At 46.1% G+C, this 144179-nt stretch overlaps 1 protein-coding gene across 2 annotated transcripts; it reads right to left on the minus strand.

The window, feature by feature from the left end:
* Positions 1–11402: 11402 nt before the first annotated feature.
* Positions 11403–113697, minus strand: TEKT3 (tektin 3). Of its 2 annotated transcripts, none has more exons than XM_069654552.1 (8): positions 113513–113697; positions 78526–79133; positions 71212–71295; positions 66316–66386; positions 62291–62434; positions 23514–23736; positions 13907–14061; positions 11403–11799 (listed from the first exon to the last, which is right to left on the minus strand). In XM_069654552.1, the coding sequence occupies exons 2-8, from the start codon at positions 79102–79104 to the stop codon at positions 11583–11585; spliced, it is 1473 nt and encodes a 490-aa protein (XP_069510653.1). In that variant the 5' UTR covers positions 79105–79133; positions 113513–113697; the 3' UTR covers positions 11403–11582. The 2 variants fall into 2 exon arrangements, with proteins under 2 accessions (XP_069510653.1, XP_069510654.1); XM_069654553.1 differs by lacking the exon at positions 113513–113697 and adding an exon at positions 106692–106756.
* Between the last annotated feature and the right edge of the window lie 30482 nt (positions 113698–144179).

Genomic DNA, 144179 nt, shown 5'->3' on the forward strand with positions numbered 1-144179 from the left:
GCATAAAGGGGGGGGAGTGGATTGCCAGAGAAAAGTGATTACATTGTTTTGTTGAAATCATATTGAGTATTTTCAGTATTGCATTTCATTCAACATTGCATCCATTTGAACTTATATAAAGCATTCTCTACCACCTTATTCTTCTGTTCCTATTCACAAGTGTGCTAGTGCCAGACTATCCATTATTGATTACTGCTCAGATTAAGTGTGATATTCAATTATTAATTTATTATAAAGTGATATATATATATATATATATATATATATATATATATATATATATATATATATATATATATATATATATATAGTTTAAATTATCAAATAAACCTTTTAAACTTGCAAAACAGAACTATTTCTTGGCTCAGTGAGGTCAGGGGGATTCCAAGAGAGGGGTGTTATATAGGGGTAGTCATCCAGAACGCATGAACTGGACATAAAGATATATCAATAAGGGTTTTCATTCAGTATTCTAGACTAGGCGTTGACTTAGCTGTAGTGTTGAATTGAATCCTCTTACAGTTATTCAAGAGACAACAGTGGGTAAGGCAAATTATTCTGAAAGTGATTCTACCCTTAACTGGAAGCCAGTGGGCGGATCTCCTGATCTCTGATATGTGGTCTGATGTGCCAATGTTCTGGGGGTTTTCAGAGAGCATTGTTCTGGGTGGTTTGAAGTTTGCAGAGGTTTTTTCAGAAGTGCCGCAGAGCAGGGAGTTGCAGTAGTCAAGTTTCAAGCATATTAGTGCTCCTGCAACTTCTTGACGGTTCATGGTGGTGAGGAAAGATTTGCTGTCATTGATTAGTTTAATCACATAGCCTGATGTCGAAGCAATGTGGTTGACATGGCGAGACATAGAGAGCAATGAGTTGAGGTAGATCCCCAAAGTCTTAACAGAGGGTGCTACAGTAATGTTGTGGTCATCACTGTTGAAGGATGTGTAATCCGTGGGGAGACTCTTCAGGCGGACAGGGGGCTCAATGAGTAGGAGCTCCTTTTTTTCATTGTTGAGGCAGAGAATGTTTGCTGCCATCCAGGCTTGGATAGATTTGTACATTTGGTTGATTCTCAGGGTGCCTTTCAATCAAGTGGTTAGATGTACGGTACCCCTTTACTAGTTCTTGAGGAAACTATCACTGTTTGATTATATTTGTGATTTTTTTAAAGTTTGTTCTGTATTGCTGCTATTGTATCCGTAACTTCTGGCCCCCACTCGGGTTATCCCCTTCACCCTATTGATGTCCAGGCAGTTTGTCAACACTATGTTAGCCTAGACAAGATTGACAGCCTTGTTTTTACATAACATTTGAACCTGCACACATAATCAAGGACGCAGCCAGAGACCTATCGCCCTTCATTTCCAAACTCATAAACGCATCTTTTTCCTCAGGTAGCATCCCCTCCAACAATCCTGGGTGCTCCCCCTCCTTAAAAAGCAGACGCTTGATCCCCTCATCCCCACTAACTACTGTCCCATCACCACGGTACCCTTTCTACTGAAAATCTTGGACAAAGTGGCCTATGTCCAGATCCAAAAATTCCTAGAACTACACAAATTACTAGGCTCCAGACAATCAGGCTTCCGACCACTACACGGTACGGAAACAGCCCTCATTGACTTGAAGACCCAAATTGATGATCTGAGGGATAAGGGAAAAAGAGCACTCCTCCTCCTACTTGACCTCTCCGCGGCATTCGACCTTGTCAACCACAAGGTCCTCTGTAGACACCTGGACTCAGCTACTCATTTCTCCGCAGAAGCCATCAGATGGATTGAATCCTTTTTGAGCGAGAGAACAATGAGAGTCTTCTCCCCATCAGCAGCAGCAGACCCCTCTCCTATTACTTGTGGAGTCCCGCAGGGTTCATGCGTCTCCCCCACACTATACAACATCTTCACCAAGCCTCTGTTCGACGATCTGGATCATCTGTGTGTCACCTACACCAACTACGCAGATGACACTCAGATTCTCCTCCCACTTTCAGGGGATCACAGTAAGGACAGAGAGTTGGTGAACAGTGTGTATCTCATCATTCAGGCATGGATGGCATCTCATGGCCTATGCCTGAATGATGACAAGACAGAGCTCATCATCCTGGGTACCCCCACCAATATCAACAAATTAGGCCTCGAATATGCCGAATTCAACATAGATGGCAACATAATCAAAGTATACAGGGAGGTAAAAACTCTGGGCTTTTACCTGGATGCCACTATGTCATTCACTAAACAGGTCAATTCACTAGCATCTACCACTGCGTACACCTGCACATTAATAAGAGCAGGCAGACCATTCCTGTCTAATTATAGCTGCATGATCCTGGCAAGAGCACTCATACTCTCCAGGCTCGATTATTGTAATGCCCTATATAGCGGTGCTAACAAAGCCATTACCCATAGGTTACAAATCCTGCAAAATAATGCCTTGAGAGCTGCCCTCGGCATTAATAAAAGAGAACACATCTCCACTACCAGACGCCAACACAATTGGCTCTCCACCGATAATAAAATCAAACTAAAGTTGGCCTCCCTAACCCATAAAGCCCTCAACAATGCTGCCCCCAGCTATTTGATGGACAAAGTTAAGAGAAAGTCATCCATTAGACAAACAAGAACTATCAATTCCAACTGTCTGATAATTCCCAGATTCAAACTCTCCACCATTGGAGGTAACAGTTTCCCTGTGAAAGCCGCCACATTCTGGAATTCTTTGCCACACAACCTGAGAGCCGATCAACCCTACCAGCACTTTAGAAGGAATCTCATCAGTCATTTAAACTCCAACAACCCCCGTACTTAATTGTACATTTTACACCTCTGTATAAATACTCGAGGCCTTTGTTCTCGCCAAAGAGCCTTATACTTATCTGTATATTTCACTCCTTTGTATAGATATTATATTTTTATGTGTAAAGTTTTGTATATTTCTCATTCCTGTAATCCGTAATTGCATATGTCTATAATTTTATCTTGTATATTTCTGTATATTTCTGTAACATTGTAAGCCTTGCATATCCTTTCTGCCTGCGCCCTGCTGCCCCTGGGTATGGTGCGCCATATAAATAAATAAATAAATAAACAAACAAACAAACAAACAAACAAACAAACATAAGCACTTTGTTTGACTATGCACTTTACTGTTACAAATAGTATGTTCATATTAGATATGAGCTCATAATGAGGTTTAATACGTATGTTTTAAAAAATAATTTAAAAAATAATTAAATTTAAATAAAATAACCATATTTTTCCAGTAGATTTTTGTTTGATTTCATCTGTGATTCCGAATCTGTGGGCCCCTCCCCTTGGCGTTGTGCCGGTTTTCTTTATAATTTATTTCTTTATTCTGCTGACTCGACCTTTGTCCTTACTGTCTTTCAAGTGGTCGCCAGAGAAGGGGATTAGAATGTGGGTATCATCAGCGTAGTAAGTGCAGGAGATTCCCAAGGTGGTCAAACAGTGGCTTGGTATAGAGGTTGTACAAGGATGGTGAGACACACAAGCCTTGGGGTACCCCACAGGAGTTGGGTGTTGGAGAGGCAGTGGCCTCACCTGCAAATACACTGCAGGATCTGTTAGACAGGAAGGAAGGGATCCAGTTTGTGGCATCGGAGGAGAAATGGGCAGTCGGTGTAAGGGCTTGGCAGAGGATCTTGTTGTCCACAAGGTCGTATGCCGCTGAGAGGCCAAGAAGGAGGAGCAAGGATAAAGATCCCTTGTCGTTGGCAGTCTAAAGCTGATTTTCTTGGTCTTGGAGGGCTGTTTCTGTCCCGTGCTTAGGGTGGTAGCCTGACTGGTGGGAGCCTAGAATGGGGTAGTGTTCAAGGAAGTCTTGTATTTGTAGATAGGCTACTCTGTCCATAGATTTGAGGAGAAAGGTGATGTAGTGATAGGGCAATAATTGGTGTGGATGGCTGGGTCGAGGGTCGTTTTTTTTAGAAGATGAGATCCAGGATTTCTTAAGGCAGAGGGGGACAGAGCAGTTTGTGAACGAGGAGTTGATGATAGCGGCTATCAAAGGGAGTAGTGGCTCAATACAATCATTGACCAGAGCGGCTGAGAAAGCGTCTCCCTTGCACCAGCATTTTTAAGGCCGGCTATGATGTTAGCAAGGGCAAGGATGCTGGTAGGCTGGAACCTAAAGGGTGGAGTGGCGTCACAGGTGGGACCCCGTTGGAAGTCAGCCGTAGGCCGAGTGGCTTGCTTGATTAGTATGTTGGATTGGAGCTTTGTGATTTTTCCTGTGATTGTTACACCAATCGTTGTCTTTGATGATGGCGTCTCGGGGGATAAGGGTGTTTCAAGTTCACAGAAAATGGTGAAGAGTTCTCGGGAGCTTGAGGCTGCATTGGCAAATTTGTATGTTGCATGTGGAGGCTTTTGTGGTGAGGATCAGCTGTTTGTATTAGTGTGAGAGTGAGGAGAGGTGGCTCTTGTAAGTGGAGGTGGGGGATTTGAGCCAGATGGTTTCTGCTGTGTGTTTCGCTGCTCTGGCAGTACATAGTTCTGGTGTGAACCAGTAGTATGATGGTTCTTGAGCTTTTTAGCTTTGAGAGGAGCAAGGAGGTTGACAGCGTTGCAAAGCAGAGTGTCATATTGGTCAACTAGGGCCGTGAGGTCTTGTGTGGCTGGGAGAGGTGTATTGATGAGAGGAATAATTTAAATTCATTAGGTTGCGTGAGTTGTGGGCCATGGTTATGCTATTGACTGGGATGGGTTTAGCGAGCTTGTAAATGGCTGGGATGGAGAAGGTGATAGTGTGTTGGTCTGTCCAGGGACATGGTAGGTTAGATGAAATGGTGATGTTGTAGTTGGGGGTCTAGAATCCAGTCTAGTATGCAGCCGTGAGAGTGTGTGAGTTCTGTGATGAGTTGGGTGGATCCATAGGCTGCCAGGGAGGTTGATATGGGAGTTGTGTTTGTGTCATTGGCGTCATTAAACCCCAAGTTGAAGTTGCAAGGTAGTATTAGTTGAATAGAAGGTTTGAGGTTGGCACCTATGTGTTGGGTAAGGTCATCTTCGAAGAAAGCAATGGGCCCGGGTGGCCGATATATGAGATGTATATTAATGGTATTGTTAGGCGAGCATCTAAGTTTGGCAAACAAATATTGACAGTGGGGAATCAGTTTCGTGGAGGAGGTGTGTAGTGGGAGACAATCTTTGTAGATGTGGGCTACTTCTGCACTTTCTTGCCTGTTGCATAGGAGTAGGGCATGGCCTGCAGGGATGGCAATGAACAGAGGGTTGGGCCTGCTCAGGGGAAAGCCAGGTCTCAATCAGGGCTAGGATGTCAAGGTCGTTCGTGGTGATGAGCTCCAGGATTTCGTTGGGATGGGCAGTGATGGATCTGGTGTTAAGGAGGGCTCAGCACAAGGGTGGGCTGTGGGGAGTAGTAGTGTGTGTGCTCGGGTGTGTTGTTGTTGGTTGGTGTGGGACAGTGTGGCTATGCCCAAATCTGACGTTAGAAGCCTGTTATGTAGTGACCTGGGGCAAGTCAGCACATGGAGTAGTGGCTCTGTACTGCAGGTTGGCATTCCGGGCTCTTATGTTGGGTGAGTGTGAATTGCATGCAGTTGATGTAGGGGGGATGGTGAGGTGTGTCTTGAAGTCAGGACAGAGGCAGTGGATATGGACTTAAGCCGGTCCGATTGCACAGTGACCAGAGCGTTCGCTTTGACAACTGTGCAGAGCCTGCTGACGCAGGCTCGAATCCCGGCAGGCCGAAAATCAGCCTTTCATCCTTCTGAGCTTTGTAAATGAGCACCACACACATGTGTGTAATAATAAGCAGCGCTCAGATGCCTGAGTGTTTGTAGTGTTATATAAATGCTAAATTATTATTATTATTATTATTATTATTATTATTATTATTATTATTATTATTACTAATTTAAAAAAAGCTCATTCCATCCTCAGAAATAGACAATCTAGCTTCTGCAAAGTACATGGCACAGAAACAGCTCTGGTGGATCTAAAAAATCAGATCACCCAAATCATGGACAAAGGAAAAACAGCCCTACTGCTACTTCTTGACCTCTCAGCTGCTTTCAATTTAGTGGACCACACGACTCTCTCCTCGCACCTTACCCATTCGGCTAACTTCTCTAAAGAAGCAGCTCTCTGGGTCACCTCCTTCTTGAAAGGCAGGTCAATGAAAGTATTTTCTAACATAGCCAACGCAGTCCCCACAACCATCCATTGCTGGGTCCCACAGGGCTCCTGCACAGCACCCACACTGTACAACTTGTACACGAAGCCCCTCTTCGACAAGCTCGACACAAAGGGTATCGCGTATACTAATTACGCTGACGATACCCAGGTACTTCTCCCACTCACCGTAATGTACAACAAAGATTCTGAAGCAGTTCACCTAATATACTCCACCATCCAGGCCTGGATGGCAACTAATGGCCTCTGACTCAATGGGAAGAAGACGGAAATCATCATATTAGTTCTAAAAAATACACTAGCCAAACTCGGCAGGCATTACGCTAACTTCACAATTCACAACACGATTATCCCTGTCTCCACATCTGTGAAGACTTTAGGGGTATACATAGACTCCACACTATCCATGACCAGGCAGGTCAGCACCATCACCTCCGCCTCAGCACACACTACGAAGCTCATAAACGCCATTCAATCTTACTTATCTAAGCCCAACTTTCTTTCAATATCCAGAGCCACTATTGCTGCCAAACTAGACCACTGTAATGCCCTTCTAGCAGGAACATCTCAAAATAACCTCCATCGACTCCAAATCAAACAGAACAATGCGCTTCAAGCACCTTTAAGCATCCCCAAAAAGGAACATATCTACCAGGCTAGACAGGCAGCTCACTGGCTCCCGGTTAGAATGCATCACTTTCAAAATCCTCACCCACAAATGTCTTAGCCTCACAGCTCCTTCCTATCTATCAGTGACTATAGATAAATCCACATTCACTCGGCCCATTAGGACTCAATACACTAACCAACTGCACACCCTACGCATCAACAGGTCTAAGGCTGGTGGGCTAGGCTTCCCTTACATAGCAACCAAATTATGGAACGCACTCAATTATGGAACGCACTACCCACTGACATCAGAACAGAATACTCACTCCTTGCTTTCTGAAAAAAACTCGAAACTTCCCTCTTCATCTAAATCCTTGATTGCCTTGCTCTCTCACATGCCTGTACGGTATACTGTCTGTTTTCTCGAATCCTCGGTAATTAAGAAATCTGTCTGTAACAAGCGCCACAAGGCCATGCTATCTCTCTTGCTTGTACTGTAATCTGTGTTGCTATTTCTCAAATCTTCTGTAACCAATAAATCTGTCTGTACGGAGCGACACGATGCCTCCGGGCTGTTGCGCGCTCTACAAAGTTGAATAAATAAATAAAAAAAATAATGCTGCAGTGCAAGGGGGGGTTGTAGTGTGGGTGGAGTAGCATGATCATGGGCCTGCTTGTTCGAGAGATCAGTTTTGGTGGGTAGTGTTATGACGGTTATGTGTGAAGACTGATTTTTCAGTGTGGGGGTTGTGGGTTTGTAAGGGGGGCATACCGCAGGCTTGGATTTCTTAGTAACGTCTAAACTATTCTGTGTTGTTAAGGACTGCGTGCCGACAGGCAGGAGAGACAGGATGGTGGTGAGCCAGTGTCATGAGGTGGGCGTTCTGCTTGCACTCTGCATAATGATGCTGCAAATGTTTGCAGGAGGGGTTCTAGAAGGTGCTTGATCAATGACATTGAGATGGTGTTTGGTGGGGGGCTAGCAAGGTGGAGGCCTTGTTGTTGGATTAGGCTGGAGGCCCAACGCCTTCAAAGTAGTTGGGAACAGGGTGGGTGGACCCTACAATGTCCGCAAGAAGGGAATAACATATTATAAGGCCTTTACTATTGTGACGTCATTAGGCTGTGTGTCCTAATTTTCATTTGTATGTGGATATATAGTGATTACTTTATTCTTTATCTGTATTCATGTTACTACTCCCTCCTCCAACTTCCTCATGTAAACATGTGGGCACGGAAAATCTGCATTGAGCCAGAGGGCAACACCTGCAGCAGGAGGGCAGCCATTTGGGCAGGCATACATATGTGTATTTGGTACTAAATCAATGTGATTTAAAAGTATTGTTAGGCCTATATGACGAAGTTATGATGTAACAATAGAGGTTCTGTCACAACTACTGACAAAAAACACTGTGCACTTTGATTTGGAAATATGTAATAGGACTAGGCACATGGAAGCATATCAACATAATGTATATGCTGTCCTCCTAGAAAGATGAGGTCAATCGATCCCTGTGTTTTAATTGTTGAACACTTAGAGGGTTGTAATCTAGAAATGGTATGTTCTTCAATGAACCAGGGGTAGGGATCATGCTACGGCTGCCACCACCAACATTGTTGCAAATAAAACTCTCTCAGCTGCCTGACCGAAGGAGATGCCTGAGGGCAAGTATTCCTTTGATAGTTGGTGAGAAAGTGACTGACAGGGAGAGTATAGCCATGGGAAGCTCTCTGAGACGTAGCTCCCTCTCCAGGAATCCCAAACTGATGCTACAACAGTCTTCCAGTCAGCCCCCGAAGTAGTCCCTTGTCCCATTACTGGTATTCTTGATTCTTTGCCTTTGAGATGCCCTAGCGGTCCAGCTGGCGAAACATTGGTGAAGCTGTGAGGGAAAGCATGTCCAGATCAATGCTATCCTTTGACTTGGAAACTGAGCAGCAGAATCGTGCTGGTGGCTATCCCAGAGCTCCGTGTAGCTAAGGGATGTTCCTCTGAACATCTGTCAGCTTCTTGGAGATGAGCGGAGCTCCCTGGACGCCACCTGGCATGATCAGAGGAGAGTTATCACTTCAGGGCACCTGCATCCTAGGGACTTATGTGCTAGATTTCAAGAGGACAACTCATGAACTCAAGTTAGGTGAAACTTAATGTTTCATGAAGTATCTAAAGTGTACATCATCATTTATTTGTTGCTGCCCTGACAACGGTATCCCCACAGGGTACAGTTGTAAACCCACTACGTTTTGGGAATAGGCTTCATAGTTTTTCCCCATTATCTTACAATTTGTTTTGCGGCTGCTAAGCAGAGTATGCCTGTCTTTCCTAAGTTGAGAAAACAACTTCTCCAGCCCAGGACGATGGGAGTTACATACATTGAAGTTGTGATTGACCTGAAAGGGATTGGGAGCGAAGTCTCGGGAGCCAACTTCACCCTTAAGGGAATCAGTCAAGATTTGCACTATCATGTGCATGGTTTCTTCTTGTTATGGATGAGTTATAAAACAATGCTAAAAGATTGTAAAGCCACCATTCTGTGTAACAGTATTTTCGAGTCAGAGTCTCTAGGCCTCATCATGAGTTGGCCGGTATCCCGACTGGGATACCACCCAACTTTATTTGCATTACCGCCCACCCGTCTGGCGGTATTACTGCTGGATCACGGGTTGAGTGGTACACGTTATTCCCCACTCCCCATTGGGTCAATTTCACCCAATGGGGAATTTTCAGCCCAATTCGGGATTTTTCCGGCGCGTTTACCCCCAGTTCTGAGCTGGGGGTAAACACTCCATACTCATGATTAGGCAGAACCTTAAATGCAGCAGTTACCTCATTACCACTGCATTTAGTGGCCACCTCCCAACTCCTGATGAGTCCCTCTGTGTCTTGCCCAAGAGGTATGTGGATAGCCCATCAATACTCAAAGAGGAGCTATGCCACACAACCAACCTGGTATGTCTGGTAGAATAAAGGATGTAGGTGGTTTACCATTAGAGTTGACACTTGCCCCTCTCCTGCACAGGTGCTGCGCTACAGCCTACCCCACTATCCATCTAGGGTTGGAGGTAAGAGAAAGAATGCATGGTTGATTAGCACCTTAGGGGCTTGACGCAGGATGCTAATAGCAATAATGTTATCAGCAGAAATAATCTAATGCAACATTACCTAATGAGAAATTACCAAATTTAGTTTGATCAAAATTGTTAGGAATTTTTGTACATTTGTATTCATATACAGATGGGGGTGGGGTAAGGGAATAAGTGAAGGTAGGGCAAGATGACGGGGTCTGCCCCTGCATTATTAAAAGAAATTGGACCAAAAGAAATGTGGTCATTTCTCATTAGGTATTTTTTTTTCTTCAATCATTTCATGGCCAACCAGCAATAATACCCTGTTCTATGGGATGTACCATGTGGTAATGGCCCTTGCTGCACTTGGGTCGATTCACTTGGGCCCAGGCCATTACCACATCGTGCAGCAGGTTATTATAATACAGCAGGTTATATTATAATTAATAACAGGTTATTAATGGTTAATTCATAGAACAATAACAGCATTAGATAAGGTTCCAGTCAGCAGGACACGCCTTCCATATTATTTCCTTTACTCTCACATGCATGGAATCACGCCAAATTACAACAGGTTGTTGTTCGCTACAAAGGTTTTCATTGGCCCATACTCACATTTCCCTGTGAGTTATACACCGTTTCATGGTCTGCCTACACACACTGCTTGCCGGTTGGCTACATACACCTTTCGGCAATTTTCAGGGATACACTTGAGTTATGACATAGGAAGCACTCAAAGAGCAGTTGTCAATGTGTTAACTTGCCATCTTACTTTCAAGTTCGGACTACTGAATTATTCTTACTAAAATAAGAGCTGCACTAACCAACCGGGAAACAGGGCCGGTCAGTCTGAAGCTTTTCCCTGGCCCCTACCTGTTGCAAAGCCTCTAGTTTCCCTAGAAGCCATTACCGTGGGCTTTTGCTCCATTAAGCAAATCCTTTTGAAACACATTTGTTTGTGATACTGATTGTATGCTTTAGTCACCATGGTAATATTGTGTAAGGCACCAATGAGAATCAAGCATGACCTAGGTGCACAGCAAGCAGTACAATGTCCCCTCTGCTTAGACAGCTCCACTAGCTGCTGGTTGAGAGGCGGATCCTTTTTAAGTCCCTGTGCATCGTCCACCACGCGTTTTATGGCCTAGGCGCTGAATATCTTCAATCGAAATGTCCACGCTATGTTCCATCCCGCTGTCTCCGATCGCAGTCAGCCCTTGTGGTGTCAGTGCCTCGTGTGAGACTCTTCCGCGTTGGGGGACACGCTTTCTCGCTGGTCGCTGCCAGGGCGTGGAATGCCCTTCTCTTGCTTTGCAGACGACTGACGACCATTTCATCTTCCGTCGCCTTCTGAAGACCTGTTTTTTCTGAGCCTTTGTAATGACCAGCTACCTGCTGCCAGCGCCATGATGCCCCTGGGCGAACATGCGCTTCATAAATGCCGATAACATAGCATGCAACAAAACATCATTGCACATCATTTTGTTTTCTTACCAAACTGATGTTAGTAGTGGAACCACTCCTGACCAGGCTGTACTTTTTGATGAGTAAGCAGACTTTTAAACGTATAAGTATATTTTTATTTTTTTTACAAGAATCATACTCTCTTTAAGTCGAAAATAGAACTATATATCCAAATTGCAAAACGAAAACGACACGGCAGAAAACAACAACCTGAAACATTAAGGCCGAGGGATCTGGTTGCGCTTCTGGCCTGCGTGTCGCCTCAGTGTCCCTCTATGTGTACCCCACCAGACGGGGGGTGCTGGGGAAGCTCTTGCGCATGCCCATGCACTTCTCCTGGTCGATGAAGAGGGAATTGGCTTTGATGGCCAGGTCATGCTCAAGGTTGGCCTTGGTGTGCACCAGCATCTGCAGGGTGTCCTCGGACTCGCGCAGCCTCTGCTGCAGGGCCTGGATGGTGTCATCAATCTCGTGGACCTCATTCACCAGGCTGCAAGAAAGCAGGGAAACAGGAGCAAAGTGTCAGGCATGGGGGGAGACAACACATCACAAGGGCTGCCACCACACACTTTGCAGCCTGCACATTCTCTCTCCACACATGCATTGGCCCAGGACTCTTCCAGGCCCCGACAAAGTATGGGAAATGCTTCTAAGAGAACATGCTGTCCCATTCATTCAGAATTTGCATGAAAGTAATGCATTTCCCAGGATTTGCAGCATATGCCAAAGGACGAGGGGAGCGAGGATTCAATTCGATGTGTTGCAGACTACTTTAGAACTGTAGGGAACATAGTGTTGTGTGTGGTTTTCCTGCAGGTCGATATCGTCGAAGCCCGGTTTCGGCGCTGCGGGGAAACATCTTTCCCTTCCAACTATGCAACCTACAGTTCCTTCCTCAAGCTTCTTCTTCTAATATTCTGGTACAGGATGCAGCATAAAACACAAAGTGCACAACGGCAGAGTGCAGCGCACTTGAAACTGCCGGGCTCCTCCTGTGTCTCCCTAGTCCCTTTCTGGGGCCGGATTACAGAAACACTGAACCAGTGCAAGTGCAACATTTTACAATGTTAGCACAAGGGCAAAGTTTGCCATATGTCTAAAAACACTGGGACTTATTAGAAAATCATTGCACCATGACAAGTGCAGTTTGGCGTGGTATAAGCACCAAGAGAAAAATGACCCTAGTTCAAAAAAGATACATTTTCACTGCATTTTTGCACCAGGTCCAAGTTTGCCCTAGTGCAAACATAGAATTGTATTAGCACTAGGGCACACTTGTCCCTAGTGCAAAAATGCATTGGAAATGTATCTTTTTTGCATTAGAGCAATTTCTGCCCTGGTGCTTACATAATGCCCAACTGCACTTGTCATGGTGCAGTGGGTTTGTAATATGTCCCGGTGCTTTTAGAAATAGGGCATATCTTGCCCTAGTACTAATACCGTGCAACTTTGCACTTGCACCAGTGCAACTTTTCTGTAATCTGGCCCCTGGTATGCATTGGCAATTGTTTAGCCTGGTAGAGTTAACGGGGCAGTGCAATTCAGCTCAGAGTGGCAATACTATGGACACAAAGTTAAAAAAGGCAAAGAAACTACACTGTGCAGCGTTACCACAATTGCCCAGTTCAGTTCGTGTTTGACTACACGCCACTACATAGTACATTACCTTTGACAAAGACAAGTAAGCGAACACATGTCAAAATACATCAGTGTAAGTATGCTATGCATTGCTATCTTCATATCATATGTTTTTCGAGAAGCAGGCAAGCAGTAACTGTACTCGTTTGCATGGAGGACATTATTATGGCAATAACCGCTGAGCCGGCGGGCCATTACTATCTTAAGTAATGCCAGTGGGGCCTGAAGTTGCAGGCCCGAGAGTAGTGAGGGCCTTAACAGTGGCCCGGGGGCCTTACCTTAAGGCGGTTATTGCCATTAATATTCTGGGGTTTGCAGGCTCGGGATACTAGTTTTCTGGAGTTTGCAGCTCCGGAAAACTAATGTGCTGACAAAAACTTTTCAAGCAGCATTTCTTTTGCTGTTTGAAAAGGTGTCGCAGAAGTCTGCGTTAGTTCTAGGAACACTACAACGCGCGTACTGCTTCATTAGTATGGAGCAACAGGGTGCCATTTTGGGACAACTTGCTCCGTACTAATGAATGGGAGGAAAATAAACATAAAAAATGGCCACCTTGGAAAGGAAGAAGGGACTATGTGTGGTCTCTTCTCCCTTTACATGGTCGCCAGAAAAAAAAAAGAGAGTGTACCCGGCACACGAAGCACGTGCGTGCGTCCACGGGATTACACTGTGGTATGGCTCGGTAATGGCGTGGATTCGCAATGCCGGGTTCTAATGCTGTTTAAATGAAGAGCCATGTTTTTTAAAGTGTTCTGGAATGCAGGTTACCCCGTGCACTGGTCCCTTCCAGGCAGTTCATTTCTTTGGCGTTCAGGGGTTCAGAGTACAGACCAGTATAGCATTAGTCACTGCATATGCCTTACTGCGCATGTCCCCAGTGTAAAGTCTTTCTGGCCTTGTGTCAGCACGAGATGTCACCCTTCTGAAGGCCATTTTCTAATTGGAAGCACATTGCTTACCGCAGCTGGGCGGAGTCGCGGCAGAGTTCCACGTTGGGCCGTCTTGTACGCTCGTCGAGCCGGGTTTGGGCCACCCTCATGGGCGCCTGCTTGTCCTTGATGGCTTTCTTGATGGACTCAATGGTCATCTCAGTTTGGAAGATCTCCTGAAGGGTCTGTGATCAAAGAGTAAAGAATGAAATGTCAGCAATTAAGAAGTGAAGGCAAGTGTCACATACGGTTTATGCGGCTCATCAGGGCCAGATTCACAAAACTAACAAAGAAAATGAAAAAAGCCAAGAGGTTGTGCTTTTTCATTTGCGTTTTTTAAATGTGCACATGGCCTCATTTTGAAAAGGTGTCCCGTGAATTTCTGAGATGCGGCATAACAACTCAAAAGGTGTGTTGGCTATGCCCCTCCCAGTCAAGTTACAGGCTCCCAGCACGCACCTGGATGCTGAGAAAGCATTTCACAGGAACAGGTCTTTAACTGCCAGGCTATTATGCAAGACTATGCAAAAAGGACACGCATACTCGTCCTTAGAACATAAGGGGTTAAGGAGCAGATCACTGTGAAATGTTTAGGAAAAATAATTATTAATACATGCAATTGGTAGAGCAGCAGCTTATACCGCATAATTTGATTCCCCTTCAACTGTTCCAATCAGACGCAGGGGAATGGGTTTGTTTCTGAACATTTTAAAGCCCATCCCTTTCTTAAATAGGGGAGGTGCTTGAAAGGTGTTGAAATCCCCCCTGATTCGTGCATGCAAGAGGGCATTTGATTGCGTGCATCTATCATGTGCAGATTCAAATGCCCTTGCAGAATAGGCCGCCTCAATGTGCAATGTGATAGGAAGTGAACCCTGCGGTCCCCGTCATACTACCACGGTTCCCCACACCGCACCATGAGACCTACAAGAATCAATAGAAGAAGATGGAGAATACGATAAAGAGAGACCATATGTTAATATTTCATCAATTTCTCTCTTCCGTCCCGGAGTGTTTTGGACTCAGCGGAATGGAATATTAGTCAGGGCCGGTCCTAGGACTTGCGGGCCCCCTGCGAAAAGTAAGTGTGGGGCCCCTCCAATTTTCACATGTAGAGACGTCATAGGAAGGGACACAAAATGCATATATGTTGTAAAAAAAGACAGATTTTAATTTAAAACAATACCATGCAATGCCCAAAACAGAATGTGGACATCATTGTGCGGGCATTCTGACTTTTCTGTGAATGGAGTACTAATGATATAGTTTTTCAGTGGGCTTACCTTCTGAATTGAATGTTGACCATGGACTGGCTGTGACTGCAAGGGGGAATGGTTGGTGCTTAATGGCATGAATGGAGGGTGGGCGGGTGTGAGAACCTGGGAATATGGTTTCCTGCCTATGCATTGCTTCTCCAGAATGGAAGGAGATGCCATAGCACGGGGCTCTGATGCACTCAGAGATGTGACTGCAGGGGCCTGTGCCGCTTTAGGAGATTTCAGACCCCGGTGCCAGGATGCGCATTATTGCTGCTCCTACTCCATGAGTAGCATGCCTGCACCCCCACCCCTTGCTGCGGGGCCCTGTGCATGCCTCGGGCTGGCTCTGATATCATTTGAAGCCCAAACATTGATAGGCAAGGCACAAGGTGAGGGAGCACGTGGGTATACGGCATACCTGCCTACATTTCCTAAAGCAAAACCAAGGGAATGGCAACATCATCTATGACACGACCCCTTCCCCAAGACCCCGCCCAGCTGACTCGACCACTTTAAAAAAAGAAAATTAAAAAAAGGCTGTGAGACACCCGAACCGGCAAACAAAAGAAAAAGAGCAGTCTTTCTTTCTTTTTGTCTGTGCGCCGGTGTCACTTGACACATCGGTGCAGGAGATGCTGCTAATTGGACCCGGCCTTCAGATCTGCCGCAGATCCTTAGTTTCCGCCCACACCTCGATGTGATTGGCCACAAACGGTGTGTTTGTAGTCAATCACATCGGGGCGTGGGTGCATTTCCTTGGATTGTGGGAAACCCCAGGGACTCCACGCTCTGCCTCAGAGACCTGGAGAAGAGCGTACACACCTGGAGTCTCCAGGGTAAACCCAGAGACTAGGCAGGTATGGTGTACGGCATCCACTCACTTTTTTCAGAGGGTGGGCGACATCCCTCTATGTTTTTTTTAAAGGAATTTAAAAATAAATGCCTTGCAGTGCCCAGTTAAAGTAAATAAAATAATGCAGCGGCCTGGATTCAAACCTAGGTCATCGATGATAAACTTAACCACGACTCGAACCTTTTATCAATTAGCTGTAAAAAGTTTTACATAGCAGCATATTAATAGGAGACGTTTTACAATGGTATTTAAGACATACAAGGTGCACACCGTTTATACTTAGCCATCAATTAATGTTATAGTAAAATCTGTTCTCTTGGCAAATGGTTATTTGTCCTGTGCACTTTCTTCAATTAGGAGAGACGAATTTAGGATATATTGACTTCCTGTGATGTCACTTCCCGTTGGGTATGTCAGTGTCCCCCACGTTTTTTTAGGACATGAACCCTATTTAGAGGGGTCTGTGGGATCCAGCAACTCCTGCAGATTTGAGCAGGTGGATACCTGGCATCTGAGCGACATTTGGCAGCAATCACCTGATTTTGTTCCCAGGGAATTATCGTGTGGGAAGGTGCATTCTAAACCGGAAATCAGAGTATTCTGGAATGATATCAGAGCATTCTAATCCTAAATCAATGTAACCTTATACAGGTGCATTCGAACTGCACAACAGAGCAGGCTAACACTGCATCAGGATCATCTAGCACTGCGTCACTGCATTCCAAAACGGCATTGATACATTCTCTGAAAAGAGGAATTTTAACACTGCACTGTTGCATAACGACCTTAAATGCATCCCAGTCCTGTAGCTGTGCATTCCAAGCCGGTTTCTGTTCCATGGGCGTAATTTTAGGGGGGCACAGGGGTGTTTGTCCCCCCCCCCCAACATTCATGGCACACCATTTTGTCCCCATTCATTTGACAGGGGCACTTTTTCTTCAGATGTCATGTCCCCCCCCCCAACATTTTCAGCAAAGTTACTCCACTGCCTTCTGCCCTCAAGTACAGCATGTGCTTTCTCGCCTGTCATTGAGTTCCAAATGCTGCACAGACATGTGCACCTCCTCCTCGGATCATCGCCCTCCAACTCTGCACCAGGATGTCTAATGCAAGTGCCTCTCCTGTGTCTTACACTTCAAATAGTGACCACCGTGTAACCTCCGGGGGCTCATATGGGAGAGCCCTGTGCAGTAAAGTAAACGGGCAGCAGTGAGCCACGCTCTGTTCGAGTCCTTGGGCCCCAGGGCGAGCGTGTGGCACTTAAGATTAATCAGTTGTGGTGGCCTCGCCCATGTTTAGGGAAACACTTATTAAAGCAGCAGTACTTTCTGCGTGTTTATTTTGGAAGATTAAATAACCAAAAGGCAGGATCTAAAACTGCACTGCACACTTAATATGAACACAACACACCGTGCCAAACCGTCTGCTCATCACCTCGACGCACCAGAGTAACACTGAAAAGCTTCAAATGTCACATGTTCTCTTCCTAGGCTCAATTCACCCATTGTTATTTTAATGTTATTGGGTTGTATAGCTTGCCCCGCTGCCATGGCCTGTATGGTGTATGGACCCTGACAAAATAAGGGCGGTGGGCTCGTTTAGTCTGGTCAGAGGAACAATGCAAGAACTATTTGAACTATAGAAGTTAGGCCACGGACGATACATTTCATTTCACTCATTGTGAATCTATTCTTACTTTTTTTTTGTCTTCTCTGTGTGTGATTACGGAAACAGAACATTTGCTCACCTTCAAAGACCGGATGTTTGAGCTTTCTATGTATCCTGTGCATAGTTATATGCCACAGCTGTCCTGTCACACCAGCCGAGGTGCCAATGCTTCAATTTCTCAAAAGCATCAGAGTGTGGGTAAGGGGGGTGTACGGGGTTTCTCCCCATTAGACACTGGGGCTTGGCTACATATCAGTTCCTTTGAAAGGCTGTCATGGCCAGGTCATTGCACTTGACGGTTCCCCAACAGACCAGTCAGACTCTATAACGAGGTGATCGATTTCTGCTAAGTGGCAGGGGAGCAGACTTATGAATTTCCCAGGGGGGTGGGAGGGGCAAATACAGGAAGTGACATCACTGGCAGTTATAGGGCCGCAAATTTGCATGTAGTCGCCAACTTGGTGCAATGGCGCGCGGGGGGGTGGAGGCGCGCGCAGTGCAGAACAGTGGAAACATTGGCTAGCATGTACTGCATATACTAAAGTCAAGTAAGAAGGAGATTTAAGCCTTTGAGTTGCATTCCAGTAGGCCATCACTGCCCCTACTCCACCCCTCTATAATCATCCAGGTTGTAGTAGCCCTCAAAAGGCAGAGCAACACAACTAGGATGGTAGAACAAAATGCTGTCCCATCCTGTGAGTGTGTCAAACGTCAGGGCAAAGACTGTGCGTGTGCCTCCTACCTTGGAGCACAATCTCACTAATTTGGTGCAAATCTCGCAAGTGGGATCTTGGGAATCCCCTGCGTGTGTGTGGGCTGCAGACCCCGGATCACATGCTCACTTCTTCAGTGTGAAACTCTGGCCAAGGCTCTTTGGGCAAGCATTCAGGATGGGTCTCACACCTATAAACAGTGTGATATATTGAGTGGGCACCTCACTCCGTGGAGCATAGTGTCAACCGTTGCTGGTAATCTCACAACTGAATGTACAGTTTCACACTTGCTCATCTCAGTGACCCCATGTATATTAATGAAGTCAGTCTCCCATCTGGGAAGACAATTATATTTCTGTTAAAACACTCTGCATTGTCACTCCAGTTTTCTTGATCTATAGATCCATACCATATTCATTCAATGTGTGTGCAGGGGTGATAACTTGTGTCTGAGAGAGCTCATTCTTTCATTCAGGAGAGATAAAGGGGTAACAACCCCCTGTATGTGGGATCAGGCTCATTTTGCCCCATGACCCTTCCAGAAGGAGTGAGCAGGTTTTAAGACCCTGCTGATTCTGCTATCTGACAGGCTCGAGCCTTCTATTCCTTGCCCCATCACGGCTCCCAACATCCTGAGCGGCAGCTTATGGACAGCAGGCAGCTACAGACATGCCTGTTGCCATTCAAATGTAGACAGATCTACTATTTAGACATTGGGATAGAGCCATGAATCCACATTGGTGGTGAAGAAGCAGTCAACATACAGAACACAATGGTATAGTGTTGCAGTCCTGCTGAGAAATTACAATTCTGAGCTTGTGAGCAGTAGGCTGGATCAGTGCTGCCCCATAAAAGGTGTAGAAGCCTCTGTGAGAAGTGCCAGTACTGTCCCAACGGTGAGAAGTGTAGTATTTTCACATTAACTATGCTGAAGAACTTTGGGTTATTGAATGGTGCTGCTACATTCTGAGTAATTCCATCCCTTTAAATATATGAGCTCTTGTATAACCACGACAGTGTTGAGTTATTCTGATGATGACAGACTTGCTCAATAGTTCTGGTTCTGTATCATTAAATGTACTTAAGATCTTTGGAGTATCGGAAGGATAGCTCAGGGGCAACGTGCTCGCCGTGGAAGCAAGACAACACAGAGCAACACAGGTTGGATCCCTCAGTCCGCGCAACACAGGTTCGCTCCCTCGGTCTGCACAACACAGGTTTGCTCCCTCGGTCCACGCAACACAGGTTTGCTCCCTCAGTCCGCGCTTAGAAACCTCTGGGTAGTACAAGCATTTTAAATAACTAATTAAAATGAAAAGAAATACATCTGTTGAGAAGTGCTGGGGCCTTGTCAATAAGAGTGTAGCAGCTCAACTGAGAAGTGCTGATGTTGTCCCATCAAAAGTATAGCAGCCTCACTAAGATGAACTAGCATTGCCTCAACAAAAGCATAGTATTATCGCTGAGAAGATTCAACAATTATAGAAGCCCTGTTACAGCAGTACTATCCCATCAAGAGTATAACGAGCTAACTGAGGAGTACCAGCATTGCCCCATTTCAAACATGGCAGCTCTACTAGCAAGTGCTGGCTGATACGCCTCCGCTGCCCGCCCATAGCATTCACCCTCACCGCATGCACACTCAGAGACATGCAAACAGTCTCATTTGCCCTCTCCCTGCCCCTGCTCCCTGCCCCTCCCTCGCTTTGCATCTGTACCTCCTTTTCTAACAATCCTTCTGGGTTGGGTGTACCTCTACATCTGTCCACATCTCTTGGCAAGAGGGGTGCACAGATGTACAAATACACCCAACCCAAAACGATTTTTAGAAACTGAGGGACAGACTTGTTTTGCATCTGTGCCTCCATTTCTAAAAATCCTTCTGGGTTGTGTGTAACGCTACATCTGAGCACCCCTCTTGGCAACAGGGGTGCACAGATGTACAAATACATCCAACCCAAAACGATTTTTAGAAATTGAGGGACAGACTTCTTTTGCGTCTGTGCCTCCATTTCTAAAAATCGTTTTGGGTAGGGTGTACCTCTACATCTGTGTACCCCTCTTGCCAACAGGGGTGCACAAATGTACAAATACACCCAACCCAAAACGATTTTTAGAAATTGAGGGACAGAACTGTTTTGCATCTGTGCCTCCATTTCTAAAAATCGTTTTGGGTTGGGTGTACCTCTACATCTGATCTGTGCACCTCGGTGCACAGATGTAGAAGTATACCCAACCCAAAACGATTTTTAGAAACTGAGGGACCGGTGCAAAGCAAGAGCCTCTTGCTTTGCATCTGTCCCACAATTTCTAAACATCGTTTTTCCCCGGCTTTTACCCGGGCCGCCAGAGAGAGACACAGTATGGATGGAACAAAGGGCCATCCATACTGGGTCTCTTCTCTCCGGCCGGGGGGGCTCAGCCCTGACTTCATTCTGCTAGGGGCAGGGGCCTGGGCCCCGGAGCCCCCTGTACTCGGCACCCCTGGTAAGCGGAACAATATCATTACCACTGTAGCCATCTCAGTGAAGGGGTTAGACAAATACCCACCATGACTTAAGCAACATGTTGTCTTGCTGAAATGTCAGGTCGCTGAATAAGGCGCTATGCCAGGGACCTTATTTCACCAAAATGTTAGGGGTAGCAGAAGTTATATCACTTGCCTGTGACATACCCGGAAGTGACATCACATATCTCTGGAACAAAATTGCATCACAGGAAGTGTTGTGAGATGACCCTCAATATTGATGACATCAAAGGTGGCATTTTTATGTAAAAAACAATAGCAAACATAAATTAATAAAATGGCAAATAGTTTCAAAAGTAGAGAAAAGTATGGATAGCTCAGGGGCAACGTGCTCACCTTGGAAGCAAGGCGACACAGAGCAACACAGGTTCAATCCCTAGGTCTGCGCTTAGAAACCTCTGGGTATTAAGCGCGTTATAAATAACCTAACATATCATATCATATTTTGATTATCAACAATATATTATCATGGGCCCTGCTTTGATATGCATGGTATGTCAATGACATATCCAGAAGAACCATCAGAGGTGAGTAAGAATTCCACAATATCTTATTAGCACCCTGGCCAATCAGAATGCTCAGAACGCAGGATTTATTGGTAGAAGTCTGCGTTCAGAGCAGCCTGGGTGCTACTAGCCGGCGCCCCTTCCCATCCACAATACTCTCCACAAGAGTGTGACATTTTAAAAAATGCAGGCGGGTGGGGCCGTACCATGCTTTCCCAAGTCTGTTTCATTGTTGATGACATCACGGTCATACCAATTAGGGTCTCATATCGTATGCCAGCTAAAGCCTCAAATAACACAACCGGCACCTGTAGGCCCTCTTAAGGGGATTTTCCTCAATGTCAGGGAGATTGAAGAGCCTTATGCGTTTAGAGACTTTTTAGTCAAGCACAGTGCCACAAACTTAACACACATCACAGACCTTTTAGCTTACTAAATGTAAAGTATCTCTTTATATAGTGCTGAATATTCATTTTATGTATTGAACTTCAACTATGACTTCTGTAGGTTATGTTTCTTTAGTTAAATATGTTATCCATATCATTATGGGTTACAAATTGCATCCATATTTTGAGGTTCAATATTCCATAACTAATGGTGGTCAGTTAAATGAATTTTCTGTGTAAAACACAGCGTTGTGGGGTGTAGTGGAGGAGTTATGGCTTTTGAATTTGGGGACGGGGTTGAGTGAGGGGAGTATGGGGTTGATGGGGAGTGGGGAAGGGGGTAGAGAGGGGCACATAGTTCTACTACTTAATTTATTACACTTTAACCAGTGGGTGGAGAACCGGAAGAAGACTGCCCTCACATCCTGTAAGGTGACCAATATAGATGGCACATGCTCCACTGTCTCACAAACAGCAAGGCCAAATCTACCTTCATGAGCAGTGGGTTAGAGCATATCGTTCAGCAGTCGCTGCACGTAAACAAAGGGTCCAAGTCCTCCTCCCAATTCTCCCTATTTGCTTCTACACTAGATGCCACCACACCAGAACCAATTAACCTGTACAATGCTGATCCTGAGAGTAGGTGCACTTGGAACAGCGCCAAAGCGTGGGCGGTGCATTAGGTGGGGTGATGAGTACCACTACCACTGAGCAGTTCCATCAGGAGGTTGCATCTCCCCTTGTCCATACCGTCAAACTTATATTTAAACTTAAGATATTCAAACGTGACAAGAGTCCCCTCGTTCTAGACTTTTCCTCCAGCATTGTCGAGAGAGTGCCTTGTTACTTATCGCCAGAAAATGGTTCCTCCAAAGCGAAGCATCTTCCTGAAACAAGTAGTTCTCTTTTATTTTTATAATAGTCATGCTCTATGATAGGGGTGTCCAACTCAAGGCCTCAAGGGTCACAAACCTGACAGGTTTTAAGGATATCCCTCATTAATATTCATGAGAAATCATTTGAATACATGTAGCATCATTGTATGCAAAAGTATAGACCCCTGGCCACGCCTGCTTTCCCTGTGAATGAAATCGGGGGCTGCGCAGAGGGTTTGGCCAATCCTTGGCAGCAGTGAGCATGTACTATTTGAACAGCATATGGTGGGCGTGTTTAGCATACAATGGTAATAGACTATGATGTGAGGACTTGCCTATTTATCAAGGGTAATAAATGGCATATGCTGGTTGTATATAATGTTTGATGCGAGTACCTGGCAGAATGTGAGTACCTGAGGAGGAAATGATGATAGAAGCACAGAAGACTGAAAACACTTTCACTATATACAAACGCCCAAACTGTTGGCTTTACCAATTCATGTGCTTTTCTCTTGCAGCCGAATTTCTGCCACATAACAATGTTTTTGGAACTTCCATAGGATTCTGAAGATACTGCAAAAATGGTGTACTTTGCAAAAGTTGTGTATAAAACGTGTTTTCATGTGGGAGGAGCATGATTCCTACAAATATTTCAATTAATCTAAGTGGTGGGTTACCAGATACCTCCATGTAGCTGGTGCACCATGGTCCCATGCCAGGCTTATATTTATTAAATGTATGTATTCTGGGAGTTGTGTTCTGGATTCACATAAGTTGAACTGAATGTACTAAACTGGCATTTTTTTGTTTTACCACATCAATTGGCACACCCTTCCCCAAACCGCTGTACCTTTGCGAGGTGAACCTGCAGTTTATTCTTTGCGTCGGCTGTCTCAGAGATTCGGTTGGTGAAAGCGACGTTAACATTATTGAACTGGCCCCACATCTCGTTGGACGTCACGTTGAGCATTGTCTCGACGTCTTCACGCAGCTTGGCTGAGGCAGCACGCTCACTCTGTGAACGCAGGATGTTGTCATCTGTAAACTTGGCCCAGGACTCTGGCACCGAGATCCTGGGAAAAAACAACAGAGAGGTCAGTGTACTTAAGGAATTAATTGCAGTCCGGGCGGAGCAGGCACAGCACAGCATCCTGTGGTATAGACCAAGACACTCCCAAACTCATATCCACAGTGGAGAACTTAAGTCACCTGCGGTCTGTTTACCAACATGAGGAAAGTCATATTTCACATCCTGTGGTAACCTCATCCCAGTTTCTTCCAGAGTAGTTCATCGTTGACAATGTGTTGATTGCCTGCTGGTTATGGACATCCGTGTCAAATAGGCCATGTACATAAGTTGTTTACATTTGTAAAAGAGCAAACTATCACATTCAAAATGCCTTTTCAGTTTGCCTGTGCATTACAAATTGACAGGGACAACATTGACACCACTCTAAATTCTGTGATTTGTTCGACCCTAATTTGAGTTATTGAGGTGGACACGGTAACTGCCGTTTTACTATTTTCAAAAAATGTTGTTAGGCCTCGGTAGTGATGCGCTGGTCATGTGATTTTGTGACATCACAGGATATTTAGAATATACATGTAGTTGTGCCACACATCAGGGAGTTACCAGGGTGGGGGCAGTGCAGAGAACCACATGCAGAGGGGTAGTTTTTAAAGGGAACTTGAGTTAACACACTTACATTGCAAGGTAACAGGGCAGGTAGGTGGGGATTGGGTTTATTACATAGGTTGAACTGCATTAAGTAGAATTGTTAGTTGTTGCAAGGGAGCAAGAGGACAGCAATATTGTAAGCGGCCAGTGTGGAACGTTGCAGAGTATCATGGCTTAGATCAAGACCGTGGATTTCGTTTAACTGAATTTCATTTTGGTGACCTGGTGGGTTTAACACCGCCCGCCTGCAGCCGGACGAGGAAACACCGGCACCATCATCAGATGGTGCCGGTGTTTCCATGATCCCCATTCCCATTGAGTCCTGTAGTCCTGTAGGACTCAATGGGAATGGGGATTTACACCATTCCGCCTCCGGAATTCCCGGGTCACAGGGTTGTAATGCCCCGGAAAATCCGGGAATCACAGAAGCGGAATAGTAATACGAGTCCGGCAGTAACCAGGTGGTTTTACCGCCTCAGTTACTGCCGGACTCGTAATGAGGCCCAATGATCTAGAAGGACAGAGTATGATGCACAAGAGGGATCAGATCATGGCACTACCAACATTTAGAACTAGGGTGGGAGCAACAGCACCCCTAATGACCACAGGGCATAGAGAGAATTACTTTTTAACATATATTTTTATGCAGGTGTTCATTATGAGAAGATAACTAGAAGTTTTGTTCCAGGTTTGGCAACATGTATGAACATGCGAGGTGGATAGGAAGCAGGTGCAGGGGCCGAGGGGCTAAGGGATCCAATCAGGGCTAGGGGATTGCAGTGTTCTCGGGAGAGCAACATAGTGTTGCCGTCACTGATTTCCTCTCATAAAGTCATTGGTCGATCTCAGTGGTTTGCTATTGTCTGACTCTGTCTCCAACATAACTGCCCAATCAGCACCTAGCATTATATCAACTTGTGCTACGAACAATGGCAGCCAAGCAAAGTGTCACGTTTTGAGTTGACTATTGCATTAGCTAATGTTCACGGGGTGGTATGTTTATTAACCACATGAAAGGTATCCCCCAGTTAGATATGTCAATGAAACATAACATTTAGAGTGTCCGCCCCACAAAGGTAAAGAAAAAAATAAGGGGGATATCTCCTGTCCTCCACTGTTTGGTGCACATAATTAAAGTGTATTTGCCTATATCAGGTGTTAAATGACACCCACTGGGTTTGGTCGTGAATGTAATTCCAATCCTCTGAAATTTCCAGTCCCAGTGCCCTCTCCCACCACTGCTTCGCCTTCACTCCCACGGTCAGCATAGCAGCCATCATCTTCTTATAGATCTGAAAGATCAATTTCCCTTCCCCCTTTCCCTCCATCACATTGTGCAGTAGCGGGAAGATAAGTGTTTGCTGTGCGAACATGGGGAAAAAGGGCATAAACCCATTCTGGATGCTAAAGTATAGAAATATATCCAGAGCGGACACCCCCCATGCCCCTTGAACTCCTCCAGCTCAAGAACCTGTTATTCATATAGAAATCCCCCATCTGCCCGATTTCCAATTCATCCACAAGCGCTGTGTACACCCCGTTAAGTCGTGATTCCAAACCCCCTGATGAACTACACCGGAAGGGCCGGGGAATATAACATTTCCACTCTGATTTTATCCGCCATTCTCCTCCATACCACATACGTGCCTATTAGCACCCCAATGTCGCCCATCCCCTGCGGCCTGTATTGTGCGAGAACCTCTGTGCGTAATAGGCGCAGTGCTGCTAGTGATCTCTCAACTTGTACATGGGGCCTACTGGGTCTCTCTTCATACCAAAAGGATAGACAGTGGGCTTGCACTGCCCACAAATAATGTTCAAAGTACAGGAGACCCTGGCCAGACCTCCCACCAGATATGGATGTGTGTGCACCTCCCAGCTCACCCTCAGGACTTTCCCCGCCCACAAAAATCTTAGGAAGATACCCTGCAGTCTGTTGGAGAAGCATTTGGGGAGGATGATTGGAAGGTTCTTAAATAAGTACAGGAATTTAGGGAATACCACCATCTTAATGACTGCAGCTCTGCCCATTAGAGAAAGTGGGAGACCCATCCACCTGTCTATCTGTTCTTGCAGCTTATGCACAGCCCTCCCATAGTTTTCCATCAACAAGACCTCTGGGTCCCGTGAGTGATATCTCAACCCCAAGATACTTGCATGAACCAGCTCCCCCCGAAAACCCATAATTATCACCAAAGGGTTTCACAAATAAGGCTATGTCACCTGCATAATAGGAAAGGAGAACCAATTGTGAGTAAAACTGAATGCCCATCTCAAGGTGTTGTTCTCTTAACACTGCAGCCATTGACTCTATTGCCAGCACAAATAGGAGCGGCGAGAGGGGCAGCCTTGGCGCATCCCCCTTTGCCATCTGTAAAGGTCCTGACCATTCTCCATTGATGACTATTCATGCGGTGTGTAAGTTGTATAATAGGGCCACATAATCCAAGAAGCTACACCCCAATCCCATCTGCCGGAGGGTGCAGATCATGAACTCCCACTCATCCAAGTCAAACGCCTTCTCAGCATCGAGGAGGACCTCGACTGCCGGAACCTCCTGATCTATCCCCAGATAAGGTTAAAGAATATTCGCTACCTACAAGTGATGTTCCTCCCGGGTGTAACCGTGATGGTACGCCAGCACTAGACTGCGTATGAACGGGAGGAGCCTGTTCACCAACAGTTTGGCCAGGATTTTATTCTTCAAATTGATAAGGGATATAGGCCCGTATGAGGAGCACAGCTCTGACCGGTTTCCACTCCATGTGCAGGATCATGATTGTGGCATCTGCAGAGTAGGATGAAGGCCACCTCACCACCTCCTAGTACACCTGGAGCGGATGTGGGGTAGCTACATATGACTATAGGCCTTGAAGAATTCTCTAGTAAGGCCATTCAGCCTGGGAGATTTAGACCCTGGTAATTCGTTGATCACCCCTATGATTTCATCTACTGTCAGTTCCTTATCCAGGTGTGTCCATTGTTCGGGTGACAGCCAGTACAACTTTATTCCTCGCAGATATTGCTTTATACTGTGCCCAGATTGCGTACTCTTTGAGGAGTAGAGGGTGCCATAATATTCTATAAATGTCTCCCCAATGTCAGCGACCTGGAACACATACTCCCTGCAGGAGTTCTTCACATGATCAACCTGGGTCAGTCTCCGCTCTGCTGCCAGAAGCCACGTTAGGAGGGCCCTGGTCTTCTAGCCCTCCTCATACTGACAGACCTGGGCTGACCTGTGCATGTACTTCCCTTACAGCGTTCGACTGGAAAGTGTCAAGCTCATTCCTAATGTCCAGCAATATCATGCTGTCTCCTGTCTCCTGATATGCCCGTTTCTAGTCCTACAACTTGTTTTCATTAGCCTCCAGGTCGGTCCGCATCCCTCTCAGTATCCCTGTCTATTTTCCCAGACACATGACCCGGATACAGCACTTAACGTCTTCCCACAAGACCACAGGGGATTCTACCGTACCACTATTAGTGGCAAAATAGTCCTGTATCTCAGCCCACAGCGTGTCCGTCAGCGCTTCTGACTTAAATCACCAGTTTACCCCTTTCGTATATACCGCAGGAACAAGACACTCCAGCGTCACTGACAAGCGAACCGAGAGTGTTCTTGGTCAGATCTCACAGGACCCAGATTTCACCCCTTCTTGCCTGGTCGCTAATACGAAGTAAATCTGGGAAGCCTATTGGTGCACCCATAATTGAAATATGTATTCAACAGAGTGGGGTGTTGTGCCTGCCATTCGTCTGTCTGACCATAAATAGTGCAATGGTCTAGTACCCTCTGGCTGGCCATGCACTGGCAATTGGCCCAGTAGTGGACCTATCCAGACCTTCATCTAATGTCTTATTAAACACACACCCAGAAAATCAAGAAGTCAGCTATCTGGGATAAGTGGGCAACCAGCCAATCAAAACATCTGAGTTCAGAAGCATTCAGGGCGGACGTGCTTCAGAGAGTGACCTTCTGACCATTGATGTATCCAGTTAACATCAGCGCTCTACCCTCCTGAGCCTTAACCATTTCTGAAAGGCAAAATCTAAGGAAGCTGTGGATTAATATGCCGACCCCCCTCGCATAAGAGGAGTACGATGAAAAATATCCGTGACACCCCAATCGCATTGCCCATTTGCTTTCACCCTGGCTTACCAAGTAGGTCTGCTGGAGAAATGCTACCTGTTTTTCATGACGCCTCATGTAGAAGAGAGCCTTCCTAACCTTGTCTTGGCGGTTTCCCCCATATATTCTAGGTGATCAGCTTAAAGCTCTTCACCTTAGTGACTCCTCCATCTACTCAGTGCCATTCACTCAAGGTGCTGTGCCCTGGGAACCAGTCGGTATCATCAGGTCCCAGCTTCTTCTCCCGCACAGGCTGAAGATGAACCCCACTAACCCTGACAATGTTGTGAGCACCACGAGTTTTAGTGACTACTGTTTAACTAACAACCTCGGGAGGGTGGGGAAAGGGGAAGTGGATGATACAAAAAAGGACAGGTCCACACTTAACTCTCGCTTCCTGGATCCTTCAACTGCTAACTGATGACCTGAAAACGAAGTTTATGATATGCTTCTTATCTTATGCGCTCCCTTCTTCTCCTGTACAATTACTCCCCTCTGGTTACCTGACTGCCTCCACTTAGAGCTTGACGGCACCTCCTAGTCCTTTACAATCTTCACTGTAATGACTGTCTGTCCAGCACTTTGAGTCGACATGAAGGAATAGTTGAAGATTCACTGGATAGCCTCCCAATTTATTTCACTAATGAAATGTAATTGTAATTGTAATTGTGTTGTCTTCTTAAGTCCTTTTAACGTTATCTTTTATTCTGTAACTTTCAGAATTCTTCTTTTGATTCTCACTGGTCTACCTGAACTGTAACCTAGCACTAACTAGTTTCTCTATCTTGTCTCTTTTTTAGGACTAGCTTTCCCTATTATAGTTGGGTAGCTCTGGGTTTTAAAAACTCCTAAACTGCATTTTACCTGTTGCTGTGTGACGTGTTTTTCCCTCTGCGCAGCCACACACGAAGTTTATTGAAGTCCCTTTTGATTAATGAAGCCGCTCTGTCTTCTTCTTGTAGCTATTCAGATTCACTGTGCTGCCGAGCATACGTGGCGCCCACTTGCCTCACGTTTATTGCTTCGATCACGGTGTACTGCGCAGCCGCACTTTCATTAACTTCTTGTTCACATCGTTTGCTATGCTGTGCCTCTGTATTCTTTTCCCGGCTTGTTGCATTGCCTGGATACCAACTCAGCAATGCAACATCATCACGCTCATGCACACACTAGGTCCCTTCCTTTAATGAGTAGGCCTCTCCACTGGCACTTTTTTTCAGATCGTGTACACCGCGTATATGTTCAGAAGCAGATAACAAGTTCCAGCGAACTCAAATCTCCCGAGTTACCTGCTCTCACCCAATTATTACTACCATAAAGCACTTTTTATCGTTTACTGCTAAACACTATACTTGCAGTAGTTACAATTTAATTTACTCTTCATTAAATTTCTTTTTGAGACATACTATGCTAATTGTACACATAGGTTAAGTTATCTGGTTGGCTGAGACGTTTCTTCTTTGGCTTCTACCTGTAAAAACTGATATTTCTTAGTTGCGACTGGAGCTCATGAATGCTGTGAACTGCTCATTTTGTGTCTTGAATGAAAGGCAGATTAGAACTCCACAAAATATTCTAAGCTGCCTAGTGTTCTAGAGCCTTCACCAATAAAACTCAATGAACATTTCCTCCATCTTGGAAAGGGGTAATTCCAGTCCCCTGATGACATTTCATGCGTTAAGGAAACATTGTTATCTCTTTAAAGACTCCCACCACACTTCATACTCTTCTTCCACTCCTGATGGGCTAAACACCCCTCAACCCTTTGCACCACCTTCCTGTTTCCTGAGTATTTTTCCATGCAGGGCCGGTATATGCATGCAGACACTCCGACACCCACAATCATCCTGTCAAGACCCCCCACCCCACACCTCCTTCCACCCATCTGAAAAACACCCCAACTCATCCGGAAGACCCTCATCCCTCCCATCACCCCCAAAACAACATTTGTGGAACACACACAGGGACCTTGGGCCACCACCCAGCCTAGATCCAACCAGTACAGTCACTTCAGCGAGGGGCCATCCCCCAAAATAAACTCCTGCTAGGGGCACCTGGCTCAAATTGTACCATCGTATAGGGCCATCCTCAGTATCACCCCTGTGCCAAGTCACAAGTGCTGCACTATCAGTTCATGAACCATAATCACCCAGACCCCATCCACCCATCTCAGGGGTGAGGAGTGTGCTCCCGCCCCCTGTACCACAGGAGGCGCCCCCCCAAACAAATCATTGCCAGTGTTCTCCCCCAGGTGGATGCTTTGTGCAGCCCTTACATACAGGGGGCATCCAGCACCCTCCCTGCCCTGCAACCTCGGGTCTGGTTTTGAGAAGGCCTTGCTGCTTCTTTTTCAGGATTGCATCGTGATCAACCTCCTGTGGGCCCTTCTTAGGGAGGCAATCCTGAAACCTACTGGCCTCCTCTGATGCTACAAAAACGAGCAACCTCCCGGCATACTTTATACGCAGCTTTGCCAGGAACATCATTGCATATCTGATGTCCAGATCCCAGAGCCTGCATTTCAATCCAACAAAGGTTCTCCTTGCTGTCTTCACCATCGCTGAAAAATCTGTGAAAATCTGTATGCGTTCTCCGTCGAAGTCAGCGCCCCCTTGCCTGTAGACATACGGAGAATCGCATCCCGATCTCTGTAATTGAGGAGTTTTTCTATTATGGGGCAGGGTGGTGCACCCGGGGTGGGATGCAGTGCTGGGATTCTATGTGCATGCTCCATGATGAACAATGGTGTGAGTTTGTCCCTCCCAAAGAGTGAGACAAACATCTTTTCCACAAAGTATTACATGCAGGCCGTCTCCTGCTGTTCCCAGGCCCTCAACAGGTGCATGTGTTTCCGCATCGCCCGGCCCCCCAGATCTTCATTTTTGTCTGTAACGACCTTGACTGCTGTCTACAGGGACGCCAGCCTATTCAGAACCATTGCTGCTGCGTCCTCCTGGCCTGAGATTCAGTTATCTGCCTAATCGAGCCTGGCCCCGTGTTTGTTGAGCTGTAGCTGTATCAGGTCCACTTTAGTGTCCAGATGATCCAATTTAGTGTCTAATTTCCCTATGCCTTTCTTCAGGTGCAGTAGGATCTCCCTCATGTGCAGATCGGAGCCCTGCGCCACTCCAGCTGTGCCCTTGGACCACCCCCGGGGGACAGCGCGCTCCTCCGGGCCTTTGATTTATTCCCAGCCTGCTATTCATCAAAGGCCAGAGTGCGCTGGCCCTTGTCGCACTTCACAATCCTGAGGCTCTGGCCCAGTTCTGGGTCAAATCCAGTGCTTCCTCATGATGCCCTTCAATTGCACTCGCTGTTCTGTGCCGCTTAAGAATATAAGCCTCCTTTGGATCACCCAGGGCACTGGTGCCCTGGAGATCACTGTGTGGGAGTGGACTTTCCGGCCCAGAATCCCCTCTCTTCTTGTCCCCAGTCAGAGGGCCTCTAATGGCTGCCCCCTCTCTCTGTTACCAGACCAGGGCTTTCCAGAGAATTGCTGGGCTCCTGCGCCTATCGTCCCTACTGTGTCCAGCCTTCCGCCTCCACTCTCCTCTGGTTCTTCTTACAGGATATTCACCTTCCACCCCCAGCAGGGTTCCTGACAACTTTCTCACTCCTGCCACCCACCAAGGGTTCAGTAGCCTTCTGCCTACAGCCCCCAGAGCCTCACCATATGCTTCATATGCCCCTACCCCCTGGGTAGGTGATTCCTGTCTGTTGCCCCACCATGGACACACAAAGGTGCACTCACCCTACGCTTCGGGTGTCACCTCCTCTCTCTCAGCTGGTCTCCTCATTGTGGCAGGCTGATCTACTGTGGGATGTCCTCTCATGGCTCACACAACTGTGTATGGCTACTCACTGCAACGCTGCTCTGCGAGCCATCCCCCTGCCTCTGTCAGGTGTTCACCACCTCACCAGCCCGCCTAGCCATTTTGGCCAAGCTGTTGTCCTGTGGCCCGCCCGGGTGCACCTACCTTTGCCCTTCCCCACTGTGATTATTTCCAGCCTGGGTGCCCAACACAGCTGGCTCATTCCGGTCCCCTCCTCCTCCAGGTCATCTGCTGCGTTGTTGGTGCTGATACCAGCGGGCCTCTTAGGCGGACCCTGCAAGCCATTGTGCCTTCAGCTTTCACCATAGCCAGGGCTTGGGAGCTGCCACCCTCTGGGCAAGAAGTTGTTCTGGCCGCTCTCCAAATATGCACCAGCTCTCTGGCCTTGCTGAGCAGTTATGCCCGAATTGCTATTCTGTGGGACCCCTTGGGTGCACCTGCCTACACCTCGCTCCACTGTCATTCTTCCCGGCCTGGGAGACCAATGGGGCTAGTTAATTCCACCCAACTCCTCCTCTAGGCCCTACACGCAGCTTCCGACTCACTGGTGCCCACAGTACAATTCCCCTAGGCGGCTATCATCCACCCTAACAGCTGAGCTGAGCTGTTTATCACAGGATCCGTGCACGCTGCTATGGTAGCCCACATTACTTACCTATGTCATGCAGCCATAACGAGCTTCGTCACGGCCTCTCTCAACATTTGAATCTATGCTTAACTAAGCCTTGTTTGACTATTTGATGTGTTGGCAACTCCTATGTGCTAATCCTATGTACGGTCTCTTGATTTATCCTGTGATCAGGCTAGCTATTGTGCCTCGCTACGGCTTCCACTGTGTCATTGGCTAAACCGCGATTAACGTCTATGGCCTCCCTGCCACTAGCCTAGCAACTGCCTGCCTCCTGGCAAACAATACTTTACTGCTAGTCTGCTTCTGGTGCCTGCTTTTATCCCAATAAAGCACGTCTTGATCCCTTGTACTGCACTGTCATAAAAACTCCCAGTTTCGAAGTTAGCCATCCTGGGTTAACCATTCGACTTGTTCCCTCAGACTATCCGCTTGTATTACGCGCACACCACACGTGGTCATTAGATATCTGCTTCTGTAGCTAGGCTGATTGCTCATTTGATCCATTTTATCCCATGTGTGCCCTGCATTTGATTCCTGCATCTGATTGCTCATTTTAGCCCATGTGTACCCTGCATCTGATTGCTCATTTTAGCCTATGTGTGCCCAGCATTTGATTGCTCATTTTAGCCTGTGTGTGCCCTGCATCTGATTGCTCATTTTAGCCTATGTGTGCCCTGCATCTGATTGCTCACTTTAGCCTATGTGTGCCCTGCATCTAATTGCTTATTTTAGCCTATGCGTGCCCTGCATTTGATTGCTCATTTTAGCCCTTGTGTACCTTGCATCTGATTGCTCATTTTAGCCTATGTGTGCCCTGCATTCGATTGCTCATTTTAGCCCTTGTGTACCCTGCATCCGATTGCTCATTTTAGACCATGTGGGACCTGCACTCTATAGTGGTATTTATCCCATGTGTACCCTGCATCTGATTGCTCATTTTAGCCCATTTGTGCCCTGCATTCTATTTTGAAATGTAGCCTGTGTGGGCCCCTACCGATAGCTGATTTTAGCCCATGCATGCTCAGCAGGTCTACCCCTAATCACTATCAAATCACATGAATGCATGTAACTTTAGCTAGTGTCTATTGATACTCGCCAGGTCCTTACCTTTATCTTAATATCGATATCATGTTACTTCTCCTTTGCACATACCCAAGGCTAAAGCTCCCTTTACTGAGACTATCACTCTCGCTGTGGGCATTAACCTTTGTGATCCATTCACCATCAGCCAGCCTAGCTGCATCTATCATTCTGCGTCCTGGAACTATGGCTCCTGCTTGCAGGCCATCAGCCAATTCCCAACCCATTGGAATTGCAGCTTTGCGTAACGACCTGAAACGCAATACGGCACCGGCTCTGCTCAATAACCTGCCTCACTTGAGCGTCGAGCCTCATCTACCTTAATGCCCCTGCCCTATGGCAGGAGCACTTCACCAAAAAACCTACACCCAACCAACCTTGTCCTACCCTGCTAAGAAACATGAGATTAGGATCTAGATTTCTGGCCATGACGGGGCATCCTAGCGCTTGGCTGAAACACACAACGCTTAGCCCTCCCCACAGACTTGCACCTCTCCTACACCTAAGCTCCCTCAGCTGACCTTTGCCTCACCTACCATAGCCACTCAGATCAAGGCAGCTCTGGTCAATGCAAGGTCCCTTGCAGCTCATGCGCTTGACATTGCTGATCTTATCAAGACTCAGGAGCTTGACTTCATTGCCATCTCAGAGACCTGGCTGCATCCTGCCTCTGGCCCGGCACTTTCTCTGGCAATTCACCCGGAGTACTCCATCACTAGATGCAACCGCACTTCCAGAGGTGGCGGAGTCGCCTTCATCCATAAAAACTCACTAGGACTTAGAACACTACCTAGCACTAATTTGGAATCGGCCAAGCTACTCTCTGTCAAACTTCCACTAACTGCCAATCAAACGGCTACTGTACATTTAATTTAGAGACCACCTGGTCCCCCCACAACGTTCGTGGACGTCATTACCTCCGTAGTACTTGACAAAGCTAAATCTAACTCCCAAATTATCATCCTTGGAGACCTCAATCTAGGTCACCAAGACCCTAATGACCCCACGGCCACTGACTTTGCTAACACCCTAACTGATCTAGGATTCTCCCGTCATATACAAGTACCTACCTACATCGAAGGGAGGTCCTTAGACTGACTAAGTGACACCAACTGCAACATCAGTCTTCTCTCAAACTCACCATGCGCCTTGTCGGATCATCACATCATCACCTTCAACATCGAAGCAGCTCACCAGAAACAAAAAGGACATAACCCATGAAAAGTTACTCCTCCTCATCGTTCCCACCCTCAACAACGTCATCGACTCTTGCTCGGACCCCACCACCCTAGCTGACACATACAACCAGCTTGTACTCTCAGCTATAAACTCCATCGCCCCGCTTAAACTTAGGAAACCCAAACAGATTGCACACCTTAATTCTTGGTTCACACCACAGCTTAGAGTGCTTCGCAAAGAGAAACCCAGGTCAGAAACACGTTGGAAAAGTCACCCATCTGACGCACATAGGGACGGTCTCTTCCTAGCTACGCTTAACTACAAAGAAGCCATATTCCAGGCCAAAAAAGAGTCATACAACAATCGCATCTTGTCAGCACAATCTAATACTAAGGAATTATTCAAAATTGTTAAGGAAATTGAGACTCCTGCAGTACCTCCTGACTCCTGCACCAAAGACAGCAACTGGTGTACCAATATTCATACAGCACTTCTGGACAAAATTGCATCCCTTCAAATCAAAATTAGAAGTAAACAAAACTCTCTACAGTCTGACAATCCGCTGACCATTCCCTCATCTGACATTGGTCAAGCCAACTTGAACGGCAAACCGTTCACCTTCTCCCCCCTTACTATACCTGAAGTAGAAGTGATTATAAACAACCTTAAGCCTTCCAATTGTCAAAGTGACCCTTGCCCGGCTTCTATCATCAAGGAAGCCTCTCACGATCTAGCCCCTTTCATCACGGCCTTCATAAACGCCTCTTTCAAAACAGGCATAGTCCCTGACAACCTTAAGGACGCCTGGGTGATCCCACTACTCAAAAAACCATCCCTTGACCCTAACATACCCACCAATTTCAGACCCATCACCACAGTCCCTTTCTTGCTAAAGATCCTAGATCACACAGCTTACCTGCAGATTCAAGAAAATCTTGAATCTAACAACCTCCTTGGGGTAAGACAATCCGGCTTCCGCCATAAACACGGAACTGAAACAGCCTTGATTGATTTGAAAACTCAAATAGAGATCCTAAAAGATAACGGCAAATTAGCGCTAGTGTAGAGGAGGTCCCAGATATGACCTGCACCCCTGCCCCCCATTGCAAGTTGCCAGTACGGTACTCGCCGTGGTACGTGACGTACGAGGAGCAAATGAACCAAAAGAGAGCCGCACTGGGACTCTGCCCCTTGTACGTAAGGAGATCAATACCAGTTGAAGCAGCCATAACGCGACACCCTGGGCAGCACAATACCCTATCAGACAGCCATACCAGCCACTGATACGAAATGAGGAATACCTGCACACGGTCCACGAGGAGACCCCTAAAGCCTTAATGGAAGGCCAATGAAAATAAACCAAGGGCCCGAGCAGCCCCGAGAACAAACAGAATTGGCTACTGAAAGTACAAATGCCAGTACTAGTAACTACAAGGATAATGATAATGGATGCAGGGGAGAAACACTGTTAAAACATAAGAGAATGGTGCCATAAGACAAGATGGAAGCAACCGCCCTGTTGAATGTGTGTAAATAAGCTTGCAATGCAAGAGGCTAAGAAATCGATACTGCTTGCAATGCCTAGTAGAAGAGTAGAACGGCAAGCGCCAACCATATATCTACCTCAATACTGCACAATGTACACGTGCAACTCCATTTTGTGAAAGCAGAAATGTGCTCAGGTGGCCAAAGGTAAACCTAGCAAAGACCAGAGAAGGAGCGGAATTGAAACTCAACAAAGAGAGGCTTATGCCGGGGAGATCGAAGTCAACCAGAGAAGGGGAGGTGAGCATGAGCTCACGAGACTCCAACTACAGAGAATACCAGCCCGCCCGTGAAGGTCAAGATAAGAGAGGCCCATGCAGGCGGCCAAGCGCACACAGAATTAAATGCACAAAAGGTTGGAAACTGAAGCAGATTCACGGTGGACCAGCACGTGACCAGACAGGTGCGAAGATGTACCACCGCCTGATGTCATCCAGAACAAGAGGGTGCCATAACTTTTCCTGATAAGAGACTACAGATCCGAGGCCATACCCAGCCAACTAATTGACACATAGCCCTAAAACACTGATTGATGGAAGGGAGGAAGGGTGAATCTTGGGACACAAGGCACCTGGGTGTCTACTCAGCATGCTGCTAATTAAAATGGAGATTTATGTTTAGGGGTGTAACTTGCCCAATCACAAGGGACCATGTAATCTAGGGTCCTATAGACACTGTAACCAATGAGACGTCGTACTTGTAGTGATGTCAATCACGTGTGTTGTAGAGGAAAGGGCGTAGACGCCCACCCGATAAGCGTTATCCAATCCACTTGGATTATTTCCATATACAGATATAGCACCTATACTTAAGTTACCTTTCCCAACCAATTGTATTGCATGATGATTTTTTGTAGAATTAGACGCCAATGATGACGGATTTTGCCCATAAAAGGTGCTGTTTGACTAAATTTCGGGGAAGTCGGGGTAAGGCAGTTGTTCGGGATGCTGCTGATTTCCATAAGCTGATGTATGTATCATTAAATGGACTTTCCTTTGCCAATTTACTGAGTCCTGATTATTGAACTTTGCTGCAGTATGTGAATCCTGCACTCTGTCCTCGCATGGTGCAGCTATCTTGGATTACTAGTTTTCGAGGGGGAGTACTGACCAATGGGCCCGTCAGTAATTTCCTCTCCTCGTCAACACTTGGTAGCAGAGGATGGTTCCGGCCATCGATTAAAGATTATCAATTGATATAGTATAAGATACCTTTAGACCGACGGCACGAAGTAACTCTGGGCCTTCGGTTACATCAAGAGTCCTTTCGCTATTCCGGCTGAGTAGGCTGAGAAGCTCCCCGTGGACAATGATAGTGTAATAATTCCCATAAAATCTGCAGTGGGTCTGAAGGAACCCGCCTTTCCAAGCATAACCCATCTCATTCCCACGGGCAGCGGATTGGACGAAAACCATAAAAGCAGGAAGAGGAAGGGGCGGTGATCCTGAAGTTCCAGAGAGGAAAAGAGGCGATTGGTGAGAGAAATGAACAAAACTCGTTACCTTGACAAATGTCTTATAGAGTAAGAAGGGGAAAGGTAACGGAGGGTGGTGGAGAAGATTAATACAGTTAAAAGTAGGAAAGACTGTATAGATATAGAGGGTAAAAACCCGGGCACCTGAAGTAATTGGGGAATACCGAGAGGGGCACCTGAGAAAAAAACTGTAAGGAATACCGGAGGTGGGGTGGGAGCACCCGAGAAAAAAACTGTAATGAATACCGGGGGGGCACCTGAGAAAAAACTGTAAGGAATACCGGGGGGGTACCCGAGAGAAAACTGTAAAATTCGCCTTGTTCCTGCACTTTAAAGAGTGGTCAGAAGGAACTTGAACCCAGAGCTCACAGAGGGGAGACTTTAGGATACAATGACGTTTAAAGACGTCATAAAGGGGTTAGCTCAAATCCCATGACGGGGTAACAATTAGAAGGCAGGTATACGTATGACCAGCTGGCGTCTGTCTAGTCTGTCAAGCGTCTGTCCTATATGTCTTCTTATATCCTTTATAAGTCAAATGTGAAATTGTTGTACTGTTGATTAATTGTAATGCATTTTGGTTTTATGCGATTCCGAAATTGAGAGGGAATTGCCACTGAATTGAGAAGTGTTGAGCGAAACTGTTGGTGTAGAGCTTGGCAGAAAATTTGGATTGGAGCTTTGTATGTGGTGCTGCCTCATAGTAGTAAAAAGTTAAAAACTGTGTGAATATTGGTGGAGACGAAACTAAGAATGGAGGCAGTTACCCCGCTTGCACACTTATGCAAGCAGTTGCCAAAACATGCAACAAAGCTGAAGAAATATAGCCAGGAGTGGGTTAAGGGCACTGCAAATAAGATGTTTATGCCGTGGCCCCAAAATGGGTCATTGTCAAAGGCTGTTTTACAGCACATGACCACCTTCCTACATGCCACATATAGCGGGAAGAAGCTTGAAAAACGCCTTGCTGTTCTCGAGCTTTGGAAAATGTTTGAACAAGCAAAAGAAGAAGAACCCCCCGCAGACTGGATATTAAATGTATGTATGGAGGGAGGTGAGACGCCTACCGCGCCACCTGCCCCGCCGGAACCAGTTGTTGAGGGAAGTAAGTCGGAGGGTCTTTACCCACTAAGAGAGCCTAGGGCAGCCACAGGTTATAGCAACCCTGCATATGAGTCACCTGCGTGTAGCAGTAATGAGACGAAAGAGAAGGAACAGGAAATTGACTCGGCCTCCACAGTCCAATGGGGAAAAGAGAGGTGAGGTGAAGAAAGGAAGGACCAGGCACAAACGAGTGCACCTCTAGATAGAGAGAGAGAGGGAAAGAAGCGGAAAGGAACCAATGAGTTAACATGTACAAAGGACGAATGGATGAGAGGGCAGATACTGTTGAAGTTAGATGGTAAAGGAAGTGATGGTGCAAGGCCGAGTGAACGGTCTGATGAGGCGCAAATAAAGGAAAGGGAAAAAGAAGTGGACATAAGAAACGAGAGGGCAAGAAAGAAGAATAGGTTGAGGCGTGAACAACTATATCGCGAAGAGCAAGGTATACCGCTCAGTCGCACGCAATATGCAGCCTATGAAAAGTACAGGCAGAACATGCTAAGGTTAGAGGAAGAGAAGAGAGTGCACGAAAGAAAGGTAAAAAAGCGAGAAGACGAGGAAAGTAGAAGGACAAAGGAACGTAGAGATGAACGGATGAGGGAAGTTGATAAGGCTAGAAAGGAAGCAAAGAAGCAAAGAGAAATGGATGAGGGAGCAGAACGTAAATGCAGGCAAAGGGCGCGAGATTTAGAATACTTGCAACGGGAAGTGAAAATACCCAATCCTGTTGTAGACTGGGAAGACATAGAAGAGTTCTTCTCTGCACGGGATGCGGTACCAGGTACAAGCAGGACAGTTATTGATGATGACTTCGACACCAGAAGCATCAGGGAAGCAATTGATAAAATATACGATGAGATGGGACTGGAACGAATCTCCCAAGAGGGAAGGGAAGATGAGCGCTTAGAGAGCACTCAGCTATATGACACTGAGGATGTCACCCAAAGTAGTGGGAGTAGGGGACGTTCCCTAGATAGACTAGAAGTTGAGCAGAACGAAGAAGATGCAAGAAGTTTTGTAAATTGGGAGTACTCGGAATCAGACTCCGATGGAGAAGCGGAGGAAGTGGCGTATGATGAAGGGAGGCGGTGTGAAAAGCAACTCCCAGGAAACCGAGAGATACGATTGTCAGATGCAAGCGGGTCCATAGATAGGACACCGAAGTCTGCTGGACAGTCCAGCCGACATGAAGAGACACCCCACAGTCGGAGGGGGGCGTCGGTACCTGCCTATACAGATAGTCTAAGGGCATTGCCAGGTAGAAGGCAAGGCGGGAACGCCGCCCAGGCAAGAGACCGAGGAGGTATAGAGAAGGAAACAGAGGATTGCACATTCCAATTCCCACTGTTAGAAAAGGGGAGAGCAAGACCACACTATATTCCATGGCCACACATGGACCGAGAGAATCTTAAAAATAAGCTTCCAATGCTGACCTCGGGAGCCGGAAAGTAGATACATGAGCTAGAGAAAATGACGGGGGGCGTCACTCTAGCCATAGGGGACATCAAGGGTCTTCTAATTGCTACACTTGCTGAAAGAGCAGACGACGTGTGGAAAAGGGCAGGATACCCCAGGGTAACCATAACTATCGTCCCAGGAGGATAGCTCAGTGGCAGAGTGCTCGACTTGGAAACAAGATGACACGAAGCAACACAGGTTCGATCCCTGGGTCCGCGCTTAGAAACCTCTGGGTATTAAGCGCGTTATAAATAACCCATCATATATCTCATACATCATATAACACCTCTCATGACGGGGCACCATTTAACAACTGTAGAGCAGCAGTATGAAATGCGCTGCGTACGCTATATCCAGACACATCTGATATGGGAGCTATAATGACTCGAAAAATGAAGGAGTCAGAGGATCCTTTGCTTTATATCAAGAATTTTCAAGACGCGTGGGTGCTCGAAACGCATGAGTCTTGGCCGAAATCTATCCCTCTATTCTATCATATTGTGTGCCAAGGGTTACCAGAACCGGTGCAAAAACAGCTAAAAAAATTGGTAGGAATAGAAGCTAAACCGTGGGCCAAAATCCAGTTGACGATTGCCCATTACTGTAGACTGTTGCAAGAAAAGAATCGGAAGAAAGAGGCAACACATAAGGGAGAGGAGGCGAAGCTAGTGCAAAGGAAGCTCTCAAAGTATGCTCTTGAGGGAGCCATGCTAACAAGTCCCGCTGAATCAAGTGCACAACGTGCCTCTCACCCGCCACAAAACAATCAGGGTAACGTGGGATATTACCCGAGAGGAAGGGGATTTAGAGGAAGAGGATGGCAAAGCAATCAGGGAGGCTTTAGAGGTAACCAAGGAGGTTTTCAAAATGTTCAAAGTGGTATCCAGAGTGCACCAATGGGCAGTCCAACTATGCCAGATGGACAGATGGCCCGACCACCACCAGTGTGTTGGCGGTGTGGAGTGACAGGACATGTGGCGCGCATGTGCAGGAGCCAAAGCATGTGGCAAAACAACCAAGGGATAGGGGCAGGCATGGTGAATCAACCTGCTACCCCACAACAGGGCAATGCACAAAATTATACGTGCAGCAGCAGGCAGCTGGCTTGCAGCAAGGTGCACAGCAAGTGGTACAACCACTGAACATGGGGAATGTACCACAAGGGCAACCCCAGCAGACACGCCACAAGTGTTTCAGGGCACTAATTCCGGTGGGGGAAACCCACAGGTATACAATGGACCGAACCTGTATATGAAATAGGACGGCTCACATGGGACTCTGATGTGTTCTATCCTATCAGTGACAACAGACCCTAACAGGGAATCTAGGGTAAATGTCACCATAGGGGGGAATGAATATTCCTTCTTAGTTGACATGGGTGCAACGCACTCGTGCATACGATAAGGCAAGTTCTCCTTGTCCGGTGAGGCAATAGATACCCAGAGTTTTACTGGAGCTCATAGCAGAGTTCCCTTTACTGATGCACTCACAGTCTGCGTGGGAGAGTGCAACATTAATGTACCTTTGTTGTATTCTCGTGAGTCCCCAGTAAATATCATGGGTCGAGACTTGATGACAAAGTTGAATATGACCATCTCATTCACTGAGGATGGCATAGTGTGCTCCACCCCAGGAATGCATTATTCAAATGTGTGCAAAATTATTAGAGCATACTCCGGACGTGCAGCCATCAGAGCCATACCACTGGAACCAGAAGTGTTCTCATATGGCGTACGAGTGCTTATGGCGGGGTTGCCAGACCTCGCAGACAAAACTATGAGAACTCCGGATGAGTTTCTATTCAGGCCAAGAATACCCCTGCACGAAGAGGAGGGACAAGTATTTCCCTTAATGATACACTCTGCCGCAGTGCGAGGAAAAGTGGTATTGGTTGAGGGATGTGATGATGAGGGCAGACCTTGGTGTGCGATTGTCGCCATCGAAGAAGGGTATCGAGTGACTGATGTCACCGATGACGATCTGTTCGAAGAACACCATGACCTAGAAGAGACACGGGTGGAAGTGAGTCTCATATTTTGGGTCAAAATGATCAGGTTGGAGGTACCCAGAGGATGATGTTAGCCTTAGTACGTCCAGAATACTTTGATAACGACATGGCCCTGGTGCCGGCCAAGGTATGGACTACAGGGCCCTATGATGTAGGTCTCCTGAGGGGGGCCGCAAAGTAAAAATTAAATTGAAACCACAAGCAATTCTGCCATGGGCACGACAGTATCCCATGTCCAGGGAAGCAGATGAAGGGTTTGCAAAGACAATCTCTGCCATGATGGAGCAGGGCATCCTGGTGACGTCAGAATCACCATGCAACACAGTGATTTACCCTGTCAAGAAATCTAAGGGAGGGTCCTGGTGTTTAATCCAGGACTTACGAGCATTGAACGACATAGTCGAAGCCGAGTTCCCTCTAGTCCCTAATCCATCCACAATTTTGTGCAATATACCCACTGAAGCGAAATACTTCACAGTGATCGATTTGAAGAATGCATTCTTCTCTATTCCATTACACCGTGACTCACAAGACCTGATGTCATTTACTTTCAGACAAATGCGCCTGAAAAGTACAAGGCTGCCACAGGGGTATTGCGAGTCACCATCTATTTTCAACAGATTCCTGCAAATGGACCTAAGCAATATTGCAGTGGACAGTGTTGTTTTGCAGTATGTAGATGACATTCTAATCTGCAGCATCACTGAAGAGCAATGCCGACACGACTCTGTCCAGCTATTGACTATATTGGCTGAGAAGGGGTACAAAGTGGACAAGGACAAGTTGCAATACTGCCAACAGGAGGTGCTGTTCATGGGGCAACTGATCTCACATGAGGGGAAAAAGGTAACTCCAGAAAGGGCTGAGGCTATCATGAACACGGCCAAGCCGCGCACAGTAAAGCAAATGCAAAGCTTCCTAGGCCTATGCAACTATGTCAGAGCATGGATCTTTGACTACAGCTCGTATACCAAGCCCTTGTTGCAGGCCCTTAAAAAGGCCCAGGCGATGAGAGAAGAAATTGAATGGAATGAAGCGATGGAGAAAGGGTTTACAGAACTCAAGGGGGCAATTTGTAAGGCCCCAGTCCTCGGGATTCCTAATTATGCTGGGGAATTCTATCTGTTTTCTCATACTGAAGGCGATTTTATGATGGCAGTGCTAGCGCAGCGAACCTCACTGAGCTATACACCTCTAGCCTATTACAGCAGGTGTCTGGACCCGGTTATGAAGGGCCACTCCCCATGCGAACAAAATCTAGCTGCCGCCGCGTTCGCCATTGAGAAGGCATCATCCATTGTGATGGGGTGTTCCATGACATTATATGTTGAAGACTCGCTATTCGCCATACTAGAGAAGCCAAAGGGCACGCTGACTAATCAGGGAGCATCTGCCTACGAGGTGATTATCTCTATTCCATCGATCAAAACAGTGCAATGCAAAACTGTGAACCCTGCTATGTTTATAGCTGAGCCAGTCACAGAGGGAGAACCTGTGCATGACTGTGCAAATTATGAGGAATTCTATGATGAAATCCCCAGGGTAAAGGAAAAATGCCCTTGCAGGTGGAGAGATCGTCTTTATTGACGGGTCTTCTAGAATCAACCAAGAAGATGGACAAAGGTATACAGGCGTGGCCGTAGTGAAACACATGGTGAATGGAGAGTTCCAAATACTTGTCAGTGCACGAATACCATCTCATTATTCGGCGCAGGCTGCAGAGCTACTGGCACTGATACTCGCCATTGAGAACTATGCAGACCAGGAAGTAACAGTGTACAGCGACTTCCTTCTTTGTGACGTCAACAGTGCACGCAGGATTAGGATGCTGGAAAAGGAGGGGCTACCTCCGAGCAGACGGCATGCCAGTGCAACACGCAGCTTTTTTGGACAGGCTGATAAAAGCACTAGAGCTCCCAGTGGGCATAGTGGTCGTGAAATGCGCTGCTCATACCAAAGGGACAGATTTTGTGTGTCACGTGGGAATCATGAAGCGGACACGGAAACCAAACGAATGGCATCCAAAACTGAAGCAATCATGGACGTGGAGGTTGCACGTACCTATGAACGAATGATGGTAGCACGAGCCAATCCATAAGCCTATAGCAATATGGGCAGTCTCAATTAATGGAGCTCCAGGGGGAGGCACCTCAGAAGGAGAAAATGTATGGAAGCGTCGAGGGTGTTCTTTAAACCCCTCTGATGGATTGTGGAGGCAAGACAGCACTGATAAACCAGTAATGCCTGTCACCCTTCTAAAATGAGCGCTAGAACAGCTTCACTACCCCATTCATATGTCAAAAGAAAATATTGCTGCAATGCTCGCGGAAGGTTTATACCGAATTTAGCCGAGCATGTTGCATTCTTTGTGGTAAACTGCATTGTCTGCCAGCAATTCACTTCTGGGCACACATTAAAAGTAGTGAGAGGAGTCATCCCCAGACCAAATGGACCTTTCCAGCACCTACATATTGATTATGTCGATATGATTCAGGTGTGTAATGGGTACAGGTATTTACTTGTGGTGGTGTGTCCCTTTTCCAGATGGGTAGAAGCAGGCCCCTGTACACACCCTGACACTGCCTGTGCCAAATTCCTGGTGAGGGAGGTTTTCCCTAGGTGTGGGGTGTGTGAAGTAATAAGATCAGATAATGGGGCGCATTTTGTAAATGCTCTGTTTGAACAGATTAGTTAGTTGCTTGGTATAAAGCACAAATTCTCGTCGGCGTATCACCCAGAGGGAAAAGGGATATGTGAACGGATCAACGGCTTGCTTAAGGAAAGGATAGCCAAGTTGAAGCTCATATTAAGAAAGGGATGGGTGCACTGCCTACCACTGGCATTGTATGCACTTCGGAACCAACCATGCTCCGACCATCATCTTACGCCGCATGAAATAGTTACCGGGAGAAGAATGAGAACTCCCCTTACCCCCCGAGACAGAGCTAGATATGATGCCCAGTCAACTAGGGAGGTTCTAGGGGAGGAGATGAAAGCCTATCTGGATTGTCTCACGACAAGTGCCACTGTCATTTCAGGCCAGCTGCAGCGACGGCGGAAAGGTCGACAGCACGGCTCAAAACACAACAGATAGTGCTGATGCAGGCACAACTCACAGCCCATGCACGCCCCTTGTTTTCCCTGGAGATCGCGTCCTCGTGAAGAATTTCACAAGAAAAAGATGGGACGAGCCGAGGTTTAATGGCCCGTTCATCATAGAGGACTGCACCCCGTCAGCTGTCAAGCTCAAAGGCAGAAGAGCCTGGATCTTCCTGAACGATATAAAACCCTTTATAGGAGAGAGCACTCTTGCTACATCTACTGCCGAGGACTCCACAGACAACGGGGAAGGACCGCAGCACGTGCAGACAAGGTCTATGGTGAGGAAGAAAGACGCACAAGCAGAAAACACAAACTAAGGAACTTGCTGTGAAAATTGTGGCTGTACACTCAACTTCTCCTGCAGGCACTGAATGAGGTACAAGACCTTCAAATGAACGCAAAGTGCAGCTGAACTCGCAGGTTAAAGGAAAAAGTTGCATACTCTGAACCTTCAGTGACACTGATAGCTTGATCACGTTGAGCCACAAAGCATTGAACACAAACTCTCAGACTCTGATAAACTGTAAAAACAGGACACTCTTGTAAACTAAAACTGGTATCCTGAAGCATCCAGTATCAAGACTCTGTTCACAGACATATGGTTCACCCCAGCAGAAGTCTCAAGTGGGATGTGCTCACCTATTTTCAGCTAGTAGTACTGTCCTATCCTTCACTCATAGGGAGAGAAACAAGTGTCACAGAATATATTCAGGATCCAGAAAAAAAGAAGATAATCAGGCAACTACTGACTGTCATTGCAGAGGTCTTCGCCAAGTTGCCCGAGCACAGTGAACAAAAGACTAATGCTCCCGCCTCAAGCAGTTATCGACAAAGTTACCTACATCTTATTCTTTTGAATAATTAAGGAGTGCCCAGAACTTGTCGGGAGAACCAGATACCCTGACTTTCATCAGAGATCCCCGAAATAATCACATCCTGAATCAAATATGAAGTAAACTGAACAATGTGGTAGCAGACCATGCAGCAGGAAAGTGCAAGACCTGTTCATGACAACAAAAAGACTTGTGATCAGGGCCCAGCAAAACAAAGCAAATGTCCCTGTCCCCTGCAGACACGCAGCTAGCCCACAGCGTCCTGATAAGGCTAGTCACAGACTATACAGAAATGGTGGGAAGGCCTGCTGATGTCGATGTTGCTACCTTCCTTAGAGATCCAGTCAATTTCCCACACATGAAGACTCTTCTCCATGGCATTATGCTCCAAGTGGAACTGTCCAACTTCCAGCGAGAATTCCTAAGGAGATTCCTTTGAGACTATTCGGCGAGGGACAGATCGAGGAGGCAAAGACTGATCACACTGCATGAAAGCCCTGTGACCTAAGAGCCAAAGCGTCAGAGCAAATGTCATTAACACCCGAAGACAGTCGGTATGCGTTTCGTGTTTTCTTTCATCTCATTAAAAACTTTCCAGAACTAGTGGGCAGACCCCACAACATTGATGTGCCCACTTTTCTTAATGATCCAGCAAAAAATGCCCAATTGAATCGGCTCCTGAGGGCTATTGCATCACAACTAAGAAGCAATTATGGACATCCACTGCTAAGAAGAGCCTTAGAAGGGGGAGATCCAAGATATAACTTTCCATTATCCCCCAGCCGGGGACAGAGCAAGGAAACAAAGACACAGTTCTTTATGCTTCCAACGTAGAACGGACCGAAAAGGCGGAAACAAGGACAACGACATCTTGAACTTCTTTTCCTATTTTTCTTATTTTTTCTACTTTTGCATCATCGTTCCGTTGTGGAGTAAAGGGGGGAGATAGAGACTGTTCACCAACTCGACCTCGAAAGACCAAGTGAAAGGAACAGAGACACGAACTTCACTGCAGTGTTTACTTTTTTTAACCTTTTTCTTATTTTTTCCTACCTTCTCATATGTTCACTTCTATTTTTATTTTTTCAAAATTTTATTTTGCGTGATTTGTAGCGAATCCATCCTTTCATGGTGTCACAGCAAACAAGGTCCTGTATGTCCCCAGGGCCAAGGCGAGTTGGAAGAGTGCCCTGGGAATACGCTGGCCATACAAATACAGGATAATTATGATGTGTTGAAAACGATAGTCTAACCTTTTTCCATAGTCTAGTAAAGGAACTGTACTCCATACTCAGAGACTATCATCATCATCACTCGTAAGAGGAAGGACATTGAACTGCACTTGTCACTTTAGTGTTTATTGAACTTTGAACGACGAAAACAGAATAAGAAAAAAATAAACTATTGAGTGTGGACGTATTTGAAATGGGGGCCCAAAACAGTAAATTAGTCGTGCCACCAGTGGAAGGGCGCCCATGTTTCCCTGGAAGGAGATGCTGCAAGCTGTCTTTCAAGGCCGTCATATGTATATGCATTGTGATTATTGTAGTATTTTTATAGTTAACAATTAGAACTGCATTTTTTATCAGTGCACGAAGCGTCCCAATGTCTGTGCATCCACCAGGTAATGAACGTCTGGGCCCTACAAAAGCACCCAGACCGTATATTGTCATCCCTGTTCCAAGAAAAGCTGATGGTAAAGCAACCAAACTGAATCTGAATGTAATAAGTAGTGATAGTTACACGGTTGAAGTTATGAATGATGAGAAAAGCTGGAGACAGGGTCAGCACAGAATGAATGATAATATAGCACTGTCCACAGCACGCACCCATACACTGAGTGCACACAAACAAGGGCAAGTGTCAATGGCTATGAGACCCCAGGCCGGAACAACTGAAAAAGAAAAGGCACCTGTGGAACGAACAGCTCCAGAGAACAGGGAACCAAGCGAGGGACCAAACAGAGGTGGCATAGCAAAATCCCTCAGTAGAACGGAGAATGCCACAAAAGAACTCACTGAGAAAACACATGCGGTAGTTGAGTATGTGTTTCCACTCATACTTAGAGCAAAGAAGCTACAGGAGAAGCTGAGAAAGACAACCACCACAACTGTGATAGCGAGCATGCCAGCTCCAACGCCAGAAGTAACTACCGAGCCTACGACACAACCACGTGTTGGAAGGATGATAAATCACATGCGGTGGGAGGAGGTCTACAAAAGAATGCAGGAGGGAAGGAAAAGAAGTGCAAAACCTCCCCCTATTACTGTAGGGCAGGAAATTAAACCTGCCCCTCCAAGGATAACGCCCGACAGTCTGCCTGAACGAAAGAGCAGTACAGACGCATTCAGAGACATAGTGATAGCCAACCACAGAAAAATGATAAGGATCAAGAGAAGTCCATATGAAGCCGATAACGAGTTAAAAGATTACTTGGACAGCACGGCCCATCTTGGAAACAACATATGGTACCAGCACATGAAGGAAGTTGGACGAAGATATCAGAAGGAGAATTTTTCATCTGTGCACTCCTGCCGTACAGCATGGGCAAGTCCAAAATCTTTGTGGCTGTAGAAGTAGATGTCCCCATAGCACAATGCATGTCACATGTGGCAATGTGTAACACCAGAGGACAATTCATGGGGAGAGACACCTCGTTGATATGGGCCAACAAAAAAGGACTACCCTGATAAAGATGGATATGTCCAGGACATCAAAACAAGAAACAGGGCGCACACCTAGAATCATTTGATCAGATATGAGAACCCTGACGTCAAAGGATCAGGAATAAGGTGGGAAATAAACTCAAGACTGAACGTCCCAGGGAAAACGGCAGAAGAAGAACAAATATGGAAGAACCGAGGCCAAATGCAGATCTGGGGATCAGTTGTTTCCCCCGACGGTTGGGAAGAAGGAGTTGTAATCTGCCGAGCTTGGATGGTCCTTGGAGCCTGCCAAGAAGCCATAGAAAACTCTCAAAGACTATGTAAACCACTCTTGCCAAAATTGGTAAAGCAGTTAATGTGGGTCAAAGACAGAGGAGGCCCCCTGCAAATAGTACTGCTAGAAAATCCGAAACTGTGCTTTAGAAGTAATGGCACGAGGAAAATGGGGGAGAATCAAAACTGCGGGCGAATATACAAAGCCCCAGGGACGTCGCAAGGGACTGCAGTCCTGATGGACCACTATTGGGCATGTGGATCCAAGGCCTACATAAGACTACCAAGGAACTGGGGAGGCATATGCACACTGGTAAAGGTCCAAGTTCCTGCACTAGTGATCCCAGAAATTAACTGAATTTGGACAGTTTCCCGAAAGCAGATGCTCACCTGAGGAAAAGGAGGTCTGTGGATCTAATGTCAAGGATGAAGAGAGAGAATTACTTCTCCACCAAATCAATCAGAGGACGCATTTTATGCCATTCCCTACGAACACAGGCTGTTTAGCCTGATTTCATCCGTATTTACAACAATACTATTGCCGCACATCCAGGTTGGTGCAAATGCCAAGTGGTTGCAGATAACGAGATGGGAGTTACTGCAGACCATCAATACCACCATAAAAGGGTTCAACGCAATCAAGGAAGAACTGAGGGCAGTCAGACTGATGACCCTCCAGAACAGATATGTGCTTGACATGATCACCACAATTGATGGAGGTGTTTGCGCAAAAATAGGAGAATCATGTTGCACATTTTTATACCATCACACGACGAAGAAAATGGAACCCTCACAAAGGCGATAGACATGTTAACAACCCTTAAAAACCAGATGACCGATGAGACAGATGAAGTGGACGATGACAGCTGGTTTGGGAACCTATTCTCATGGGTCCCGCAATGGATGGCAGATATATTCAAGTTTCTGGGAGCTTTGCTAACAGTGGTGCTGTTAGGAGTCTGTGTTATCAAGATAATAATCACACAGTGCCAGGAAACAGCAAAGAAGGCCATTGGGATGAAAATTATGGTCGATGTCGAGTCAGGCTGGAAGCCCAGAGACCTGACAGATGAGGCGATAAAGGACTTTGTGAAGGCCAGTGAATTTGCACCAGAAGGAACAAAATTCACTTATCCCAAGAAACGAAGAAGGTTCGAAGGCAAATGGATTTACTGCAGTCCAAATGGACAATGCCAGTTGATGACCTGGAACAAAGATGAGCATGTGAGAACAGCAGGAAGCTTGAAAGGGGTGATAAAGATATGGACACCAAAATTGCATACTTTCACGCCTTCTTGTGTAAACCCAGGAGACGATGAGCAAGAAGCTGAGGAATCAAAGAAACTGAATATAAAGGAGGAAGTAGGAGTGGTCGATGAACCGACCAGAGGTGGGAGTGTAGAGGAGGTCCCAGATATGACCTGCACCCCTGCCCTCCATTGTGAGTTGCCAGTAAGGTACTCGCCGTGGTAAGTGACATATGAGGAGCAAATGAACCAACAGAGAGCCGCACTGGGACTCTGCCTCTTGTACGTAAGGAGATCAATACTGGTTGAAGCAGCCATAACGCGACAACCATGGGCAGCACGATACCCTATCAGAGAGCCATACCAGCCACTGATACGAAATGAGGAATACCTGCACACGGTCCACGAGGAGACCCCTAAAGCCTTAATGGAAGGCCAATGAAAATAAACCAAGGGCCCGAGCAGCCCCGAGAACAAACAGAATTGGCTACTGAAAGCACGAATGCCAGTTCTAGTAACTGCAAGGATAATGATAATGGATGCAGGGGAGAGACACTGTTAAAACGTAAGAGAATGGTGCCATAAGACAAGATGGAAGCAACCGCCCTGTTGAATGTGTGTAAATAAGCTTGAAATGCAAGAGGCTAAGAAAGCGATACTGCTTGCAATGCCTAGTAGAAGAGTAGAACTGCAAGCGCCAACCATATATCTACCTCAATACTGCACAATGTACATGTGTGACTCCATTTTGTGAAAGCAGAAATGTGCTCAGGCGGCCAAAGGCCTGACAGGCTGAGTTTAGAAACCCAGCAAAGACCAGAGAAGGAGCGGAATCAAAACTCAACAAAGAGAGGCTTATGCCGAGAAATCGAGGTCAACCAGAGAAGGGGAGGTGAGCATGAGCTCACGAGACTCCAACTACAGAGAATACCAACCCTCCCCTGAAGGTCAAGATAAGAGAGGCCCATGCAGGTGGCCAAGCGCACACAGAATTAAATGCACAAAAGTTTGGAAACTGAAGCAGATTCACGGTGGACCAGCACGTGACCAGACAGGCGCGAAGATGTACCACCGCCTGATGTCATCCAGAACCAGAGGGTGCCACAGCTTTTCCTGATAAGAGACTACAGATCTGAGGCCATACCCAGCCAACTAATTGACACATAGCCCTAAAACACTGATTGATGGAAGGGAGGAAGGGTGAATCTTGGGACACTAGGCACCTGGGTGTCTACTCTGCATGCTGTTAATTAAAATGGAGATTTTTGTTTAGGGGTGTAACTTGCCCAATCACAAGGGACCATGTAATTTAGGGTCCTATACACACTAACCAATGAGACGTCGTACTTGTAGTGACGTCAATCACGTGTGTTGTAGAGGGAAGGGCGTAGACGCCCACCCGATAAGAGTTATCCAATCCACTTGCGTTATTTCCATATACAGATATAGCACCTATAGTTAAGTTACCTTTTCCAACCAATTGTATTGCATGATGATTTTTTGTAGAATTAGACGTCAATGATGACGGATTTTGCGCATAAAAGAGGCTGTTTGACTAAAGTTCAGTTAAGTCGGGGTAAGGCAGGTGTTCGGGATGCTGCTGATTTCCATAAACTGATGTATGTATCATTAAATGGACTTCCCTTTGCCAATTTACTGAGTCCTGATTATTGAACCTTGCTGGAGTATGTGAATCCTGTACTCTGTCCTCGCATGGCGCAGCTATCTTGTATTACTAGTTTTCGAGGGTGAGTACTGACCAATGGGCCCGTCAGTAATTTCCTCTCCTCATCAACACTACTTTTACTTCTAGACCTCTCCGCGGCATTTGATTTGGTCAACCACCAAATACACTGTCATCATCTTAAATCTGCGGCTCACTTCTCGGACTCCGCCAATGCATGGATCCACTCTTTCCTAAGTTACAGATCCATGCGGGTCTTCTCTCCCACAGCCTCCATGGACCCCTCTCTGATACACTGCGGTGTACCTCAACGTTCGTGTGTATCGCCTACTTTCTATAACGTGTTCACCAAACCCCTCTTCGATGTACTTGATTATCTGGGTGTCTCCTACACCAGCTATGTGGATGACACCCAGATACTCATCCCCATCACTGGTGATCACACAGTCGATTCCAAATCCTTGAATGACGTCTACTTGGTCATTCAGGCCGGGATGGCACAACATGAACTCTGCCTCAATGACGATAAGACGGAACTCTTATTACTAGGTTCTACCCAGCGCCTCAATAACTTGACCAAGCCTTCAAGTCTTTCATCATCGATGGCAATGACATTAAGGTCTCCAAGGACACTAAAACTTTTGGCTTCTATTTGGACTCTGCTCTCTCACTGAACAGACAAACGAATGCAGTAAGGTCGGCATCTGCCTATACCTGTAAACTTATCACTGCCTGCAGACCTTTTCTGAATAACCAAAACTGCATCACCTTGGCAAGAACTCTCATTATTTCCAAGATCGACTACTGCAGTGCCCTCTGTCTGGGGACTAGCCAGTCCAACCTCAACAAGCTGAAAACAACCCAGAACAATGCCATCAGGGAGGCTCTCAATATCCCTAGGCACTCCCACATCTCCAATGTCAGATCTGATCTACGCTGGCTCCCTGTAAAACAAAGAATCGCCTTAACAACACTAGCTTTGACTCACAAATGCTTGGACAATAAGGCCCCACCCTACCTCTCCACTTGTCACACTCTCCGTACCTACACACGACCTACCAGAACGCCACAAATTCACAGCCTCATTTTGCCCAGATTCAAACTCTAAAAAGCCGGTGGAGTAAGCTTTCCGGTCCCAGCCTCGAAGCTCTGGAACTCCCTTCCTGTTCCCATCAGAACAGAACCTTCTTTTCAAACCTTCAGGAATAAAGCCAAATCTTGGCTCCACACGCAGAATTTATGAAGCACTTCATACAAGGCCTACCCAACCTAGGGTCGCCTTGCATTCTTGTAGGTTCCATCTATGTTCCTGCCCACCCTCGGATTATGTCTATATATTGTGTATACTTTCATGCTTATCTTTTGATCTTGTCTGTACACTACTGTATTCATGAGCATTCATGAGCCCGATACGTGAACTCTGCTCCCTCGCTTCTGTTTCTATACTGAGGGAGGTTGAGTCTGAATTTTCCTGTCACTGACTTTCGCTGTAATGTACTGTAACTATGTAACTATGTATGCAAGACTATGCGCCCGGTTGCCTGCGGGCCTCGCAGCGCTTTATAAATAAATAAAATACAAATACAAATGCTGCATTATTGGTGCTGCCGCTGACGGACTCTGCAGGCCTTGGTGCCTTCAGCTGTCACCGCAGCCAGAGACCGGGAACCACCACCCAACAGGCTGCAAGTTATTTCGGACAGTCTCCGAACTTTCCAGGACAGGTGCCACCTAGAATCACGCTTCTGCTCACACTGGAGCCACAGGATTTTCGCAGGATTTTGGATCTAGCGTTGAGCTCACTCTGGAACCGTCAGGCTGCTTGGGCTCTCGAGCGCCCTCTCATGTATAGCGTTCTTTAGGTGCTTGATTTCGAGAGGCTAATGAACAAGTTAGAATTATACTCATTTTTGCAATTTTCTGTTTAAAATCTGTAGGCCGGAAGTATAATGTTGAGAAACGGTCTTCCAGTTCAGTTTCACCGAGTTGTCTGTTTTTCTCCCAGCTCTTTTAGTCTAATAATTCTCGTTTTTTCTTGCAACTGGTATACTTAATTTTGTACTACTTGTGGATTACTTGGGAGACCACACCATTACACCTTGATGATGGCACTTCCATCAGTAATGGTGCCAAAGAATGTCGGCCCCCAAGGCTTTTATAGCTCCTGCAGCAGGAGGAAGCAGCGCACAGAAATGCCCATTGCTCTGTTTCTAAGGACGTCGGGGGCACAGGGAACAGCACATATAAAAGTTGAGAAAAGCGGGAGGGGGTCTAGGAGATAGCAATGGAAACTTCCCGGGGTACAGTTCTACTGGCAACCCTTAAATTATGTCTACGGCATTTGCATGTGCAACACACAGACACACAGCACTAGCCCGTGCATAAGCTATAGCGGCTAAATGCGATGATTGAACTCGCTAAAAACGGCTGTGTCTTCCACAGTAATTCGTTTTTGCAATAGTGTCTGATTATCGGTCTGACCATTCAGAGTAAACTCGGAGAGACAGGTCAGCAATAGGCAGGGCCCTAATTAGGAAAAGGCTTCTTATGGGGAAAGTAGCTTATCAGCCTAGATTCTAAACTAAAATGACAATTTCTGTGCCTGTAAAATAAAATGGGCCTCGGAATAAAAGACAACAAGCAAGGTTATTGCGCTAAGTTTGAGCCTTGATCAGTTCTATTGTAAGGCAAATGAGGTATCTCCGTAGGGCGTCGCCAGTGGAAGGGCACAGAAGTGAAGCATTTTTGCTCGGAAAACGTCAAATCTGCCCCAATTATCATGCCGCATAAATCCTTGCACCAACCCTCTGTTTGATAGTCGGAGAACTGAAATGGAAGATTTCAGAACCCCCCAAAATTCAAGAGTCTACTCATGAAACCAATACATCTATCCAAAAAAATCCATGCCAGTAGTTTCATTCAGCACAAACGAAGATATGCAGTTTGAAAAAAAACACTGTCACACAGGAAAGCAACAGGACAATGTATTTGTCCATGCTTGAAATTAAGGTGAAGCAAATAGAGTATTCTTTTTTGTATCATGTGTGTTTCAGTTTAACAAACAGTTCACACAACTTATTAATTACAAAACAACCCATTTATAAAATATTACATTACAGCATTAAAAAAAACATTTTCAATTTCCTTAGTATAACATGCTTTAAAGTGTCATTATGTAAATAAGAAAATGTCCTTGCCCCCCCCCCCCACACACATTTAACCCCTTAAGTGCCAGGCTATTATTGAAGTCTATGTAAAAAGGACGAGTATACTCGTCCTTGGCACTAAGGTAAGTATCTTGAACCTCTTGCCACAACTTGGTTAACATGATCAAGAATGATATTTGATGGCTACTCACAAACCAAAATGAATTGGTTCTAATGTCTGTAATTAAAGGCACAAACGTGGCATACAAATCTAATGTACAAGTCTTCAAATGCATTGCACGAGGTGAGTAATTGCCTAATTGACTTAATGGAAAGATTGGGCCTCATTATAAGTTTGCCGGTCCGGGAACTACGGTACCAGTAAGCTTGCCGGTACTGTAGTTCCCGGACCGGCAAACTACGAGTTGTGCTCGCGAGTGCATTTCTGCCCACCAGGTCGGACCTGGCGGGCAGAGCGGCACCTGCGAGCACAGCATGTTGGATGCACCGGCACCGTTATAAATGCATCCGACCTATGGGGCTCAATGGAAATGGAGAGTAAAGGTTCCGGCCCCTGGCAATGGGGACATACAGGGTCCACCAAGGTCGGAATGGCCAAGTACGTCCCCATTGCCAGGGGCCGGAAAAAATGCAACTCCGGCAGCAGCCGTGCCTGTAGACAGGCACGGCTACCGCCAGGGTTGTAATGAGTCCCATTGCCTTTTAGGATCCAACAAAGCCAAGATTCTTACATGCTCTTGAGCCTAGGACCCAATACTGATAAGAAGGGAAGACAGTTCATTGGCAAGAGTAAATATATTCTTCTTAATTTTAAGATGGAAACTTCATCAAATATTATAATGGCCCTCATTATGGGTTTGGTGGTATGCCGCTGGTAAATCCGGGGGGATACCATCAAACGGAATTACCGTTACTGGCACGCAGTCTGTCGGAATTACCAGCAGATTCTGAGTGCCAATAAGGGTAGGTTAATCCCCATTCAATGGATACCAATAGGACTCCATGGGGGGATTGCTGGTATTTCCAGCAGCGGTAATACCAGTGCCGGTAACACTGGCTTGTTACTTCCCGACTGGCAGACCGATAATGAGACCCAATTTCTTCTTGGATGTCTTTGCGTCTTGCACACGCTTCTAAATGAGCAGCATCATCTCATCTCTTTACTTTGTCAATACATTCTTTCCTCAAAACTTTGAATATCACAGGGTATTTAAAACTCATCGTTTTGTTTATATTATATTTGCATTCCCAAACAATGTGTCAATGATCTTATTAAGGGGCAATCCACAGTGCTTAAGATATCTGCTACAAATTTGCAAAATCTGTTTTATGTCAAATAATAGAATCTTTAACTTAGCCAGCACTTTGATGGAGGTAATGCCCAACTGAAGCTAAATCACGCAGATAACAACACTGCGAGGCAGACACAGTCAGGAATTTCCATTGCAAGACAGAAAACTTTGCAGTGACACAAAATGGTTGGGTCTCAACCCCAAATAAAAGGCCCAGTATAAATCTTTGTCTATTGATTAGAAATAAGCCTTGATATGAAAAACCTAATTTTTTAGAAAAGATGGTTTGCCTATGATCTAAATCTTTTATGGCCGGCCATTTGTTTCACTAATATCATAGTCCCCAAATATTTAGCATTCTCATCTCTCAATTTTTGTATGCTGAATATTCCAGGTCACAGTTTTATAGAGCCTACTTTTGTGAAATAACATGGTTCTAGTTTTTGAGGTGTTTTCCTGTAAAACCTTGGCCTTAGAGTATGTCAATAATTTGTTGAGCAAACTTTTCATGCCTGCATGCATACCCCAGTTATGCCACTGCACATGTTTCTCTGCTATCACGGGAGATAGCATTTACCTGAGACAAAAAAGCAGACACATCTGATATATAAACATTAAAAAGCAAAGGCACTAGGATGCAGCCTTCTCTAAGACCAATGTTAGTATGAATGGGTTCTGACAGAGTTCCTTGGCTATCTAAACAAATCATCACTGAGATTGTCTATTTATGTTGAAACTGTTGAAGGCAGTGCTGTAGTCCAAAGTGGCAACATGAAGAGTCATGCACATGCCTTTCTCTGATCTAGCTATCAACTTTTTCAAGATGGCAATATTGTGGACTCTTGGACCGCTGCTTTCTGAAACCGGCTTGTAACAAATCTAACTCTTCCTTTTGTGTTTCCCACTTGTACAGTTCTTCATGCAGTAAGGACACAAATAACTTGCCAGGCACATCTAGTATAGCCAGTAGTCTGTAATCGCTTAGCTTTTTTGCTGCCTTTTTTATTGATAGGAACAATGATAGACTTTTGGCAAGAGGCAGGAATTACATTCTTAGGAAGGACTTTCCCAAAAATATTATGCAATAACGCCAACCAAATATCACTATTGGACTTAATGTTGGCATTTGTGAGGCCAGGAGCTCTGTAATTTTTAAGACATGTAAGCCGAGAAGCAAGATTGGTCTCATCAATCTGCAAACGTAAAGGTTCATAATTATCATAAAAAATCACAGTGAACCTGTACTCTTTATAACAGTTGTATATACCAGCGCCCAATTGCTCTATTAATTGGATTTATCTGGACACTCTGCATAGGATTACGAGTCTTCCCATAGGTATTCCAAAATGTTCTGCTATCGTTAGCAACCAATACTCGTAATAAAGCCTGCCAATCAGCTGTCCCAATTGACTGGCAATATATGATCAGCCAAGCTCGGTAGGAAGACCTGTACCCCTTATTCAAAGATCCTGCCACAGACAATTCCTCAGAATGTCTTAATAATGTGCCTTTTATGTCCTTTCTTAATGCACACTTAATTAGCGCAGTTGCAGCATCACAGTTGTTAGCATGTTTCCTATCAGCTGATCTACCCATCATGAATGCGCCAGAAGGAGCGAATTTCCTAGTCAAAGTATAAATCCAATTTTGCATTTCTTCTAAACGTGCATTCTGCTAGAGGGCATACTGTATTACACAGGGCTCTAGAAATATTCGTATTTAGTGCCTTATGTTCTTATTAGTCCAGCGAATATAGGAACACTTTTATTCACTGTGCTTCCTCCGACCTTAACGTCCCCAGGCAATTCATCTTAATGTTTTAAAGTAAAGTATAACTTTAAGATAACATTATCACTGAGAGGAGCTTTTGAGCATCTAAAAAGGAGGATCTAGAGACAAGAAAAGAGCTGAGGTGAGATTCCTTAGTGCCTTACTTCCAAGTTATTGACCCGTGAATGTCCCCACTTGTTCTTTCGTTCAGCATAATCAATCCATTTGCAGGCAAAACATGAAGCGAAAGATAGCACGCGTTATTGCCTACCAGTTTCATTGAGCCAGCAGGAGGTAGGCTACTGTCCCAGACTAAATTCTTTAAGTTATCATCCACCAAATTTCCACAAGGGGCGTTAAAATGTCCTCCTATCAATACAATCAAATCCTTCTACATGCCTTTGGCCCAATATATTATATTTTCAATAGCTTTCATAATGCTGGAGGTGTAGTGCCCCATAAAAGGGACATAACCATTTATCAATAACAGTACCCCAACAAAACTTTAGGGAATTGCAATTATAAAATATTATCACATGCAGGTGTTTGTGCATGTTCTCACTAAAAAGACCTTTGAATGTGGATGAATGAAAGATGCCATGTTGAGAAGCTTTCATCAAATTAACTTGATGCACCCCTATAAACAGTCATGTGGGTATTCATAGTTTCAGAGAAGGACTGGCCAAGAGATGGATCAGTAAATTCCCCAATCATGGCTTTCCCTCCGCAATGTTGCATGGGCCAGGGCATAGTGAGTCACATATACGGACTCTTCTGCAGTCCTCCTGTGCCAAACTTTCTTTTCAATACTCTATCATAAATCCTATGTTCTGGGATTACCCCCAGTAGGGGGGCTGATTAAGGAAAGGATCCCTGCTGTCACACCATGCTGGGGATCCCAAATAGGAAAAAAAAGAATCAGATCCCCGGCGCAAGAGCACATCAAGACCAGGAGAAAGGGAAACAAATAGAGTAAGGTACCTCTCGTGTGCCGACGCAAGGGTCCCTTTACTCTTAAAAGAAAAAGAAATGCTGCTGATGCAAGCGGAGCACCCGGGGAACAACAATCTAATCCTTCATTAGGTGTAGAAGTGCTCCGCTCAGCACCGGTTACCGCTGCAGCCCGGGCCTCTTTGCTGGTATTCACCTTGTTAGGGGAGCGCATTGAACACTGTTGCTTCCACCCCCCATGGGCCATATGCCCCACCGGCCCCGGCACCTATAATTACTGGCACTCCCCATATCTGGGGATAGACCAATGTGTTTCTAGTCCTCCTGGGGATGATTTTAAATCAAGGGGCCACCTCCCCCATGACAGGTGGCCCACCTGAACTCCCTGGGTCACACCTGGCAGATGTGACTCATATGGCGGGGGTTGTGGGTCGGCCCTACGCTGCATATAAGTGCCAGGCTGCTGCTTGCTACACAGCCCAGTCCAAACAAGGACTTTAGGGGTCCTGCACACTGTTGTTGCCTGCTGCCGTCTGCTACCATCATCTGCCATGACCCCATCACAGAAGAGCGCTGAAAGACAGAGGATCAAGAGAGCAGCAGCCAGAGACCTTGAGACAGCCTTGGCCAGGTTGTCTTGCAAGTAAGGTCTTTATAAATATATTTTTTCACAGTGCGCTGTATAGACTTGTATATATTTGTTTAAGAACATTTATATTTTTAATATTCTAAGGACTATTTTTACATTTTTTGCTTTTAGTTACACAGTTGCTAGGTTTGCTATAATGTGTTTATAGTGTCTTTTGTTTGTCCCTTTTATACAAAAACCCACAAAATCCTGCTGGTGTACCAGAAATGTATATAAGTGAGCTTTAAACAACTAAAGAGCATACACCAGCATTCCTTTTCAAACCTTTCCTTTTGTGCTCCAGTTACTCTAGCCTTGTGTTTTCTTCTTAGGGGTATTTGGGGAACCTGCCTGCCCTAACCTCTTGATATTCCCTACCCTTACCACTTTCCTAGCGAGGTACACTGGGTTGATGTTGTTAAGAGGCTGGTGAAGTTATAAGTGAAGGGTTAAGCTGTCTATTGTGTGCTCGCCTGCACCTGTCTCCCTATAAGATGTGTTGGAAGTTCACTCCTAAAATGTAAGACAGTGTAATGTTCAAACTTACCTAAAATGTTAATAGTTCAGTGAAATACCTGTTGTGATTGTTGTTGTTTACATTTTTCTAGCTGAAAACAAAAGTGAAGGCAGATCAGCCATGCACATTGAAAAGCACGCCAATCTCTGCAAATGAAGTGGAGGGAGGGGCCAGAGGGAAATTGATAAGAAGAAAACTGCCAATCAATATGTTTAAAAATACCTCTGTGGGCTCACATGTAAAGATTCTGAAATCTATGACAGTCACCCTCCTTCCTTGCTTCAATTTTTGGAAGTGTTGTGCCTTTTTGCTTCCACAAAAAGTCCAGAAATCGCTTAGCTAAAGTTGAAAAAGCACATACAATTCTAGGTTTGAGGATGTTATTAGTTTACAAGGCCTTAGTAAAACCACGGGAAGGAAGCTGGCCTTTATTGGCAGAATTCTCCTGAAAACGTTGAATATGATCGGTGATGAAAGAAAACCACTTTTCCCTGCACTTTCTTGCTAGTGCAGTATTTTGGGAATTTGGCGTGTGTGTGATATATTCTGCGATGTGTGCCCTCAATGAGGCCTTAATCAATGGATGTATAATGTTGATTAAGGAACCACCACATACAAATCCTCAAGAATAGAGTAAGCCCAATATTACATCACTGATGCAAAATGCCAATGTCCTGCACATATTTACAGGTTACTTTTGGGGTGATGAAGCAGCCAGCCTCTCCTCCCCACATTACCTCTACCTCACTGTAGTCCATGCGGTTCCCCACCACCCCACAGATTCACAAGAATAGCTAAAACTGTTTTTTCTATTCGCAGCACAATCGTTCTGGAAATTCAAAAGAAAAAGCTGACCATGCTCCATGCCAGTGCAGAGAGCTCCCTGGTCCCTGCAGGGCAGTGGGGTGTGCCATAAGACCCTGTGCAGAAAGGGAGGAGCCTGCCCTCCGTAGCAGGACGCCAATTGTCATCCCATTGGTGAATACTGAACTTTTTCAGGCGATTCCAAAGAAAAGTTCGGAAGTTCAAAGGACCTCCAGCAACCCGAAATTCGGGTAGTTGGAGTGATCTCCCAACTCGTTCACCTAGCATCACAACTGAGCATAAGAAATAATTTTAGGATTTCTGAACCTTTCCTCAATCTTTGGATCAATTACTGGGTTACCTTTCCGTTTTCATCCAATACAATTTAAATTTATCATTACAAAACCTTCCTCTAGGGAAAAGCGTGCATCTATTTTGAGTATGTCGCATTGCGATTAATGAGAGTTCCTCTTTTTGATATCATGGCGTGCTGCCTTCTTCAAGTCTTCATTGATAAGCTGAATGATCCTATCACGCTTGTTTGTGTCGTAAAAACAGTGCCGGTACTTACGTTGCATCAATGCGATCCACCCCTCTGTAGTATCCAATACCATCTGATGAGTTTCGAAGGGTCTGGCATTTGTCATCGATCCGGTAGGCAGTCTGCTTGTCCCCGATATCTCGCTCCAGCTCGTGCTGCGCTGCTCTGTTGGACCTGAAAGGCAAACCACCAATTATTTAAGCTGAAGTGCGATGGAATATAATTTTATGTTTTTAAGTAATCATCAGCAAGGTGATGATCAATTCTACTTTCTAACACTGTTTGATACCATAACCTATCTGTACAGCTGGAGATTTGGTCCTTTGCAGCCAATGTCAGTGCTAGGAAGGTGGCCTAGTGCTCCTTGCAGCTGATGATTTGTGTGTTTATGGCTTGCTTGATTTGGGGGGTTTCCTCAGTCCCTGGTTGTTCTTTGACGTACATGGATCCAAAAGGAGCTTTTAGCAACATTCTTGCTGCAGCCCAGGAAACCATTTGTTAATGTCAAAGTTGCTAAGAACAAGCTGAAATTGCTGGATGAGGATTGGCAAATGGGATAAAATGTGCCATTAGTGCTTGGCCAAGTTCTACCATGCCACACTTAAGAGGGGAACCACATGCTTTATTTAAGATTCTGAAGACCCACACATTCCTGTAGAAAAACAGACACTTCTGGCCGGGACAAATCAGAACTCACCTGCACTCGTTTGTGCCGGTTCCATGTGTTAATATTGCGACAAAAATGGCTGTGGACACATAACATCGCGACAAAAAGGCAGTGGTTTTGCTGCCGCAATCCATGTAAAGGATGCGGGGGACACCCCTTCAACGCCCGGACCCATTATACCATTTAAGGGGAGCGTGGGACACCCCTGCAAACCCCACTCCCTTTAAATGGTGTAATGGGGTACACATTTAAGGGGTCAAACCACGGCATTTTTACAGCGATTTTTTGTACAGGTGACAATTTTGCCACAATTTTATCACTGCATACCGTTTTTGCCTAGTCACAAGATGACTTGAGTTTTGCTGGCTCATTTTCAGCCAATGAATGATAATCTAACACCTCTCTCAAACCCTTGGAGTTTCTCCTTCTTAGCAGTCACAAAAGGATGGTTCTTGTATTGCACACTTAGTTACAACCACTGAATGTAATCTGCCACCTCAAACAAACTCTTCATATTTCAAAACTTGACCAAGCTATCCTATTTCAGTGTTCTACTTCTCCCTCAAAAACACAAGCATACGCCTCTGCCTCCAAGCATGATCACAGGCTGCAGCAAGTTTGACAAAGCTTGTTTTGGTTGAATTAGCGGAAATTCAGGTGATTCAAACTTTAGCCAGATAAACTCACCCAGGCTAGAAGGTGTGTTAGCATAATAAATGCCATAACAGTCCACTGATCTAAAACTCTGCACAACCTAAGTCCTCTGCCTCCCACTATTGGTGGTCATCAATAGGGTTTGGGCTTGGCTTAATGCAGTGATTGGCCTATGGTTCCCATCGGGTGTCACAACCTTTAAGAAGATTTTATCACCAAATATCTAGAAGTCCTGTGATAGGCCACGATTTTTGAGAGGTGTCTTCTCTGGGTGGTGCTTCTTTCTACAATCAATAACTGTAGTGTTCGATAGTGTAGTAGTAAACAGCTGACATTGAATGTGGTTTCCCACCTTCAGTAATACCGAAATGTAACGAGTAACTCTGTAGTGTGTGTCCGTCTGTTGTCATGCAGTTGCCAAATGCTAGGTTCTGGTCTGGATGTCCCCCATGGGTGATGTAATAGTCTATAGGTGAAATACGAATTGACTCTCACTTTGGGTGAACTGGTTGCCTGCAGATGAAATCTGGACACTGTGCTGACCTCCCCTTATCCCAAGGATGTATTCAGTTGTGTCTGTCCTCCTTGGTGATACCCTAGTCTTTAGGTGAAATATGTTTTTGGCTCTCCCCCTGGGAAATCACTAGTGATTCGTTCAATTAAGACGTGGATGTTTCCTAAATGAAGCAGCAGCCTATAGGACCATTTCTTAGGGTTTGTCCCACAAGGGTGAAGCAGTAACAAGCCAATGAGTTTTAAGTGTCTACCTCCTGAGTGATGCACTGGTGAGGAGAATTCAGGATTTGCTATCTCCCAGGGTGACTCACTGGGAGATTCACTAGTTGTTGGGTGAATTCTGGAGTGGCTACTGAAAAGAAGAAAACAGGCAAAGGATTGGGGTGGCTGTCAGCTGACAGTGATGTCTTTTTGAAAACCGTGCCAATACAGATCCTTCTGTTTTAACACAAGAAGGTGTGTTTATCAGCTTATATCACCCACCACCACATTTCCCATATGGAGACATATTTCAGGAAAGTATTTCCTTACTCCACAGTATTTTTATTTTAGATCCATGGATGAAATTAGTTTAGGATTCCTTTTCTTTCTTCTATATCAAGAGACTGCAACATATGGCTCCTCATATGTTTTGGACTACAACACCCATTAGTCACTAATGACAATTTTTCTTGAGTTGAGACACAATATTGCAACCGTTTCTCAACTCGAGAAAAAACGGGGAAAAGGGTTTACACGTAGTCCCATCTCCCTTTCCATGTTGGACTGACGAAGATAGGAAAGCAACTCCGCGTGACACAGAACTTGGACCCACAGAAGTTGAGTCTTTGTTGGCCTGGTATTGACCTGGTGAGGCCCAATCAGATCGTTTCATACAATCTGATTGTCTCTCGACCTGTACTAATCACAAATATCCTGAAATCCGCAGGTTGGAGATCCCTGCCCTAGACAATAAGCAGGACAACACTCATTTAATAGCTTTTGAGTTATAGCCCCTAGCTGACAGCTCCCCCTAGTCATAAAGGTCACCTTCAGCCAATCCCTTATTTACAGCTACAAGGCGTTAGGATTTTATGACTTACTTTACCTTTTCCTCTATGATTATGGGCCCTCAATTCTCAGCTTGCATAGCATTGCTGGTAAAAAAGAGGCCATGATATGATATGATAGGATATTGCATTTATAACGCACCTATACACAAGTGTTTCAAGGGGCAACGAGGCAAGGGAGGAGGAACAGAGGGAGGACAAAAGACAATGATCTTACTAGGCCTAGTGACATTTAGATCACACAAGTGCAGGGTAGGGGATAGGGAAATAGTGCTGGGGGAGGGAGAGGGTGGGAGAATGCAGTGCAAAGGATAAAAACAACAAGTAGTGCAGCCAAGCAGGTGGCAAGTGATAGGTCAAGGGCAGACAGCCAGTGTCAGGTAAGTGCAGGTAAGGGGTCTGTAGGGTTACAGATACAGACCCAAAGTGCAGGGGTTGCCAGGAGGCAGTGCGGGTGTGCAGCTGGGTGGGCAGGGACCTGGGCCCGAATTCAGAGGGTAGCCAGGTGACATGTACAGAATCAGACAGGAGATCAGCAGGGGAGAGGAAGAGAGAAGGCAGAAGAGGAAGGCCTTGAGGTGCTTCTTGAACCGGAGATGGTTCTCCTCAAGTTTCAGAGAGGCAGGGAGGCTATTCCAGAGGGAGGCGCCAGCCAAAGAAAGAGTTCTAACCCCAACTCGTGGCTTGGAGAAGCTACTGACCCTCAAGGAGTTGGAGGTGGAGGAGCGAAGATATTTAGTGATTGAAATAAACATTTTATAAACAGGATATAAAAGCAGCTCCTGGGACTCAGGTAACACCGTGTAAGCAGGGGCTGCCTCTGGGGAATGAGGAGCAAATAGCGTGCTGGAAATCTGACTTCCACACAGGACACAAACTATGACTTTTTCTCCTTCTACCAAACACACAGAGTAACTGTCACATAGGTTTGTTTTTACGGCACCAGTTAATGTCAGGAGTTGAAACAGCTCCTGGTAGCTAGCCAGGTTATTTTATGCTGCAAGTTAGAGCTAAGCAAGTCACAGCTGCTCGCATTTCCAGAAGATTTTTAAGTCAATCACAAGTCATCCAGAGCTATTTGAAAATTGATGGGATAGCAATGAGATTATTTTGCCCCCTCAATACCACTGGGTGAATTGGAAGAATTAAGAAGGGAGAGAGTTGCTCACCCAAGCTGGGCAATTGTTTTTTCCAGGTGTCGCCTCATCTTCTCTTGACAGGCCTTGATGGTATCCACCTCCTGAGGAAATGAAAAACCAGAAAGAACAAATTAGTCCAGTTCGTTGTTTCACTAATTGTGAAAAGCGTATCCTGATTTCCTCCAGGAGAAAAATCAACTTACTCAGGCCATTGCTCAGGTTCTTTTTTCTTTCACAAGCCAGGTGTGTCTATTGGCTATGGACACTACTTGAGAATGTGACATGCCATTGGTGGGTTAGCATTTGGAATTTTTGTGGGTACCTCCCCAACATTCAAAAACTCAATTAATTCCTACAGGAATTTAGACTTATATGGAAGGAGACAATACACTCCTTTCGCAAAAAACACAGTAGTAGCAAAAATGTCATTGCATATATTCACCCAGGTGACATGGCAGGAAGCGAAATACCACTAAGTCTTCCCGCATCTACTTCAAAAGAAATTAAACGTTTCATCCTTAAGAAATCGTGCTGTAGAAGATAAAGCCGAAAATAAGTGTAAAACAAACTAGTGATCGTGGTTGACCTCAACATATCTGGAATTAATTTCCTTTCTGGGTCTTGCATTGTGGGTAAGGAGTCCAAAAGCTCCTGTATCTCCATCCCGTTCGGTGTAGACTCAGTAGATAACCTTTTTTGGATGGTAGGAGCCTCAAATGCTTGGGGGATTGCAAGTGATGGTATAGACCATACACATGACAGCCTATTTAACAGTAAACACGCATTGTTGCCCGTAGTGTTCCCACTCACCAACCACCTCTGCATTGTGTGCGCATCATCTTTCTGCTGCATGCCCACTGTGGCACACACTCCCCAGTTATTCCATCCACCTTTAACGATTAAAGTAACAAAAATAAAACAGACCTATCTGCATCATGAACAAACTACATCACAACAAGACCTCACTGGGGACAGCTAACAACCCATCCAGCCATGGTGTCCGCATTGAGCACACCCCTACACTCAAGCACCCCAAACCCAACAGATAATGAAAAAGAACGTGAATTTAGCATTCCTCACACACATTGGGGAGCATTGGCCCTCATGTGAAACACAAAACTCTTTCGCTATGCAGCCAGCATGACTTGGCCCACATTTGTTTAACAGAGATAAGCCCACAAGCGACACACACAGAACCTGGCCTAAGCACAGCCAACAAGACATGCCCTGTGAGCCACCCACAGAACTTGGAGCACATGCACAAGACTTCAGCCATGTGCCCAACAGGACTTGACGTTTACGTAGCCCAATAAATGTGCTACTTATGACTTTAACCCTTAGATGAACTGACATAGACCCACTGACAGCCTGGTGCACTTGTCAACCTCTCACAACAGCTTGTCGTTACTCCTAGGCAGCGCCGCACCAACCATGCCCGAGGTCTGCATTCATGCCCACACTCCCTGCGCTTCTCTCGTTCATGACAAACCAATCTCTTGATGTCAGAGAGTCGACACCTCTAGCTCACCCGTCTACATCTTGACTTTGATGACACCAGCCAAGCTGACGCTGCCACCAAAAAATCAGTTGATGGACAAGTTGTCGCCTCTGACATTTAATAATATATCAACACAATGAAGATGGACTGTTGTTATACCTAACGTGGCCACCGCACCACATCCTGTTTCTTCACTAAAACAGAGAAGTCCACTAGAGCAAAAGGCATCACTGCGGATACTGCCCAGATCTCAAAAGCTTCATCTTACAGAAGACCCGAGACTCCCTACAGGCATTAGAAACAGCACGACCCCAGGTGCGTGTACGCAAACAAGCCAACACCCCCACCCCTTAAATCAGGCTGCTGTGCAGGAGCCAACAAGCACCACCACATACAATCCACATCAAACACCCGGACACAGGCCAAGTCTGAGCGAGTTGAATAAGAAACCACAAGGAACAATGTCACTATTGTGGGGGTCATACACCTATCAAAATGTCCGTCCCCTCGTTAGCCAAAGACAATTGCATAAATGGGGCACGATCAACCACCTTGCATCTGAGTCCCAGTCTCTAGCCAGAGGCACCAGCAACTCTCCCTCTAGCGAACATATTTACCACATAAAGCATAGTCCTCTAACTTAGCATACTAAACAAAATGGTGCCAGTGTGGTCATTTTTGAGTCCTGCATGATGACCTATACATGACTATTACTTCGAGCCTTCTGGCCAAGCCCTGCCTACAAACACTACTAGCAACATGGAGAGAGAACAAGACACCACCAAAACAAACACAAGCACAAACCAAGTAACACAAAAAAGAAACTACCACCATTCATGGTGAAGGATCACTGCTGGTCACTCCAGCATTACACAATGTAACATGGGGAGGGGTGGGGTGTCCGCACAGCAGGGAGTCATGTGCTGCCTTAAGACCAAAATAAAGACAAGTCTAAGCCATCTTGTGGACCGTCTAAAGCACCACTTTTTGTGTGAAAGTCATCTTTCCTCCAGCTGCCAAAACAACTTATTACAGCCTGTTGCGGTAAAGGTGCAAATACAGTGCTGCCAAGGTGGACACACTTATCAGCTGCGGGAATGATGGGTAATGGGAGGGGGCATCCTTACACGGGTCGGGGGGGCACCATTGACAGCTGCACCATGTAACTTCTGTACTGTGTGCGCAGATGCGGCTCAAGGAGTTTGCGGGATATGTTAGGGGTGGGCCTGCCCAGGGGGACCTGGGGTAACAGAGACCCTGGGGCATGGGCAACTGGCAGCAGGGGTAGTACAGTATAGCATGACCCATACCACAGCCACCCTGACATAAAGGCCACAGGTAAGTAAGCCACTTGGGTTTTCATACTGACGAACCCCGTATTTCAAGGCAGACATAGATTTCTTGAGCATTCTGCCACAGCAGTATGCTAGAGAAATGTTGTCATCTGTTCCCAGGGCACTGTAGTCACTAGAAGAGGAGTCCAGCCCATACTTTAGAGGTCAGCGAGCCAGACTCCTGGGCACCTTAGTAGGAAAGGAGGATGTCAAATTAATAAATACTGATAAATAGAAGGAGCATCACTGTGGGGCCAGCGGTTTCAAATCACACCTTGGCAGATATGATATGATGATATGATATTGTATTTGTATCACACTCGAACACAAGTGTTTGGGCCTGGGAACAGGGCTGTGAGGTGAGGGGGTGAGCCGGGAGGGGGGGACTTGGTACAGTCAGATAAGACAGCACTGGCACACACTAGCTTAGTGTTTTCACATTATGCAACAGGCCAAAGGCTATAAAAGACCAGATCAGACTCTGACAGGGAGCATCAGACAGTGGGTGACCATTCCAAACCTGCTGCCAGTCAGGCGGTAGCGACCATCCGTTTATCAGCTGGTGGCTAAAGAAAACAAGCATTGGCAATGCCAACCATTTGGGCATTAGTGTAGGCATGGGAAAGGTACTTGACAGGCACTGCCATAGTGGTATTAACTGGCCATTGATGGTAGCAGGTGCAAAATGGTGAGAATACCTGGCCATCTAATAGCATTGCAAACCAAAACGTTTGGCTTTTCCAGCACTTGTTTTTAACAGGACTTCAGTGAAGGACACGCGTAGTCCATGTAAATCAAGTGGATGACGGCCAAGTTAAGACATTTGTATTGCACCAGTGGTGTGTTTACAGATCCAATTAAGTTGTAAGCTCTACAACACTGCTTTAAAGAAGTACTGGCAGGCACTTCGACTACAAAGTTTGATGGTAAGGCTTGAGTAAAGTGAGCTGAAAGAGTTCCCATGAGGAGGTGTTTTGGGTGGGGGGTGCAGAAAATGGATGGGAATGACCATAGGGATAGGCATGGCCATGGGCAGTCAATGGGTGGGCAAATAACCAAACACCGACAAGCTGTGTGTCCCTCCTCATATGCCCTTTCTCACTATCTGTACTATAATGCAATAATTTCAGCTTATAGGTGGTGCAAGCGCCACTTAATAGCCCAACTTAACACCTGTTCTAAGAAGTCCCCCAAGCTATCTACCCCCTCGACTCAAGGAAATACCAGCATAGCTGCAGATATGGTCTAAGAGTCAACAGGAATGTGGGGAAACCAGGAGAAATCCCGACAGATCCATGAAACAGCCTCTACCCCAGCCCTATTGGCCTTTAAGACAACTCCCTCCTTTTAACTGTCCTTTTCTAACGGTTCCCAGTCCACTCCAGGTCGTTTGACAGTGGATGCCTGCCATTGTCCTTCTGCTTTAAGGTTCCATGTGTTACCCATGGTGGGGAACCTGGCATAGTCAGGTAAATCCATGTTAAACCACACATTTATTGAAAACATGTAATACAGCCCCTGTGTCCTGTTGCTTTATTTCTAACTATATATATATAACCCCCCCTAGCTGACAGGCCCATTTTTTGTAACTGTAATTATTATTTGGGCAGGGGGGTTGCTGTTGTCTTATTTCTGTTCTGCCGCTCTACAAGACACAGCTCTCTCCCAGGAAACAAGCCACGAGCAGACACCTTAGTAAATGAGAGAGCAATATTTATAGCTGGCTAAGGGAGTCCCTCGGGTTCTCTCTCAGTCAATGTTAAACCTCCCAGCGGGCTATTTTCCACTAACCCAAACAACCAAGTCTCCCAAGGGGAGTCCAAAAGTCCTGCAAAACCTGCCTGGGAAAACTTGTAAAAAAGACATCAAAAATCAAAATGTATGCTAATTGGTACTGACATCTTGGCTGGCATCTTAAAATATTATGTTGTGCCCAAGCCTGATGACAGGGGTACACTATTATGGGGAAAGAAAGTTGCCTGCTTCTGAAAAATCTTTTTTCAACCACACATGTTCAACCAGCATTGTTCTTAAATTGTGTATTTGTTAATTTCCGACTAAAAGCTTGTTTTTCCCAGGTAGATGGAAACGTACCTGCAACAGCTGCTTTTCAACGTCATCATGGACCAGGTCAATGGACATGCGTTTTTCTCTGAAGTACAGGCACTCCTGAGCCACCTGTTCAGAGAGAAATGGCAAGCGCCGTTACTCAGCAGCACCCTCCAGGCAAAGGATCACAACAATGACACTAAAATGCGGTTACACGTTCTCCCGAAACTCTTATTGGAAGCGTGAGTGCATGACGTTCAAATCTCAGCTCACTGCTGATGACCTGTGTGCTCGGGAGTCAATCACCTCATTGTACTTTCCACAGGGAAGGTTCAACAATGCAGAATAATGATTTTCAGTATTATCCGTAGAAGCCGTTATCAATACTAAACAGCAGATCGGCAGCAGCGCGGCATTTGTTGGTAATACCACTTTATGGGCCTGATTCACAAAGCGATTTTCAATAGGATTTTTCCATTGAAAAACGCTTTGTGAATCTGGTCCTATATGCCCTACTTCAAACCAGCATCACAACGTTAACACTTTTGGTCAATTAAAAGTGATTGATCTGGGGAGCATGACAATTGTGTTGCTTAAAGTAAGTGGGGTGCAGGGCTCGAATCCTAAATAAACCAAGTGGGGGGAAGCATGCATGGGAAAGTGACGTCACATGAAGTTCACATTAGAGACATGTTATTGTGTCTTGATGCAAAATGCATCTGGTCTTGCAGCTAAAAGCGCCTGCTTTCAACCACACGACCTGGCTGTGAGTCCTGGTAGCAGAATAGGAAGAAAGGTTGGTGAAGAAAATGTCTTAAAAACACAGGGGGGACGGTATCCGCCCTCTCAAAAAATTGGGCAGACGCCATCCACCCGCGTGGCCCCTCGACCTGACCCCTTGTGGGGGGTAGGGAACACATTGTTAACCCACAATCCCCAAACCATGTCTACAGATTGTAGAACGGTTCTTCAGAAATTTGCCGATTTGAATTGTACTGCAAAATGTCTGCCACTTACTAAAATTAGACTGATCAACAAATCCTAGTCAATTTATGATATCCATTGCCAATGATGCTATTCGTCCAAAGCTCCACAGAGTGCTTGTATGTGAAATATTGTGTTTCCCCGGGAAGCACAACAAGGAGGGCATTCAAAATCAAATTCTGTAATCTCAGTAGCTACCCATAACTAATCTAATTAAGCATACACGCTGCAAAATGTAAACATTTCTGCCACAATATTTAATTTTGAATGCTCCAAAATGTGAAACTCTGCGGCAATATTGTGGGGGATCTGATTGTTCAACCGGAGTGAACCAAGACCACTAATCCCACAATGCATCAGTTAGCTAATGAATACTGAAAAGCTCCACCCAGTGGCATGGGACCTTACATCACTGTTTACACTTTCTCTGCCATCCCTCTTGAGGTTCACTGTGCCTCGAAGCCCTCTCTCTGCCTTGTTTGTAATCTTTAATCCATCTTCCCCTGATCACAAGGAACCTCTTTTCTCTTTTGCCCTATCAGTCCATCTCCCTTGCAGTGGCTCTTGCTTTCTCTCCCCACCCACTGCCTCTTGTTTTTCCATTGCTGGGTCTCCAGCCTTTTTCTCCGCCTTCTATCACCATGCAATGTATCTGACTCTTCCCATACCCTCTGCATCTCCCATTGGACATTACTCCACCCACAGTCCTCAGCACCATGACTCCAGTCGCGCTATCGACTGCCACCACATTTGCATCTCATTGCCAAATGTTCTTCTCCCTCGTTGTGTAATCCCTAGGGTAAAAAATAGTTTGTGATCCCCGGTGTGAGAGCCGTGTGGAGATCTGCAAAGAGAAACAATAATAAAATAAAGACGAAAACGTTGCAGGTGCGAGTGAAGTGCCAGGGACAACGGTTGAAACTCTCTAAGGGTTTAGAGGTGGTCGCTCTGTGCCGTCACTGCCACTGCCCGGGCCTGCATAGAGATGCTCTCCTGACAAGCAGGGGAATGCCTGTGAGCACTGCCACCCTACAGGTGGTCACCGTTGCTGTCCCAGGCACTCTAATTAACGTGTTCAGCCCTCCTGGGCTTCATATAATGAAAGGGGTAGCCCCTCACACCTGGCCACATTAAAGGGTCCACCCCTGACAGGTGGCCCATCTGGACCTCTTGGGCACACCTGGCAGACATGGCCCAGGTAGAGGAGAGCTGTGTGGGGCTACCCACGCTGCATCTGATTGCTGGGCTGCACCTTGCATACTCAGCCCTGCCCAAGTAAAGACGTTGGGTTCCCTGCACATTGCTACTGCTGTTTCCTGCTGATGTCTGTCTGCCACAACAAGAGAAGCCTCTCAAGAGAGCCCAAGGCAGAAAAACATCAAGAAAGAGCAGCTGCAAGGACCTTCAGACAACCCTGGCCAGGCAGTCTCCAAATTAAGGCATTTCTTTTATATATATATTTTTTGCACAGTGCACTGTATGGACTTTGTATATATGTTGTAAAGACTTTTTTCTAACATTATTAATATTTAAAAGCACTATTGGTATATTTTGTTTTTAAGGTTTAGATATGCAGCTGCTTAGTTAAATTATTTGTTTATAATGTCTCGTGAGTTTCCCGTTTTTTAACAAAACTCTGCTGGTGTACCGGTGAATAAAAAGCATATATGAGCATATAACAACTAAAAGAAGCATACACCAGAATTCCTTTGTCCACCTTTCCTTTTGTGTGGCAGTTACTTTAACCAAGTGTCTTCTTTCCCTCTGGGTATTTGGGAAAAACCTTGCCCTACTGTTTTCCGTTTTCCTCCCTTACCACGTCCCAGCAGTCTAATCGGGGTGATGTTGGACTCAGGTAAATTGGGCTGGAGACAGGTAAGAGACGGGTCAAGTATTCAGTAAAGATATATAAGTATATTGTGTGTCCTCCTAAATGTCTCCCTAGAAGGTGCATGGTACGATCTCCCCGCTACACACTTATGATACAGTCATCGCCAACACAGGAGCCAACGATTTTCCCAAAATGGTGGATTAAAGTGTGACTACGTTGCTCACATTTAAGCCATTGTTTAGGATCAGCATATTAAACATTAACCCCCTTCTTTGTCCCATTTCTTTTTTTTATTGCCCGATTGCTTTGGCATCCAATTTCCTTCTACGTGGGAGTCCTTAGAATTCTCTTTTAGTACTTGTAATCATTCCCCATCTCTGGTGGCCTAGATCTCCAGCAAATTACCCTACCTTCACTTTCGCTGTCCCTTTCAGAATATAAATATGAATATGTAAAAGTTGACTGTCCCAGGTTTCCCAGGGTTTTCTCGGTTTTAGGTAGCCATTTGTAGAACTCTGCTGTGGGCATGGTCCTGATTACTTGACCTCTGTTGTCCTAGGTTCTTTAGTTGTGCAACATTTCCTCCATTCAGGAGTACGGTCTTCAACGAATGTAGTCAAAGACAGCACATTAAGGGCCTCATTACACGGTAGGCGGTGAGCCATGGCGCTATTAGCGCCATGGCTCATGCCGGTAAAATACCGGCACCGCCTTGGCGGAAAGGGGATTTACCGCCCCATTCCAAGGTTGGAGGGGCGGTAAATCCCCCTACCGCCATTGCCCTTCCCCATTCCCATTTCTGCCCCATAGGGCTCTATGGGAATGGGGAAGGCGCTAATTACGGCACCGCAATTTTGCGGTGCCGTAATTAGCTCCGAGGTCCCTTAGCGGGTTGGTTTTTAACGCCTGCAAAAAGCAGGCGTTAAAGCACCAACCCGCTAAGGGACCTCGTAGTAAGGCGGTAATGGTTAACGGTCACCGTTACCATTAACGGTGGCCGTTAACCATTACCGCCATCCGTGTAATGAGGCCCTAAGACATGGTTCACTTTTTTCATTGCTGGAAGCATCCTGTGGAAGGTCCTGAGTACTGAGACACTACCATGCAGACAAATTAAATATTGTATGTGTGAAACAGTACTAAGAACTGCAACCCTCGAATATTAAACTTCCTGTAGTAACTTCTGGGAAAGTCCCTTGCATTGTTTAAGTCATAATGTATGTCTATCCAGGCTCCCTTTTTATGACATGGTCCTCTTACTGGCACAATTTTAAGTTGTGTGTTTGTAATATTGAAATGGGTTCTAAAATCAGACATATAGCACGGACAATAGGCAAAGTGCTACTCGTGCAATGCTGTGGACAAACAGCAATACCATGTATGTCCAGGTAACTTTAACATGCTAGACTTCAATTACTATCTGTGCTTGGGAAGGTACAGCATGATTCTATCTCAGGGGTCTGCTACATTTGGCTCTCCAGATGCTTTGCACCACAACTGCCATCCGCCCGATCCAGCATAGTCAATGGTGAGGAATCATGGAAGTAATAGTCCGAGATGCAGATTGCAGACTCCTTTGCTTCCAATTCTCTGACAAATCCTTATGTTTTCTTCCATGTCTTATATTTCTGGGGTATCTGATTTTGCCAGATTATGACGCCATCTTTAAAATGCCATGCATTTCTTTAAGCCATCTATCCAAGGTCACTGTAAAGGCACTGGCAAGGATGGTCCCTTATTGTGGTATTGTGGCACCCCACCAGTCTCCCCTTCTTCAAAGGTAAGGTCATTCATTTTTTCTTTGCATGTCTTGCCACTTATTCGTTTTTTTGTCTTCTTTTTCACGAATATGTCATGGTTGCGGAGTCTATTAAGCTTATTAGTGTCTCCATTCTTTAGGAGAGTAGTAATAGTTTTGCTGAAATCAAACTCAACAAATTTGATACATTTTCCCTAACTCCGAAATAATGGTCATACACTACTAAAGAAGCAATCCCATGCATTTTATTAAAGCGCTTAATACCTGAGTTTGGTTTCTAAGCACAGATCCGGGATTCGAACCTCTGGTACTCTGCGTGATATTGCTTCCAAGACCAGCACGTTGCGCCTGTGCTTACATGACCTTCCCTTGGTGAAACAGTGCTTCAGCCAAAGGTGCAATCCCCTGGTTACAAGATGTCCCAAAACATATTTATTTTAATACTCTTACCAGTACGTTCCTGACCATTAGACGTACTGATCAAAATGTACGATATATACTCTCCTCCCACTTGGTACTTTTTCTGCGATCAGACTGACTTATTGGCAGTTTCAAGTGAGTGCACACACGAGGCTGTAAGTAGTGACACCAGCACCTCACTCAATGCTCCTACAATATTTTAGAAAGATCCAATCTGGATGCTTTGCTTTTCGTAGGTTTAGAATTGGTTTGCCCCATGTGGGCTTCCATATGCAAAGAGACTCATGTAGATCTCTCTTGCCATTACACTTTAGATTCTTCACAGGTACACACCATCATGTTCCTCTCTCGATTCTTTATAAACTGTTTCACTAGTTTCTCTTCCCCTCACACACGAGTCCCTCACTCCTTCTAGTCGCAAGCTCTGGTTGCCTGACCTAGTACCACTAATTTCGTCTCCAGCGCATCCCTGAAGTGGTGTCGCTTTGCCTTACTCTTGCTTTACTCTTTTGGTTGAGGGTTCACACTCTTGGCTCTTCTCTGCACCAGTAGACTATTCCAAACCCACACCACTCTAATTCCTTAAGTCCTTCTTTGTTGTTCTTACAACACCTTCACTTTCTTCTTCTTTCACCTGGATGGTTTGTTTCTGCTATCAAGGGACCATTGTGATCTGTTATCCATTTTTGGGCAATTTAGGGAGGGTTACAAGTGGTACACTTTGCTGTAGCATTTACATCATCATATGGAAATGTTTGGTCGTTTTGAATTTCTTTGTAGAGTGTTCAGACGCGTGAATTGGGTATCATAGTCGCCGGGAGATGGCATAGGCAACATTATTTATGGGGACAATACATGACGTAAATGGGAGCGGGGGTTGCTGTGGTGTCGCCCGCTTCCTTAACAAAAATGTGTGGGTTGCGGGGGTGTCCCCCACAGGTTCCATATGGTAATATTACCGGAAAAAAAGGCGCCTTTCTTGAATGGTGACATTTTTGCGGGGATATTATCACATGGAACCGTGAATTGTGAGACTGGATTTGGGTATCGTATTATAGAGGCTTTTTTCATAAATATTGACAGGTGCTGTACAGCTTAACCTGTAGTAGTGAATTGCAAATATATGAGCTTTTTCTCATGGAGTAAACGCTCGCCTCTGCTATGTGGACAAAGTGCTTGTTGCAGACTGAAATCCAGGCAGGGCTCACTTAACCCTTCATTCTTCCAGGGGCGATAGACTGAGCACCATTAAATTGGGTAACAATAACAGCTATTAATGCAGTGATAAGAAGTGGGAGGAACCCTGCATGAAGCACTACAGTATACACAGACCTGATATTGTTATTATTATTCTGTGTGGAAACATACAGACTGGAGCAATCCTATGGCGCTGTGATGGCATGCTCGTCCTACACCGACCGGATCCTTTGGCCTGGTCGGCCACATACGTTTATACATATTGAATCCAGGTGTTCCTGGCTATGCAATAAATGCTTTACAACACTCCCTCATTCATTCAAGTGTAAATGCCTTAGCAGGTGGCATGATGGCACTCTTCCAAACAATGTCACAGAATATCCTTGTAATGTGATAGGCTATTTCGTCCAAGGCCTGGGGACAGGAAGTTGACAAAGCACACCATCCTCAAACACAAATAATCTAAATTAGCTATATAAACTCTGTCACAGTAAAATCAAATCCCTCATATCAGCGCTGTCATATTATTATGACAGTTTCAGCATGACTAATGCATGGTAAGACACGTCCATACATTGACGCGCTTGCCGTTGCTATGGTGTGCAGCAATGCGTCTCTTTTGCCTACTGTTTGCTTTCATTGTGTCATTCAGGGCACAGGGCTGTCACCTAATACTGACACAGAGCCCTGCCCATCCCCACTAGGGGCTGTGTATCCGGTGTCAGGGGCTTTGTTTACTTCCAACACACTAACAACCCCTGTGCAAACACCCTGCAGACATAACATGGGCCATGATGAGAGCGGATAGGATGGCCGAAGAACTGTTGACAGGCAGTGCTAGGCGACTGTGTAAAGTGGAGGGAGTCACTGCCTACACTGACAGATCCAGCCTGCCCCACCCCCTCTAGGTTTACCTACAGGGGTAATACACAAGTATTAGTTTGGGCACAGGCAGGGACAGTGAGAAGCTCAATATTTCCTTCTGTCTTTTACAACAACCTTGTAATTCCCAAGCCACTTATTGGTTTTTTGGTATATGGAAGATTTACTGCACCGCAGATTAATTACACACAGTTGTGTTTTGCCTTCCTTTTTGTGATAAAAAACTTACCTGTTAGGGCATTACCCTGTACACTGTTATCCCAGTGCCCCCCCAGTTTGTGATTACCTGCAGGGGTCCCTCTGTTTCGGCTAAGGCTCTTTCCACTCTCCTCTTCACGTCGGTCAGAGAATTTGTCTCGCCGATCATTTGGTCAATTTCGTGGTTGATCTCAGATTTCCAGAAGGCAATGTCGTTGACACGCTCACCAAGGTTTTTGCTTGTGTCCGTCTGTGTCCTCCGGGTTTGCTGATCCTTATCTTGCAGCAAGCGACTTGTGTCCACCCGCAGCCTCTCAGCGCTGTGGCGAGAAGACTCGGATTCCCTGTAGTTGAGCTGGTTGGATTTGTACCAGTCGTCATGCGAGTACCTGGTGAACAGGGCTGTCCTGTTCGAAGGGAAGGGCAAAAGCTTGGATGGGATGACACTTTGAGAGCTTTTTGTGAAGGGTGCCAAGCAGGGGGTGACCGAAGCCACCTTGTAGTAGGCGCTCGGCCTCCAAGGGAGGGACAAGCTATGGCTCAATGAATAGTGAGGAAACCTGTTCTTGTAGCTTGAGGCCATGGTGGAGATTGCCGGTAGGAAGTTGGCAGGAGTGGGCCTGGGGCGGCCATAGGTTGCAGTTAATGTCGATCCCATAAGCTCCATCGTGGAAACTGTTCATTCAACTCTGCCACCTGCATGAAACAAAGTCCAGAAACATAAAGTGAGCCACTAAGCCAGTCAATTTCTGATCACTCAGAGTCTTGAGTAATGTTAGAGGCACTTGTTTATATTTTGAAAAGCCACACACCCATTCCCCCACGGTTGAGCACTTCATAAAATGCAGTCCACATGCAGTTCACGTGCTTCCCAAGATATGTAGTAATGTAAGTCTTGAAAATAGCCAGATCGATGTGTTTCAGAAACCCACTATCACAATGGGAAAAATGTGGGATTGCTGCATTAGAGGGGCAAGCCTAGAGTAGGCTGGCTTCCTTTGGTTGGGAGGTACAGTCTTGCTACAGTGCCACCACACCTCCCATTGGTCCACCTGTGGATAGACGGGGCGCATAAACTGAGTATAGCAGCTTGGGACACATGGGCAGAAAGGATGGGGGGCTATTGGGCACATGCACCTTGAGAATATTGGGGCACAGGGGCAGGCAGTATGCTGAACCTTCAAGCCACATGACCATACAGTGTGCAGAGTTTGGGGCACATGGGCAGACAGTGGGAGGAGCTTGGGGCACATGGAAAGTCTACATGAGGGGCTTGCAATCATCCCATATTGCCTCCGACCTAAACCCATTGTCCTAAAGGGGCTCTCCTCTGAGAAGGTTTGGCCTTCTGAGCTGTGCTTGACCCATTTGAGGATGCGGAAATCCCTCTCATTTCCATTTCCCATGGTCTTCTTCTTCTAGTTCTGCAGTGTAACATTTCTCTAATATGTGCTTTGACAGATCTCTGTGCTTTCACCCGTATGTCTTTTCATTCTGGGAAGACCGGGTGCAAGGCTCAGTGGAATCATGCATCCACTGCAGGGGCCTGTGTTTGACCTCATGGTTACAGGTTCAAATCCAGGCAGGTTGACTCAGCCTTTGACCCTACCGAGGTTGATAAAATGAGTACCATTAAGTTGGGCAACTATAAACATCTGCTATCTGTCAAAAGCGCTGGATGCTCCTCTCGGGGTGAATGTGTGCTCTACAAATACAGCTGTTATCTTCTATAAAATTTCACAAGTACCCAACTAGTGCATCTGTCCATGTTGAGTGATGCAATGTGAGGCGAGATTCCAAAACAATCAAAGTGTGCAATCCCTAATTCATATTTTGCACATACTTAGGATCTACAGCAATTCCGGAAAACAATCAAGAATGTTTAAAACAATGATACGTGTTCGTGTTTCGATGCACACTATGATTAGATACCTTGGAGTAACAGCACATCAGCAAAAACATACACAACCAAATATTGTTTAGCAAAGATAAATCATGACCAGCGATCAGTGATACATTCTGCCCTTTTAGTTTTTGGGAGGCGTTGAACTGTTGGTAATCTACCCATTTCAATCTGTAATATACCTTCAACAGAATGAAATGTACCTAAATCTTGTCTATTTACTAACACACCATGCCAGGAGCATGTAAAGCCCTGGTGTTGGGCTGAGCAGTTTAAAACAGCCTTCTGCAAACAATATTGTGTGTAGCAAAGAATCTCTCCATTGTGGATCCCATTACCGAAATTGTAAACTGTGTGTGCTAGTCCATCTGCAAAACCTATCACATTTGTCGACTGACGTGAATTAGGTGCTCTACTGTCAGAAAACATTGACAACAGAGAACAACCCCCGCTCTGTCAGAAGGGATGGATTGTTTTTGCACAGGGGCTGAAACCAATGCTGGGATTGCAGTTCTGGCAGTGTAAGGTAAACATTGCCTAGTTTAAGCTGAACGTCGATCAACTCGAAATCTGGAAGGAATGTCAGGACTGGGGATGGGAAGTTGTACCAGCATGTCTTACCAACAGCAGACAGCATGTTGGGCATGTGGAGATATGTTCTGGGGACAGAACACATCCCTGAGGAGGTGGCCCAAGAGACCCCCTGCTCAGGCCATAGTGATTTTTCTATGTGTGGTGCCATGTAGGGCCATGTAGTGCCTGATGCAAATGAGCTTGTGAACATGCACTCCATCTGTGCATTAAACACAATGCAAAACAAATAAGACACTCATTATTCTGTAATTTGGCCTTCAGACCCCAATTTCCATATTTAAGTCTCAGCTCCAAGTTGGACGTGTTTGATCTTGGACAATGTTCAGTCTGCCTCATTGAATAAGCCATTACCTATGAATTTTCAAATATTAACAATGATTGGCTAGGAAATGTAAGTAATTATTGGGAGGATGCCAGGTAATTTATTTTATTTTATGTATATCTATAGCACACACCTTATCAACAAGTGATATATCGAGCACTGTACAGAGTAAAAAGAAATGCAATATAACAGAATGAGAACAACAAGATTAAAGGACAGACCTCACAAGCTTACCAGCAGATAGTGGCATAGCACAACATATGAGTTCCCCCCTGCAAGCCTTGTTGAGGTCCCCGCAGCATGCTTAGCAACAAATCATGGGTCGTGCTACACTTTGGGCTGGCCTAGACTGCCACCCCAACTGCCAAGGTCAGCTCCTCAGCCCAGAACTAGCTCCACATCCTTCTTCCTCGTCCCAGTAATTACCTATGAGGCAGTGTGCAATGCAGCTTTGAGTAATGAAGTATACATGTAAGTAATCCACGTCCATCTACCTTGTCCCAGTACTTGTGTATGAGGTAACGTGTCTCATACACAAGTACTGGGACGAGAAAATTAGGGCTAGGAGTAATGAAGATTACCAATAAGTAACCCAGTTGTTAAAAACAAGCACACACCATTACCTCCAGATCCCTCTTCCTCATCCCAGAACTTACCTATGAGGCAAATTGCCTCATAGGTAAGTACTGGGACAAGGAAGAGTGGGATTAGGAATAATGAAGACTACAGGTAACTAAGCCAGGCATTACATCCACGTCCCTCTACTTTGTCCCAGCACGTGTGTATGAGGCAATGTGCTTCATACGCAAATTCTATGACGAGGAAGAGTAGGACTAGGAGTAATGAAGATTACCTGTAAGTAATCTGAGCATTCATCATACACTCCTCACACATGCACACCCAGTCACCCATACATTTACATGTGCATCCTTTCACCATACATGCACAACCAGGCAGCCACCCATACATCATGCACTCACCCATTCACATATACACACTTACATGCAAGGTGACACATTTACACAAAATACTTTTTCTTACCTTTGAATCCGTTGATCCAGGACAGGGAACAAGGCCTCCAGTGTAGCAGGAATGTGTGTTACTGTCATGTAGCTGGAGGTCATGGAGTGCCAGGGACTCCAATGACTTGAACCAGAAATTGTTTCTTTTTGAAGTCACTCTGCCTTCATAAAGAAATTATCTCCATTACGGGACCAAATACCATAACGGAAATAATTTCTCTATGAAGGCAGAAGGACTTCAAAAAAAAAAATATTTATTTTTGAAGTCAGAGGACTCTCCCCACCCCGTGATACAGAGTCCTCCAACCTGGAAGCCTCCATGTCATGGAGTGCAGGGGGCCTATGACTTCAAAGAGAAATAGTTTATTTTTAAAGTGCTTCTGCCTTCATAAAGATAGACATTTATACAAATCTTGAATATAATTACAAATTAATTTCTAGTAAAAAGGTAGGTTTTTAACAATTTTCTAAGATGCAATAACGAATCAGCTTTACGGTTATGAATTGGAAGAATTTAAAAAAAGTTGGGGCAACATTCGAGAATGCTTGTTTTTAAGTTTCTGCCTTTGTTGCCTTTGGGATAGAAAGTACCAACATATCTTTATTTCAGGAATTCACATTTCTGGGTAAAATGATAATTTTTCAGAAAGATGATGTGACAAATCCCAGGGTATCGTCATTGCTTTCAATGGGGGATAGCGAGTGGATATCATAGGTGGTGGAATCTCCTTGTGGGACCAGTAACGACCATAATGCTAGAACACAGTACCCTGCCAATCACCTGACCTTAGACCCCCTTCCTACAACCTTAACCCCTTACCTAATAGGGTCACGAGTTACTGTCACCCTACCATTTCCATAGAAAGTACTGGGACTATTAAGAGCACAACCAACACAATGGAGATCAAGGGAAGAAGTACTGAGATGAAGAACTCCATTGACTTTCAGGAGAAAGTACATATTAAAATTACTGAGATGAGGAAGAGGTGCAGAGACATGAAGAGTACTCGTAGGAACCATAATTAGCAGTCTAGTTGTTGCCAGCCGTTCAACGGTCAATGTGGAGTAGCAAAGGAAGAGAGACTCTGGAAGCAATAATCTAGTCCTCCCGGGAGGAACTGCAGAAGCCAGTACAGTGCAGGAAGGTGGAAGGAAGTAGACCAGGATGCCAAGAGGGGAGCTGGAAGGACCAGGGCCAGTTCAACGTGGAAGGACCAGAAGATGAGCTGGCAGAGAGAAGCTCCCCAGGTATTCCTGAAGCCTGGAAAGTGCATGAAGGGAGGACCGCACTGCCCAGAGAAAGATTGAGACTGCAGTGATCCTGACAGACCAGAGCCCACTACAAGGCTAGGGGGAGAACTCGGGCTAGCTGTTTGGAAACTAAGATGGTGCAGTCAGCATCTTCAAAGCCAAAGTACCTGGCAGGATAGTGAAACAGGTCCGTCCCTCGACAAGAGAAATGTAGGGGTCTCAGACCCATCACACGAAAGTAACACAAGTCATCTTCCTCGTGGCGGTACTTGGGAGGAAAGGGCCCCAAATACTGGAACACAAAGAGGGATCTGGGAGCTACCACACAAGGGCAACACAAGTCATCTTCCTCATGGCAGTACTTGGGAGGAAAGGACCACAAGTATCTGAAGGCAAAGAAGAGGGGTCTGGGACCCCCCACTATATGCGAACCACACAAGTCAGCTTCCTCGTGGTGGTACTTGGGAGAAGAATGTTCCAAGTACGCACTGTAAGGGAGGCATGGTATCACAAGTATGACACTGACACAAAAGTTACAAGTTTCAAAACCTTTATTACATTCTTGGGGTTTGTAAAAAATTCTACGTTGCTGTAAAGGTATGATGGGCGTAGTCTCTACCATCAAATAATAAAGAAAACACAGCCCTAGTCAGTCTATGTCAAATCAAAATGGTCTATACTAACAAAACCTAATGCCTGCCCTATCTCTTATATAAAAAGTGTGTAAAGGGGAATGTGTACGCAAAGAAAAGTCGGTGTTATAATATAAAGGATCAAGGTGGCTGAGTCAGCTCTCCTCACCACTTTGGAGAGCACGGATTAAGGCAGCCCCCATAAACAAGATGACACACTCTGGCTCAGGTTGTCAAAAAAAGGCAGTTCAAAACGTGGGTCTAGGCCTGCTTGGCCTTCCACGTTAAAGTCACTTATTCCAGCTTTCAAAAAGTTCTTTCACATTTGAACAAAAGATCACGCAGGCCTCCCTCAGTCAGGCTCGGATCTTTCAACCACAAAGTACCTGATTCAGCATAGGTCTCCCTCAGCCGGGATCGGACCTGCTAATCACAGCACTTGCATGGGTTCCCTTCCCCAAGTTTTATCCACTATCGTTAGAGGTTCTCTTCCCCTAACTTGTTTCCTGTGACCGTCTCCCTCAGTGGGGCTCAGATATCGAAGACTTTCGAATGTGCGAGGCTTTTACCATAAACCTCTGCAGGACCGCTTCAACTTTCACTTCAGCTCTCTCTTATATTATTTGTCCCAGTGTCTCTTGGTATTGGTTGTTCCAAACCACATTCACACAATCTCAAAGAAATGTTCCTCTTAAAGCAATCACCTTTTTAACTTCCCCATTCGTCAGGGTTAATCTTGACCATTGCGCATTTCAGAGTTCATTCACTTTATCACTTTATAACAAGACATCAAATGTTTCATGGATACTTTTGAGTGGGCTGTTTCCTTTTGCGGGACCACTAAGCTGCTCTGCATTACTGACTTCACAGTTATCAGTAACTTAAAGGTTCACTACTGGTTTGCTTTCTTTCACGTCTCATCAGCATGCGTGCAATCTGTTTCACCTTCAATCTTTCCTTGACACAAACCGGCCTTTCATGTTTTTTGCGTACTCACCAGCTGTGTGCATTCCTTTCTTGTCTCTGCGGCTTTGATTCACAAGTCAAGGTTTATATCACTGGCGTTCACCCGGGAGGGTCGCTGGCATCAACACAAAGCGGATTTCTTCTTGTCTGAGATTTAGCTTTATCTGTGTATCCTTCATGGTTTACCGGAGGCAACAACCTCCTTCAGGGATCTTCAGGGTCTTCCTACCCTTCACTCTGGTCGCTCGATCGGTCATCCTGTTGCAGTGGGTTTACCTTCACCCCGGAAGATCTGCTCTTTCTCGTGTCTCACCTTGCTCAGAGTGTTTCTCTACATTCTGCCTTTTATCCTTGTGGGGGGAGCTAATGGTATGATATGGTATTGTTTCTTTGTATAGCACCTATACACAGACCAGTGTTTCAAAGTGCTCAAGGAGGGTGGGAGCATGGGGGAAAACAAACAGTCCCTCAGAGCGCTTGAAATTCTGAGACAATAATGGTCTGCACAGGCAGAGTAAGTGCGCAAAAAGTATATTAAAGATTGGGGGACAGCAAATATGCCTGACGGCGATTCTGCAGATTTAGACAGTGCAATTAAGGGGTGAAGACAAGGGAGAACAGACATATGATCTTCTGTGCAGTGTGTACGGATCGAGCAAGTGCACAGAGGGTCAAAGGGAGGGGGAGGATCAAGTGCACCCAGTCGGTACAGTCTGGGGTATATGCAGAGAGGGCCACTCTCTTGGGTTAATTTCTCAAGTGCATTAAGTGGGGTAGGGTATAGGGCCCTAAGGCAAGTGCAAGGGAGGACTGACGGTGGTACCGGGGACCAGTGAGACACTGATGTACACCCGTCAGTCAGTTAGCATTCTGTACAGAGGAGGAGGGAGAGAGGGAAAAAGAGGAGAACTAAGTTAGAAGGGTAGAGGGAGAGAGAAGGAAGAGGAGAAGAGGAAAGCCTTGAGGAGTTTCTGGAATTTAAGGAGATCTGGTTCAAGACAGAGGGTGGCAGGGAGGTTATTCCAGAGGGAGGCACCTGCTGAGGATAAGGCTCACCCTCCAAATCTCTGCTTGGAGAACCTCGCAGAAGGTTGGAGGTAGATGAGTGGACGGTACGTGAGGGGCAGTATTTAGGTAGACAGCGTTGCAGGTAGGTTGGTCCCAGGCCCCAGAAAGCTGTTACGCTCACCTGGTATCCACGGGGACGCACTTATGCCCTGGTTGCCGGATTCACTCTGGACCCTTCCCGATTCGGTTTGGTGCCTTCTATGGAGGTCGGGCCTGAAAACACAGGAGGACTGGATTTAGGAACAGATTTCGTTTTCTTCCCCCGCTCCCTGGATTCGATCTGATGGCTTTTCTTATTTATTCCCCTTTAGGTGCACAGAGGTTCGGTGGATGCACAGCTTGGATCGGGCTCCTACCCGGATGATGGACGCAGGAGCGTGTGATGGATGGTAGGTTAAGCGCGAAGTGCGGTGCAGTAATGTCTTCTTTTGCTAACCTGTGTTCTTTATTCCTTTTCAGGTCGTGATGGTCTTTCTGGGCGTGTGAAGATTTCCGGAAGGCGGATCCGGCCAAGAAATGCCCAGCCAGGTGAGGTTGTTGTGATTACTGCCGTAAATGCCGTGAGTAACCTGTTTTAACGTTGTCCTTCTTTCTCTCTCCCTCGATGTGCTTCATTCTGGTGTGTGCGTGATGTCCCGGTGATGCTGCCGACTGCATGAAAGACCGCGAGCTGCAGGAAGACGGATACTCGACGTATTGGAAGCTGCAGGTCAGCAGAGACTGCTAATGATGTTCTTTTGTCTCCTCTGCGGGTCCGCTGTTCAAGGATCGCCGGATTCTGATCTCTGGACACGATGAGCGTCACGATGAGCGTCACACTGCTGGCTGCAGAATAACGTGAAGCACGTTCTGTAACTTGGGTGTAGTTTATGTAGCCCTTTAGTAAAGTAGTCCAGGTAAAGTAGTCCGGGCTACCACACCCAAAACACTGCCCCGCACACACAGGTTCTAGGAACTAGGCTGTGTGGGTGCCTCCATGTTGGCTGCAAAAAGTAGTCCCTTCAAGACTGTGGGCATCATTACACGGTAGGCGGTAAGGGTTTACCGGTACCGGTATTTTACTGGTACCGGTAAATCCTTACCGCCTTACTACGAGGTCCCCTTGCGGGTTGGGGAATTTAACGCCTGCTTTTTGCAGGCATTAAAAACCAACCCGCAAAGGGACCAGTGGAGCTAATTACGGTACCGTAATTAGCGCCTTCCCCATTCCCATAGAGCCCTATGGGGCAAAAATGGGAATGGGGAAGGGCAATGGTGGAAGGGGGAATTACCGCCCCGCCAACCTTGGAATAGGGCGGTAATTCCCCTTTCCACCAAGGCGGTACCGGTAAATTACCGGCATGAACCATGGCACTAATAGTGCCATGGTTTACCGCCTACCGTGTAATGAGGCCCTGTGTCCCAATCTGAACATGAGCCTGGCGGCAAAGGCGCCAGGACGGACTCCAGGAGAGTCCATGAGAGTCCTTGGGGCCTTAAATGAACCCTGAGTCTTAACCCTACCTGGCATGTGACCATGCCAGTGAGGTTTTGGGTCACGGGTCGTGACAGCAATCCCCCCCAAAACCCCTCCTAAGGTGATTCTCCTGCCTGGTCCTGGTTTGGCTGGAAAGTTTTGATGAAATAGTCTAATCAAACGCGGTGCATAAATCTTCTCACTAGGTTCCCAAGATCTGTCCTGAGGGCCGTAACCCTTCCAATCAACTAGATAGTATAGTTTGGATCTGGTATATTTTGTATCCAGGATTTCTTTCACTTCGAATTCGGGTTCTCCATCGACCATAATGGGTTCAGGTGGTGGCTTAACTCGTGTACCGGGTTGTGCTAGTTTTAGAAGTGAAACGTGGAATACTGGGGGAATTTGCATGTTGGCTGGTAATGCTAGTTTAACAGCTGCTGGATTTATGATAGCTTGAACAAAATAAGGTCCCAAATAGCGAGGACGAGAAGTCTGGGTTCCGTTTAGAGGTATATATTTTGTAGCTAGCCAAACCTTGTCTCCGACCTGATAGTCAGTGGCCTTTTTCCGATGTTGGTCAGCAAACCTTTTTTGCTTGTTTTTGGCTTGAATTAACTGTTCTGTTGCCTTTTTAAAGGCCTGAGTGATGTTTGCAAGAAGAGTCTTTACTACCAGAATTTCGAGACTGGGTGGGCTGTCTAGTTCGGAAGTACGTGGATTTCTGCCATAGAGGGTGTAGAAAGGTGTTTGACCAGTACTGGAATGCAATGAATTGTTGTACGCATATTCGGCTATCCATAATAGATCTTTCCAGGTTCCTTCGAAGTTAAGTGCGAAGTGCGGCGCGGTAATGTCTTCTTTTGCTAACCTGTGTTATTTATTCCTTTTCAGGTCGATATGGTCTTTCTGGGCGTGTGAAGATTTCCGGAGCGGAGCCGGCCAAGAAATGCCCAGCCAGGTGAGGTTCTCGTGATTACTGCCGTAAATGCTGTGAGTAACCTGTTTTAAAGTTGTCCTTCTTTCTCTCTCACTCCAGGTGCTTTGTTCTGGGGCGTGCGCGATGTCCCGGTGATTCTGCCGATTGGATAAAAGACTGCGAGCTGCAGGAAGACGGATACTCGACGGATTGGAAGCTGCAGGTAACCAGAGACTGCTAATGATGTTCTTTTGTCTTCTCTGCAGGTCTGCTGTTCAAGGATCGCCGTATTCTGGTCTCTGGACGCGATGAGCATCACACTGCTGGCTGCAGAATAATGCGAAGCACATTCTGTAACTTGGGTGTGGTTTATATAGCCCTCTAGTAAAGTAGTCCAGGTAAAGTAGTCTGGGCTACCACACCCAAAACACTGCACCGCACAGTCTGGTTCTAGGAACTAGGCTGTATGGGTGCCTCCATGTTGGCTGAAGCCCTCCAATGAAAAGTAATCCCTTCAAGACTGTGTCCTAATCTGAACATTAGCCTGGCGCCAAAGGCGCCTGGACTGACTCCAGGAGAGTCCATGAGGATAGTACAAGGCCCTTCGGGCCTTAAATGAAGCCTGAGTCTTAATCCTACCTGGCATGTGACCATGCCAGTGGGTTTTTGGGTCACGGGTCGTGACAAAAGCCTTGCAAACAATGCAAAGGGTCTTGAATTTGATCCTTGCCACCACAAGAAGCCATTGAAGGGATTTCAGTGCCGGAGAGATGCGGTCCCTGGGCTTGAGGCCAAGGAAAAGTCTTGCGGTTCTGTCCTGGATGAGTTGCAAAGGGCACAGAGCAGAAGAAGGGAGGTTCAGGAAGAGGCTGTTGCAATAGTCCAGCCTGGAGAGAACCAGAGCTCTGGAAACATTGAGCCTCTGGGGAAAAGTGAAAAAAGGCAGAGTACCTATGATGAGGTGTAGTGATAGTTAGACTTTTTAGATGTCTGAAATGTGAGAGGAGAAGGAGAGAGTGGAGTCGAAGATGACACCAATGTTTATTGCTTCACAGGTGGGTACGGGTGTAGGGCCAAGGGAGGCCGGCCAGAGTGAAAGTGGGAAAGCAGGAGCAGGGGTTCCAATGTGAATGATCTCAGTCTTAGTGGCATTGAGGCAGAGGTCGTTTGCAGCACACCAAGACTGAATAGCATACAGACAATCAGGTATGAGTGAGGAAGAGGAGGCAGCTGAGGGTAGCCTGAAAGATAGTTGAGTGTCATCCGCATAGCACTGGAAGTTAGAGGTGAAAGTAGTGATCAGATGTGCTAGGGCAGTGATATAGAGGTTGAAGAACCAGGGGGATAGGTTATAGCCCTGGGGAACACCACAGGTTGAGAGAGTGATAGTCGAGTGAAAGGCTCCGAGTTGCACCTGGGATGGGCATTCGGAGAGGAAGGAGGTTAATCATGCCAGAACCTGACCTGTGATTCCCAGGGTGTCACAGAGATGTGCGATCAGGATATTGTGGTTAATCGTGTTGAAGGCAGAGGAGAGGTCAAGGAGAATGAGGACAGAGGGGGTGTTAGTGTCAGGATTTGAGAGCAGGTCTTCATGGGTGTTCAGGTGAGCAGTTTCCGTGCCTCTGGATGCTCTAATGCCAGATTGATGGTCTAGAAGGAACCAATAGATTTGGTGTGGAGGGTCAGCTGAGAGATGGCCAGTTTCTCCAGGAGTTTGCCCAAGAAAGGAGTGATGGAGATAGGGCAGTAGTTTGCCGGAATGGGGGGCAGCAGAGGGTTTTTTGAACAGAGGGTGAACAAGGGAGTGCTCCAGGGCAGTTGGGATTGCTCCAGAGGAAAAGGAGAGGTTGCAGAGATCAGCCAAGGCTGGAGCGAGGGAGTCGGTATTGTCTGTGATGGTTTTGGAGGGCAGGGGTCCACCTGTTTCAATGAAACCTTCATAGATCGGACTTGTTTGGTGACCTCATCTAGTGTGACGGGCGAAAGAGAAGAGAGGGTAAGAGGAGGGGGGCAAGGGAGGCTCTGGTGTTGGTGTATGTTGTGGTGTGGAAGAGAGAGTGGAAAGGATGTGTTAGGTTTTTGTGGTGAAGTGTGCAGACAGAACCAAGCTAAGGTCTTGGGTGGGTGTGACAGAAGAAGAGGCTGCTGCCGGATTGGCCAGTTTTTTGCAGAAATGTTTGGCTGTGTTGTTTGTGGCTGCAGAGATGTGGGCTTCAATAAAGTCTCTTTACTTGGTGCAGATGCGAATTTGATAATGCCTTTGAAGGAGGCGGCAGGCCAATTTGTTAGATGGTTCGTCTCACACATTCTATTTTTGCTCAGCTGCCCTACACTTTCGTTTAAGGGCAGTCAGGTCAGAGTCGCACCAAGAGTTGCACTTTCTGGAAGGCTTCAGTCAGACCCTCATGACAGGGGCAAGAATGTCAAGAGTGTTGGTGATAGAGAGATTGACGTTAGAGAGGGCTGTGTCAGGGTGGGAGTCAGCCATAGGAATGGGCAGAGGAGAGTAGAAGGAGACAATAGCAGCCATTGTCACTTTTCATGTGTCTAGTGACTTTGAAGCCAAGTGGGTGTGCCGTATGTATTGCTGCAAGAGGAGAGGAGAGCTTCAGGAGTGTTGAGAGAAGGGAGTGGTCAGTCCAGGAAAGGGAGATAGTGAGAGGGATAGAGATAGGGATGTCAGTAGAGATGAGATCATCCAAGGTCAGGCCCGTGGTGTGTGTGGGCCAGAGGGAAGGATAGAAAGTGCAAGAGAGTCACAGAGGTTGCAGAAAGGACCTGAGGAGTCAGGAGAGTCAACGTGGATTTTAAGATCACCCAACAGGAGGAGTTGAGAGGAGGAGGAGAATAGAGAGGAGGCCAGGTCAGCCCATTCAGAGAGGAAGAGAGTGGACTGACCTGGTGGCCAATAGAATGTGGCCTTCATGAGAGAGTATTTTGGGGATAGTGAGAGTCTGCAGACTAGGCACTCGAAGGAGGAGTAGGCCTCAGTATGGATGATGGACACTGGTATCCATTCTGGGAAGATAAGTGCCACTCCCCTACCTGCCTTGATAGGCCTGGGCGCGGAGAGGATTGTGTAGCAATCAGGTAGGAGTGTGTCAAAGCTCGTGACAGAGCTATCCTTGAACCAGGTCTCTGAGATGATGAGCACATCAAGATCCATCAGTTTGAGGAGGTTGCTGATGTCAGACAAGTGTTTGACGGCAGAGCAGGTGTTGAGCGTGGCAATGTGGAGCAGCTTGCCATCTTTGAAGGTCCTCCACGGTGGGGCACAGGGGATAGTGGTTCCCCCAGAGGGTGGCAAGAGGGCCAGGGGGATAGTGGAGGATGGCAAAGGAGCCAAGGGAACCTTTGCAGAGGAGAAGAAAGGCACAAGTGGCAAGGGAGGCTGTGCAGAGGAGGAGGAAGGCACAGAAGGCAAGGGAGTCTGACCAGAGGGAGAGGGGAGGTTAGAGAGGTGAGGGAGGAGCCTGTCGAAGAGAAGAAGGTTGGATTGAGGACCCTGCACCATGATTGTGCCATTGAGATACACATTAATGATGACTCTCGAGGGGTGAAGAGGTCAAGGAGAACCTCCCAGCGAGTGCCACAACTAATGGGAGAAGAGGCGATATCAGAGAGAAATCAGACGATTTGTAGCGAGTCCATAGATCAGGTGAGTTAACGAAGAAGAGGATATCAGTGATGGTCTCTCTGGCAGAAGCCATGACATAGGTATCTGCAATAGGAAGGCCTGGATTGGAGCCCAGTATGTCCTTCTTAAGTTTCTTACGGTCAGATTTAGTGATTGGAGAAGGATAGGAGATAGTGAAGCAGTTGGAAAGGATAGGAGAGATAGATAACAACATGGTTGGCAGAAGTGGAGGTGGGAGACACTTGCCAGACTGAAGCACTGATGCACTTGGAGGTAGGGGCAAAGGGGGGGACCAGAGAGGAGGAGTCGACAGAAGGAAGTGTGCCCGCTGGTGAGAACACAAGCAGCCACAAGGCACAACTAAATTCGAATTTTAGCAGGGCATGTGAAATACATGCAGCACTAGACAAGGCTAAATTCAAATTTTAGCAGGGCAGGTGAAAAACAAGCAGCACTAGACAAGGACTAAAATCGATTGATTTTAGCATTGCATGTGAAAAACAAGCAGCACTAGACAAGGACAAATTATCAGATGTCTGTGATTAAGGTCAACTTTGCCTGACCTTATTAACGGGACATGACCAATGAGATATGTAAGTGTTAGCCTTTTTGCTCTCATTCACCCTCTCCCTCGGCTCAGTGTTTGTGTGGAAAATGGTGGGGGGGAGTTGGGACATTGGAAAATCCTATAAAATAGGATAGGGTATAGGCACGCGAAAGGGGGGATACCACATCTCCCCATGGGTTGTCTTACCCCCAATCCCCAAAGATCCCCAGGTGATCCTCCCGCACTGGTCCACCCCCAGGGTCTGGATACAAAGGTGATGGTTGTGCCCTGGCCACCTGAGTGAGAGATCCCCAGAGACTAGTGAGTGAGACACCCTTTGGTTTCTCACGCCATACATATAGAAGAATGGTCTACGACCCACTCCCATGAGAAGAAGGGAAACCACAGAGCAATTTACTAAGATCCATACTTGGCAGGGATTTGAACTAAGTTGGGCCAAGCAGGAAGAGGGAGAAGCAGGGGTCTGGGAGCTACAAGAGACCTTTCCTAAGGATCATAATCATACTTGGCAAGGAAGTGAACCAGGTTGACCCAAACAGAAAGAGAAGGAACCAGGGAAAGGGAAGCATTGTCCCTGTTGTTGTTTTCCAGAGAATTGCCAAGGGAAGTAATCAGGGCAAGGGAATCATTGCCCCTGGTTGTTGCGAAGCTTGTGTTGCAGAGAAATATTTAAGAACACTATGGATCTTTGTATTACATTTAAGAACCTTGAGTTTAGAACTTTTGTTGTCAGGAGCTGTCTTGAAAAGGGGAGCATGACCCGAAGAAGGAGGACATTCTTCCAGAACAAGTCTTCCCCTACTTTGATTGGATCAACACTCTATTCTTCTGAGTCAAAAGATCTTCTGTCCTATATAGTTTAGTCAATAGTGTGATCGATAGAAATAGGCTTTTGACTTGCGACAGTGGACTATTTAATTTAGAGAACGATATCCTGACAGTTTCCTTAGTTTTGTTTGAGGCTGGGAATCTCCTCATACATATAGGGACAGGTAGGGTGTTCCTGATTTCCTTTTAAACAAACGTTTATGAAAATCAAAATGAGCCCATTGTGTCCGAGTCCTACTTCTACACCCTTGCAATAAGGTGGCCCAAACGCAGAGCTTTAAAAGTTGGGTAACCTAATTTTAAAAGAATCTGAGCCTGTAAGTGACACCATTTTACGGACCTTAAAATTGACATGACTGAATCAGACTTTCTGGCTCCAGAAATGTGGCTGTCCTATGACAAGGTATTTCCAGTCACTTTAAAGTAGGAGGTAAAGGTTTACTGGTACCGGTATTTTACTACGGTAAATCCTTACTGCCTTACTACGAGGTCCCTTTGCGGGTTGGGGAATTTAACGCCTGCTTTTTGCAGGCGTTAAAAACCAACCCGCAAAGGGACCAGTAGAGCTAATTACGGTACCGCAATTTGCGGTACCGTAATTAGCGCCTTCCCGATTCGCATAGAGCCCTATGGGGCAAAAATGGGAATGGGGAAGGGCAATGGTGGAAGGGGGAATTACCGCCCCGCCAACCTTGGAATGGGGCGGTAATTCCCCTTTCCACCAAGGTGGTGCCGGTATATTACCGGCATGAACCATGGCGCTAATAGCGCCATGGTTCTCTGCCTACCATGTAATGAGGCCCAGTCACTTTAAAGCGGAAGCCTGTGCTCCCATGAGCAAGGCATTCCCTCCATGCAAGTGTGAGAGAACCAGAGATTGAACAAGTGTGTGTAAACACCTTGATGGTAAAGGGGGCTTAATTTTTTGAAGTACTGATTGTTGGTAATGTGCTGTTTGTGTTTTCTTGTTTATATGTCATTTTAGGGAAAGCTGAGGATCCAGAAGGAATCCTGAAGATTTTACAGTCGACTTTGAGTTTAATTGAAAATTGTATGGTAATAGGAATTGAAAGCAACGACAGACAGTATCCAGAATTTATTTTGTGCCAAACTACATATATTCGGTTTTAGAATTATTACAATTCAAACGTACTAATTTCATCCAGGCTTCAACATCAAGCAGACAATGATGTAATCTGATGATATCATCTTCCGATGATACTTGAATATACAATTGTGTGTCATCCACATACTTATGGACGGAAATGCCATGCTTCAGTACAAGACCTCCAAGCGGTTCCATGAAGATTGGAAATATTGGGAGACAGGATTGAGCCCTGGGGGGACACTGCATCGCATAGGAAGAGAGGAGGAATCATTGGTTCCCATCTTGACAATAGTATGTCAATTAGCCAAGAAGTATTGGAACCACTGTAAAACAGTCCTGTAATGGGGCAGATTAATACACAGTTAATACCTGATGCCCTTACTCAGATGAATATGCAAGTACCAATCCCAATCCCTGGCCCTCGCAAGTACCGCCCAGGTAAGAAACAATGCCACCTGAAACAACCCTGACACCCAAAGAGTCTTGTGGTGGAAGACGAAACCAACTAAGAGCATGAAGTTGTTATTAATAGAATAGATGATGTTACAAGTAGGATGACAGGAAGTTGTTACTATACATATATCTATATAGAGATTGAGAATAACAAGATGACTATACATACACAGAAAGCACACATAGTAGACCTAAGTACATATAGACATGAAGCATGAAGAGCACATAGACATGAAGAATACTTGCATATAGACCTGAAGGACATAAGCTTGCCGACATGAAGGATATTTGCACATAGACATGAAGAACATATACACATATATATGAAGCCCCTGAAAACAACATGTACGAGATGCAAGGCACAACATGATGAAGAATGAACCAAAGTGTAGCTATTTACCTAAACGCAGAGGCTGCAGCAAGTTCCCGGATTAGCAAGGCCTCAGAAGTCAAGGCGATGAATTTTACAAAAACGTGTGTATTCGAGAAACTCATGTGGAGCCAAAGCAGTAGCTTACGATTAGAGCCAATGTCAGAAACTAGGAAGGGAGAAGTGGATGAAGCGAACACAGGCACGAGATAACGGTTCCCAGGACGAGCAACGGTAGACTCCCCAGTTAATCAATTTTGATAAGCGCACAAACAACCCATTGGTGTCCAGGTGCATGAGAGCAGTAAGCCAACAGACCTAATAGAAAGTATTGACTAGTGCCATGAGTGGCCACAAAGAACACAACATGCACATTAGAATTAGCTAAACTCTTTTTTTTAATATAACAATTATTCTTTTTTGTTAACACAAAGAAAACATACAGCCCCGACCAGCGGGGTGACCAATACTTCCCTTTCCCGCCCATTCGTAGTTCCACACCTTGCTTCACATACAGAGGAGCTTAGCATAACTGGACATTTTACCACATTAATATTACGCAAACTGGTTCCCTTACGAGTCCTTGGGTTTTAGCACAGTCTGTCCATACAGGTTACTGTTCAGTGTGCATCTTCCCATTTTTGCCATATTTTCTGAGCTTTCAGGACATCCCCAGGCTGTATATACTCTTTTTTCCATTGCAATACAAATGTCCACATCTGTGATCCATTGCTCATAAGTCGGTGCTGTTGCAGAACCCCAGAGTTGCGCTATATTTCTTTTGAGTATTGCAGAGGTGGTAGATAAAAACGCTTTTTCATAACGTGTTAGCTCGATATCCTCTTCTATTCCCAGCAGTAGTTGTTTGGGGCTCATGTGAATTCTTTTGCCCATTACCCTTGACAGTTCGCTGCAGCACTGCTGCCAGTATTGTTGGATGACGGCACATTCCCACAGTATGTGATAATAGGAGCCTTCCTCCCTTTTACATCTCAAGCAGTGCGGGTCAGTGGTTTTCCCCCGGTTGAATAGTGCTACCCTCGGGTAATAAATTAGAATTAGCTAAACTCTTAATAAATAGCAGGAAATCCACTCTTAAACAAGGTACTCTTAAACAAAGCCGTTCATTATGAGTCAAACACAGATAGGACATGCCCACAAAACCCTCAGCATGCACACAGACGCCAGAAGGCACACAAGGTTAAGTTCAAAGGAAATGGAGACCTCATCCCCTCAGGATGATTAGGATATTGTTTGATTGAAAATATGGCAGACTATAGAGTTCTCTTCCCCCCCTATGTCTAGCTCATATATGAATGTCTCATCAAGGTGCCCAAGGTTGGTAGATCGAATGCCAACCAATGAAATGTTCCCTTGCCACACTGCCTATGCCAGATAGTTTTGACCAATCAGCTGTCCTAATAATGAAGAGATAGAAAAAGTGGTTGTAGTAGGATGGGTCCAGGTGGAGCCATCAGATAGGTATACACCAATTGAGTTACTAACCCCTATGTATCAGGAGCGCCAAGAAGCCATGCAGGTGACGAACGTGCATGGTATAAGCACCTTTAACATAACATAACATATACATAGTTTGAGCCACTACCCAACCTCATTTCCCTGTAGGTTTTGTAAAATGATAAGTGTAATGTGACATCATTTCTGACGTAATGCTGTAACAAAACCTGCTTGCAATTGTTAGAAAGACAGGCAATATGAGAGGAAATGCTTGTGTTCTGTCCTGGTTTTGGATTCGTTCTTTGAATAAAGATGGGTTTTGACATGCACCTGTGAACTCCATTGCTGAGTATTTTTCCTGACTGACTGTGTGATCCTCGGCAACCCCTAACCCATTCCTCCCACTCCTATGTGATGTACTAAGATGTTAAGAAGCATATAATGGTCCACAGTATCAAATGCTGCTGAAAGATTTGATAGCATCAAGAGGCAGACACTGCCTCCAGTAATGCGGAGGATGTTGTCCAACACTTGAATAGTTGCTGGTTCAGTACTGTGATTAGCTCTGAAGCCAGATTGAATTACTTTGAATACATTTGCTTTGTGAATCTAATCATTCAATTGCAATGCTACAAACCTTACCAACATTTTCCCTAAAAAGGGTAGGTTTGCAACAGGCCGATAGTATTTTGTATCCTCCGGCTCAAGATTGCTCCTTTTCAGTGATGGGATAATAATGACAGTCTTTAAGGAAGAGAGTAAACTGATTTGGCGTTTCTAATACTTTTTTAAATAGTTGTTTTACACTTTTTGCAGGCAATAATTCATTAGCATAGAATTTGGCTTCAGCGTATTAACTACATTCTGAAATGAATCCAATGTAGGAAGATATAAATTGTCCCAGTTACATTTTGTGATATCCTATCTACGTGATTATAGTCATTTAGTGGGTGATCCCTAAATTCAGTACAAATGAGTTCCCCTTTATCAGCAAAAAAGGATGGTATTTCACATAATTCCACAGCTTGATCTAGGAGGGCTGATTTCACGGGGTTGGTGCAGTTCCGAATGGTACTGAAGAGAATGTTTGAATTCAAATTAGTTGAAATAATAGTATTGGAATAAAAGACTCTTCTCTTCCTTAATAAAACTCTTCCTCTCTAAGCACATAATTTTGCATAGACAATTCAACTTTAGATCTGGAGAAGTGCCGAATCTTTTCCTGTTTGTGAATGAGGTGTTTGTTAAGCCAAAAGTGTACCATGCATTAACTGGTTTTTGCCTAACCTTTCTAAGTTCCTTAGCGGTGGTCTCATCTAGGGCATTCTGCAGCATTTCATGTTATCATTTTACCAGATCATTAGTAGAAAGAGATACATTTAAAAGTTGTGATTTTGAAAGACTAGGTCATACTCCCACAACATATATTTAAGCTGCAGCATCGGGCACCCCTGCACAATATCATAAGTTCGTGCTGATCAGGATCTCACTGACACAAATGCAGAATACATTCCAAAAATAACATAATGCCCAGCACGAGGCAGACAGGCTACAACATGATATCCCTCTTAACAAAAGCAAAACACAACCTTGAAACAAAGCATAACCTCTTAAACAAGCAAAACCTATTCACAAGAAGGCCAAGACAAAAGAAAGAAGAGAAAACCCAGCAACGTGTTAACAAAAGAACCAGGAATGATAATTGTCTTCATATTGTGTCCTTAGTACAAAACATAATCAGCAACACTGGTTGGACTACTGTTAAAATGGACAGGAGCCAATCCAGAGGTTGCTACATGTGAAGACTCACCCTGACTCAGTGACCTTGATGACTCCCCTTCCTCCGTGAACACAGGAGAAGCAATATCTTGATGCTCTTACGCACCCACTCTCTCTTGGTGCTCACTTTCCTGATGCTCATGTGCACCCTCACACATGTTCCACCTGTCATCTCCAGCCAATAGGCCTTGTTCCTCCTGGATTCATTCAGGCAATGCTCCCACCCCCACACACATGTCTGCTTTTCCTCCCCAGGCTTCTCCGGCAGCACCTGAGACTCTTAGGACAACAACACAGCTCTTGCCCCATCTCCTGTCACACTATGTCTCTTTTTCTTCTACAGTAATGCTTATGGGGCTGAAAAACTCTGAACGTCCTTTGGGCATCCTAAATGCCTTCCATACTCTGACCACGTCTGACAGTGCCCGTGCTTGTTCTGAGCACAGTGGACTACTGCAATTCCCTTTGACTTACTCAGCCACGTTTTCTCATCAACCGTCTTCAGCTACTTCAGAATGCTGCTGCCAGGTCCATCCGCCATCCTCCATTCGGAGCCCACATGTGCCCTCTGCTCAGACAGCTCCACTAGTTGCCTATTGAGAAACAGATTCTCTTCAAATCCATGTGCATTGTTCATTGTGCCTTCTACAGACTGGGGCAGAATATCTACAGGCTAAGTTTCCACAGTATGTTCCTTCTCACTGTCTTCGATCTCAGTCAGCCCTTTGGGTTCCTGTCCCTCGTGTTAGACTATCCCGTATGGGTGGCTGTGCCTTCTCAGTGGCTGCGGATAGGGCCTTGAACGCCCTTCCTCATCTTCTCTGTGCTTCTCACATTCCGCCGTTCATTGAAAACTCTATCGCTTTAAGCCTTTCTTATAAAATTGCTGTCTCCATGCTGCTAGCGCCATGATGCCCTTGGGCAAATGTGCGCTTTACAAGTATCAATAATATAACATAACCACGTCCTCCACACTTGCACACTTGCACCACAACATCCCACAAACATTCTGGATGGTGTGGTGTCATGTGCCATCTTGTACTTATGCTCCTGATGTTTTACCTGTTCTCGAAACAGAGAGATATCATCTACGCTCTGGGCCACCTCAGCCAGTCAATGGGGATACATCTCAGAATGGAATGCCCTTTCGCTCATTCTGACAAAAGGAGCTACCCTTGTTGCCACATGGGCTGTGTCCCTGTATCCACCATTATGTCCTCCAGTCTCTTCACCCAGTCCGGACCTTGACCATGCAGTTGATACGTTCCACCAACCTGTTTCCCATCGGATTGTACAAAGTTTGCAATTCCCTTCTCCCATCGGATTGTACAAAGTTTGTACAATCCTTCAATTAGACTAGAATCTTCCTAGACATTAACTGACACCATTATATTTGAATGCCCATCCCTCGAAAACGCTTTCTCCAAATATTGAATGGCCTAGTGTTGGCCTAGTGTTGGGGGTCCGTAGCATGGAAGACACAGGACCAACGTGGTATGCAGTTAAGTGTATTACTGTATAAGGTAAGTCACTCAACTATTCCAGATGACGTGCAACAGACTACAACAAACTGACCACCCACCCCCTGCCAGTCCAGTACTCACTCCCCAACTGTCACTCTTGGAATCTCCCCTCCCAAACACACCCAAGGTTCCACACTGACATCACAGACTTAGATCATCAAATCACTAGACCTCTCCCTCTGCTTTGCCCCCAATACTTAAGACCACAACACCTCTCCCTCCATTATACCAAACAATACAAAAGGGTATCTCTAAACCACACCACCACGGAAGACATGGTTCAGCGTACACAACTACAAACATGATCACATGATCAGCGTATGAACCCACAAATCACTAACGCGATCAACTACTAGACACAACAAAAATATCCCCACGTATCAACCTACAAGAGGCCACCAAATGAGTTGCATTAGAGGATTACACCACGAACAAAAAATGAGGCATTCCGGGATGAATGTTGCACACCAGTTAAGCCCTGGCACACACCCAGAACATGTACATGTAGAGGACACCAGCATAGTGTAGTAACTCGCAAACCACTTCACCACACTCTCTTAAGACATTAGAATAATTAATGTAGCATGCAGTTATAAGCATGCCCTTGCATCCATGCGAAACCATGCAAAGAAAGTTGCGCCCAGAACTAACCCCATCGTAAATATCCCCATGGATGAACATACATCCATAAGCTGCTCGTTGCACACCTGGCATGAAGTCGGACTCACACCTGACCTAACCAACTAAGCCAGACATTAACCGCTGTCTGTGATAGGTGTGGTATACAGCCACACCCAAAGAAACTAAATGCTGGGAAATACTCCTCCCAGAACCCGACCGGCCATTCTGGTTACAACACTATAAGCTTCTTGGCACTCTAGCCAGTAAGACAATTCCTCCAGCATTCACCCAAGCCAGGCCACATGAATGGACAGAACAGACAGGGATACATGTCAAGAATACATCAAATATTTTACTCACAATTTTGACAATAAAGCAACATTGTAGAAGATCCCCTAAATAGTGACAGTTCCATTGTGATAAAATGCCCAATGTTCCTGTGTAAATTCCCCGGACCTTTAGCTCCAAATTTCCATGAATTATAAATTCACCCCGCAACCACCACCCCAATATAGATTCCAAATACCCCCACATAAATTATACATTCGTATTAAGGCAACCTGGTACCCCATGTCCAAATCCAGAAATCCACATCCTGTCTAATGCAGGCCTCTCTGAATCATATATGCTATTTCCTAAGAATATGGACCACCCTGAACCCCCAATTACCAGATCCAAAGTAAAAAACTACTATCCCACAGACTCAACAACATTAACACAACAAAACAGTATAAATAACAGGTCTCCGAGAGCTAAACATGTACCCATATGCAAACCCTAAAAGGCACATTGACCCATAACTAGTTGAATCCACCACATATAACAAAAACAAAACGTAATTAAAGAAACCGGCCTCACCCCACAAGGACTCAATTACTCCTCCTCCACAATGCAGAGGTTCCTGATTTCTTGGTAAAGGGCTCACATCTCGGGGTCCAGTTCCCACAGTTGTTGGAAAAATCATTCGCAAGGCAAACATATGAATACTCTGACCAAGCTGCCATTACATTTCCTGCATTCCTCAGCCACTCTCTGTCTTCTGACAGTCACCTTCTCTGCCTTTTGCCCACTATATCTCTTCCTGCTGATTGCATGCTCTGCCACCTCCAATGGCCCATGCACCAACTCGAGACACATTTTTGTGCAGGCAAATTGAGCAGAGATGTGCTTCACATTGCCACCTTCTTCCTCCTCTGCAGCTACTGCAGGTATCACGCTACTGAGCGTCATGCCCATGATGAACCTTGGCACTCCTCTTAAACCAGCGCGTCATGAATGATGACGTGCGCGCTCTACCTTTTGACCATGTCATCATTGTAGCAGAGCTTCTAATGGTGGAAGAGCTCCCTGCATCATCTTGGCTCCCCCATGCACCTAGCCTCCTTGGCCCCATTGTTGTTTGATTCCAGCACCGCTGCTCGAACTGCAGGGCAGTGGCGTCTCTAGGGTGGGGTCAGGAAGGGAACCTGCCTCCTCTGCAAAATGTTGTGCTCACCCATTTTGCCCCCCTCTTGTCCCCATGAGGCAGATGTGGACTCAGGTTGCTATGCTTGCTGCCTCACTATGGCACCAGCGAGCATAGAACAGAAGAGGAAGGCTCTTGCAGGCTGACGTCTCAGCCGCAATAGGAGACAGGTATGGGGCTCCTGATGTGGCTGTTGGGGGGGCAGAATGCCAGGTTTGGGGCTTGTGCTATGGTGGTGAATGTTCAAGGTGCCAGGTATGCGACTTGTGCTGTAGGTGGTTGGGAGGCAGGATGCCAGGTATGGGGTTTGTGCTCTGGGTACTGGGCGAGGAATTCCAGGTATGGAACTTGGGTTCTGGGGAGGCAGGATGCTAGATATGGGGCTAGTGTTCTGGGGGGTAGGGAGGCAGGATGCTATGTATGGGACTTGTGCTGGGTGGAAGGGGACAGGATGCCAGGCATGGGGCTTGCAATTTTGGTGGTGAGGGTGGGGCATTATGCCAGGTATAGGGCGCATGCTCTGGGTGGTGGGGGTGCCAGGATGCCAGGTATGGGACTTGTGCTCTAGGTGGTGGGGGCAGCATTCCAGGAATGGGACTAATGTTCAATAAGGTGGGTTTGGCTGAATGCCAGATATGTGGGTTGTGCTCTGGGTGGTGGAGGGGCAGGAAACAGGAATGGGGATTGTGCTCTGGGTGGTGGGGGAAAGGATGCCATGTATGGGGCTTGCAATGGTGGTGATGGAGGCAGGATGCCAGGAATAGGGCTTGTGTTCTGGGTGTGGGGGGAAGGATGCCAGGGATGAGGCTTGTGCTCTCAGTGGGAGCAGAATTCCAGTAATTAAACTTGTGTTCTGGGTGGGGAGGAGGCTGGATGCCAGGTATGTGGGTTGTGCCTGCGGTGGTGGTGGGACAGGATTCCAAGTATGGAACTTGTGCTCTGGGTGGTGGAGGGGAATGATGCCAGGTATGGGGCTTACAATCACGGTGGCGAGGGCAGGATGCCAGGTATAGAGCTTGTTTTCTGGGTGGTGGGCGTGACAGGTACTGAGTTTGTGCTATAGGTGGCGAGGGAAAGGTTGCCAGGAACGGGGCTTGCATTCTTAGTGGTTGAATCAGTGCAGGATGCCAGATATAGGGCTTGTGCACTGGGTAGTGGAGGGACAGAATTCAGGAATGGGACTTGTGTTCTGGGTGGTGGAGGGGCTGGATGACAGGTATGTGCTTGCAATATTGGTGGTGGGTGCAGGATGGCAGGTATAGGGCTTGTGCTCTGGGTGGTGGGGGGCAGGATGGCAGGTAGCTGACTTGTGTTCTGGGTGGTGGGTGCAGATTGCTAGGTATCAGGCTTGATCTCTGGGTGGTGGAGGACGGGATTCCATCTATGGAAATTATGCTCTGGGCGGTGGGTTGCAGGATGCCAGTAATGGGGATCGCAAACTTGGTGGTGGAAGCGGGATGCAAGGTATGGGGCTTGTGCTCTGAGTGATGGGGGCAGGATGGCTAGTACTTGTGTTCTGGGTGGCAGGATGGTGGATTTGGGGTTTGCAATCTCGGTGGTGAAGGGCAGGATGCCAGGCAGGGTGCTTACACTCTGGGTCTTGGCGGTGTTGAGACATTTGAGTTTGGACTTGTGGGGTTCTACCCTACAAATGGTGATTACCAACCTTCAAACAGCGTTATTGGCCCATTTGAAGCTGCACCTGGCATATTATTGTAGCCCCTGCAAGGCTAAATATTACATAACACATGGTGGCTGACCAGGCATATGATGGAATTATTGGTGGATTTGAGGCTGAGCTTACATGGAACGTGTCATACTGGGGCAAGGTTGGGCAAGGATGGCATTGCACTGTTGGAACTAGCATTATGGTGACTGTGACTGTGTAGAGTTGGGGGAAACTGGCAGGGCTATGCTTAACTGTCAGGCTAGCACATTGTGCTGACAATTGCAGTTTTTAAGAGAACCATAATGTTGTTAATCCCTTAAGTGCCATAGACTTGCATAACAGCCTAGCTCTTACATTACCCCAGGTAGGTTGACATTTTTATCAGCAAATCCCTGTAATATAGCAACACAGATCACCCTGAATTGACAGCACCCTGCAGCGTTTGAGCAACATTAAGGTATACATTGAAGTAGCCTGGCATTTTGATAACATTGTGCAACTAATTCTGTTATACTCTGGCACGCCCTACCCAGTCCTGTGCAATGCATGATATCATGGCACAATATTAAAACTGGTGTCATTTGTACTGACCTGTGATACATAATTGGCATTACTCTTACAGTTGACACCCTGGCGTCTGCAGTATTAGAATATTGAATGTGTCCTACATAAATGTTTGTTACTGTCTTTTTATAAACCTTTACCCAAACATTGTGCTGCAAAAATACAGCGTGTTTACCTCCACAGGATCCCTTTGGGCTACTTTGCCCATGTTAATTTGGGAAAATCATTTACATCATAAATGTTTAAGTACTCTCCCTAATTTTGCCTGTGGCCCTGTCTGTGCCACCCTAAATGTGATCCCTGGAGATGGCACTGCTGCAGGGACCCCGCTGGCTCCTGAACCAGGATACCTTCTGACGCTGCTCCTTGGCCCACACATGCACCATTCCTTGATCTGCACATCATGGGTCTCTCCTGGACCACTTCTGCATTTGGATACCTTCCAGCGTAGTGCCTTGTTCCGCAAATGGTGCAGTATCTAAAACCACGTGTGACCAGACTCTCCTGGACCTCTGCTGTATCACACAGGGCCCCATCTCCATACCCAGAAACAGCCTCTCACAGCAGGCACCAGTCGTCTACTTTTCTGAGTCGTTACTCCGCTGCATAAAGCAATAAGGCACTTTCTGCACTGCCATCCTCCATCCTCTCCCTTGAGCGCCCCACTTCTCACAACAGGCACCAGTCCTCTCCTTTCATGGGACGTTACTCTGCTGCATAAAGCAATAAGGCGCCCCACTTTCTCCACCAGCCACAACCTCTTCCTTGCTGTGGACTGTTTGTGCCTTCTGCCAGTTGATGTAGCCACTGCTTCCTTGATGAGTGTGGGTGGACCTTTGGAAGGCAGTGGCTGTCTCTTTAACTGCTCCCCCCCACTGCAGCACCATCACTGAAAACCACCTCATTGCCAAGATGCTGCGGGTTCGTAGCATAGAGGACACAGGACCAGCTTAGATGTAAAGGGAGGTTTATTACTTTTACTCCTGATGCATAAAGTAAGTCACACAACTTTTCCAGATGACATTTAACAGACTACAGAGCACTGGCCACCCTCACCCTGCCAGTCCAGTACTCCTTCCCCAACTGTCATTCTTGGAATCTCCCCGCGCACACATTCCCAGGGTTCCACACTGACATCACAGGTACACACATGCAGGCTTCCATGGCATCATAGACGTCGCTCATCAAATCACTAGACCCCCTCAGCCATTATGCGTCCAATACATAAGATCACTGCACCTAGCAGTGGAAATGGTATTAGCAAAATCAATCTCCAACCACTTGAATGTCACTTGGATGCATATTCTACAAGTACAATGGAAAACCTACTCTCTCCTTACTCAGAATATATATAGGGCCCATGAAATCAACCACAAGTTTTCCCACACCCGAAAAGGAGCTTCCACCGAGATTAACTCTTGAGCACAAGTTTTCAGAGACTTGTCACTGAGGGGACATGAATGGTACCCACATACATACTGCTCAGCCATCCTGTCCATTCTGAAGTCAGCCTCTGTTTCATTAGGCCACTGCCCAGATGCCTCTATTAGCCAAGTTTACCAATTACCTTTGTGGGTCTAAGGGGGGAACCAAGCTTTGACCGTTTGCAAGGCCAAGTTCGGGTTGAGTTTTTTGGCCATCTGTGGGGTGCCTTTAAAGGCCCTAGACAGAAGCCTCCCTCTCCTGCACAGCAGCATTTAAGCACTGCCACCAAAACGGCCTTGTTTTGCTTTTATTTCATCTGAATGACACAAATTTCTACATTGCAACCAACAACAGCCCTGTTTTGCTGTTATTTCACATGAATGACAAGAAGTTATACACTGCAAACAAAAAACGGCCTTGCTTGACTTTTTTTTCATCCGAATGATAAGAAGTTATACGCTGCAACAAAAAACAACCTTGCTTTACTTGTATATCAGATGAGGGTCAAGAATTGCAATACTACAACCAAAAACGGCTTTTGCTTTCCCTTTCATATGAACAGCAGCCCTTTAAACACTGCAAACGAAAAACGGCTTGGCTTTTTCTTTGTGTTTATGTCAAATTAAAGAACCATGTGAAAGGAGGCCTACCCATCAGTGCCAATCGACCAACAGCAAATGTAAATTCACTCAAGAAGGAGGAATCAAAGAATCCTGTGACCTGCAAGACAAGATTTAAACATTAAAAGCAAAAATGGCCTGCACACGTGTAAAAAGAAAAACGGCTTTACAAAGCCCCAGTGGAAAAAGATAGCACTGTTCTAACAGAGAAATATCAGGGGAATATGATTGGAGTGGGGGTTGACCAAAGCAAATGCAGATTATGTTCCAACCCACAAAACTCCAGTCACCTTTAAATATAGCCTTACTACAGGAAAAAAACAGTTCTGGCATGAAGGCAGGAACTCATGATGACAAAGCCCCACTTCCCGCTGGATATCACACATATCCTATAACCATCCCGCAATAAAATGAGATGCTGTTGAGGGTGTCATAATTCCCTGCTCTGCCAGACATGAAGGCATGAGTCCAGTGATTTCAAAAAAGGCAATGTGTGGCTAAAGATTGACCAGGAGGAGTGAGCCCTTCCTGCACCCACCTCAAAGAGCAAACTGCAAAGTTCAAATGGACTAATAAAATCGCTGGTCACCGACTGAGCCCAGAGGAAGACAGATGGCTGTGGGGAATAAAGCGGCCCTCCCACATGTTGAACAGGACACTCCCAATTGACATTAAATGACTGATTTAATTTTAGGCATTTTTCGCAGCACTCAGAATGAGAATTAATTTCATTTTATGGTATTTTTTCATGTAATTTTCGGGCGGTTTTAAAGGTAGTAATTGCATTTTCAAGGGCTTTGGAGACTGAAATGGCCAGTTAAGACTATTTTCTGGCTGATCTAAAAATGGGACAAATGTGACAGTTGGTGAAAAGATGGAAAATGAAATTAGAAACATGCGTGAACATTTGCAGATTCATAACTTTTGTAAATTTTATGAAAAGGACAAACATGTGCCACCGGACCATGCTACATCGTACGGAGTTGGCGATCAGCTTACCCAAATCCCTATGACCAGCTAAAACCGAATATCTGTTTCATATGGCAGGGTCTAGTGTAAGTATGAAGTTATGAGACGTGCCAGTTTTGCCAAAAAAGTGGTAATGAGAACAAAGAATTGTAATCAATGCAAGCAGACAGATGGTGCTCTCTTCCCTTGAACCAATCATGCCAGGGGGTGGAGAGAGGAATGGTAAACTGTCCTATCAGAGCAGCAGGGATAATGACAGGGTACTCCCCCTAGATTGTAAAGTTAATGATGTCATTTGTGCTATATAGACTGTACTAGGTCTGGCGGACAGACACATCAGCATCCTGGGAGACAGGAGAAGGAAGACAGGGAGCAGGCGGTTGACCGTTACCATCCTTGAGAGTGCAGTGACCTATACCCATTGCCCTAGCTCCCCAGAGTGTCCTGAGATCCAGCTGGCTCTCCTGAATCCCAAGCCAAGGCTTGCTTTGTAAGTAGCATGCATACCAGCCCTAAATTGCATAAGCCCTTCATTTTTGTAGCATTGCATCCAATATTTTTCCCATTGACAGCCCCAAAAATTGCCAGTGTAATTCAGTTACCTTCCCATAGAAGAATCTATTATTAGACTGTGGCTGTTAGTAGATCTCCTTTGAAAAACCTCTCAGTTGACTGTGTAAATCCTTAGTATTTTTTTGTTAAGTAAATCAATTAATTCCCCCATTGAAATTCACAGTTCAAGATTGTTGCAATTCGAAATCAACCATCTTGGTCCTGGTGTCTGTATTTAATTGTTATAGTCATTAAAGTGTTGCCTCAAAGGTATTATTCTTCTTGTAACAAAAAAAAAACACAAATGTGTCCATGCATTGTGTGCATTACCAAAATAAAATTCCTATGATCACCTGTCCTATCAAACCCAAACTGTTGTTCCCATTGTGAGAAACCACTTTTGCCTAGAAGTATACCTGTTATGTGCCTCTGTCCTTGTCATTGAAAACCGATTTCCCTATTGTAAGCTAAACCCCTTCACTGAGCTGCCTGTCATTGTAAACCCAGTGTAAATGAATTTCCATTTGCCACTGTATTTTTCCCTTTTGCCTTTGCTTTCTCACAAAATTGATTTTCCCACTTCATGTTTATTTTTGGCCTAGTGTGCTGATTAATATTTTATAAACTTTCCCAATCTCCTAAAGTGTAAGCAACACGAATTTTCTTTCATTCTGTCCCTCAGCAGTTGTGAAAAATAATCAAAATCCCATTCTGCCATTTTGCTCCAAAAATGGGTTTTCAATTTCTTTACTAGATCCCATCTTGTGGTGGTGGGCTTTACCACAAATCCGATTTTCTCTCTCTATTCGTACTCCTTGGCACTGCCTTCCATTCAAAGGAATCAAGTTTAGCTGTTGTTTCGGGGTGAGTGTTGCAGGAGGAGTGCTAAACTGTTGGTACTATTATTTTGTAAAAAAATGTCTGTTTCTGTTTTGCCATGAAAGAACTGTGTGAATTGTAATAGGATATCTTAATCTAATGGTTCTGTAGAGATCGTTGCATTTGCGTTGCCACAACATTGGTGGTTTTGAAATTGATTGATTTTCCTTTTCCATTAAATAATACATTAATAAATATCTTATTGATACACAGCGGCCTGGTTCATAGTCCTTTGTCACATGGGGTGTTTGTGGAGGTTGGGTGCGAGACGGGTTGGAGGTCTACTCAAAAGAACCGGTAGTATATTAAAAATAAACAGAGTTTTATAGTACGCCACATTCATTGTAGGGGAAGGAGTTCCCTACCTGGCATGTGCCGTGTAATAAACCGTGACACATCTGCAACCAATGTGACCTCTGTCAACTCACTATCCTTGCGCACTGCCTCCATCCACACAGAATTCTCTGCCATCATTGATACAGCATCACCCCCTCCCTCACCCTCTCCTTCATAACCTTAACTAACATCCATATCCGGTGACCTCTACAAACAATCCGCCACAGGATTTTCCTTGCCTGTTGCACAAGGGCTTGTGGGGCTAATACAGATAAAAGTTATACCCCAAATACAACGAGGTAATTTGTCAGTGGATGTCACGTGACGTACCACTTTCAGAGCCTATATTTAAGCAGCGTGTCATACATCACTATCATGTTCCTCAGGATCTAACTGTTCCAAATGCGGAATACATTCCAAATGTAGCGTCATCCAGGGCACAAAGTCTACACCCCACAACACAGATGTTCTCGCAAAGCATTTAGGAGGATACAGGCGCTATTTAAAAAAAAAAAAGTAAAGCTATGTATATCACTTGCATTTTTGCTGAATAGAAACATGATAGCAATAGCTTAATAATTGCCCAGTATCTGTATTGGGGTGCAATTAAATGTCTGCAGCAGTAGGTGTTCGATGTCACCTTGAAACTAAATGTACTAAGCTGGGTACTCCCCAGAGGCAGGTTAGAGCCACGCAGGAGGTGCTCCTGCTATAAGGTCGCCCTATGCCTCATTGTTGCCTGTCTCTGAGGTCATTAGCAATCTAAAATAAACAGGCGACTGTTATCATGGCAATCCCATACAAATATGTACTTACTGTACACACAGATCTCCCACGCCTGATTTCCTTGGCGCTGTGCCCCGGCCAGGGATGGCACTGTTATACAATTGTATAATGTATTACTCTCCACACACCCCGCTCCCAAAAGTATATCTTCTTAAGTAACGTAGCACATGGTATGTATTATGAGATTCAATACCAGAATAGCTGTTGTTCTTAAACTAAGGATTTGATTTGCTTTTTCAGTGCACATGAATACAATTAAATGTGTAAGTTTCCGAGATGTGGTCACGTTGTACATCGGTGGCAAAAATTATAAAATATTAACACTAATACGTGTGGATCCGAGGCCCTAATCAGAGAAAAACAAAAAGTATTGCATCCAATGTTTGTCTCATGATATATGTGCATATGTTGCATAATGCAATTATGAGTTATATCATATTATAGGACGTTGTGTTATGTTAAGGGGTTGTGTGCTGTAAATTATGTTTTCATGTGCTACGCTATGCCACATTAGATGGGCTTCATTACGAATTTGTTGGTAATTCAGCGGTAAATCCACCAAACTGTCCCCAAACTTGTTTTCTGCTACCACCACTTGGTCCTGTGGGTTTACCACGTGATTATAAGTGGTGGGAGGGAGGTGTGAAACCGCATACATGGTGTCCATAGAACTCCATGGGGATTTCAGTGGAATTGTTGCAAGTGGTAAATCCTTTGCAGTAATTCCACCAAAATAGGCCTATAATGAAGGCTTTGTCTCATGCTGGCTGCTGGAGCGAAATCCTCCACTTAAGGTCAAACTTGAACTTTGGTGTTGCAGGAAAATCTGTGGTTATTCCGTTGCCGCAAAAAAAGTCAGTACTTTCGTATTTAGTACATTTTTGCCATGCTATAATCTATATGAAGTATGTATGTTTGTTATGGTCGCCTCCACAATGTTATGTTATGCTATGCATTGTGCTGGTGTGTTATGTTATATATTGCTATGGCAGAAACTATTAAACTATGATACACTATGTTCTGTTATGGTATTGGGTTTTACATTGCACAGTTATCATTTGCATGATCTCCTGGCTCTTTGGGATCTGCATAAGGTTGGGCTTGGTTAGTAAGGACAGAAGGAAAATGCAAAGTATTTCTGCTGCTGTGGCAGTGAGTCAAGGTTGAAAGAACCCTGGTTCTGGCTGCAGGTACGTTTCAAGGGATTTGCGTCCATAGCACTTGATGTATCTGTATTCAGAAGGGAGCCTCCTGTGCTCAAAGTGCAAGAGTTCATTGATCTGGACTGTGTTGTACAAGTCAATGTGAAAGATGTAGCGGGCTAATGGTTTGAGTATGTGGTGGGGGAGAGTTTGGTTACTGTGTGTGGGTAGCTTAGCTGGTGTTAATATTATACGATGGGAGGCAGAAATGACTATGTTAGTGAGGGAACAGACAGTCAAGACCCCTGTTAGCATTCGGAGTATCCTATACTACCATGCGGATATCCGAGTAGGGGACCACCTAGCAGCAAGTTAATAATGGAGACACGTAAGAGCAAATCACATCTGGGCGGGCCTCCTACTAGGGGCGCACCTAGGAAATAAGTCACAGCAGCGACGACAAAGGACCACATCACAGCAGGAGCATGTTAAGAGCAAATTATGTTCTGTTATTTTAATGGGATATATAACACGCACCACTGCCATTTGTATCGTCTCCAGTTGCTCAGGCAGATCCAAAGGAAACTGAGGAAGTGGATGGGGGGAGATGGTTGATAGTGGGAGGAGAGGTTGAGCAATTATATTAGGGGAGTACTTAGGAACAAGCCACAGTTGAGAAGCACTTGGGAGCAAATCACAATGGTTGGATAACCGGGAGCAATTTCCCGTTATGTTACAATATGCGTTGTTAGATGTTGTTACACAATGTTATCTGATGATGTGTATAATACTGTGCTATGTTATACTATATAGGTTATGTATATTTTTTGCAATGCTATGTTATTCTACCTTATGCTACACTTTATGTTATAAGTTGTTATAATACATTATTTTATCCTATAATAAATGAGGGTGCGCGTTGCCATGTTGGATCATTTTAGGTTACCTTATGTTGTGGGATGATATTGAATGTTTGTTATAGGTTTTTATGTTATGTTATAATGAGCCATGTTACATGTTATGCTATCCTGTTTTTTGTTATGTTAGATTATGCAATTTTTAAAAAATATTTGCAAAGCACCCGGTGGCTGTCGTCACTGCCTTTTGGCAGCAAACACAAATGAGCAGGACCAGGGGCGAATATTCTCCTCAGTTCTCAATTGATCTCTTGCAGCACCTAATTTTCGAGCCACTACACACCATTCCTCTTAGTTGTAGATGATAGTCTGCACACTACCAGCCTTCGAAGAAATAAAGGTAGCACGTGAACGCATGTAGGAGGCAGGCTGCAAACCGCATACAATGAAAGGGTGACATGAACAGCAAAGTGTGCAAATGCTACCAAAAGTGTTTTTTTTATTTTTTTGTGAATGTGTATGTTGGGTCCAGGTAAGGGATAACCCTTGACTTAGATCAATTATTGCATACTCGTTTAATTAAGAATGCAAGACAGCCCACGTGGTCACATTTATAAATATAGTTTCATTGTAGTGGAAAAGTGATCATTGTTTTAGCCAGACTGCATTCTGTCCAGAATTCCTTTCACACTATCTGTCATCTAGTTCTTCGAGTTTTCGGTCACTATGACCGCACAACATGTGGATTTATTGTACACGTGTACTTGGTAAAAAGTACTATAGTTAGACTCATGCTAGGCAAATCCATTCTCCAAATCAGCACGATGGAGCACTATATTATGTAATGCGTTGGGGTAGGACATTAGGGATCACGGGAAGAAGGCTGTCTGTTTCCCTGTTCCCGGACAACGGAATGTCTCAACGTGTGCTTTCATTTAACCCTAGGACAGCCTGTGTTGCCAGCCCAGCAAGCCCCTCCGAAAGCTTTGCTGTCCGAAGAAAATATAACTCGTCTTAAAAGTTATTTCGAATTAAGAAGAGAATACAATGTGTTTTTACATAACAGAAAATACCAGTTGTAAAATAAATCCGCACAAAAGGCTTTCTTTTAAAAATCTAAAAGATAAAGTGTATGTTTTATTAAACAAGAAACGTGACAAGCGTTACTTTTCATGGCTACATACTGGAAAATAAAAAGTTTGAAAAAGGAGAGAAGGCGCTATTTGTACTTTGTCTGAAATATGAAAGAATTGGTTTACATGTTTGCTAAAAAACGATTTTTAAATCGAGGTTCGAAGTTTCCTTCATTTAGCTGGAAGCTCAGACTCACCTGGCGATGCCCCTATGAGCTTCCTTGGTTCCTCTCCTTCTGCCTTCCCTGCACTGACACCAACTCTGGCATCTTTGCGTTCTCAAACGAGCCTCCTGGGCAGTCGAACGCTTCCATTGTGACGCTTGGAACTATGACAGCTGTGAAGACCAATCATTCTCAGCCGTTGCCAAAGAAGGGCGTTTAGCGAATCAGTGGAGCCAATCCGAGATAAAGACGAGTTTAGGAATGCACAGGCGGGTTCCGGGTTGTCTGGGTTGCTATAGACTCTCTGCCTTAGTAACCGTCTGGCTGCGGGAGGGGAAGGAGGCGCTGCTGGGGGTCAAGACAGGCAAGACTGGACAGGACTGTGAAGGGGCAGGCGTCCTGAGGGCATGGGAGCGCGGAGCTATATGTGCAAGGTCACACTTCCGATGAACGGGCTGCACGCTATCTGTGCAGTCCATGGCACTATGAACAGCAAGTGTGTTTGTTACTTTTCCACACCTTCCCCCGTGAGCATTCTATGGCAAGACTGGAGGCGAGCATTATGCTTCATCTTCCTTTATTTCTACTCTTCAGCAGTTCAACAAACATGTAAAACAAAATCCTGAAAAGTGCTTTAAAACTAGCAATTTTTTTTTTTTTTTTTTTTTTTTAAACTACAAAATCCATGATCCTCTGTAGTCCATGCTCTCTCCACCAGTCCCAATCCACTTCCTGTGCCTGGACTCCTCCTCTTCTTTTACTGCTCTTCAAGCAGATAAGTACTATTTCCTTTCCTCTCCGAATGCCTGTGGATATATGGGTTGACTGAAGAGAGGAATGGTAGATGGAAAGAGATGTTGAGTGTGGTTCGCAGGGAGAACGCGAGATAATTAGTCTAGAGGCGTTCTTTTTCACCGCAAATGTCATACTACGCGCGAGCGCGTTAAGTTTCAGATTTCCCCTGACTCAGAGCGGTCGTCGAGGGGATATCGGCGGAGCCCCAGGAAAATTCCCTTGATACATAGGGTCCGCCGAGAGGCTGACGGCCCCGTGCCGTATACCCGACACCTCAGGGGCGCGGTCAGCCTCACGAGCATAGGCAGGTCGCGCACGGAACAGTGCGCAAAGCGCGAAGCGGATCGCCTCATCGGCATAGCCCCCACCCGCGGGTGGGCGGAGCTAGCGCGTGAAGCGCGGAGCGTCTAGCTCCAACAACATAGCCCCCACCCGCGGGTGGGCGGAGCCTACACGCGCTAGGGCGCGTAGCGTCATCGCGAAGCGGCGAAGGATTATTTCCAACGCCAGCGTTCGTAGACGCGGAGCTTTTTTCCCCTCTCGACCCCGACTAGTAGAATCTAAGAAGGGGTGAGAGACGGTGCACGCAGCTCGATCAGCTGAGACACGGACATCAACACCGTGCATAGAACGTGACAGCAAGAGCTGGAAGACTCGGGCATAGGAGCCCTACGCTGCCAAGAGGCAGTGGGATAGTGGAAAGTTGATTGAAGGCCGGAAGGCTGAAGAAAGACAGAGGTGCAGCCACTTATATAAAAAAAAAAAAAAAAAAAAAAAAAAAAAGAACATCATAAGAGAGAGTGGGCGTGCTAAGACACCTGTACCAGGTATTCTAGGCACACAGCACAAAGGAACATGTCAGACTTTGAGTGGAGTGAGGAGGAGCAATCCCAGGACCTCGCTGCCAGCTTCAAGCAAGTGCTGGGTAGCTCTCTTATAGATGCAGTGGCAGAAGGGGTGAGACCCCTACAAGAGAGGCTGGAGACGTTAGAGGCCATACTCTCGCAGCCAAAGACCAGCACCAGAGCAGATAAGCGCACGCCCACAGAACCCTCGAATGAAGGGCAGAAGGGGAGTAAACAAGCCCTAAAGAGGAAATCCTCTGACGACCCCCGGGGCTCATATGAGGAGGCGATAGAAAAGGCCTCGGAGGTGCCTGACGCTTTTGCTAAGCTTAAAGAAGCGTACCTACAGAAGCAGGCAGTGCCGAACCTCACGACCCCCGTTCCAGGGGAAGATAATATGGGAGAAGACCTGGGCTCGGAGGAAGAGCTAGTAGAGGAGCAAGGCTCGTTAGGAGATGAGGAAGGAGAAGAAGATGACTGGTCTAGACCCAGTGGGGGCAAGAAAGCGAGGAAGGAGAAACACCTCGTAGAAAACGAGGAGGATATGTTCGACCCAGACAGCATTCATAATCCGAGGTCCACCGAGTGGCAACCATCCCCCCGAGTGACCCAGTATATGGCAGCAAGATTACGCAAGCCACTAGACAAGGAAGTGAGACAGCGCCTACGAGCAGAGTGCCCGCGCCCAGACTTGCCAGGAAAGGTGGCGGAAGCACCGGAGCTCGACCCAAAAATGCTGACTTTTGTAGCCAAGGCCAGTAAAGACCCCCGGAAGGGGATTGATAGATCCTGGAAGTCCTGTCAGGAGAAGTTACTAGATTTAGCAGGTCCGCTCGCAAAAATCATGGACCTCGCAGAAAGGGCGAAGGACACAGGTGAAGAGGTGGATCCGGAAGCCCTCGCAGGATGGGCTCAAAGAGCCGTCTGCCTGCTTGGAAACGCAAATTGTGCCATCGCAGCAGAGAGAAGGAAGGGCTTATTGCTCAAGATAGACTCTAAATTGAGCGACTTATCGTCATATGAAGCAGGGGAAGGCGCACAAGGCCTCCTATTCGGAGAGACCTTCGGGAAGGAGATGGGCCGGTTCGTAGGAACTTTCGCATCACTGGAGAAGGCTCAAGCGTCTATTCGCAAGATATTCCCCAGCAGAGTTTTTGGAGGGACCGGCCGCTACAGAGGTCGAGCTGCCGGTCGCTACCAAGGAGGGAGAAGACCTCAGAACACCAGGGCACAATACTGGGAGAACAGGAATCAAGACACCTTTTTCCCATCCAGGGGGAGATTCCCAAGAGGCCGAAGGGCCAGAGGATCGGGAAGAGGTCAAGGATTTACGCCAGGTGAGAGCGATTATGTATCCCCCAGTAGGGGGGAGGACGCGCAGATATTTAGAGAGTTGGCGCAAGCTTTCAAGCGATTCCTGGATACTGCAGACCGTCAGCGGACTGCATCTAGATTTCATAGAGACCCCAGTGCAGCGATACGAACCGCGGAGCCAGAGATTAGCGCAAGCGGAACAAGCAGAGCTAGACAGCGAGATAGCGCAGCTAGTGGCCAAGCAGGCGATAGAGAAATGCGAGACAGCCCCGAAGTTTGTGAGCAATATGTTCCTAGTGCACAGGAAGGAGAAAGTACGCCCGGTGATAAATCTCAAGGAGCTGAATGGCTGGATCATATATCGGCACTTCAAGATGGAAGGCGTCCATCAGCTCAGAGACTCCCTAAGAGAAGGAGATTGGTTGACGCGTCTAGATCTAAAGGACGCTTACCTCACAGTACCTGTTCTAGAGGAATACAGACCATTTCTAGCTTTTCGCTGGCGAAGTCGTTTCTGGCAATTCAAATCGATGCCATTCGGTCTTGCTTCGGCACCATGGGCATTTACAAAGCTAATGAAGCCAGTATCGGCAGCGATCAGGGAAAAAGGCATAAGGCTTATTATTTACCTGGACGATCTCCTGCTGCTTGCAGAAGACCGGGAGGTATTAGTATACCAAACGAGATGGGTGCAGGACCTTCTGACCTCACTAGGATTCCTAGTGAACAAGGAAAAGTCAGATACCATACCAGCACAGAGGTTAGACTTCCTGGGATTCATTCTAGACACCAAGAAGGCGACCTTAGAGCTTCCAGCTCGGAAGATGAGAGACATCAAGAGAGAGATCAGAATATGCTTAGAGAAGCGACAAGTATCTCTCAGGACATTAGCGAGAATAGTGGGGCTGCTAGCAGCATCTATTCAGGCCATTTTTCCGGGGCCACTGCACTACCGTGCACTGCAGAGATTGAAAATAAAGCATCTGCAGCTAGGTCTGAGGTACCATCAACAAGTGCCGCTGGATCAGGACTCGATTACAGAACTGGAATGGTGGTTAAAGAATATGGACGCTTGGAATGGGCGAGCCATATTCGGAGACAGACCGGATTTGATAATAGAATCAGATGCCAGCCGGAAAGGCTGGGGAGCCAGATGTGGGTCTTTACAGACCGGAGGCAAGTGGAGCGAAGAGGAGCTTCGTCTACACATAAATTGCTTAGAGCTCCTGGCAGGATCGTTCGCGATCAAAGCCTTTACGAAAGAGAGAGTGAAATCTTGTGTCCTGCTGAAGATGGACAACATATCAGCAGTGCGCTACATCAACCATTTAGGCGGTACGAGATCCAAGATGCTCGCAGAGTTAGCGAAGGACCTGTGGCATTTCTGTCTACAATCAGGGACGTCGGTGACAGCAGAGTACCTGCCTGGAACACTGAACGTAGTAGCAGATTGGAACTCTCGGTACCTGACGGATTCCAGCGATTGGAGGCTGGATCCAGCAGTGTTTCAGAGACTGGACACGAGATGGGGACCATTACAAGTGGACCTGTTTGCTTCCCGGCTCAATACGCAGAGGAGCGACTATTTCAGCTGGAGGCTGGATCCGGGAGCGCTGGGGACAGACGCGTTCCTACAAGAGTGGATAGGAGGTCCACATTACGCTTTTCCCCCCTTCGCGATGTTGAGCAGAGTATTGGCGAAATGCCGGAGGGAGAAAGCAGAATTGGTATTAGTAGCACCATTATGGAAATCTCAGGTGTGGTTCCCCACCTTAATGGAACTAGTGTCGGATGTTCCGAGAGTCCTCCCCGACGAGGAGCGACTTCTCACGGACCCAGCTGGGTCGTGTCATCCTCTGAGAGTGAGAGGGACACTCCCGCTAGTCGCGTGCAGGATATCCGGAAACGGTGGGCCTTGCCAGGAATTTCGGCGCAGGCTGCGCAGCTTATCGCTGAATCCTGGGCCCCATCCACTAGGAGGAGCTATGACTCAGCTTGGGCTAAATGGACAAGCTGGTGCAAGGACAGAGGTGTTCATCCCGTTTCAGCACCTGTAGTGGAGATTTTGAACTTTCTAGCGAACCTATTACAGAGCGGGAGAGCTTTCCGGACTATAGGAGTGTACAGATCGGCAATTTCTGCGGGTCACATGCCTTTAGAGGGCGTCCCGGCAGGGGAACATCCGGCGGTGGCGAGGCTCATTAGAGGAGCCAGATTTAAAGCGCCACCGGAACCCAAGTATACCACGACATGGGAGGTGTCTACAGTACTGCGTCTTCTAGCGAGTTGGCCGACCAATAATTATCTCTCGCTTAAGCAATTATCAGGAAAGCTTGCGATGTTGCTATGCTTGATCTCCTGCAAAAGAGTATCGGACGTGAAAGCGCTAGAGGTTAACAGACGATCCTTCGGGCCAGAGGGAGTTACATTCTCCATAGTTAAAAGGACCAAGACAGGGACGTCTACGGTACATTATCCGTATTTCCCGAGTAATTCCAAATGGTGCGTGGCACGATGCATTAAGGAATACGAGAATAGAACAGCAGAGCATAGGGCAGCGAATACTACTCAGTTATTAATAGCGCGCAGGAAGCCCTATCACGCAGTTACATCGGCTACCATCGCAAGATGGGTCAAAGAGATTATGCAGGCAGCAGGTTTGAATGGGAGCACGTATGGAGCGCATTCGGTGAGGGGGGCCATGGCCTCGTCCGCCGTGAGAGCAGGAGTGCCTTTGAGTGAGATAATGCTGGCAGCAGATTGGTCAAGTGAGAGGACGTTTAAAGAATTTTATTTTAAGCCAGCGGAGAGTTTAGCAAATATAGTGTTGGGGAAGCTTTGAACAAGCATAATGCTCGCCTCCAGTCTTGCCATAGAATGTAGATTACCCCTGCTATCTGCGCAGGGAGTATTAATTCTATTAAAGACTAGGAGGCGAGCATTAAATTCCCACCCGAGTCTGGTACTAGGTATACAATGGCAATGATTTATTATGTATCAGTACGAGACGTTGGCACCACCCTATCATAATTTTTTGTTGCTCTTTTTCATAGGAGAGGAGCAGAAGAATAACTGAGGGTGAAGACAGAGCAGAGAGAGTGAGGAGCCCATAGCATTTGCAGCGATTAAGTTGAAAGTCCAAGAGAGCCTTCGCACAGTTGTCAAGGATCAGTTAGAGACTTTCAGAGCGAGTAAAAGCAGAGGAGGAGTCCAGGCACAGGAAGTGGATTGGGACTGGTGGAGAGAGCATGGACTACAGAGGATCATGGATTTTGTAGTTTAAAAAAAAAAAAAAAAAAAAAAAATTGCTAGTTTTAAAGCACTTTTCAGGATTTTGTTTTACATGTTTGTTGAACTGCTGAAGAGTAGAAATAAAGGAAGATGAAGCATAATGCTCGCCTCCTAGTCTTTAATAGAATTAATACTCCCTGCGCAGATAGCAGGGGTAATCTACATTAACCGATAATAAATGTCAATGAGATACTTATAAAGAATACATAACCTGTCTTAAATTACATATACATATACAAATGCAGCGGAACGGGGAGATGCAGTTACATGTTTCAGGTTCATTTTTCTCTGCGGTTCCAGATGGCTTTGAGACAGAGTGGGCTGAGCTCTCACCCACTGATCTGCATGGCACAGGTGCGATTCAGAGTAGGGCCGATTTAACTTTTCATAATTCTGACGTAATGAGGTTCTTAAAATGAGCACTACTGAGATGGGCCCAACAGCTATTATTCAAGCGCCTGCTAAATTGCAATATAAAATATTCCCACTTTTCCAAATATAAAAAGAGTATACATTGTGCCCACGCCGAGGAGACAGGAGGCAGCGATATGATTACATGGGTGGGTGGAAGGGGCATAATCACATGGATGCACGCACAATCAATCCACTTTAGACGCTGACTTGTGCTGAGGTCTGATAATGACAGGTGTCGTTATCAGTCACTCAGTGGCACACTTTGCATATATCATTATCTGGTGGACCTCCAGAGATGGCTGTGGTCTGCACATTACCAACAGACCTCTACCCATGATGCCTCAATGCATCAATGTGGCTTTTAAGTAGATAATGAATACATGAATGAATCGATAGGTGAGTAGAAACGATGAACAAATCGGCTGATACATCGGTAGACTGTATAGAAAGATGTACACTTAAAGGCATCGATAGATGGAGAGAGATAGTTGTACCCATACATGCATACAATGGATAGCCTTATAAATGGTATAAAGATGGGTGAATGGTCAGCTGTATACGAAGAGCCTCATTACAATTATGGCAGTGCAGTTAAAAACGGCAGTAATGTGGCAGTATTTCCATAACTGCCATATTACCACACCGATGTACTACAGGTTTGGCTATCGGCATAACCGGTGGAACCAAGAGTTTGGTGACTGACCCCATCATCCCCCCTTTTTCCACACAAAACATTGGTTGAGTGTTGGCAATAAAAGGCAGTGGGTTTTTATTGCACATTATTACGTAATAGTACACCAAACAATCATAATCATATAACAATACAGAATGTGTACTTTTGGGCACGCGGTCCAGAGGTTGCACCCTCAGCCCCGTGCCGCTTTCCTGGTGCCACAACGATGTGGGCCACGTACGTTGCACTGTTATCTCTTTTCCTTCTTTTTCTCCTTTTTTCTTGGGTGGGACGGTCGTTGGGAAAAGAAAAAGTAAACTGCGTAAGCAGGATACTTGTTTGGTGCTCTGTGTGGAGTCCCAAACTGATTGTGCTTTCTAGCTGATCCTGCAGCTCCTTGTATCGGCCAGGGACTAGCCCTGGGCTTTGTCTGCCTTTGTGGGGGCTGTATTTTGCCCCCGGTCAGCTGGTGCTGACGGCATTTTGCACTTTGGGGTGCCCCTTGGTCCCTACCTGGGTGTTTCCTGCTTCAATTCCCCTGCCCTAGCGTGCTTAGCACTCCTTACTGTCCTGTACAGAGGTGTTGCTCCTACCTAGCCCCTCAGCCTGCCTGGCCCCAGGAGTTTGAGGGGGTAGGAGTGGAGAGGGTGTTAGGTTTCTATTCCCCAACACTGACTGAAGCTCTGCCAGCCACTGTCCTATCCCTCAGTGTTGTAATATGGTTTGGAGTTTGTAATGGTGTGAGGTCATGAGCTGGTGGAATGTGAGGGTTGGAGTGTTCTACTGGTTGACCGTTGGACTGGGAGAGGGAGTTGAGAGCTGAGGAGTATGGGTGTGGGGGTGAGCCCGGTGTTTCCCTTCTGATGTCTTGTCATCTGTGTCCCCTACCATCCCTTGTGCTTACTGATGGAGTACAGGACCAGGACAATAAACCATCATAAAACTTATCTTTGGTGTCCCGGATACCCACTTTGTTACACTGGCGACGAGGATGGGATGGTAGGTGGATCGCCTTCTCCATCGGCGCTGCTGGGGGGGGCAGCACTTGAGGAACACCACCCCTGTGGAGGTCCCCCACACCCAGGAGGGTCTCGGGTTGAGTTAGCCCACTGTGCTAGTCCGTTTTGATATGGAGGGTGGCTCTGGGAAGTTTGCCGCCTGAATATTCAGCGTTCCCCTGACCAGCATGGGGTAGAGCACGGCCGGAGTTGTTGAAGGTCGGTGTGCTGCAGACCTATAAAGGAGCTGCGCCATCTGCGCCATCTCAAGCTCCAAGCGGTCGTGTGCAGTGGCACCGAAGCAGGAGTGAGATTCCCAGCTGTTTGCGGAGAGGACCGTGCATCGCCCCGTGCCCCCTAGAGAATGCATGGGCTAGGAGCTGTGGCGGCGCCAGGGAGTGGGCAGCCAGTGTGGTTCCCCTTCTGTCAAGTCGGCCAGCGTAGCAATGCCCTGATCAAGCTGGGCGGGGCAGAGAACTTGTATCCCCTTCACTCGTTGCCGATCGGGCAAGCGCTGGGTGCGCCCTGGAACTGTTGGGGCCGCTGCCTGCAATTGTTCAGAGGAGACTGGCGCAATGCCAATCGTGTGCCCGCAGCCCCCTGGGAGGCTACACGATGGTGGCGACATGCGCTCAGCCCCTGGTGGAGTAACTTCAGGGAGTTCGTAAGGGGTTGTCGTGAAGCCCCGTAGAGATCGCCAGGACGGCGGCCCAAGCAGAAGTGATGACGTCACAGCAGCCCTGCAGGTCCCAAGCCAGTCACGTGAACCGTGGCCGTTGGTGTTCTATCGTTGTGCCCCACGCTCGCTGTGCCAAGCATAAACAGGAAGTCGTCATCATCGAGATGCATGACTATAATTTCTCGCTGGTGCGCTGCATATCTTGTTGGGGTATGAAGATAAGTCTGTCTATAGTGGAGCAAACAACGATAAGACCATAACGTTTCTGCTGATTTCTGCATGAGAAGCTGGAATTTTCAGAGTTTTCCAGCGATGAGTTGTCAAGGGGCATTTTGGTCAGGTTAGTGTTTTGTGCCGTATGCGTGAGAGTGAGTGTTGAATATGTTGTGGCCCACTTTAATAGGATATTCCAGAAGTTCCATTTCTTGTCCCTCGGTGCAACATTAGGGGTGATGTTACCGAAGGCTGTTGTTTGTTCCCTGTGGCGTCCTTTGTTGTGGCCTTCCGTTGGAGTTTAATGCCCTGTGCTGTCAGGAAATTCAGTGCTCTGTTTCCCCACCTCATCTCCTAAGGTATGGGGGTGGTGGGCATAATATAGCGTCTTGTCATTCAATGACTTAATGAACATGCTACTGTACCATTCTGTGGTGTTCCATTCAAGGGGACTAAGCGCCGTCCATACAAAAGGTGTTCCTTCAAGAGGTTTGGACTCAGATCTACTTATATCTGAGTTTTGTGAACATAAGTTTCGTGCAGCATAACGTCCGACATGGAACATAAATTTCATGCAGTGTGCAGTCCTAGACCTATCTTCGGATGAACTTACCAGTGACTGGGTGACATTTCAAATGTGTCTGCACCTATATTTTGCCATGCGTTTATGTAATGTTAGCGGCTTTTCATAGCTTTGTATGGTTAATGTTGTGTGTGTGTTGCAGTGTGGTGTAAGATGCAAGTACAATGGAGTAGGTGGACGTGTGGGGTCGCGTGTTTAAAGACTGCATTGGGGTCCATAGTGCCCGGTTCTAGTGTCAGGGTAGGTCGCTGTGTCTGTGTGTGAGGGCATGCGTTGGAGCTTCATAGTGCTTGGCGTGTGAGCCGAGGTAGGTCGCTACGTCCAAGGTGGTATTTATGTGTCTAATAAGTGTTGGTCAGTGGAGTTTCATAGTGCTTGGCCTGTGTGCCCGGGTATGTTGCTATGGTTGTTACTTCTCAGGGCAGTGTTGTTCTGTTGTGTTTCATAGTGCTTGCTTTATGTGCCGAGGTTGGTCGCTATGCCTGAGGATGTATTTAAGTTTCCTTTTTGTTTTGTAGCGCTTCGTCTATGTGCCGAGGTAGGTCGCTATGATTGAGGGTTTTTCAGCCTTGCCTGTGTTTCCATGGTACCTGGTTTTGGACCGGGGTAAGTTACTATGTGGATCTGATGCATTGTACAAGGGTTTTCAGCTTTGCCTGTGTTTCCATGGTACCTGGTTTTGGCCCGGGGTAGGTTACTACGTGGATCTGATGTATTGCAGTTTCTCACCTGATTCCTAGTATGGTAAATCAGGTTGTCTTACTGATGGTGCCTAGAGATGGTGTATCGTGAGAAAGGAAAATGGACAATTGGTATGTGGTTGTGGAGCAGGATTCTGAATGGTGTTTCTGTGGTGGTTCGCCATTTAAACTTTGTGGGTCACTCAGTGACAGTTGGGCATTTGTTGTTGCTCCGTTTAGGGAGCGGTTGGTTTGTGCTCAGAGGGGCAGCTCTGAGGCCCCGGGGGGCAGACCGGAGTGGAAGGTGTTTGGTGCGTAGGAGGTAAGTTGGTTAGGTAGTTGTGTTAGTGTTCTCTAACAATAGTTGTCCAGGGGTGGCAGCCCTAGGTTCCGAGGGGCAGCTCGGAACAGGCGTAAGTTCACAGTTTTTTGTTTTTAGTCCTCGAGGGTGAGAGTCGAGGGACATGAGCAGTGGTGTCCTTGAAGGTCCTGGCAGGGTTGTAATGGGAGTGAGTGTGCTGTTAGCATTTTCTATGTGGTCCGGGTGGCCTGTGAATGGTTCTCTATGTGTGTTCTTCCTTATATGTTTTGGGTTGCCAGGGGTTCTGGGCATAGGCGGCCTCTGTGTGCGGGATTTCTGGTACCGTGTTTGTGTTTGGGTGATTGGGGTTGGGTGCTGGTCACGCTTTCCTTTTTCATTCTGTTGTGTTTTCCCTACGGAGGGAGAGGTGTTGTAATGTGGCTTAGAGTGTGTAGTGTTGTGAGGTCATGAGCTGGTGGAATGTGAGGGTTGGAGTGTTCCACTGGTTGACCGTTGGACTGGGAGAGGGAGCTGAGAGCTGAGGAGTATGGGTGTGGGGGTGAGCCCGGTGTTTCCCTTCTGATGTCTTGTCATCTGTGTCCCCTACCATCCCTTGTGCTTACTGATGGAGTACAGGACCAGGACAATAAACCATCATAAAACTTACCTTTGGTGTCCCGGATACCCACTTTGTTACACTCTCCTTATCCTGCCCTCCTTGGGGCACAGGTTACTGGCCCTGCTTTTCAGTTGCAGTGTTCCCCCTCCGCAGCGTTGGCTATAACCGGTGGACCCAAGAGGTTGGTGGCTGACCCCATCCTCTTCCCATGTACCACACGAAACATTGGTTGTGTGTTGGCAATAAAAGGCTGTGGGTTTTATTGCACATTATTACGTAATAGTACACCAAACAATCATAATCATAATAACAATACATAATGCATACTTTTGAGCACAAGGTCCAGAGGTTACGCCCTCATGCCCGTGTCGCCACACCTGGATGGGTTGCCGGACTTCCAGGTTCACCCAAGAAATGGTACCGACATCCCCTTGCTGCCAGATTGTCAACTATTTCCCTGCAAACATGCTCCATTCCTTTTTCTGACAGATGTGTCCCATCCTTGTGAAAAAGCTCAGGGTTTGCTTGGGATATTGTGCTATGCTTAATAAAGTGAAAGCCTCTGCTTTCACAGAATATTTCCCTTCCTCTGTTCAATTTTATCCTGGCAATATCCATGGCTTTAAAAGAATTTGCCCCACCCATGTTTTCCTGGGGAGGATAAAAAGTGTGTGTGTCTTTCCAGTTGTGGGCTATCCCTGCGAGAGAAGAGCATGTGTCTTCCAATAAATGCCTTCTCCTCATTGGGACTAGGTCATTGCCTCCCCAGGAGTATAATCAGAAATTCAGGAGTGTCCCTGTAGGCTACCAGGTCCCCCAGTTTGTTAAGAATGTCTGGCCATTCCATCCCCCTGTATACCGACCATGAAGCAATGGTGTTTTTGAACGCTGTTCCCTCCTTGGTCTCCTCTGCCCATCTCCCTGTTCTAAACACAAAGGAATGTCCTACTATCCAGGCTGCTTTGAGGGTTGTGTAGTGATCTTTTAGAGAGAATTTTGTTTAGATTAGTTCTGGTCTTATGTGCCGTTTGTAACATTCAGATTTCCATCCCTCCTATTGCTTTTACTTGTTGAGCCCCCAGCCCTCCTTGCCATGCAGTTGATCCCGCGCCTATTCTAAAGGATTGGGTCCCAAATTCTTTAGGGTCCCAGTCAGCTTTTCCTATGGCTTTCATCAGTACTACTTTGAATTGAAAATGGCTTCTGACGGATGCGTCCCTATGGATCAAAAGCCAGCCCCCCCACCAGTAGACATTGTACATTGCATTTGTTGGTGGTGCATACTGGGCAGGTGTTGGAATCATCTATACAGTAGGTATTTATTTCCCTCTTGCAACCTGTCTTGGATTTGTGAACTTTAATGGAGATTCTGTTGCCCTTACCCTTATGTCCATCATCCCCAAACCATCACTGGCTTTCGTGCTCAATGCTATTAGCTAGCTCACTCTGAAAGCCCCAAAGTATGCTAAGGAAAAACCTGTTTTAAATAACAGCACCTCGAAAGGGTGTGAGTACATCTCTTCCAACAGACCTGTCAACATAACTAGTTTATGAAAGTCTAAAGGGCGTCTTTTATCCTTATGCGGCCCTTCCACTTTTCTCCAGCCTTTGAGGGCATATGAAATTAAAGAACTCCGGATTGGGTCCGAGAGTCTCTGTATTTTAGCAAAATAAGCCACAGGTGTTAGATGCCTTTTTGACCATTCTTTTTTTACTCCATGTCTGTAAGCCCAAACTAAGAATGCATTGATATCTTTGGTCGTTATCAACTCCACATGCGCTAAACCTGTAACATTTAGTACCGTTTTCAGACATTTACTATATTGTGATGTGGTGTTGTCTGTCAGTGCCATCTTGGCCCGTTCTAAAAGTAAACCCGTTTTAGGGTCTATGTTTTTCGTTTGCAGTGCTTGCCTGCATTCACCCGTGTTTGAGGTTGATGGCTGTACATCCCAGCCCTGGACGTTCGGCGTTGGCGTTGATGCTGCTCTTATCATTTTTCCAGAATATCCCAGCAGTCCTTTGGGATATTTGCCATTTCCTTTTGGGCATTTGGTGCCATTTGTCGAAACCTTGACCACTGAAAATGAGATAATGCATCAGCAACGTTATTATCTGTCTCTGCAATTTGTTTCGCTCTTACTACAATGTTTTCAACAAGTGTGATCTTGGTTATAGCTCTTAAAACTCTTAACACTAGCTGGCACTTGGTGTTTTTTCTATTAATAATTCCTACAACTGCCATGTTATCTGACCACGCGGTTAGTTCTGTGTTTTCCAGTTGCCCGCCCCAGATGTGTAGTGCTAGCAAGATTGGTATGATTTCAAGAAGCGTGATGTTTCTGGTCCAGCCTGCTGCATGCCATGTGTCTGGACATTCTCCGGTAAGCCAAGCTGATCCCAGAATGGCCCCAAAACCTTTGCTCCCAGCTGCATCAGTAAAAAGAACTCTTCTGTCGCTTGTATTCAATGGCATGCGCCATAGTGCCGTTGACATTTTTGAGGAAATCTTCCCATATTAGTACATCTTTTTTAATTTTCTCTCCCAACCTTATGTGCAAATGTGTCTTTTGGCAGTCTTTTGTCTCTAGCTCCAAGCTCCTTGCAAATGTTTTGCCCTGTGGTATGACCCTGGCTGCAAAGGTTAAGCTTCCTGCTAAAGATTGTATCTCTCTCAATCTGCCTTTTCCCTTTTTACCTATCCTCCTGATTTTTTCTATCAATTCTTCTACTTTTGTGCTTGGTAGCCTGCAGAGGACATCCTTGGAGTCTATGTCTATACCTAAGAAAATTATGCTTGTCGCTGGTTTGGTTGTCTTTTCTTCTGCCAATGGCATGCCCCATTGCGCTGCCATTTCTATCATCATAGTTAGCGCACTCTGACATTCTCCTGTCTCTGGATGTCCTATCAATATGAAATTTCCAGGTAGTGTATTACCTGTGCTTCCGGTAACTGTTTTAGAAAAGCCCACTGAAAAAACAAACAAGCTGAATTGCTCGAATAGGGTGCAAGATACTGTGCACCCCATTGGTAGGCATCTGTCCACATAAAAGCTTCCCTGAAAAGTAAAACCCAACCAGGGTTGTGATTTTGATTGCTCTGGTAGGAGTCTAAAGGCTGACTCGATGTCCAGTTTGTCCATCAGAGTCCCTTTTCCACATTTCCTGACTACCCTATGTGCCTCTTGGAAATGGGTGCATGTCACTGCAGTTTCTGTTTCTGGGATTCCATCATTCACGGATTACCCATGTGGGTTTGATAGATGATAAATCATTCTAATTTTCCCATTTCCTTCTTGGGCACTGGCCCTCGGAGGGTGTATATCTTTGAAAGGCATTTGTTTCCATGGCCCGCCGATTCTCCTAAAATTTAATTCCTTTTTAATGTTCTCCCTCATTTTCCCTGGGTTGTCTCTTGCTGATTTTAGATTCTTTTGGATTTTGGGAGACCCTTTTCCCTTAAAACGGATGTAGAATCCCTCTTCGAAACCTCAATTATTTGGCTGATGTTTTTGTCTGGATATGCAGCTAATGCTTCCCTAAAACCCCCTATGCCTATTGGGGATGTCTCTGGTTTAATTCTAATTTTGTCTTCTGTCTTATTCTTCTTTTTTGGGGCCTCTGTTTGGCAGGCGGGTGCACCCCCACATTTTGTGCAATTGTACTTGTATCTGCATTCTTTGCCCCAAGCACAATGCCCTTTCTCAAAATTCCAATAAGTGGTGTTACTTCTGTTGGTGTTTTGGGTTTTGTATTGGCTGCGGGTATTGGACCTAGCCCCCCATGGCTGATTCTTCCTAAAGGGCTGTTCGCCCTTTTTATACTTATCTGGCTCAGTGACTTTATTGCTGCTTGCATATTGAAGGCGAGCGTCCCCAAATAGCACAACCCGCCCCACAATGAGAGGCAATAATGGACTCTCCCAAAATGGGAATAAGGCTAGGACCAAGTGTGGGGGAGCTTAATGGAAGCTTTATCTAAGTCAAATAGGGCATGCAAAGAACTCTGCAAACTCTGAGAGCGCTCTGCCTGACAATCGAAAAGGCAGGCGTTTATATTTACAAAAAGTGTCATAAGAATCTACACACTATAGGGGGCACATGTTCATGGGGATTGGGTGACGTCGACTAACTATATGTGCAGCTGTGATGCGTCGCTTCGTGGTTGGTGGACAACGCCGGGTGCCAACGTGGGGTGGGCAGGTCAGCTGGGCTCATCCGGGAGGTGCTGCCAGGCCAGGCGTGGTCAGTGTCATTGATGGACGTCTTTCTTGGCTTTCTGCCCTAATGGCCATGCACACCCCATTCATTCAATACTGCAATGTCAGTTGTCCTGTAAATCCTACAATAGGTTATTCTACAGGTTAATACAACACAGGAGGAATGCACATTGGGTGGAATACTTTGACGATACATCAATACATGGTTACTGTTTTCCTGTTGACTAGGTATCATGGGTCATGGGGTCGGGTCTCAGGGCACGGGATGAGCTGTCCGAGTTTTAGGTCTCGTTAGAAGTAATGACAGATGCTTTTGCACAATGTTGGCGCAATATTAGGTGTCTTATTTTACAAGCGCCATTAATCTGGGGTGAACTGGTGGGTTGTGGGACCTATGAGGGGGCACCGCTGGCCTTTGGTTATGGCCAGGTTTTACTGCTGGGCTGTAAATAATTCAGGTGGCTGGCCATGGCCATGTGAGCTGCGGGGGAACATGAATGCTTAAAGCGGCTCCAGCCGAATTGGGAGAGGTGAGGCGGTGTAGCTTGGGCCTTTGCTTTCTCTGGCAGGCTTCAATTGGAAGGGAGGGGAAGTGACCTTGGATATGCCCACGATGATACTCTTCTCGTATGCTGCAAATTATATTGAAAACAAAGGGATTCGTATAATGTATAATGCTTATTGATTTTCTAAAGGGTTACACGTCTACATTCTGTGCACTTTTACATAGTCATTTCAAATATGTTAACTATACCAATGTTTCTAATAATTACTACAGGGTGAGTATTTGCAAAAATAGCAGCTCTTGCATTGTATGGTAAACACGATACGTGAGGTAGCATTAGGGTTGGTGGAGCACGCAGGAACAACAGACCAATATGATTGACAGCAGTAATACATGTTAAACTCATACATTCACATTTGATTGCATTCTATGTATCTCTTTAAGCAATTTACATGAGCTCACAATACTGTTGCACTTGTGTTCCTTTGCACTCTAGCAGCATCAGGTTAGTCATGGCATAAGGACTTGGTATCGTTCTCTTTACATTACCCCTAGAGAAGCACATAGGTTTGGGTATCTTGACCATTTTGTCAAATAATAATACATCCTTCTATTCTTACAGTGTTTGTAGATTTTGACAAGGGGGTCGTGCAGAAGGAATATCATTGTGATGCAATATATATATATATATATTTATATATATATATAAACAGTTTCTTGGTATAGGATTGACTCTTTTGTTTCATCGGGGACGATTTACAGTTATTTTCCAAGCCAGCCCCGCTACCCGGGTCACGTTGAGGATAATGATGGACTGCGGAAGGTGAATGATACAGTGTTTGCTTCTAACACTAGCTCATGTCCGACTGTTCGTGGGAACGGGCTTTCAGCAGATCTGACAGGGAGCGGAGGCAACGGCGGTAGGAGAGGACTCTCTGAAGGTGGGGGCGGTGCTGCAGCGCACGAGGAATCATGTCTTAAGATGGCGTTCTGGTTTTCAAAATGGTTTCCGGGACCTAGCCTAATACAGTACATTTGGTCAATGTTTCAGCCAGTGGTCCACCCACCACCTGGGCCCTGGTGGCAGGGGTCCCCTGACGAATCATGGAAGTCACAAGGAGGGGACTGCAGGGGAGGGGGGTCCCTTGGACCTGTCCTCCCATACATTTCCCCCCTTTCGTTACTTAAGTAACGAATCTTGTAACTCCCCCAACCTCTGGCGTTCTTTTTCATCAGCCACCGCTTCGTCCCACGCCGGGGTGCCCTTTATGGGCCTCCAAGCCCTACACACCCCCCTCAGGCTTTCCCCCCTTCTAGCATATTCGTCTGGTGTACAAGTCAGGTATATACAGCCCCTATCCCCCTCCAAATCCACCCACACCTCCTCATACCATTCAAGTTCCCGGGGCTCTCTAATTGTTGTGTGCCATAATCTGTCCACTATATCCCCACTGTGGTATGTTGGCACCATCTGGTATTTGGCCCACCTTCTTCACCTGTTTGCACCTGAACTTCCTGCATAGCTTGCACTGTACCTCGAGCATTGCCCATTGTCACCAACATCAATGTACCATTTGGTACTGCGTTTGCACAACATTGAAGGCCCATCTGGCACACACAAAAAATTAGGAGTAAAAACACTACTGTGGGCATTAGTAGTTTGACAGTCATCCCCAACCATGATGGGACCCAGGAGAAGAGGTTGTCGAACCACGTGCTTGCTTCTGCCCCACCTTCGGTTTTCATTCTTTCTCCTAGGTTGTGTACTGCTGCGATCACGTGGGACAATGTACAGTTATCTGCGTCTTCAGAAGGTACAAAAGTGCAACAGGCACTTCCAATTTTTCGGCAAACACCTCCGTCCATCGCTGTTAATAGGTCTAAGACATACCTATTTTGCATTGTCATTATCCGCAGGGCTCTCAGCTCTACCTTGATCACGTTGAAACCTTCTGCAGTGTCGTTTGCTAACTAGATCAGCTCCCAGCGGGTTATTTGGAGCCACTTAGCATTTGCCCGTGTCTGGATGCTTGTAATGAGTGAGGCAAAGAAAGTCTCTGCAGAGCTAAACAATCGATATCTGATGGGATCTGCGCCAGTAGTTCTGAAGATGCTTTGGATATGTAACTGGACGATCGTCTGTTTCGGGACAGCATTTCTTCCTTATTGCCAGAGGACAAGACATACATTTGCGGCTCTTCCGTCGGTTGGGCCTTGCTTTCACGAGGAGCATCTTGCACTTTCTTGCCCCCACTGATGTGGCTCTCTGGTATCAGCATAAGAGCAGAATGTAGTGTGGCCAGTGAGCAACTGCCGCTCCATGATTGTGGGAGATGCAAGTATGCCTGGCTGCCACACACCCAGTAAGTGTCCATGAGTGCTGCTGTCCCCTTCCTCATGTCTGGGATGGTGAGAGTCCTGTTGCAGTTTTTGTTTACCCCCATTACGGTTTTTCCTTCTCCCTGGAAACACAGTTCATATGTTATTTCTTTCTGCAGTTTGAACGGTTTTTCGATGGCAGTTACCCAGGTTACCTTTGCGATATGCTCCTTCCAGACTGGCGTACACGTTTTTTCGATCCACTGCAGCTTTTCAGGTGACACTCCTCGTAGCGCCTCAGCTTTACATGTCACTTCTTCATCTTTCCATTTGTTGTCTGTAAATAACGTCCCTTTTATTATAAAAAAATGGTTCTTTCAGGCATATTACTCCTTCCACTTTCGGGTAGCATGTTTTCTCGTTCTGTAGAATGCTAAAAGTTATTTGGTGTGCCTGGAAGGTGTTCTTAATTCTGCACAGCGTAAGATGAAGGAGACATTGGGCATTTATAAGAGGCAATACTTTTGGTAGCAGCACCTTGGGTGTTCCTGAGGCATGGGGGATAAGGGATCAGACATAGAAACTCTCATTTGTTGTTTGCTTGGCAGTTGCGCTCATGTCTGCATACCATTTATTAGACTGGTGAGGGTGTCTTGGGTCTTCCATTTTATCTAAACCCAGACCATAATACTCGTCATACTTCCTACTCCCCACCTCCATTTTCCTTCTATTATTTCTAAGGTATCTCCCAGCTTCACGGGCGAAGTGTAATTTAGACCCCCCTTTTCCCACACCCCCCTCTTTCCATTCATCATACAGAGATGCAAACTTTTCCGCCATCTTTTCTTTCTCTTCTTTTATTCTATGATGTAATGTAGTGTCTGCTGTAGGGGTGGTTACATGTGTGGGCAGGGTAGTGGGGGTATTATAATGCCATGATATGACAGAAGGGTTGCGGTCATTTAAGCTGTGGGCATTGTAGTCAGAGAAATTTGGCAGGGGAGATGTGCTAACATTCATTTCAACACTGCTTTTCTTGGAGTGGTTGATTGTTTTAGGCGGTTTCGTGTTATAACCCCATACAAGCTGGAATCCGTTCCATACCAAAAAATCACCTTCTTTTACCCTTTCACTTGTTTTGGTTTCATTTGTCATATTACTTCCGTCCCCACCCCCCTCATTCATCTTGATAGAGATGAATGCTATGGACCAATAAGTACTTAGGCCAAACAGTATCGCAAAAAATAATACGATGCACACAGACAGTCCACATTCATACGAATATCTACAACGTTTTACTATAGCATCTCTACATCTAGTCATTCTATTGCTATCCGTTGCGGGCTGCCCGTTTGTTGCCATGGTTGTTCCTATTTAAAACATAAAAGTGCATTAAGTATATACATGTAAAAATTTCTTTTTGTACTGTATCTACCAGATGATTATAGGGAGAGAGAGAGGGAGGGGGTGGGACGGGCGCAGAGAGAAAGAGAGAGAGAGAGACATTTTCTCATTTATATTTGATTACTTTTTTCATATTTCATTTCAATCATTAATGTTATCCAGTTATTTTTTTCTTTTACCTGTAAGTCAATTTGTTTGTTAGCATATTAATATACTGTTTACACTTCCTTTTACCTGTACGTTTTCATTCAACATTTTCATTGTTATTGTGTGCTGTTGTCTGTGCCTCCTCATTCACTTCCTCCTGAACATTATTGTACGCCCTCCGTACATCTGTTTAATGTATCCACTACCGGAGTCCTTTGACCTTGACAGCGGTGGGCGTACAAAAAACTACCTCGTATGGGCCATGGAACCTTGGGGCATCCCACCTACGCACAAAACTTCGAACGTAAATGAAATACCCTGGCATTAGTTGTCCTTGTGGGCTCTGTTCCACAAATGACACAGCTGTGTTCCCTTCTTCCCTTGTAAATGGCGGTGAGAGTTGTCTTGAGATTGCGCGCGCTGCCCTAGTCAGTTTTTTCAGGTAATCAATAAACTCATCTCCTAATATCGTGGCGCTTCTGTGTGCATCTGAGTGTCTGCGCAGCGGAGAATGTGCTGTGCGCATTCGTCTTCCCGTCACAATCTCGTGCGGGGACAAGTGGTGGTCCTTACTTGGCTGATTTCTCAGCTCGAATAGTGCAAGGGGTAAACAATAACCCAGTTTTTTTTTGAGTGAGAAACATAGTTTGGACAATCTTCCTTTTAACAGGCTGTTGATCTTCTCGACAACGCCATTACTTTGAGGGTGATAAATAGAACAAAGCTTATGTTTAATCCTCAACAATGCAGTTACTTCTTTGAACAGCTCGTTAACAAAATGAGTGCCATTGTCTGAGCGAATCACGCCGCAAATTCCCCAGCGCAGGAACACCTCTCTCACTAGGAACTTTGCTGCACACTTAGCATCAGGGCGTGCACATGGACCAGCTTCGACCCACCTGGAGAATGGACATACAACTACTATCATGTAGCGTGCCCCATTACACCTTTCCCCCCATGTCTGCATAATCAATATGCAGTTCTCAGAAGGGCCCTGTAGGTTTTGGAATCGTCCCTCTGAGTGTCTGTAAGGTCATCCCAGAGTTGTATATCTGACAGGTTGTGCACTCCACTGCTCCTACCTGCAAGGCAAAAAACCTTGGGGTCATCTTCGACTCCACACTCTCCTTCTCTCCTCATATTTCTGACGTCGCCAAGAGGTCACACTACCAGCTGCACCTCCTCAGAGGTATTCTTCCCTTCCTCTCCTTCCCCCAGAAGCTCACTGTCTCCCGAGCCCTGGTTCTCTCGAAGCTGGACTACTGTAACAGCCTCTATCTTAATCTGCCTGCCTCCACTCTCCGCCCTCTGCAACTCATCCAGAACAGAACTGCGAGACTTGTCCTTGGCCTCAAGCCCAGGGACCGTATCTCTCCAGGACTGAAATCTCTACACTGGCTCCCAGTGGCTGCGAGGATAAAGTTCAAAACCCTCTGCATTGTCCACAAGGCCTTCTGGGGCCTGGGTCCTAAATACCTTCAACTCTCTCTTCCCAAATATCTTCCTTCCCGAGCCCTTTGCTCATCCGCCTCCAATTCCCTCAGGGTTAGCCGCTTCTCGAAGCAACGAGCTGGGGGTAGATCTCTCTCCGCGGCAGGGGCCTCCCTCTGGAACAGCCTTCCTGCCTCCCTGAAACTTGAGGAGAACCATCTCCGGTTCCGGAAGCACCTCAAAACCTTCCTCTTTGCTTCTGCTTTCTCTCTCCCTCTCCCCTGCTGAACAGCTAATTTAATTCCTCACTGAAACTGCACTGATCCTGCAACTGGACCACTCTAAACGGCCTCGGCCCTGGGCCCTGCCACTCTCCACTTGCACTGATGCCCTGGAACCCCTTTGCACTGCGGGACTGTCTCTGTATCCCTACAGCCCCCCCCCTCCCTCAGCACTTGTTCTGCACTTACCTCACACTTGCCACCAGCTGGCCCTATTTATTTATTTATTACGTTACGCCACTTACCTTGTACTGCACTTCCCCCCCTCCCCTTCCCCTTGCACTTTTCCCCCTCCCCCACCCCTGCACTTGCGAGATCTGAATGACACCTGGCCTAGTAAGATCGTTGTCTGTCTCCCCTTGTCCCCCCCTCCCTGCCTCGTCGCACCTTGAAACACATGTGTATAGGCGCGTTACAAATACCATATCATATCATATCATATCATATCATATCATATCATATCATATCATTGCTAATCTTGATATATGTTCTTGGAGCCCAGGCACAAACCAATCTTCCTGTATCTCTGCTGCTATATGTTGTTTGGCATTGTGTGCTGGAAAGTGTAATTGCTGTAACGCTATCTCCATCAGTTTAATGGGCATCACTACTTTACCTGTGTTATTTTGGCGCCATAATAAGTCTGTTGCTGACTGGCTGCAACCCCTTTTTTCCCACAAGGCTTTTTCCTCATTACTCGCTCCTTCCTGCAACTCTAGTATTTGGGATATGGGCATGGCATTGTTCCCTTCTGGTAGTTCCTCACTTGCTTGTTGTTGCAATAGGTACTCACCTGCAGTTTCTTTTTGAAAATATGATGCCTCCTTGGTGCCAGCATCCGCTGACACGTTTCCCAAAGATACAATATCTGTGTTAGACGTATGGACTTGGCACTTGATGATTGCCACCATTGTAGGTTCTTTCAGTGCCTCAATTAATTCCTTTAACAGTTCGGCATGTTGAACTGGAGTCCCATCCGCCCTGCGAAACCCTCTGCGCCCCCACCGGGCCAGACCACCGTGTATGGTGGTAGTCATGTAGGCTGAATCTGTGTATATCGTTACTGTGCATCCCTTGGCTGCACGTAATGCTTCAATTAGGGCGATAAGTTCTGCTGCTTCAGCCGAAAAGTGTGATGGCAGCCGATATTGTACTAGCACCTCGTATTCACCTTCTTCTAATCTCACTACCGCCATTCCCACATGGTTTTCCCCTGTATCCATGTCAATTGATGCTGATACATCTACAAAGTACACCTCTCCTTCCGTTAGGGCATTTTCACTTACCACCGGGCCCTTTCCCTGTTCTCCTGTGTAGGTTGCACAATTGTGCTCTTGCATGTCTTCTAATGCACATGGTTCTGAGATGAATGTCGTTGGGTTTACTGTTATGCACCTTACTATGTGGATGTTGGTGCTGGACAATATTATCTCATATGCCGTTGCCCGCTGTGTTGTCAGTGTGCTTTTTGATCTCTCCAGTATTGCGAACAGGGAGTGTTCCATAAATAATGTAACGGAGCACCCCATTACTATAGTGGCGCTTTTCTCAATGGCGAACGCGGCAGCAGCAAGAGACTGCTCGCACGCGAAGTGACCTTGCATCACTGCATCTAGCGTGCCACTGTAGTAAGCCAATGGCTTGTGTCCCATGGATGTCTTTTGGGTCAACACAGCTGTCATAAGAGTTCCTTTGCAGTGGGAGAACAGGTAAAATTTGCGCTCATAGTCCGTGTTGGCGAGTACTGGAGCACTTCAAATGAACTGTTTCAGTGACGTAAAGGAGTCACTCATTTCTTTTGACCACTTTATTCCTCTGTTCTCCCGCTGGGCCTCTTTGAGTGCTTGTAGTAAGGGCCTGGTGTATTCTGCGTAATCTAGTATCCATGCTCTGCAATTGTTGCACATTCCTAGAAATGTTTGCATCTCTTTTACCGTCTTTGGCTCTCTTACTGATGTGATCGCTTCTACTCTGTGAGGTTTTATCTTTTTGCCATCCTTTGATATCAGCTGTCCCAGGTATAATACTTCTGGTTGACAGTATTGTAGTTTCCCTCTGTCCACTTTGTAGCCTTTGTGGGCCAGCAGTGTTAAGAGGGTAACTGAGTCCTTCCTGCACTCATCCTCATTCTGTGCGCAAATGAGCAGGTCATCTACGTACTGAATGATGGTGCTCTCAGCTGTCAGGTTTCCCAAGTCTTTGTGGAGGATGCGATTGAATATGCTGGGACTCTCACAGTAACCCTGTGGCAACCTGCAATGTTCATATCTCTTCCCCCCTAGTGTGAATGCTGTCAAGTATCTGCTTTCTTCTGCCAAGGGAATGGAGAAAAATGCATTTTTCAAATCAACTACTGTGAAATGTGATGAGTTTTTTGGGATACTGCAAAGTATCGATGCAGGGTTCGGGACTAGAGGAAACACTTTTTGTATGATGTCATTTAGTGGGCGTAGATCCTGGATCATCCTCCATGCCCCTCCCTTTGCTTTCTTGATCGGGTAAATGCAGTTATTACATGGGGAATTTGAGGGTATTAATATTCCCTGGGCCAATAAGGCACTTATCGTTTCCTTTATCCCTTCCTCAGCTTCGCGGGACAATGGGTACTGTTTGACTCGGGCAGGATTGCTCCCGGTTTAAACTTTATTGTGACTGGGGTAACTCCGTCCAACAACTCTACATCATGGGGACCTGTTGTCCACAAGCTGCTTGGCACTAGTTTCATGTCATCATCAAAAAAGGAAGGTGGTGCTCCTACCACTGCCATCAACTGTACGGGCACTTGTCTCACTTGTATCAAGATATCACATGGTATTGCTATCTCCATTATTATCTCACCGTCACTTTCTGAGTCAGAAAAGAGATCCTCATCTGACAGATCACATAAGGCAATGTCAGCATTGATGCACAACACAGTGCGCCATTCACATCCATCTATGTCCATGCCAATTACTGCAATTCTTTTGGCTGATATCTGTACAGCATGCAAATCTAGAGATATCACTGAACCAGGTGCAATGTGTGGGTGTACTATTGGGCGGAAGATGAATTCCGTTGGCACTCGCCATTCTAGGATTTTTAGCTCGGGTACTACTCGGGCTAGTGTTTTCAATCCTTCAATGAACACATTTGGATTTACCAGCATGCCACGTATCTCTGGTGATGTTGCTCGCGCATGTACCACCAGCATTACACGCAACGGGCATAATCCTGGGGTGGAGCAAACTATTCCTCTTTCTGTGAATGATATAGTCATATTGAGCTTGCTGAGAAGGTCTCTTCCGAGCAAGTTTATCGGTGACTGTTCATAATAGAGTAGGGGTGTCCTCACTGTTTTACCCCCCACTGTCACATCCAAATCTTCTGTGTAAGAAACTTCCACGACGGCCCCAGAGAACCCCTGCGTCTCTAACCTACGGTTAGATAGCGGAAACCGGCCTTCATGTATGCATGATATTTCGGCTCCCGAATCCACCATAAATATGAATTACTTGTCTCCTATCTGCGCCCCTACTAATGGTTCCTCCGCTGCATTGTAGGTGGTAGATAGAACGGGACACGCAAGTGTTCCCTTTGGGCTGTCCTATGCTGGTTGCCTCATGGCTCCCCCTTGACTAAAGACATTGCCTGACACTACTGCCACACCGCTGTAGGGGGCTGGGGCAGGTGCCCCATTCGCAACTGTTACGAAAGGGTTTCCTGGTGTGTATTGCATAGGTTCGTCGTTCTGTGGGTGGCCCTGTGCTCTATTGGGTTGAACTAGTATTTGGTCTACATACCCTTGCTCTTGTTGCCTCTGCTGTCTTCCCATTGGAAGGCCGTATGGCCTCCCTGGGTGGGGGTTACCGTATTGTTCCATCTCCTGAAATCCGTTGTTTGGTCTGTTCCTTCATTCTCCGGAGAAGTGTCCCCACCTCCCACAATTCCAGCAGCTCCCTTGTGCACCTCTGAGACCTTGACCCCATATCCTCCATTACCACCGTACCCCTGCCCACCCCATCTGCGACCCCTGAACCCACCTCGTCCCCCTCGAGGGGCCCAATCTTGCCACTGCGGACCTCCGTATGGCTCCTGTCCGTTCCACTGTGTTTGCCCCACTCCTGCCCAATTCGCTGCCATCCTCCCCTGTATTGCTACCAGCCCCTCCTCCTCCTCTTCTCCCTCCCTGTTATGTGGGAGCGCGGCTACTGCTGCAGCGACCTTCACCAGTTTCGTTGGTACTAACTTGGCCTCATCTGCCAATCTTTTTTGTGCTATTTCTTTCTCACGCTCTTTTATTCCTTTGCAGTGGTGGACTATTATACTCTGTATTTTGGGCCACCCCTTCGCCTAAATTCCTGCAATTTTGTCAAGTGCTTTTTGTACCTCTTTAGGCAGCCCTCTCTTTATTATGAAATAAAATAGTGATGTTGACTGATACCAGGGCATGCACGTTTCCGCTATCCACATCTCCTGTACCCGGAAAATGTAATCCATAGAATCTTCCCCCTCATTCATCGTACATTGCATAACCGACTGTAAGTCTGGGGTGTCTGGAAATGTTTCTCTTAATGCGTCCCACACTCATGCATGCACTGTGTTGAAGGAGGCACCATCATGACGGTCACAGTCTAGTGTTATGCCCGGGAAACTAGCCTTTACCCATACTCTATCTGCTTGGTCTCCGACTGCTGATACTAGCAGGCTTTTCACATCACCTACCGCCAAGGGTACTCCAGCTGTGTGCTTCTCGAATGCATATATCCACTTACTTGCCCCTCCCGTCAGCGGTGGTAACAGCTTTAACAAATTGGCCTTATCCATCTGAGCCCAGGGTATGTAATTTTGTCTCCCTCCTCCTCTGTGTATCAAAGGGAGTTGTAACTTCCCCTTTGTTACTTTGCTTTTACTCACCTTCGTTCCTTTCTTTCCTAGTGGAGCCATTCACCCCAATCTATTCCTTAATCATCCTGTCCATTCCTCATCCATTGTTCTCCCTAAAGATGCACCATCCATCCTCCCCATTTCTCCTCCCATTGCCGCACTTAATCTCCCACCTTCTTCTTCATCGTCCTCCACATCACACCACAAGTCCTCTCTTCTCCCTGTGACCATTATTTCATCATCAGCATGTTCACTCACCTCATCTAGTTCTATTATTCGCATGGGCTCTTCTTGTATTCTGAACAATATGTCCACTCCTCAATTGGCTTGTCATGACCCTGTGCCCTTGGCTTTTGCTCTGACCGGGCAACATTAGTCCCACTCTGCTCACAAATGTTTTTAATTCTTGATAATTCTTCTCTTGCTAATGAGAGCCTGGAATCTAAATCCTCTGTTAGCTTTTCTATATCTACTGTGGGTGTACTTATCTGTCCACGCTGTCTATGGTTCTCATACGGTGGGGGTGGAGTCGGGCCATGGGTCGTTGTAGCTGTAGTTGGGGGCACATATGTGGGGTCACTATACCCCTCTGCAGGCACTGGTTTATTTAGTATAGGGTACAACCGTGTTACTTCACCTGGTTTTCCTTCCTCTATCATCTCTTTATCATCTTTGGGTATCAGTAATGGGTTATCGGTGGTGGATGTCAAATTGGTCCCTAACTCCTTCTTTTTGAGAGGGGGCACTTCTTCAAACAGTCTCCAAAGATCTAATATCTCCTTCCTATTGTGGAACTGCTTCCCCTTATATTTCATAAAAATGCAGGTAGCGACCATATCTAGAACATTTTTGTCGAACGTTCCTCCTTCTGGCCATATTTGGGGCAGTCCTTCTCCCTTTAACTCTGTGACCCACTGATCGTGGTATTTTCTGATGCGTTCACCATACCCAGGTAAACTCTTACAAATATGGGCCAGGGGTGTTTCTGCCCCCATGGTATGTGCTTGGCTTATATATCACTATATATACGTACGTTTAAAAACCTGTGCGTTTCACTTGGGCAATATGGGAGTGGGTGTGTACAGCTTATACTTTAAATAACTTAGGGGGCACATACAAGAGCAAACCCCATTTTGCACACTACCAATATTTTCAGCACAAATATTCAAAAGAAACAGCTTAATTCATTGGGCTTACCACCTTAGAATGTCTCCTGGTCACGTTTACCATGACCACACCATAATCATACACATTTTACCATTCACTAAAATCATCATAACATGGCTACGTTTTGACACATATAATGCATATACAATGAAAGTCAACACTCTATTGATAGTTAACCTTTAATCTTTTTCCTCCCTCGCTAGTTGGCCCCTTCTTTCTTTGTTTGATATGAGGTCCCCCTTTTGCTTGAATCTTTTTTATTTTTTGCTCAGTATTAACCTATTTTTATTCATAGACCCAGAAAGAATGAAAGAATAGCAGTTACTAATATATTCACTGTGTCTCCCTTTTTTACCAGACACCTTTATCTCATTCTCCACTTGTTCATATATTCCCAGTACTAGTCAAGATAGCACTATGCGGCGCGGCCTTCTACCCCCTTGCAGAGCTAGGTTCCCATCTCTTTATCACCTTTTGATCCTAATGGCCATATGCAAAGAAAAAGTAAAGAAAATGTAGAATAGCTTTTAGTGGTCCCAAAAGTGTCCCCTTTTAAATGACCTCGTTTTTTATCCTGCTCCCTTCCCCTACTCCCTTTACGGTCACTCGCACTTAATACTCACGTGCCCGTCTTGAACCGAAAGTCTCCGAACTGGGTTCGTCCAGGTGGCGCTGCCACACGCTCAACGGCCAGCACCAGCTCCGGCGAGCAGTACTCAAAGGGGATTTTTGAAACGAGATCCCGTACCCTTTCTCTATTGAGTGCGCACTTCTAAGCGTACCAGTTGCCGTAGGCGGGTAGCTTTCCGGAGCAGGCGTGCCGTGCGTCTCCCTTTTCGACTGGAGATTTTCATGCCAGAGGGGACGGAAGGGATATATTAAGAGATGTAATCACGCATTCGGGGTCACCACTGAAGGGGAGCGTCCCCAAATAGCACAACCCTCCCCGCAATGAGAGGCAATAATGGACTCTCCCAAAATGGGAATAAGGCTAGGACCAAGTGCGGGTGAGGTTAATGGAAGTTTTATCTAAGTCAAATAGGGCATGCAAAGAACTCTGCAAACTCCGAGAGCGCTCTGCCTGACAATCGCAAAGGCAGGCGTTTATATTTACAAAAAGTGTCATAAGAACCTACACACTATAGGGGGCACATGTTCATGGGGATTGGGTGGCACCGACTAACTATATGTGCAGCTGTGATGCATCGCTTCGTGGTTGGTGGACAACGCCGGGTGCCAACGTGGGGTGGGCAGTTCAGCTGGGCTCATCCGGGAGGTGCTGCCAGGCCAGGTGTGGTCAGTGTCATTGATGGACGTCTTTCTTGGCTTTCTGCCCTAATGGCCACGCACACCCCATTGCTTCAATACTGCAATGTCAGTTGTCCTGTAAATCCTACAATAGGTTATTCTATAGGTTAATACAACACAGGAGGAATGCACATTGGGTGGAATACTTTGACGATACATCAATACATGGTTACTGTTTTCCTGTTGACTAAGTATCATGGGTCATGGGGTCGGGTCTCAGGGCACGGGGTAAGCTGTCCGAGTTTTAGGTCTCGTTAGAAGTAATGACAGATGCTTTTACACAACGTTGGCACAATATTAGGTGTCTTATTTTACAAGCGCCATTAATCTGGGGTGAACTGGTGGGTCGTGGGACCTATGAGGGGGCACCTCTGGCCTTTGGTTATGGCCAGGTTTTACTGGTTGGCTGTAAATAATTCAGATGGCTGACCATGGCCATGTGAGCTGCGGGGGAACATGAATGCTTGAAGCGGCTCCAGCCGAATTGGGGGAGGTGAGGCGGTGTAGCTTGGGCCTTTGCTTTCTCTGGCAGGCTTCAATGGGAAGGGAGGGGAAGTGACCTTGGAAATGCCCACAATGATACTCTTCTCGTATGCTGCAAATTATATTGAAAACAAAGGGATTCGTATAATGTCTAATGCTTATTGATTTTCTAAAGGGTTACACGTCTACATTCTTTGCACCTTTACATAGTCATTTGAAATATGTTAACTATACCAAAGTTTCTATTAATCACTTCAGGGTGAGTATTTGCAAAAATAGCAGCTCTTGCATTATATGCTAAACACGATACGTGAGGTAGCATTAGGGTTGGTGCAGCACGCAGGAACAACAGACCAATATGGTTGACAGCAGTAATACAGGTTAAACTCATACATTCACATTTGATTGCATTCTATTTATCTCTTTAAGCAATTTACATGAGCTCACAATACTGTCGCGCTTGTGTTCCTTTGCACTCTAGCAGCATCAGGTTATTCATGGCATAAGGACTTGGTATCGCTCTCTTTACATTACCCCTAGAGAAGCACTTAGTAGGAGGCCAGGGGCAGTGGGTGTTTGTACATAACTGAGGAGGTTTGGGTATCTTGACCATTTTGTCAAATAATAATAAATTCTTCTATTCTTACAGTGTTTGTAGATTTTGACAAGGGGGTCGTGCAGAAGGAATATCATTGTGATGCAATATATATATATATATACATATATATATATATATATATATATATATATATATATATATATACAGTTTCTTGGTATAGGATTGAGGCTTTTGTTTCATCGGGGACGATTTACAGTTATTTTCCAAGCCAGCCCCGCTACCCGGGTCACGCTGAGGATAATAATGCACTGCGGAAGGTGAATGATACAGTGTTTGCTTCTAACACTAGCTCATGTCCGACTGTTCGTGGGAATGGGCTTTCAGCGGACCTGCCAAGGAGCGGGGGCAACGGGGGTAGGCGAGGACTCTCTGAAGGTGGGGGCCGTGCTGCAACGCACGAGGAATCATGTCTTAAGATGGCGTTCTGATTTTCAAAATGGTTTCCGGGATCTAGCCTAATACAGTACATTTGGTCAATGTGTCAGCCAGTGGTCCACCCACCACCTGGGCCCTGGTGGCAGGGAGTCCCCTGACGAATCATGGACGTCA

The sequence above is a fragment of the Ambystoma mexicanum genome, chromosome 3q (genome assembly GCF_040938575.1).
Source record: "Ambystoma mexicanum isolate Mex_15411 chromosome 3q, UKY_AmexF1_1, whole genome shotgun sequence".
NCBI lineage: Eukaryota > Metazoa > Chordata > Amphibia > Caudata > Ambystomatidae > Ambystoma > Ambystoma mexicanum.

Excerpts from the sequence above, each read along its gene's own strand:
- TEKT3 (XM_069654552.1), bottom strand. The coding sequence starts at position 79,104 with ATGGAGCTTATGGGATCGACATTAACTGCAACCTATGGCCGCCCCAGG. Across the intron at positions 62,435-66,315 it reads AAAACAATTGCCCAGCTTGG|GTCCAACAGAGCAGCGCAGC; the intron begins GTGAGCAACTCT and ends TTTGCCTTTCAG. Across the intron at positions 11,800-13,906 it reads CGCGACTCCGCCCAGCTGCG|CCTGGTGAATGAGGTCCACG; the intron begins GTAAGCAATGTG and ends GCTTTCTTGCAG.